This window comes from Vitis riparia, chromosome 5 (assembly GCF_004353265.1).
Source record: "Vitis riparia cultivar Riparia Gloire de Montpellier isolate 1030 chromosome 5, EGFV_Vit.rip_1.0, whole genome shotgun sequence".
Lineage (NCBI taxonomy): Eukaryota > Viridiplantae > Streptophyta > Magnoliopsida > Vitales > Vitaceae > Vitis > Vitis riparia.
The window spans coordinates 19,246,871-19,359,350 of record NC_048435.1 but is presented as its reverse complement, the minus strand read 5'-3'; the positions used below and the strand labels follow the sequence as shown (position 1 = coordinate 19,359,350).

General features: G+C 32.1%; 7 protein-coding genes across 21 annotated transcripts; 3 read left to right on the top strand and 4 right to left on the bottom strand.

Annotated features, from left to right (window-relative positions):
* Positions 1-11,750: 11,750 nt before the first annotated feature.
* Positions 11,751-12,714, bottom strand: LOC117913815 (probable auxin efflux carrier component 1c). The gene is made up of 4 exons (XM_034828866.1): positions 12,467-12,714; positions 12,134-12,362; positions 11,971-12,055; positions 11,751-11,881 (listed from the first exon to the last, which is right to left on the bottom strand). Exons 1-4 carry the CDS (start codon positions 12,684-12,686, stop codon positions 11,849-11,851), a joined length of 567 nt encoding a protein of 188 aa, XP_034684757.1. The 5' UTR covers positions 12,687-12,714; the 3' UTR covers positions 11,751-11,848.
* Positions 12,715-21,189: 8,475 nt separating this feature from the next.
* LOC117913929 (15-cis-zeta-carotene isomerase, chloroplastic-like) lies at positions 21,190-25,682 on the bottom strand. The gene is given in 5 exon segments (XM_034829052.1): positions 21,190-21,706; positions 22,339-22,548; positions 22,708-22,854; positions 25,116-25,219; positions 25,222-25,682. Coding segments are annotated over 5 exon segments (1,098 nt in total). The 5' UTR covers positions 25,523-25,682; the 3' UTR covers positions 21,190-21,370.
* An 8,568-nt stretch (positions 25,683-34,250) lies between these two features.
* On the top strand, positions 34,251-41,143 carry LOC117913854 (leucine-rich repeat receptor protein kinase MSP1-like). 12 transcript variants are annotated; one of them, XM_034828935.1, is made up of 4 exons: positions 34,488-34,664; positions 35,606-35,709; positions 35,976-36,025; positions 36,941-41,143. In XM_034828935.1, exon 4 carries the CDS (start codon positions 37,069-37,071, stop codon positions 40,942-40,944), a length of 3,876 nt encoding a protein of 1,291 aa, XP_034684826.1. In that variant the 5' UTR covers positions 34,488-34,664; positions 35,606-35,709; positions 35,976-36,025; positions 36,941-37,068; the 3' UTR covers positions 40,945-41,143. The 12 variants fall into 12 exon arrangements, with proteins under 12 accessions (XP_034684833.1, XP_034684822.1, XP_034684823.1 ...); XM_034828939.1 differs by lacking the exon at positions 34,488-34,664 and adding an exon at positions 34,906-35,268 and having other exon boundaries at positions 36,978-41,143; XM_034828934.1 differs by lacking the exon at positions 34,488-34,664 and adding an exon at positions 34,906-35,268.
* LOC117913855 (CRIB domain-containing protein RIC4-like) lies at positions 40,900-44,315 on the top strand. Its single transcript, XM_034828944.1, has 4 exons — positions 40,900-40,948; positions 43,416-43,554; positions 43,666-43,782; positions 43,935-44,315. Exons 2-4 carry the CDS (start codon positions 43,425-43,427, stop codon positions 44,168-44,170), a joined length of 483 nt encoding a protein of 160 aa, XP_034684835.1. The 5' UTR covers positions 40,900-40,948; positions 43,416-43,424; the 3' UTR covers positions 44,171-44,315.
* A 5,134-nt stretch (positions 44,316-49,449) lies between these two features.
* LOC117914868 (eukaryotic translation initiation factor 3 subunit H) lies at positions 49,450-60,417 on the top strand. Its single transcript, XM_034830375.1, has 12 exons — positions 49,450-49,528; positions 49,612-49,691; positions 53,615-53,731; positions 53,869-53,972; positions 57,031-57,097; positions 57,416-57,549; positions 57,633-57,681; positions 58,235-58,306; positions 58,396-58,497; positions 58,578-58,645; positions 59,216-59,368; positions 60,012-60,417. The coding sequence occupies exons 1-12, from the start codon at positions 49,519-49,521 to the stop codon at positions 60,067-60,069; spliced, it is 1,014 nt and encodes a 337-aa protein (XP_034686266.1). The 5' UTR covers positions 49,450-49,518; the 3' UTR covers positions 60,070-60,417.
* A 963-nt stretch (positions 60,418-61,380) lies between these two features.
* On the bottom strand, positions 61,381-64,819 carry LOC117914687 (probably inactive leucine-rich repeat receptor-like protein kinase At3g28040). Its single transcript, XM_034830131.1, has 2 exons — positions 63,155-64,819; positions 61,381-63,059 (listed from the first exon to the last, which is right to left on the bottom strand). The coding sequence occupies exons 1-2, from the start codon at positions 64,711-64,713 to the stop codon at positions 61,580-61,582; spliced, it is 3,039 nt and encodes a 1,012-aa protein (XP_034686022.1). The 5' UTR covers positions 64,714-64,819; the 3' UTR covers positions 61,381-61,579.
* A 15,649-nt stretch (positions 64,820-80,468) lies between these two features.
* LOC117914579 (uncharacterized WD repeat-containing protein C2A9.03-like) lies at positions 80,469-93,916 on the bottom strand. Of its 4 annotated transcripts, none has more exons than XM_034829959.1 (10): positions 93,811-93,916; positions 92,822-92,960; positions 92,563-92,730; positions 92,389-92,475; positions 89,139-89,273; positions 88,838-88,948; positions 82,505-82,596; positions 82,330-82,435; positions 81,807-81,893; positions 80,469-81,214 (listed from the first exon to the last, which is right to left on the bottom strand). In XM_034829959.1, exons 2-10 carry the CDS (start codon positions 92,951-92,953, stop codon positions 80,801-80,803), a joined length of 1,332 nt encoding a protein of 443 aa, XP_034685850.1. In that variant the 5' UTR covers positions 92,954-92,960; positions 93,811-93,916; the 3' UTR covers positions 80,469-80,800. The 4 variants fall into 4 exon arrangements, with proteins under 4 accessions (XP_034685850.1, XP_034685849.1, XP_034685851.1 ...); XM_034829958.1 differs by having other exon boundaries at positions 93,790-93,915; XM_034829960.1 differs by lacking the exon at positions 93,811-93,916 and adding an exon at positions 93,692-93,710.
* Positions 93,917-112,480: the final 18,564 nt, after the last annotated feature.

Genomic DNA, 112,480 nt, shown 5'->3' with positions numbered 1-112,480 from the left:
TATCCAGCTGTATAGCCACTTTTGACCACGTGGTTTCCTTGCATTTTTTTTCTTTTCTATTTTAAGAAATAATTTCCACATTCCCATTTCTCAAATAATTTTCCAGATTTTGGCTTGTTTAAAAATAATTTCAAACTCTCCCGTTTTTCATCTTAGCATTTTTTTAGGTTCCTAAAATGCATTTTTGTTAATAAAATATTGATGCCATTCTTATTTTTGGCATGTAATTTTCATAACTCCCATGTTCTTTTAAATATTTTAAAATAAACATGAATTCAATTTCATAATTCCAAGCAATGGAGTTTATGGAATTGATTCCATGCTAAAATAAATGGGCTTTGATGGGGGCCCAACATCAAATAAATTTTCATTAAAATAAAAATAAATTTGAATGAACTGTCATGCGTGCTACCGGTGGTTCTTTACCTTGTTTGTTCATATGAGTGACATATTTTATGGTCATTACTATGCACTAATCCCCTTTTATGATAGCATGTTGCCGTTTGCTGATCAGGTATGCATCTTTTCTCACTCTGACCATCATCCATATATGCTTTGACTTTCAGTATGTGATCATGTCGGTATTCATTGATTTTCTTATTGATTGCCACATCAGCTTCATTTTATTAGTAGAGACCCGTCTTTAGGGACTTAGAGGGGTGCTATAGTCTTTACCATACCTTCCCGATAAGTAATCTGATCCCCAAACCCGATCCAGTTTTTCATAGACCACATTTTCCAAAATAAGAAGTCACACTTAGGGTTTTCTTTCTTATTTTGTTTACCCTTTAAAAATAAAACAAAAATAAGTGGTGACTCCAAGTCATTTTCTAATAAATAAAATCATTTTTCTAATAAAAATCGAACTCGTCATCGAGTGAAAGCGCATGAGCCAAAATGCAGGGTCCACACCTTGTAACTTTTTAAATTAATTCTACTTTTATAAATAACTAAAAAATGTTTTTTATGGAAAAAAAAATGTCAAAAGTGATTTTTAAATGAAGTCTTTGTCAAATGCTACCCTAAATAATCACTTAGTTCCTATTTCAGGTAATTATTTTTAAAATTTCTCTAAAATAAAAAAGAAAGCATGTTCGATGACCCGAAAAGAGAAAGTAATTTTATGTTCTTAAAAAAAAAATGTTTCAAATAACATTTTTATCCATTTTTTAGGATTATTTTTAAAAATAACTATATAAATATGAAGAATGCCTAAAAATAAGATATTATATTTAAAAGTTATTTTTTAAAATATAAAAAAATAAAAACAAAAATATTTTCAATTCTTAAATAGATTTTTGTACTATATAATATCAAAATACGATTTTTCAAAAATACTTTTCAAGCCTCAAATTTTTTAAGCTTTGGAAACTAATTTTTAAAACATTGTCCAATACTTTGTAAGAAAGGTTCTTATAAATATTAAGAATAGATTTTAAATCTTTAAAAAATACACTATGACATGACTGAAATATAGGTGACATGGGAAAAAAAGGGAGAAAAATAATAAAGGAATGTTAAGCTTTCTTGTTTCATTTACAATGAAAAAATAAATAAATAAATAAAATAAAAAATTATTTAAAAATCTATATATTTCAAAAGGGAGTATACATATATATGAAAAATATATAGTAATAATAATAATAAATTAGGGGGAAAAAAAAAGAAGGAAAAACTTCTTTTTAGTAGATTGATCTCATTGAAAACTCTTCTTATGAAAAGTTTTTAAAGTTAAAAATAAATAACTAAATAAAAATCATCTAATGAAAATTTTAATAATATTTTGATAAAACTTTCAAACAAGAATCTTACATTCACAATGGAAAATAAATTATTTTTATCTAAAAAAAACATTTTAAAATTATTTTTATCTTTAATAAAAATATTTTAAAAATACAATTACTAGAAAAAATATATTTTTATCTAATAAATATTTTTAAATTACCTTTATCATTAATAAAAATATTTTTTTAATAGTGCTACCATAAACCCAAAAGTTAAAAGATGATTTCAAAATATATCCCAGTCAAAAAAAACAAGTACTGGGGAAAAGAAGTATGGGAAGGCCAAACATTAAAGAAGTGACAAAAAAGCATCTAATAGGATTGGCAAAACTTAGAGGATGGGTATGATTTGATTGGCCATCGATTGCCTATTAATTAAATTCTACACGACTCTTGACCGACATGTAAGGTGGAATGATAGAATTGGTGAAATTGAAATGAATCTCACCCATGAAAAACCAAGTACGTTTAACAACATGAGTAGAATAATAGTGTCTTATGTTGCCCTATTTATTATACTACCTCTTGCCCCCCAAATTTATTCAATTTTAGTGTTTTTTCTCTCGAGTCATTCACATCCACAAATTTTGTCGATAATTCAATTTTCACTCTTTTAGCTAAAACCCGCACCCCAATTCATTAAAAGAGATTAAATAATCATCATCTATGTTTTTACTTGACGAGTAACTCATTTTTGACATAAATACATTTAACTATATATTTAAAATATCTACATTAGGTTTTAAAAGAAATGATTATTTTTACAAGAAAATAATGAAGATGGTTTCGTCAAAATGTGACAAAAAAAATGGAAGGATTAGATTATCAAAATTGGGTTTTCAATTATCCTTTTAATCAAATAACCCTTGAAATATATCATATAATTAAATAATTTTATTGGATATTTAATTGAGAATATCATGTTGTTATGAGCTAATTGAGTCGTATTGAAAGATAATTAAGTCACATTAAAAGGTAATTTGATTATATTTGAAAGATAGTTTGATCTAAATTGTGATCTCATATCCGATAAAAAATTTTAAAAGAATTCTAATGTTATATAAATATAGATTTTTTTTTAACTTAGATGTATTTTAAAGTTGTAAAAGTCATTTGAGTCCAATAATATTAGAGTCGATTTTTTACCATAGTATAAGGATTTGTTTGATCTCGTATAAATGTTTATCGATAACATTATGTCTGCATGGAAGTCTCTGTAGACAGTATTATAAATATGCTGAGGGAATAACTTGAGGAGTAGGAGGGGCTACTGTCATTGGAGTTTCTCCAGGAGTTGTATCGCCTTGGTCAATTGTGGACTGAACTTTTAGCAGATCTACTCCTCCATCGCTGTTCATTACTACCACACTGCTCGGTATTCTCTTTCCTAAAAATGTACTATACTTCCTTAGACACCTGCCACCAAAAATGTACCCACAAATTCTTTAGAACTATGGTTCAAAACGAATTAAGAAAATATATATATAGCATATATCTGCATGGATTCTTACCGATCTACGACCACCAAGGTGGCATGAAGACTGGTGGTATGCTCAAGAACCACAAGCTTTAGCGGACAGCCCACAGCTACCTTCATGTAAGGGACCACCTACAAAGTATTATTTCCATGTCCTCGTTGGTATTTAGGTCGTATGTGTTAGAATAGTTTTCACCTAAAGCATGAAAAAAGAAAAGGCAGCAAACCTCTTTCTCTTTACATAGCTCGATTATTCCCCGAATCTTCTGATACGTTTGCTCGTTCATCCACTCACGCTTCTCTTTTAGTTGCGACAAATCCCCCGTGTGGTAGGTCCAAAATTCTGACATTGTCTTGCATGAATCTAGAGAGGCAAAAAAATAGAAAAAAAAAAAAAGCTCATGTAACAATTTAATTATGGGGATCTAGAGTTGTCATTTGCATTTTACTGGACTCCATAAGCTTAATATAGCTACTAATTTGCATGCCAAACTATGCATACATATCTTGTATGGTTTATTTCTTTAGATATACATTACAAGTGCCATGCATACTCTTGAATCCACTAAGTAATCATCTTTTAAATGCTCATGTGACGATATCACATATACATATATATTTATCTTCTAAGATGTCCAAGAATCTTCATTGGTTGTTTTATTGACCAATTTATGATAATCATTTTTTTTCACAGTACAAGAGTCTTGATCTGATTTTCAAAAAGGAAACATGAATGATTCAAGAGAGAACTTTGTTCTAGAAAGCAAAAACATGTTCTTTATTATTTTCTCATAGGAAAAGATAACAATCCATAAGGTATTCTTTTCTTTTCTTTTTTTTTTCTCATAGAGAAATAGAGAGATTTAAAAACAAATAATAAAAATAGTGGTAGTTTCTAGGTAGTTTTAAACCTCCAAAAAAATGTTCCCCTTATTTCTCATTTATTAGATCGGGTCGGGTTAGCACACTTAGACACCCAAACTCAACTCCAAAATATATAATATCTATATATATATAATCTCTTTGAAAATGATTATTGGAAGAAGCAGAACATATATTTCATACATTATTTTATGCTAATCATAAAAGACTTTTTGTAGATTTTATATAGTAACATGATTCATGAAATACCAAAATTACTCTTTAAAAATATGATTTTAGCTTCAACTTCAACTTTTAGTTAAAAGTAAAAGCAAAATGTATTATGAACTGAAACCTTAAAATGTGTTGGGAAAAAAAAAAAAACTACTTCAAAAGTCCATTAATAGAGAGAGATAATTAGCAAAAGGAAAAATTTCTCACATGGCATGGGAAGCCAAGGCATGACACCAAGGAGGGTGATGGAACAGCCAGAGCGGATGACATTGTTGAGCGCCCATTGTAAAGGCTCGCGAGAGAAGTCCTTCAAGGCATCCATAACAATGACTACATTCCTCTCACTGTTGAGTAAGCTTGGTGACTCTCTTGGTATCAAAACCTCTTCTAACCGCCCCTTGGTGCTCGAAGAAGTCTGCCCACTTTCGTTATCCTCATCATCTGCCCACATACACTCAATCATTTTTTGAAGTCTAACTATCTTGAAGAGTAGGGAGGAACCAAAGGAAGTTGCTTGATACTGTTGTGGTCTTATATAGCATGTAGACCAAAACAAAGCATGACATTACCAAAGATGAGCATTGGAGTTTCCAATGTCTTAGAGCATAGGATTATACAAATGTCTTAGAGAAATTGTGTGGATTCTTGGAGAAATCGACCTTAGCATTAGGCTTAAAAGACCTGCAAATTGCAGCTTGGAGCTTAGTGTAGCTTCTCATTTTGTTTTGTTTTGGTAGGTGAGAAGTATTTTAGGTGGATAAGCCTTCCAAATTAACTTACCAAAACAATGTTTTTATAAGATTTGTTTTCATTGGTTTTCGGTTCTATCAAACTCTTTTAAATAAGTGTTATTGGAGTAAAAGGGTAAGAAAACCCAATTTTAGAAATCTAACATTTCATTTCTTTTAAAACATACATGTAAATACCTAAAATAGTCAAGAACATTTATGTCAAAAATAGGTTACTCTTTAAATAAAAACATGAAAAAGGTTAATTTCACAAATATGGAGATTATCCTTTTAAGCTGATTAATTCTTCGATTAATTATTTTACCTTTTTTTTTTTCCACTAAGAGTTGGTTTAAATCATAAGAGCCCGTTTGACAGTGATTCTAAGCAGCACTTCTAATATTTCTAATACTTAAAAGATTTTATTATTGAAGTGTTAAAAATGTTAAAAACGTTTTCTAAAATCAATACCAAATGCATTATAAATTTGATAAAATTTAAAAACACTTCTGAAAATTTAAAAAATAATGTATAATATTTCCTAAAAATGGTTGGTAATTGATTCTTCTAAACATATTTTCAAAAAAAATACTTCAAATAAAAACACTCATAAATTTAGGAACGTGAGAATGGAACAAAAGATGGGAAGACTCTATCATCTTCCGAAAAAAAATGCAGCTATGTTAGAAGAGACAATTATCTCACTTGCAAATATATTTGGGTATATATTTGGGTGGGATTTTGAATATTAATTTTTAATTTTTAATTATTAATTAAAAAAAATGGAATTAGAATTACTCTAAGTTATTGAAAAAATATCATATGATTAATTCCCATGGCATATATTATATTAATGGATGAAGAGCTATTCAATAAAATATGAATAATGTAAGTGTAACTAAACTTTTAATACCTTGAATGTAATTATGGATTTTATTAATATGATTAAAAATTCGATTTAATTATTTTGGGTAACTATGGGTAATAATATTCAAATTTGCTATTTTGGGGTTTAGTATAATTGAATTGAGATGGAAGGATATTTTGGTAAATTCATCTTCAAACATTTTAAAGGAAGGGGGTGTAAAGATTCAAAAACATCTGCAACCATATTATAACAATTTTTCGTATAACAACTATACATGTAACAATTAAGGTGGTATATGTAGAGAGAGAGAGGGAGAGAGAGAGAGAGACTCAAAATATTGTATTATAACAGGCATAATATAACAATTATACATATAACAATTAAGGTTAGGGAGAGAGAGAGAGAGAGAGAGAGAGAGAGATTTAAGGTGGTATTCTATGTTTGCCGAATTCAATTTTGAAAGAGCTTTGAATTCTCTACCTGCAAGGAAGAGGTTGCATATATAGAAAAAGCCCTAAAATAATTGGGCCGGCCATGAAGGTCCACAAGTCACCTTCCTTATCTGACTTCACACAACCCATCTTTCTATTATACTTGGTGCCTCTATTACTTATTTTAATTGATTAAATTTACCCATTGGGACTCGTTTTAGAATAATTTCTATAATTAGGCTTTATATTATCATTGGGTTTTTCAATTCCTTCAAAGGAAAAATAATATCTGGTGGTGTTAGAAAAATACAATTGGGGCCAATACAAAGGGTGATCACCATTTCTAGTTTATTATGCTCCAATATTCAAGGCCACGTTGAAGAAAGGATAAGCATTGTTTCTTATTTTATTAAGCTATGTTTGGTTGGTGGAAAAGACTAATGAAGGAAAAAAGATATTAAGAAAAATAATTTTCTCCTTTTTGGTTTTATTATAAAAGGTATAAAAAAAAATTAAATATAATTAAAATTAGTTAAAAATTTATGGATTTTAAAATTATTTAATCTGTGTATAATGGAGGAAAAGAAGAAATATATATATATATATTTCTTTTCTTCTATTTTTTCTTTCTATTTTTTTTTCTCCAACATTTTCCATTAAATTTTATGGAACTATGTTTGTGTTTAAAAAAATTGAAGCAAAATATGAGGAAAATAAAATAAAAAAATAGAAAAAAAAAACAAATGAAAATAAAAAATAAATTTAAATCTAATAAATTATTTTTATATACTACTTCAAACTTTTCACTTATTTAACTTTTTTATATAAATATTAGATAATTTAAAATATATAAATTTCTTAATAATCAAATATAAAAAAATCATTTTTCTTAATATTTTTTTTTTCTAACACTTTTCACAATCAAACATAGGTTAAAAGAAATAATTTAAAGAAAGGGAAAAAGAAAAGTAAGCAAACTTGACATTGAAGTAGCAATAATAATAATAATAATATTACTTTTCATAGAAACTACTACTTTTTTGACGACTTTTAGATATAAAGTTATTGCATTAAACAGTGTCAATCTTTTTCATTTCAAATCAGGATCTTCATCACTTTTCTCTCATCTTCTATAAGGGTCATTAAAAAAAATAAAAAACCCATTGAATTTTGAACTTCCTAAAGACCAATTGATAAATTCACCCTCAATCAACGTACACATAGTTTATAGGGTAGGAACATGAAAAAGAGATCCCTAACAAACCTTTATGGCATTGTGCTCCATTGGAGTACATAGAGAGTGAGCCCAAAAACCAAAATTGTGAAAGGAATATAGACCAAGATAGTAGTTGAGGAAATAATTTAGGATGAACATGGATCACATGCAGGTGTTGAAAGAAAGAAGGGGGGTGATTCCCAAGCCAGGGGCCACAGATGCAGGTGCCTGTGTTGTGCCATCAGTGTGTCTCACATCTTGAGAATCATTTCAGCGACTGTTCATTAACCTACCACACCCATCAAATGAGGGTCCCTACATGTCTTCTTCTACCCCCAACAAGTCAAAACACCCCCCCTTGCCCCACAGCAACCAACAATAAATGATCCCTTTAATGTCTATCCTTCCTTCTGTAATTCTGTACGTGCAGTTTTTGAATTCCATAACCCCAACACAACACAATCAATCACCTGCTTTTCTAAAGTCCGATGATTTTTGTGGGAACTTTATACGCAATATTCTGAATTTAAAAGCATATTTCTATTAGTTTGTTTGGCAGTGATATGGGTTACCTTGTAACTTTTTAAATTAATTCTACTTTTATAAATAAATAAAAAATGTTTTTATGAAAAAAAAAAAAAAAAAGTGTCAAAAGTGATTTTTAAATAAAGTCTCTGTCAACAACAACTACATGTTTCGATGAGAGAAAGTAATTTTATGTTCTTCAAACCAAAAAAATAAGATGATTCAGACAATATTTTTAATTATTTTTATCCATTTTTTTAGAATTATTTAAAAAATAAATATATAAATATGAAGAATGATTAAAAATAAGATACTAAAAGTTATTTTTAAAAACATAAAAAAAATAAAAATAAAAATATTTTCGATTCCAAAATAGATTTTTGTTCTATATAATATCAAAGTATGATTTTCAAAATTGTTTTCAAAAATGCTTTTCAAGCCTTAAATTCTCTAAGTTTTGAAAATTAATTTTTAAAACATTGTCCAATACTTCGTAAGAAAGGTTCTTCTAAATATTAAGAATAGATTTTAAATCTCTGGAATATAGGTGACATGGGAAAAAAAGGGAGAAAATAATAAAGGAATGTTAAGCTTTCTTGTTTCATTTACAATGAATAAATAAATAAATAAATAAAATAAAATATTATTTAAAAATCTATATACTTTCAAAAGGGAGTATACGTATATATGAAAAAAAATATATAGTAATAATAATAATAATATAATAATAATAAATTAGAGGGAAAAAAAGAAAGAAGAAAAAACCTCTTCTTAGATTGATTTCATTGAAAACTTATGAGAAGTTTTTAAAGTTAAAAAAATAAATAAATAGATAAATAAAAATCATCTGTTAAATGAAATTTTTAATAATATTTTGATAAAACTTTCAAACATGAATCTTACATTCACAATGGAAATTAAATTATTTTTATCTAAAAAAACATTTTAAAATTATTTTTATCTTTAATAAAAATACATTTACTAGAAAAAATATATTTTTATCTAATAAATATTTTAAAATTATCTTTATCATTAATAAAAATATTTTTTAAATAGTGCTACCATAAACCCAAAAGTTAAAAGATGATTTCCAAATATATCCCAGTAAAAAAAAAAAAAAACAAGTACTGGGGAAAAGAAGTATGGGAAGGCCAAACATTAAAGAAGTGACAAAAAAGCATCTAATAGGATTGGCCAAACTTAGAGGATGGGTATGATTTGATTGGCCATCAATTGCCTATTAATTAAATTCTACACGACTCTTGACCGACATGTAAGGTGGAATGATAGAATTGGGAAATTGAAATGAATCTCACCCATGAAAAACCAAGTACATTTAACAATATGAGTAGAATAATAGTGTCTTATGTTGCCCTATTTATTATACTACCTCTTGCCCCCCAAATTTATTCAATTTTAGTGTTTTTTCTCTCGAGTCATTCTCATCCACAAATTTTGTCGATAATTCAATTTTCACTCTTTTAGCTAAAACCCGCACCCCACTTCGTTAAAAGAGATGAAATAATTTTTATCTATGTTTTTATTGGACGAGTAAGTCATTTTTTACATAAATACCTTTAACTATTTAAAATATTTACATTAGGTTTTTAAAAAAAATGATTATTTTTACAAGAAAATAATGAGCAGCGTTTCGTCAAAATGTGACCCAAAAAAAAATAGGAGGATTAAATTTTTAAAATTGGGTTTTCAATGATCCTTTTAATCAAATAACTCTTGAAATATATCATATAATTAAATAATTTTATTGGATATTTAATTGAGAATATCATGTTGTTATGAGCTAATTGAGTCATATTGAAAGATAATTAAGTCACATTAAAAGGTAATTTGATTATAGTTGAAAGATAGTTTGATCTAAATTCTGATATCTCATATCAGATAAAAAATTTAAAAAAAAAATTCTAATGTTATATAAATATAGACTTTTTTTAACTTAGATGTATTTTAAAATCGTAAAGGTCATTTGAGTCCAATAATGTTAGAGTCGATTTTTTACCATAGTGTAAGGATTTGTTTGATCTCATATGAATGTTTATCGAGGACATTATATCTATATGGAAGTTTCTGTAAATAATATTATAAATATATAAATGTTTTTTCGCACGATCATTATAAATCAAGTATAACTAAAATATGATCAAAGTATTACGAAATTGTAACTAAAGTTATTATATCTCTAAATGCATGTCATTCATTTGCATAATTTATATATATGAAAAATTCATTATTATTATTTTTTACAAGATGTATGAAATTAAAGTAAATTTGAATGAATGAAATCATGAAATAGGCACACAAAATGAGAAGTCAAGATTCACTTTATGCACACATGAAAATGTGATTGATGGCTATAGTTCCAACATATGAGAGGCAAACCAAATCTGGTAGGGGCAAAAATATTATTGGTGTAGATCTACCACTTTATCAATATACGCAAGAAAAAAAAGGAGTGGCTCATAAATTCCAAAAATTTAACAATGATTCCGATCTAGTTTTGCAATTTCAATTTTGTTGGCTTAAAAAAACAAAAAAGGAATATGGGTAACAAATATTTAACAAAATAAAAACTATATAGTATGATTTATAAGCCAAGATGTCAAAGGAGAAACCGACAACTAGGTGGTGGGTCAGGGTCTTATTTGTAGTATATGTAGTATGTTAAATCATGGTGATATGAATACAATGGTGGAGTGACATGTGGTACGTGCTGCTGACTTGCTTTTTGGGACAAGAGAGTCCACACTTTAATGCTTAGAATCCAATCCCAATATGTGCCAAAATTTGTAACCCTACTTCTGCAAGTTGGATAATTGGAAAAATGATTGAGTCATTAATCAAATCTTTGAATTTATTATATGATGGAAGTGTTGTTACAGCTTATAATATAACTCTAATTTTTTTTCTTTCTTTCCAATTTTCATGGCAACCAAACAATACATGGTCAGAACAATCTGGGTTTTAACTAATTCTATTTCAAATCACAGCAAAAAATAAAATAAAATACATATGCTCCTTTCCCTCTCTCACACGTACTAGAACAATATAATCCCCTTTGAAAATAGGGGGAAAAGGAAAAGTAGTACAAACTAAAAACCAATCTGCTGATCATATTAAGAAGTGGGGTTTCTCTCCTAGCAAGCATTGAATTGAGACCATCAATAATTGTGATGTCTGTGGTGTGCATTACTGGTTAATTAGCTGTCCAAAAGCTGTGATGAACACACTTGACAATGATACATAAGATGCATATTGTGGATTGATCAATCACCAGGATGGCTAAGTTTCCCATGCTTGATCCTTTTCCAGGTTTGGTGCAGGAGTACGTACTCAGTCGTATTACAGTCCCAGGAGAACATAGTACAGAACTGTGATGGGAAGGGCGACAATCATTCCAAAAATTACCCTGAAAGTTTGATAAGAGGAGCATGTGATAATAATTAATAGCCATGGTGGGTATTGTTGTATTCTACTGTATTGGAGTTTGATGCTGTGAGTACTTACGCTGTGCTTAGCATTTCTGGATGCAGGTTGTATTCCCTGGAAAACACAAAGGGAACTATGCCTTGCGGCAGAGCGGCTTGTACAATGGACACCCGCAACACGGTGCCCCTAAGACCTACTGCAACAGAAGCAACTGCCATCACAGCAGGGCCAGCCAAGAACCTGACAAGCATGCCATACGCGGCTAGTCTATTACCACATGCTATGATCCTTGGTTGGAGAGCCATGAACAGACCTGCAAGTCCAGGGATTTGAAGTATGGACATGAAGCACATGAGAAATGAAAGTATTGGTTAATTTGGGACCTTTCTTCTTAGTTCTTACCAAGGCTAACATGGCCATTCCAAGGCCTGCATTTGACAATATTGTGACCGAGTTCTCCAAGATTTGGGGCTTCTTTATGTCCCATCTGCCCCAACAAGGAAAAGAAATTAGAACGGAATGATGAATATAACACAGATGGTAAGCTCCAAATGTGAATAATTACCTGCAGGAAGCCAAAGCCCAGGCTAAACCCAGTACGCTGGCATAAGAGTTGGGGTTCCTCACAAGCTTAAACCACACCCTTTTCATGATTTGCTTCAACATGGCTGAGGATGTGGAGGAATCCATATTCTGGTCTTTAGGGAAATTGGGCTTCTCATCTTCTCCTGTCTTCCCTTGGACTTTGATTTCCTCTTCTCTTCTGCAGACTTGCACTGACTGCCCACAAACACCTATTTCATAAAGCACATATGTTTAATACTGGTACTACTACTATTCAGACAAAAAAGGAATGGAAGGAAGAGGAAGAAGAAGAAGAATACTAATTCAATCTTGCCTTGAGAACTGCAACACCCGCATCGCCAAATGAACAGATGGACCTCTTTACCGTCTTCCTGCGCGGCGCCTCCTGCCGGCGTTGGTTTCAAACATGACCGAGAATCTGGAGCCACCTTGTTTACATTCTGCGTGGTCTGAGGATTGGAAGGCGTTCTAACCACCATATCAACTACTTCATCTTCACCGGCGCCGGCGCCGCCGCAGTTTCTCCCTATCATCTCCTGGATTCCTCCGAAATTCTCCCGCTCCTCTCACTGTTACTCACACTACTGTCCTTGAACTTGTTCAGTATGAAAATCCTTGCTTCTCTATACTCAAACAGAAAGAGTAACAAAGTGTACCAAATTATGCACTGTAGAACCACGGCTTGGATAATGAGGTACTCCTTATCGTCTCCGTACATGGATTTCAGAAGCGGGATCCCCATCACAAGGGTGTTTGGGAGGGTGGAAATGGAGAAAAGCGTGATTGTCCAGTCAAGGCTGCCTCGCTTTGAGAACTTAGCCCAAGAAAACAAGATGATTAGGATTAGAACTTTGGAGACTCCATCAGCAGCAATGAAGAGGAAGTCCATCTTGTAAGGATTTATCCTTGAAATAACCTCAAAGGAGAGAAGTGGGATGGCGAAAATGGCCACGAATCTGTTGATGCCTGCGCATTGATCCGGAGAGAACACGTTCCACCATTTTACAGAAGCATAAGCCAAAAACATAGTCACATAGAGAGGAACCACCGCACTTAGAACACCATACAGATCCTTGATGCTAATCATTGCTCACTTTTTCTTGTTTTTGCCTATCCCTTTTCCTCTCTGCTACCTTGGCTTGCAGTGATTCAAAAGGGAAGTATGACCAGTGGGCTCCAAAGGATGGCAAGAGCCTCAAGAACTTAGACTGCTTACCAGGAGTTCTTATTACTTCTACTATGTTGGTGACATATATATTGTCACCTAGCAGCTTCACTACGGTAAATTGATTGCGATAGACTGTAGAACATACCTTCATTTTTTACTTCAATTTTTTTTTCAAATACCCCTTCAATCTCATTGAATTTATTAAATAAATATTACTCGTAAAAACTGATAGTTTAATATGATATCAAAGAAAGATTCGAAAATGGTAAATTTATCGTGTGCAGCATCACACGTGGGTTGTCATTATGAACCCGTGGAATTGTGGGCACAACCATACCAAAAGGAAGAGATATGGATGGTTGCAATCATTTAATTAAGCCGAGGCCTAAGGTGGCATACCTTAAATAGAAGAAATATTGCTTATCAAATCAACAGTTGATTTTTTAGGAGCATGTACACTAATTTTTTTCTTCTTTTTTTTTTTGTCCTCTTCAAGATTGTGGTTTAGAATGAAACCCATAATTAAACAAGTCTTGTGTATCATTGAACTCCCCACAAAATCCGGCTTCTATGTGAGTTATTATCAACAAAGGTTTCTCAATAGTACTTTTATATGTTAGTATCAATTAGAGTCTGTTTGATAGTGAATTTAGGAAACATTTATAATATTTTTAATAGTTAAAATTTTTTATTATTAAGTGTTAAAAATACTATAAACGCTTTCTAAAATTATAATACATTAATAATATACTAAACGCATTTTTAATCTATTTATATTTACCATCAAAAGAAATAATCATATTTTTATCTTAACATTACCTCATTAGCATCTCACGTCTTTGCTAGGTTGCCCATATATCTAGAACTCTTTCTACTAAGTAGTAACCACCATTTGTACTTTACTAAGGCATTTTTAACAATTCATATTGAATTTGACTAGTTATCTTATAAGCTAAAATAAGAGTATGTTTGGTTATAATTTTAAAGTATTTTTAATCTTTCTAATATTTGAAAGATAAAAAAATTTTAAGTATTATAAATGTTAAAAACGTTTTTTAAAATTATTATCAAACAGACCTTAAAACATATATCTTAATATAGAGGTAAACAATATGTCTTGAAATATATATATATGACACAAATTGTCAATGGATTTGACAATAAATTTAAAACGTGTACATTTTTCACAAACGATATCAATATTTGTTGTGTTTCGTAAGAAAAATCTGAGAAGTTGCTTCCTTCCTTTTCTCACTTTAGATGACAAAGATAGATATTTTCAAGTCTTAGTCATTCAGTAGAAAAAAAAAAAAAAAAAGGAGGGGAATGGATACATTGAACTTATTTACTCCCAGGTTAGATAGGTACTACAAGAAACCACTTTTAAGCAGCGGTCAGTAACCGCAATTAATTTAGAGGTTAGAGGGGAGGCACCATCCATATCATATGGTTGCGTAATCGGGCCAACCTCTACCGAGTGTGACCAAGCTGGCATGGGAACATGCTGTATCTGTAGCAGCCTCTAGTGACCGCAACTACAAAGTCTCCTAAGCTATATCCTAGGAGCAATTGGCTAGTCATCACCTGGATATGAACAAGTTCGTTGGCCATCTCTCTCTCTCTCTCTCTAACTAAAAATACAGTGAAACCTCCGTGAATTAATAACGATTAAGGAAAATCTATTTATGAAGTAAATATTAAATATTTGAATAATTAATAAATTATTAATTTATCAAGATATTTTTTATTTTATAAAATAGTGTGTCCATATGAGTTAAATAATTTATTTTACAAATTAACTATTTTTCATGTAATTTATATGGATTTAGTTGCATATTAGAAAATTATTAATTTAGACAATAAGTGGATTTTATACAAAACTATATATATGTTTTTATAATTTATTAAATTATTGATTTAACATGTCGACCGCAGATCGGACCAGACTGGTTCAACCGCCGACCAGTACCATTTCCGGTCCGGTCCCCTATATTGAACCACCCAATCAAGGGACGAACCGGGCGGTTCTTGATAAACCGAACGATTCAATGACAGGCCTCCTTCCACATTTAATTTTTGCAGAACCCACACCTGCAGCCCGTATTTGTTAAGCCCACCTTACCTTTAGCCACTTAGTGGGCTGTATCCTGAGCCCACAAGGAGGACATGACTTCACCTGGATGAGTGTTGTTTTTAAATAGGCCTCCTTGTTCTTATCAAGCCCACCCAGCAGGACTTGAACCTTGGACCTCAAGTGAAGGAAAAGACGCACCACTCACCTGCACACCATTTTATGCCTAATGTGACAAACAAAGAAAATATATTCTTTCCTTTAAAAAAAAATTATTATATGAAATAAAATAATTGAATTTTCTTTCATTTTGAATATATTCACATCTAAATATTATACATGTATCATTTAATAAAATTTAAAATATTAATTTGATAATATCAAGGTAAAAATAATATTATTGATTTTTAATTTATTTTTACATATATTTAATTTTTTATAATTATTTTAAATTTTAATAATATATAAATTATAAATTTATTACGTCACCAATTTGACCGTGATTAGACCGCGGTTTGACCACTGGTTCGACCATTGAATCGTAAATAAGTAATTTTATTGGTTTAGTGACCGGTCCGATTCTGAAAATATTGATTTAAACATAAAAATTTTAACTAAAGATATTAAATGCTAACCGATTGTGAATAAGCCTTCAATAAGTATTCATAAATTTAAGTTAAAAATAATAGATACATATTGAAAATATTGAAAATCTTCGGTGAGCAACTAAATTTTTATTTCTCCATTTGTTCGATACAAAGTGAGATTTGGAAGTGGCTGAGGACTTTCCTATGGAGGAGTTTTAAGGCCTTTTTATGGTCTTTTGGCCTCACTGGTCTTATGCCTCCTAGCTCCAAATACTTTTCAAAGTTAACTAGCTTTTAGCAATGGCTTTATATAGACATATCTAGCTTTAAGTCAGATTTAGGCCATTTAGTCAAAGGTTAGGTACTTTTTGTCAAGTTGAGTTACTAAGTATGCATATTCCCCCCCAAGGTGGTGACATGGTTTGGTAATTAAAGGATAGTGTCTTGGGTTGGTTAATTTTTTTTACCCTTCAGTGTTAAGAAATGGTGGTTGTCTAAGTGATTGCTTTTTATGTTAATCCTCCCTTTGAAGGAGTAGACTTGAAAGGCTATGTTGTTTGTGTTTAAAGAACTATCTTTGGCCAAGTAGTTTTCTAAAGATATTAAGCTTTAGTCTAAGGAGTCATATTGGAGTGAGAAATTTGTTTGGGCTTGATTGAAAGTTGGCATGGAGACCTTTGCTTGAGTTTGGTTCCAGTAGTCATGTGACGAGTTCTTTTGGATAGTTTTTGGTGGATTTATCTCAAGTTGAGGATGTCGACTTGTGCAAATTTGATCTTGAAGTAGTTTCTTTTCTTATAATTGGCCTTCTTCAGCTTACTAATTTGTACTTGGTTGTTTTCTACTTCACTTAGGTCCTAAGTATTGATTTAATGGAGATGTCAAAGAGTTAAGTTGTGCTATTGTAGTCAAAATTGCTTAGAAATACCCAATATAACTATTAAAGGCCTTAGAGGTAGCTCTTTTTAGACCATTTGCTTGTGAAGGAGTTAAGCCTTTGGTGTGTTAGTAGATCCATTTGGAGATTGACATATACTTTCTCGACAACAAGCATAAACTTAGTCAAATTTTAGGAAACAAGACCAAGAGCAAAGGTTTAGACTTCACACCTTTGGAGGATCATAATGTGTTGTATGAGCCTAAAGTGGTTCCTCTTGAGAGTCTCCTTGTTAGAGAGGAAGAACTTGACCTATCTTCATTTGGTTCTTCCCTTATATCTCTGAAGTACCTTGAATAGTTATTATCTTTGTTGGACTTTTTTTATTATTTATCTTTATAGGGTTTTTATTTGTTTCCTTTACAGGGCTTTTGTTTGTTTCCTTTGTAGGGCTTTTGATGGCATTTTAATGCCTTTTAACTATTGGTTATTTGTTGAGTTTGGGAGTGGGTGGTTGGTGTCTCTCCTTGGCCAGGGAAGGAGGTAAAAATTGTAATTAAGCCCTCACAAGGAGGGTAAATGATAGCATTGCACTATAGGGTCCCTGCATTGCGATTGATTACAATTTCAAGGTTGATAAACCAAGGCCAACCTTTCTCCTTTACAGGAGACTTTAAGACTGCTCCTTTCCCAAGGCTTACTCAATTGAGGTCCCTACATGGACTTGCCTTATTTCTTAAACAAAAGATGGAGGTTTAGTCCTTACACTTATGCAAGTAAGAGTTGTGTTTGAATTGCTTTCTCATTAAGTATAATACCTTTTTAGATGAACCACTATTCCGAGGTTTGAGTACTTTGCTGTTATCAGGCCAAGATTGCCAACATGCCTATTTAGTATTGTTCATAGTTTACTAGTGGTACATAGCATTGTATGTTGATTAAGCAAGGGTAAAGGGTCAAGTAAAGAGCTCATCTTTTTAAGTGTCTCACCTAACCCATGAGCTATCTCTGGAAATTCTTGGCTAAAAATGGTGGAGCACAAAAAGGAAAACCTAAGCAATCTCTTGAAGTAGGTCATAAAGTCTGGGACTTTTGTGAAGTCAAGCTACTTCCCTTACAAGAGGAGAGATAGAGAGATAGAGATGAGGTTTCTGCTAAAGTTTGTAGGAAGTTAATAGTTGGCCTTCAATCTTGGGACAAGCTTGATTAGAATGAGGACTACACCCTAGGTCAAGCAAATATCCATTTGAAGTTAGGGGTGGAGAAATTTGGTCCTCCTAAATTTTGCTTAGGCATCCATTTTGAGGATTTGATTAGTCAATACTTGGTAGATGATCCCGCACTAGAGGATGGTAGTCAAAGACATTAGGTTGATGAAAGAATGCCTCAAGGCTTTCCCCTATCTTATATTGGGGTTGCTAAAAAAACATATCAATATTGTTCATCAAGCGTTAGTAGAGGCCTTATTGTAGTTTGATGTTGATAAGGATTCCTAATTTTGTTTTTTCTTCTTGATTGTCTATTATGATTATCAAGGATACATTGTTTACTCTTTTGCTTAAGTGAGGGGTTTTTCATTAACTACTATTTGCGAGGTTTTTAGAGGTCTTCTTGACAACTTACATCCTTAGTGGTTGTTTATCTAACTCATCAATGCACTATTAAGCCATTAGCTAATCTCCAAGGATTTCTACCACCTATTTCCTAGTTCAAGCTTTTGACCTTCTATAGTAAAAGGAGGTTGCCATGCCTACAGAATATATCAAAGGTTGATTGAGAATGACATTGTAAGGAGAGCAAGACTTTTTCACCAAGAAAGAGGGTTTTAGTTTGGAGTAGTCCAACTTTTACTTCAAGATCAAGTTAGGAAGATTCTCCATGATGACTTTTGTTCATTTGATTATTTAATCATTTTTGCATATTTTACCTTTATGTTGGATGAGCAAAATTGACAAGATTGCCCTTGGTCTTAGGGCTTGGGGTGTCACACAATATCCTCATTTGACAATTTTGTGATAAAATAATGATTATATAAATCATCTAATACTATCAAATGGAGTTTATAAATCACTCAATATCACTTATGTCTTAACTAAATATCCTAATCACCAATATTTAATAATTGCAACATATCTAGAAAATGCCTAAACTTTGGAACTTATGATCTCCACACTAATAATCAATAATACCTGTGAAAAGCAAGTGTGGAAGAAATAAATAAAATATCATCATATGATTATAGTCCATATTGATTGAAAAAAAAATGATATAAATAATCCAATTCATCTAGTAAAACAATCAGATATCATCACAAATATCAATCCTAAATTATCAATAAGATATCTAAACAATCATATGAATTTCTCCCTCTTTATCACAAAAATAAATAAATAAGACTAGAAAAAACGCTACATCCAAAAAAAGGGCAAAAATGTGAATTCATAGTTTAAAAAACAAAAAAGCGAGTGCTTGAAGCAACTTTTAGAACGCTCGAGCTCTCTAGTGTTTGATGGGTACTTGATGCAACACTTGATATAATTTATGGAGCCTTTGATAGGTCCTTTTCTTCTCGAGCTTCAATCTTTCAAGCAACCTTTAACAATCCTGAACATGCTAACCTACTTTGAGCGACCAAATTTGTTTAACATAAAATATTAAAAAAAATAATATGCATACAAGTAATCTTATAAACAAGCAATCTTATAAACATGGAGATAAGGCTAGTTTTGGGTGAGTTGGGGTAGGAATGAAGAAAAAGATTACCATTTTCTTTCTCATATTTAAATTTTATTTGAAAATAAAAATTCTCTTGAGATTTTGATTTGAATCTATTAAGACCATGAAAAATTTGTATACATGTTCAATTTTGAACAATTTAATGAATTTTGATGATTCTTAGGGCTATTTGACCTTGGATTAAGTCACCAAAAGAATCTCCTATTTGCAAAAATTTGAAGGATAGAACTTGATTGGGTTAATTATAAGCATTGTTTATAATGTTTTTACGGTCAATCCTTTTTACCATTTGCATATATGGATTCCATATTTAGTTGTCTTTGGCTATATTTGGTTCCTAAAAAATAGTAAAGAAAAAAAATTATTAAAGAAAATGATTTTATTTTATTTTTATGTTTGGTTTTATTATAAAAATAAATAAAAAATAAAGCCAAATATAATTAGTAAGAAATTTATATAGTTTTAAATTATTTATTGTTTATATAGAAGAGTTAAATAAGTGAGATGAATGTGAAGTAAGATATAAAAATAATTTATTTGATTTTAAATTGTTGCGAAACAGTCAATACCTTAAGATTTGGGTCATCGTAGAGAGTCTTAAAGGCTTGGCTATAAAAGATTCATTGATTATAAAAATTAAAAAAAAAAAACTATTTTTGAACTATTTGACCGCATCAGAAAAAATATTTTTTTTATAACTTATTATTTTAACTTACTTTTAAATTGTTTTTATTATTGTTTACTTCCTTAAAGGTACTTAATACCATAAATTAAATCATAAAATTATATTAAAATTTGTACAACCTATTCTTAGATCCATTTAATAATGTTCATTAAAAAAAAACAAGTGAGGGAAAATAAAAATAGATTTAAAACCAATGTTTCAAACTCATTGTAATTATTTTAATTCTTTTATATAAAGATTAATTAATTCAAATATATAAATTTTCTACCTATTTTAATAGTCTACAATATCATTTTTGCAATCATCTAGCCATTTAAGAATAATTCAAGGTTTTTATTTATTTGAAATCTTATAGTATTTAGCATTTATTAAAATAATATTAGCCAAAGGATGTTTGAGACCATACCTTTTACTCTCTTTTTTGCCCTAACATCTTTTCACTTTTACCGGAATGACCCACTCCCAACCATATAATTATTGTTTACTTTGAGCCCAAAAAGGTCTTTACGACTTTAAAAAGGAATCTATAAGGTTAAGAGAAATCATATTTATATACTATTAAGAACTTTCTCTCATGTCCGATGTAAGATATCACATTTACAAAGTCATTTAATTTTCAAATATACACTTTTCCCTTCTAAATATTGTATTAATAAAAATTTTTTCTTTATTTTATTATAAAGTTTATCTTTAGCTTAATTAATTAATTAGACGATTAAATCCACCTTTTTCTTACACATATCTGCATGCCAAAACATGATTCTTTTGGCATTTTCTATGCACATTGGTCCAGTAGTTTTCACACCTTTGCCTCCTGTCTACTTTAATCCCAAGGCCTACATGTCTCAAAAACGAATCTACATAATTAAGAGGAGCCCACGGTATTCCTAAATTGATACAAGACCAAAGGACTAACCCAGAAAGATCCTTATAATGTATTGTGATGCATGGCATATATTTTTGCCTGAACTGAACTCGTTTTGCTTCTCAAGACTTCCAAAATAGACTTAGTATATGATTTCAATGTATAAAAAGTATATACAATTTCAGATTCCCATGTGTTGGTTTAAAACAGATCAGATGGAGCTGTATTCTACCAATGAAGCCGAAAACTAGCTGCCTGCATAAGGGGGTGAGCTAGATACGCACCTAGTGTCAGCATGGTGATTGATAAATATGGCAACCGCAGGAATTCTTTGTAGTAATCTTTGGGCAACTTTTGTCGTCCATCAAGGATAGCTGCGAAGGGAATAATGCTTGTTCTTCTCTGCACAGTGTCGAAAGCCTCCCCATATCGTGAAGCCAGCCTTCTGTCTCCATTCCAAACCCCAAATAGATGGTGTCCAATTAAGCCAATAGAGGCTGCAACTGCTACAGAGTTCCCTATCCAGACTGTGTGAGCTATGCACCAGATCACTTGTCCGACCATCTGAAAAGGAATACAAAGCCCAGATTGAACACCATGGAAAGGGTGTGTTTGGGATGGATGGGAGTCATATAGGCTTAAACAGGGTACCGTGGTTTGGGTAAATGCAAGAGTACAACCATTTTGAATTTTTGTTCCAAGTAGGAGCTGAAATTACAGTAGTGGTTTTGTAAACATTTGGAATGAGTTAATATGGCTGGCTTCACAGAATTATTTTCCGGCTTTATGGTATTGTATTTGGCAGTAAATTCATTTAAATTAGGAACTTGTATCTTCAACTACTACTGCCAAAACAGAAGGGAACAGTTTCCTCATATTTGTGGCCCAAAAACCGGAATTCCTTTTTTTGAGCACAAACTGGCATAGTCCAGTGGTTTGGAAAAACCAAACAACTCACACTGTTTTTGCACCTCAGAAGACTATGACTAATTGCCCACGTGATATTCCATAGATTGATTGGTAAGGGTTGGTCTCACTTGCAAGATGACTTGGCTTTAAGCCATCAAGATTATCAGAGAAGCAGGCCAGTTTTCATCACAATGTCCATCTAACTGTGTTGTGTTTCTCCCAATAATCAGCATAGGTTTTCCATATGTGCAAATAGGCCATCATAATCAAGATGATGAATTATATACCTGGGGGTGTCTGGTGATTCTCATGATCCCAGTTTCCCAAAGATGCATCTTAGGCTTGTCAACAGCTGCCACCTCTAATAGATTAAAGGTTGAAGGATAGAGGAAAAAGAAGGAAACAAAGGAAGATAACCACACAAGTTGATGTATTCCTGGAACACTCTGGAGTTGCCATAACTGCAGTCCATCATATCTGTGGTTGATGAAGTACACCTGAATCATAATCCCTTGAATAATCAATCACATTAATTTAGATAGATTCCATAATGCTCAGAATGGTCAATAAGTCAAAAATAAGCAGGCAATAAAATACCATGTTGACTGGTAAGAAGCAGCTATTATGAGCTCATAATTGAGGTTGGGGAAGTACACAATTGTACTAACAGCCAATGGAAGAGATGTCCCTGCAAATAGAACACGGAAAGCACGTTCTCCAATGAGTTTCTCACCACTATCTCGAAGACTAGCCAAGCCACTGTGGCCAATGGCAAAAATGAGAGTAAGGATCAACATTACAACCTGCAGAAGAACATTTCATGGCTCAGCTTCACTTAAACAAACCCCACAAAAACTCCATCTTCTAAGGAAAACTCACAAAATACAGTGGATAAACAACCACTGATCTACAATTACAGATAACCATAAAGATGAATATTCTCACAGCCAAACCTTGGTTCCAGGATAATTGACATTTCAGAGTTCCCTTACAGCTGACATTGGTATTTGTGTTTAAAAAAATTGTTGGATATTCCATTATTATCAGGGAGAATAACACCCAAATGGTGTCTACAGTCTATCCCCAACTATACAGTTTTCCATGTGATGGTACAGGATGAGGTGGTACTGATGTTTCAGCCTGGACCCATTTTAGTTACAGCTTTCTGGATGTAAAATACAGTTGGATGCCTTTTTTTTATTGACACTAGGACCTATCTAAACCTTTTCTGTTGTTCAGTGGAAAACCATATACATACCTCATGTATCAGCCAGTCATATCAATAGTGTTAGCAGCAAGGAAATTCTTTTATATAGCTTTTGGGACTCTGCTTCTCATTATCTTATTGCCACACTAAGGCTGTGTTTGTTTGACACAATGGACAGAGGATAGGATACAAAAATCCTATTTCAATGTTTAGTTCACCTTTTTGTGACACTACGGCCAACGTTTGGTTGGCAAGATATGGAGACAGGATTGGTTATGGAAATCCTATTCTAATGTTTTGTTTCACGTTTTTGTCACTCGTTGTCCATGTTTAGTTCTATTACCCCTTTTAACAATACAAAAAACTGATAAAGAAGAAGAATAGGAATGGTAATTTTTCAAGAACTTGTTTGATGTTTTGAAAAAATGGAAGTTCCCATAGACGGTTCACAAGCTTAAGGCAACAATAGATAAACATCCTACCTGTACAAAATAGCATGAGTTAGCAACTAAATCTCAAAATTCTTGTAATGTGTTCTTTTGTCTACACTATATGTTGCAATGTGACCCCTATAAAGGTGATAGACATTATTGGGAAAATAATGGTTTTTTGGTATGAAAATGAAATATTATTCCACAATTCATGAATACTATCTTAAGATGAAACAAATGGCAACAAGAGAATTGTCACCATAACAACTTAAGAAGAACCCGGGTGCTTTTCTTCTGAAGCACATCATAAAAACAAAGACTGGTTTCTTTGCCCAGCTCCAAACTCAGATGAGTCATATTAGGAGGAGAATTGGTAAGAAAAGTATTGGTTGGTTAGTGAAGAAATATCTCCTTTAGAAGCTGAAACCTCCAAATATGGCACCATGCCAATCAAGAGGTTTTTTGTGTCAAAAAACCAAAAAGAAAAAATCAAAACAAAACAAAAAACAAACTACCTTAGCAGCATCAGGTCCTTTATATGCTTTACTTTCAGTCTTTCATTTGCTATCATTTAATTATTATAATTTTTGTGTTGATAGTTGGGTTTTTCTTTCTTTTTGGGTCTTTTTGTTGGGAATTTACAGCTTTAGGCTTTACATGAAACCTTAGTGCCTATTTTCGTGTGATTTCTCTTCTTCTTATTTCTGATTTTCTATTAGTTCTTCTTCCCCATCTTCTTTCCTTTCCCTGAAATTATTACCATTCTGCTACCAGAACCTGATTTGCTATCAAAATCATAATTTACCCACAACCAACTAAAACAAACCCTATGAATGCTAGTTTATTCTCAAAGCATCCCTTAACCAGCTTCTGTACATCCCAACCACTACCATAGAGTCTTTTAAAATTAGAAACAAAATCCTTTATCATCTTGTCTAATACCTTCCTTATTTCTAACCAATCATTGGTCTTTTCATATAGAAGAATGGTAAGAACACAATGGCAAATGCAACCTATTAGCTATTTTTTCAATTTCTCCCCACACCCATTCATCTCAATTGTATACTTCTATCACAACATAAAAGTTAAACTTTGTCTACCCTTAACAGAGTCCTCAGGAAAGGAAGATTGCATCCTGGAGCTATTCACTCATTCTTTTCCAGTATAAAGCCACTAAAGCAATGGGCCCTTCAATCTCACTGAATTTTTTTTCCTCTTTGGATTTATCAGTACAAAAAAGGAATTGGCCATACAATTAACCAACCATTTGAACGAGGATCCTCAGAATTGAATTTCTTTTAAACTTCAAATTCAATTTCTTTTATTTTTCCTACTTTCTCAGCAAGCAAACAGATGCCAACCACAAACATTCAATCCATTAACGTTAACTATTATCATGAATTATCAGCACTATAATATTATTTACCTCATGGCTCTCCGAAACCCCGGCAACGGCAGCAATAAAATCCTTGCCAAACCCAGTGGAGTTATCAATCCAAACCACATCAAGAAGAAACAGGACCACCCCAAAATCCCACCGAAATAAATCCAGGAAGAAATCTTCTGCTGACCCAAATCAAAGGCCGCAGAGTCCTCACCCACAGTGACCGGCTCCACACCCTCTTCCTCTGTCTCCCCTATTGAAGTCCCCGCCATAATTTTGTGACAAAACCTGAATGAACATGAAGGAACATGAGTAGATTTCAGAAATAGCTTTGCAGAAGTTCTTGCATAGGGAAAACATGATGTGGGAACATTGGAGGTGAGTCTTCTGGGTTGGGAAAGGGGAGAGGAGGAAAGGAAGGAGCTGGAGAGGAGGAGAGAAGTCGCCATTGGAGATGGGTGAGATGGGGAATAGGAATTTGAGGAAGGAGGAGGAGAATCTTGGAGGAGGAGATGCTTTTGGGAAATGGGGTGGGGGGTTTTGGAACAAAGTGGGGGAGTGTGGCCAATGGGGAAGAGGGGGTGGTGCGGAGTGTGGAGTGGGAAGGGAAGTTCCAAGTTACAAACACCTGGACTACCTTTTCCATTTTCAAATGGGTAGTCTTCATTCATATCCCATATCTGATACCTTTTGAGTCAGCTTATGGTTGACTTTTTAATTTTTCTACACAATAATTAAATAATTTAAATTACATAAACCCTTAAATAATTTATTATATTTATTTTTAAATTGAATTTTTTTTCACATTTTCTATAATAAAATTAAATATGAAAAATTCATTTTTCTTAAAAAAAAAATTTCTTCTTTTAATACTTTGGAACCAAACATAACTTAAAATTTAAAATAGGAAAATAAAATAAGATTAAATTAATTATATTTTATAAATAATTATAATTGGGTTTTTTTAGACCCTTGGATTGGAAAAGAGAACATCAAGACTGATTTATCTTTTCAATTTTTATGATTTAGTAAGGAAATATGAAAATTGCTAGTGAGCCAAGGCCATGGGTCATGCACAGTTGGGCCCAGCTGGAGTCAGTCCATCAGGGTCCCAACTTGGCCTGCAAATGTTGTAAGCCCAACTCAACCTCTAATGCCAATTTTAATTTACATTGAATGACAACTTGTATTTTATAGGGTTATTTAGACATGTGACACAAAGTGGAGGTAGAATTGGAAAAATAATATCACGTGTTAAAATAATCAAACTTTGTTATTAATTTCTCTTTTAGCACTGAATCTCTCACATTAGTATTGTATCTCTCTCACCACTACCCTAAGTACTCCATGTACACCATTATTACAACCTACCATTAAAGTCTGGTGAGAAAAGTGAAAAAAAAAAATGATAAATGACATGGTCGAGGTAAGTAAACCCATTTAAAAAAAAAAATTACATTAGTTTTGCTATTTTTGGCACTATTTAGTTGTGGCAAAAACACTGAAATTCTATAGTAAACTTGAGTAACTTTTTTTGTTAAAAATATGTGTTAGAAAAATTAGGTTAATCCAACCTATGGTAATCACCCTGGAGAGAGGGGTGAAAAGGGTGTTGGTTTCTTTTTACAAATTTAAACTAAGTGAATGTAAAAGACAAATATATGCAAATATATGATAAAACAATATAATGACAATTTACATATAAAGTAAAAGAATAGGGAATAGAGAATGCAAACACAAGATTTTATAGTGGTTCGACGCAACCCGACTTATATCCACTCTTATCTAACTTCAATCCCAAGCTTGAGGTTCCACAAATTCAAGGTTTCCAAACCAAACCTTTAAGTAATACAATTGGATTATGGTTTCAATCCACCTTTTTGAACTTTTGGCTCCAAGCACCCTTTACAAACTTTAAGAGATATCTCACTCTTGAATAACCCCTCAAGTGATACCCCACATTGAGAATCTTCCTTTCAAATATATACAAATAATTGATCTCACAAAATCCTAATACAAAAACTTTAAGTTCAAGTGATACAAGAAAATTAGGATTGAATGATGCACTCAAAACACTCTTTCAAGACTTAAATATATTCAAGAAATGTTTGGGAAGGTTAAGCCCATGAAACAATGAAGATTAGAGCATTTTTATATAAGAAAAAAGTCAAACTAGCCGTTGGGGGTTCGACCAGTCGAGCTGGGGGTTGACCGATTGACTAGCTATTAGCATTTAATGCTTGACAAGTGACTGTTTGACCTCGATCGAACCTCGACCAGACCTCAACCAGTTGAGGTTCAACCTTGACTGATTGAACAACTATTCTATAAGAAATAGAAAGTTTTTTGCACCCTTGATTGGTTGAGTTGGGGTCGACCGGTTCCTTATCCAATTCAACCGGTTGAGCCGTTTTTGGCTCAACAACCAACTTTTTCAACTTAAAACCTTTTAAACAAGTTTGAAAACATTTGACACAAGGTTTTAGTTGAAAATATGAAATCATCCAATTTTTAAAATATTTAAAACAAAATAACTCTTGAATGATTTTGGTGCATAAGTAAAGAATGTAATGTATGAAAATCCTAGTACACCAACAACCTTACAAAGAGATCTTATAAAGGTTGGGTCTTGAAAAACACTTCTCTTTGAGGTGGTCTTTTTCTTCATGATTTCTCATTGGCTTGATTTGTCTTTGTGATTGCCACTTTGGAAATTGTCTTGCCCAATCACACTTGAAATATAATCATTAGTTCTAAACCTTGTTTTGTTATCATTGAAACCGAGATTAACCAAACCTTGGTTTCACAGTATGTATACAAAGAAAGTGAAGTTCATATTTAATATATTAAAATTGAATGTAACTCAAGTTTCGTTCTTTGTATATGAAACTTAAAGGTAGTTAGGCATAGTTCAATATGTTAACCAACAACTTAATGAAATTGAGTCACCTATCCAAATAACTACTATTTTAATACTGTTTGGTATCGATAATTCAAATTCTTTTTCTGTTATGATAATTGATGATGAAGAAATAAAGGGGATTGGGTGCAAAATTGGAAACATATATCACTTTGAAGAGTGTCAAGGTAAGGGTATTGAGATTAAGAAGACTACAATGTATGAAAAATTATTGAGGATAGTTTGTCACATTTTAAAAATAGATTAAACAGAGCATCATCTTTCGATAAAGTATGTATTCAATGTCAATATACCAATAACCAAAGATGAAAATATCAATTTTTAAGGACATATCGATTTTACAAATATATCAAGAAATATCAATGAAAATTTTAATTAAAAAATATTGATGAGACGAAAATGGATCAAAACTCATGGAATGTCAAGGAAAACTAAAAAAATATATGATAAAAGAAACAATAAATAGGCCAAACAAATATTTATGATAGAAGAAACAACAAATAGGCCAAACGAATATATATATGGTCAAGCCCACAAAGAGGTAAACAATTTTGACATTTAAAAATGGGAAAAGGGTAGCGATATTGACATGGCACTTGAAAAAATGGTGATAATGTCAAAGAATCGGTAAAATATTGGTATTTCACTGCTAAATCAATGATAAATAGGAAAAAAGTTTTGAAATTTCGCATCATCAACAATCCACCCCTACTTATCATGTCAAGGTGCTCTAATAAACAAAATATAAATGATATTTTCATCATTGCTAACAACTCCTATATAACTAAGAGATAATGGATATGAAATCTTTCATTTGTTCAAATTGCATTGCTAGTAATTTACTAGCTTCATTATGTATCATAATAGAGAAGAGAAGTGACAATCATGGGTATGAATCAATCGTCAACACTAATTTTGTCTATTATACATTATTTAAGGTTGAGAAAGAAATCAATGGAGACTAAATATTCATAAATAGTAGTAAGCCTTTTAATCGATCTTAATGAATTGAATATGAGTTATTATCCACTTAATTGTTTTGATTATCATGACTTAAATATGAACAAAGATGATGAAAATGGTGGGATAAATGTCAATCCTACCATTGATAGCTAATTGATGTAAATTGATTTAATAGAAGATGCAATAATAGAATATAAAATTAATGCAGAACAAATTAAGCACAAGGAAAACCATCTATAGTTGGTGCAATTGAAACTTGTAATGACCATATAAAAGGGAACCAAATATATTTTAATAAGAAAGAATTGCAAAAGAAGTTATGTATGATAGCTTTAAAAAGAAGTTTCACTTCAAAACATCAAAATCTTTGACTAAGCTATTGCATGTTGGATGTGCCAATAAAGAATGCAAGCAACTTCACACAATCAAGTTGGGAAATTCCAATATATTTGAAATAAAGAAATATCATTCAAGACACACATGTAGCTTGGACATGATATCTCATGATCATTATCATGCAAGCAGTTGGTTGATTAGCAAAGACATAAGAAAAATATATCAAGGGATTGATCATTAATATTGACCAAAAGACATTATAGTTGATATTTAGAACAAATATGGTGGTGGGATAAGTTATGGTAAGGCATAAAGAGCAAGAGAATTTGTTATAAGTTATATTAGAAGATCATGTTTTTGTTATCTTAGTGTTATGTCCTAGAGCAAAATAAAAAATAAAAATAAAAATTCTAATAACATTGTTGATATAGTTATTGACCATGACAATTAATTTAAGTATTTTTTATCGCTCTTGGTGCATGCTTTTTTAAGTTTCATACACCAATAAGACCTATAATTACAATTGATAAAATATTTCTAAAAGCAAAGTACTTAGGAACTTTGTTTGTTACAGCATATAAGGATAACAATAATCAAATATACCTCTTATGTTTCAAAATTGGTGATTCTGAAAATAACACTTCTTGGGATTGGTTCATCACAAAATTGCATGGAGTGATTAGACATGTTGATTATCTCATGGTAGTTTCAAATCATCATGACAACAACATTGGAAAAGTTATATAAAAAGTGTTTCCTAATGCATGTCATGGTGTGTGCATTTATCACCTAAGGCAAAACCTCAAAACAAAGTTTAAGAATGTTGTAATTCATACGTTGTTTCATGATATTGCTTATACACATCATTTGTTAAAGTTTAATGTTATTTAGACAACTACAAATGATTTCTTGTAAACTAACAACATATGTAATAAATGTGGCTGTTGAATGATAGGCTAATTCACACTTCAATATATATATATAACATCATGATTATAGAGATAGCAAAAAGCCTTGATGTTGTGTTAAAGGATGTTAGAGACCTTGCTATTTTGTAGCTAGTTGAAAAGTTAAAAAATTTACTTCAAAAATGGTTTGTGAATCGTTAACAACAAGCATTGTTAATGACAATTGAGATTTTTTGAAGCCATTATTTTTCATTACATTATATTTAGAGAGCCCTATGGATAGATGCATGCATCCTACAAGATTTAGGGCATGGGAACAGATTAATTCAAGGTTCCCAATAGCAACAACATATGCTACAAATTCTTCGTGATATTTAACTTTACCCTAATAATTTACATCATATTTAAAAGTATCACCTAATTTCAACCTTCAATTCAAAACATTTACACATTCTTATCACATCTTCAAAAATGGGTAGGAGTATGAAGTGCAAAGATAACTATTAAATAAAAATGGAATGAAACCAGTTGATGATAAGAACATGGGAATGTAAATAAAAAGAATAACTATAAAAAATATTAAGATAATATTCACATTTGACTCTAAAAATAAGGATTGAAATTTAATTTATTTGTAATCCCTTTCCAATTTAAAATTATAGGGAAGATTTTGCCAATACGACTTGCATATTTCATTCCAATGAGTAGAACAACTTCATATGATCAAATTTGAAAAGCACATGGAAATCAAACTAATGCATATGCTTCATAGGTTGCATTGCCTTTTTCTTTTTTCTTCTCCACATGATTTGATACTCTTTTGTCCAAAACCTTTTGTAACTCAAAAAAAAAAAAAAAATCTTTTATAGAAAATTCTCTACCATAGGTACTTGTTAAAATCCTCTAAACTATCAACAAGTTGAATTAATAATATATCTATTAAATTCTTCATTCTTTTTATAGTAGAGCATACTCAACAAATTATAACAATATTAACTTTATAATATTTTCATTAAAATTTGATTTCTCACTTAATTTTGTCTTCTTTTTTGTACTCTTTCTTTTCTTTTTCCAAGTTTTTACTCGTTTACTAATAAGAGTATGGAAAAGAATTGTAGTTCAAGATGAGTATAAAGATAGGAATAATATTGACCTCAATTGAAAGTTTGTTATAACTCCTTGAACATCAATCGGTTCATAGAAAATATGGTGGAAGTCTCTTTAAAAAGTGTGAATTTATATTGCCACAAAACAATATTGGTTCATAGGGTTCATGACACCCTAAACTTGGGATAAGTGTGGTATTATAATATTTTGCCATGAATTGGATTCGTTGCTAAAGATGTTATATTGTTATGAAACAATATTCATTCTAAGATAGAAGTATTTTTTTGTTACGAATAGTTTATTTTTCACTACAAATGCTAGTTATTGCTAAAAGTTACTTTTAGTAATGAAAAATTTCATTCAAGGTTAAAATTAATTAGTCATGGACTTGTTGCTACAATCGCACTACAAAATATTTTTCGTGACAAATATGTTTTTGCTACAAAAAAAAAAAAAAACCAACTTTTTACTACATAATAATTATGGAAAAAAGTCATATTTGTTGTAGTATATGCATATATGTATGTATTGTGCTGCTATATATATATATATATATATATATATATATCTGTGTGTGTGTGTGTGTGATACATCATAAAAATCAACCAAGTTGCAATAGAAATATTATTATTAATATTTATAATTTCAAATACATTTAGTTTAAAGAGACCTTGATTACCATATCTTTTCCTAACAAAAATATTATTTTTGGTGCAAACTATCTTGTTTGACTCAAACAAGATCCTACTTTCCCAATTAAAGAAACTAATACCAAATTCCAACAAATGTTTGAAATGTGGAGGACATCATTAAAGACGAGTACTTTACTTGAGGTCAACTTGAGAATGACTTTCTTTTTGCTAATCATAGATGAGGGCCTCTAATCATCCATGAATATATGCTCCTTGACTTCCCTTACCATAGTGTAGGAGGTAAATGTACTTTTATTACCATATTATGTGTCTAGTAGCCCCTAAGGCTCCCACCTTATTTTCACATTAATGACCATGTTTATTTCAAAGGAGACTACAACAATTATCATTGACCTTTGTCTTAGCTAAATTAACCTTAAGGATAGATCTCTCACTTTTTCTTTTGTGGCAACATTGTGTAACATGGTGCCCAAGCTTCCCACAGAAAAAGTAGTTTTTCACTTTCTTTCTTATAAGGTTTTAGACCTTGTTCACTAAGTTAGGCTTAGAGTTTTGTTTTTTTGAACCTATTGTTCTTGTTTGATTTTTCCTTTTCATCTACCAATTTTGCCTTGGAGAGTAGCTCATTGGCTTTCTCGACCTTGGCCCTTATTTTGTCATGTTCATCAATTTGGATATGGATGATGACATCTTCAAGGTACATTTTCTTCCTCTTATGCTTCATATTATTCTCATAATCTTTCCAAGAGTTGAAAGGGTTTCTATAAGGTACCCAACCACAAGCAATTTGAGAAGCTAAATATCTTCATTGGCTAGGTCATTGATTAGCATATGGTAGACATGGATGTTAGATGATACATCTCTATCCTTGATCATTTGGAAATTTCTAAAATTTCCTATGGCATATTGTTTAGTCTCAATATCTTCCAAGATATATTTCTTGTCCATATTATCTCATATTTCTTTAGCATGCTTGATAGGACAACACATACCAATAAAATCGCATGATGAATTTGTTTATTACCACTCTCTCATGCAAGCAAATTTTTAGAATCACCTTTTGGTTTGGATGAGTTAGAATGTGTCAAGGGTTCACAACATCTATGGTGACCTTTTCTTGTCTTCTTTTGAAAAAGGTCTCACTAAAAGGATCAATTTGTTCTGTTCTGAATTTGGTGTGAATGAAGAATGCCTTCATATCCAAACTACTTTACGAATGTTGGAAAGATATATTTAGATATTGGATCTTTAGATAAATATGAATTATACTTTGAAGTTCTAATAAATAAATAAAACATTGGAATCGATGATTATTAGCTTTTTTTGGTTTTTTGTTTGGTAAGAAGTTGAATTTTTAAAATTTAAGTAATCCTATGATTTTTAGTATAATTTAATTTCATTTTTATGTTGATAGATTCATTTTTGAGTGATTCATTCATGAGATAATTTCAAATCTAAATTTTCTTTTTTTTAAAAAAAAAAGAGAGTAAAACATAACGTATTTCAATCATATTCAATTTATTTGTGACAATTTTATTAATTTATAATAAATTTATTTCTCATTCAAATGATATAAAATCAAGGTAGTTTAACTAGTTTTTAGAATGATAGTTCTCTAAAAGTTTTCAAAATTGAATTAGTTTACTTTCATGTGAAAATTTGGATTTGAGTGTTTCTACAAAATTAACATTAGAAAGATAAAAAGGAGAGATTTTGACCTTTTTCATTAAGATAAAATTTAAAAAAAATCTATTAAAATAAAATTATCTTAAATAAATAATAAATTAAAAAAATGAAAAACAAGTTCGATTTATAAATGTGTTTAAGAGATGTATAAATGGATTTGAAGTAATTAAAGTTGGGTTCGGGATAAGTTTGGATATTGTCTTATGCCGTTGTATCGGGTGGACCCCTTACGTTACCTAATATAGGTCCACTCCAATTAAATTTGAAAAAATGTTTTTATTTTTGTCCATTTTCTAATTTACTTCGATTTATAATAAAGGTCAAAAAAGATTAGGTGAGAGTTAGGGGTGAAGCATTGAAATAGAATGAGTACGTAGTGAGAGCGAGTACAGGAGTTGATGGGAGGCGAGAGAGTAAGAAGAAAGTGGGATTTGAGAGGTGTCTGCAAATGTAACCGTCTATAGTTTGGACGCATGTGGACAGACAGTGTCACGCCTTCCTCGCCCTCACATGCAAAACGACGCCGTCTACTCTAGGCCCCCACGCCTCTAGACTCTTGAGACGTTTGACACCCACTCCCACAGAGAGAGAGAGAGGAAGAAGGAAAAAAATATCGCTCAGAGACTCTCAGTTGGTAGCTTTCACCCTTAATATTTGCACTCAAGAGATTCCGCGTAAAAGCCTTTCATTTCATCATTTCATGGCTGAATCGTACGGCATCCTCTGACCACCCTCTGCCGTTTGGGTAAGATGCTCTTCCTCCCTTCCTCCCTCTCTCTCTCTCTCGTCTTCCTTTTTTTTTTTTTTTTTTCTTCTTTCTTCCATGCTTCCACAACCCACCACCTCTTTTTTGTAAAGTTCAGTAAGACTGTTTCGGGTTTTCTTTTCTTGTTTGTTTGCTTGGAAAATCTTCGTATCAGATGCTTTATTTCCTGGTCATTTTTTAGTGTTTTGGTTTCTCGACTCTTCTCGGACATTTTCTCCACTAAGACGTCGTTTGGCTGCCGAGAAAGCACAAGTAATGGCATCACTGTACTGGTCTACACTTTATGAACTATCTATGTTTCTTCCTTTTTTTATTATTATATGCATTGATGGGTTCGTGCGTTTTAGGTTTTAGGTTAGTCCCAGCAACTTTTATCTGAAGCCGTTCTTTTCTCTCTTATTTTATGAATAAAACCAACAAAATGGAGTTCAGTGGAGAGAGGAATGGAGAGATAGGGATGAAGAGATTCTCTCATGCTACTGTGCATAGTGGGCCTTTAATTTTTATTTTTTTTCATTTTTTGTTTATTTAAACTACACATTCTCCCCCTTGTTTGAATCTTTCTCGAGCCCAATGCCTTTGTATAAAGTATCCAGCTTTTCAGGGCTTTTCTCGTTCTCTGCACTCCACCACTCATAACATTTCTGGGTTTTCTCCCTTTTTCTCATAGCATTTCTGGGTTTTCCTCCAATGCAGCTTGTTGTTTGTGCGTCAGGGGCTGTTCAGTTTTTGAGCTTTGTTTTGTTTGTTGTGGGAGTCTTCTTTTTCAGCTATTGAAGATGGGCATGGGTTATTGACTTTGTTAGGGTGTTTTTCTTCTTTATTTTCAGCTTTTATCAAGGGGAACTGGCCCATGGTACAGTTTGTTTAATGTTGCATTAACTGCCATTTGTCATCATCTCCAGTTTGCCTTCCAAAAAATGATAGGGTTTCTCACTTTTATTTATTTTAAATAAAAAAAATTCTATTTTATCCTAGTTTATGAGAAACTGTAAGAAAATTTTAAATTTTGATTTAATATGTTGTCTCTTTTCCTTGTCTTGTTTAGTTTAAAAGTACATATAATGGCAGCAGCTGAAATATTATTTTTAAGGATTTTTTTTCTTAATGTTTGTTAGGTGATTTATTTATGCATTTATTTGTAAAGACAGGGCAAAAGCTTGCTTCTAACTCAAGACATATGATTGAATTAGGTGCACTGGAGGGAAGCTTTTTGTTTTATCTGGGTTTGAATCTAATATTGTCAACAAATTGTAATTCCTATTCCTTTCCTATATTTTCTCATCAATCAAACAGGGTACTTACCTTCTTATTTTGTTTTCTTTCTCACAATTTTGTTTCCAATTTTTCTTGTAAACTTTCTTATTATTGTAGTGGATTCAATAATAAGTCTGTAATATAATTATAATTTGATTATGCCCAAATGCTGAAACCTGTAAGGAACTCAATGTCTGGTATCTATAATTGTACCATTGTTTTTTTCAAGGGTTTCAGAAGTATGGCTGTGTAAACTCTCAATTTTACAGAATTGCTAATGTTCTCTCTTTGTTTGTTTTCATGCAGGAGAATTGTTGCTGTTTGGAGTGAAGCTTTTATTGGGTCTCTAATTTCAGGTAGAATTCATAAACTTCCCTAAATTGTGAAAAGAATTTAGATGCAATTCTGCTTGCTGTGAAAAAAGGAGCTCAGTTGATTTTGAAATTGCTTTTGTAAACCTTGACTGTTGATGTGAAAAGCTTGGCAGCTACTAGTATATATGGGGCCCAAACCTTATTCCTTTTGTGGCATGAATTTTTTTATTCCATAAACTAATGCACTTGGTGATGGGGATAACTTTAACTTTTATAAAGAAATTTAAGTGAAAAGAAGAAAAAAAAGGAAGGCGTTTTAAAGGAAAAGAGACTTGTTGGTTGTGTAAGTTATAACAAGATTATTCCCCTTTTTTTGGTCTTTTCCAAATACTTCATGCAAAACATGGATTTGAGTAGAACTCAGGTTCTCTGTCCAGATTTATATTGTAATTTTGTTATCAGTGGATGGGCAACACCATTGAACCAATCACTGTTGCAGGGGGCATCATCAGGAGCCCTGGTTTTCCAAGACTTGTATCTAGATGCCAATCCTAGGTCTGGTGATCTGCAACCAGGGGTCAGCAATATTTTGCTTATCCTTCTGTTCTTGGCTGATTTAACTGGTAAAAAATTGTGATGTCCATATTCCAGTTCTATTCATTATCAGATGGAGTTGAATTTGCCTGCTATTTGACCCTGATTTGTCCATTTATTTAACATTTTTTGTTTTGTCATCTTCATGAGTTGATGCCTGGCATCTTTTTCTGTTATATTGGTGTTTTAGGATGGTCTTTCATTTTTCATTAGGTTCAGAAAAGGAAGAACATAAATTCTTCAGCCAAATTTACTAGAAAGGAACTGTTAGTCCTCTTTGCATAAATGTTGTCCACTTAATCATATATATTAATAACAATATATTTTATTTAAATTTGAAATTTATTTCCATTACTTTGATAGGAACAACATTGGTTATTTCAACTTTTCACTGCTGCAGAAATTTTCCTGTAGTCCCAGAGGGAAACGTCCCTTGAATTGAAAGTTTCCACTTCTTGAGTTGGGGTCCCATCAGCAGAAAGTGGTGCAGAATGTCGAAGTCAGCTCCAACTCTGAAAGCTTCTTATGCCCTTATCATTTTCATATTATGCTTCTTCCGTCCATCCTTCTCAAGTGCAACCCATTCTGGTGACATCGAGTTATTAATCACTCTCAGAAACTCTCTTGTCCAAAGAAGAAATGTTATTCCAAGTTGGTTTGACCCAGAGATTCCACCATGCAACTGGACTGGTATAAGATGTGAGGGTTCTATGGTCCGTCGAATAGATTTATCCTGTTCTTTGTTGCCTTTGGATCTTCCAATTCCAAATCTTACAGGGGAATTGAGAAATCTAAAGCACCTTAATTTCAGCTGGTGTGCACTCACTGGTGAGATTCCTCCAAATTTTTGGAGTCTAGAAAATTTGGAGACTTTGGACCTGAGTGGCAATAGGTTGTTTGGTGTACTGCCATCAATGGTGTCTAACCTGAAAATGCTCAGAGAATTTGTGCTTGATGACAATAACTTTTCTGGCAGCTTACCCTCCACCATTGGTATGCTCGGAGAACTTACTGAGCTCTCAGTCCATGCAAACTCATTCTCTGGGAATCTTCCATCAGAACTTGGAAATCTTCAGAATTTGCAGTCCCTTGATCTTAGCCTAAATTTCTTCTCTGGAAACCTACCTTCCAGTTTAGGAAATCTTACGAGGCTCTTTTATTTTGATGCCAGTCAGAACAGACTCACTGGTCCCATTTTTTCAGAGATTGGAAATTTACAAAGGCTTCTATCACTTGATCTCTCATGGAACTCACTGACTGGACCTATACCAATGGAAGTGGGCAGATTGATCAGCTTGAATTCAATTAGTGTGGGAAACAACAACTTTAATGGGGAAATACCAGAAACAATTGGCAATCTGAGAGAACTTAAGGTACTTAATGTCCAAAGTTGCAGACTGACTGGGAAAGTTCCAGAAGAAATCTCTAAGCTGACCCACTTGACTTACCTAAATATAGCGCAGAACAGTTTTGAGGGTGAATTGCCCTCAAGCTTTGGCAGGTTGACAAATCTAATTTACCTTCTTGCTGCCAATGCGGGACTTAGTGGAAGGATTCCAGGGGAATTGGGTAACTGCAAAAAGCTCAGGATTCTAAATTTATCCTTCAACTCACTGTCTGGTCCATTACCTGAAGGTCTCAGGGAGCTGGAATCTATTGATTCACTAGTACTTGATTCAAACCGCCTGTCAGGTCCAATTCCCAATTGGATTTCCAACTGGAAGCAAGTTGAGTCCATTATGTTAGCTAAAAACCTGTTTAATGGGTCACTTCCTCCCCTTAATATGCAGACCCTGACCTTGCTTGATGTTAATACCAACATGCTTTCTGGTGAGCTGCCTGCAGAAATATGCAAAGCCAAATCATTGACCATTTTAGTGCTATCAGATAACTATTTCACTGGTACTATTGAGAACACCTTCAGGGGATGTTTGAGTCTCACAGATCTGTTATTGTATGGCAACAATCTCTCTGGGGGATTACCTGGTTATCTGGGAGAGCTTCAGCTGGTTACGTTGGAACTGTCAAAAAACAAGTTCTCCGGAAAAATTCCTGATCAACTGTGGGAGTCTAAAACCCTTATGGAGATATTGCTCAGCAACAATTTGCTTGCAGGTCAGCTTCCAGCTGCTCTTGCTAAAGTTTTGACATTGCAGAGGCTGCAGTTGGATAATAATTTCTTTGAAGGGACCATTCCAAGTAACATCGGAGAACTAAAAAATCTCACTAATTTGTCACTGCATGGAAACCAATTGACTGGAGAGATCCCTTTGGAACTTTTCAATTGTAAGAAGTTAGTATCCCTGGATCTGGGTGCAAACAGGCTTATGGGTTCAATTCCAAAATCTATATCACAGTTGAAACTGCTTGACAATCTGGTACTATCCAATAACCGATTCTCTGGTCCAATTCCTGAAGAGATCTGCTCTGGGTTTCAAAAGGTGCCCTTACCGGACTCTGAGTTCACCCAGCACTATGGCATGCTTGATTTATCTTATAATGAGTTTGTGGGCTCCATACCAGCAACAATTAAGCAGTGCATTGTTGTGACAGAGCTACTGTTGCAGGGAAACAAGCTCAGTGGTGTCATTCCTCATGATATTTCAGGTCTGGCAAACTTAACTTTGCTTGATCTGTCTTTCAATGCTTTGACAGGGCCAGCTGTACCAAAGTTCTTTGCTTTGAGAAACCTTCAGGGGCTTATCCTTTCCCATAACCAGCTAACAGGAGCCATCCCTGTTGATCTGGGCTTGTTGATGCCAAACTTAGCTAAGCTTGATTTGTCAAACAACTGGCTAACTGGCTCACTGCCTTCATCAATATTCAGCATGAAGAGCCTGACCTATCTAGACATTAGCATGAATTCTTTCTTGGGTCCCATTTCTCTTGATTCTAGAACCAGCAGTTCTTTGTTGGTTCTAAATGCCAGCAACAACCATTTGTCTGGTACCCTTTGTGACTCAGTATCAAATCTAACATCCCTTTCTATCCTAGATCTTCACAACAACACACTCACAGGCAGCTTGCCTTCTTCACTGTCAAAACTTGTTGCCTTGACGTACCTTGATTTCTCCAATAACAATTTCCAAGAGTCTATCCCATGCAATATTTGTGACATAGTAGGCCTTGCCTTTGCCAATTTCTCTGGCAACAGATTCACTGGCTATGCACCAGAGATTTGCTTGAAGGACAAACAGTGCTCAGCACTCCTACCTGTTTTCCCTTCTTCTCAGGGCTACCCAGCTGTGAGAGCTCTGACCCAAGCCTCTATCTGGGCTATTGCACTGAGTGCCACTTTCATCTTCCTAGTCCTGCTCATATTTTTTCTCAGATGGAGGATGCTGAGGCAAGATACTGTAGTTCTTGACAAGGGAAAGGACAAGCTAGTGACAGCAGTTGAGCCAGAATCCACTGATGAGCTGCTGGGCAAGAAGCCAAAGGAGACACCTAGCATCAATATTGCAACATTTGAGCACTCTTTGCGGAGGATGAAGCCTTCAGACATCTTATCAGCAACTGAAAACTTCAGCAAGACTTACATTATTGGTGATGGTGGGTTTGGTACAGTTTATAGAGCCTCACTACCAGAGGGCCGAACAATTGCTGTCAAAAGGCTCAATGGAGGACGTTTGCATGGTGACCGGGAATTCCTGGCTGAAATGGAGACAATTGGAAAGGTTAAGCATGAAAACCTGGTCCCACTCCTTGGCTACTGCGTCTTTGACGATGAGAGGTTTTTAATATACGAGTATATGGAGAATGGGAGTCTTGATGTGTGGTTGAGGAACCGGGCAGATGCAGTTGAGGCACTTGACTGGCCAACCCGATTCAAGATCTGTCTGGGCTCAGCCAGAGGGTTGGCCTTTCTGCATCATGGCTTTGTTCCCCACATCATTCACAGAGACATCAAGTCAAGCAATATCTTGTTAGACAGCAAATTCGAGCCACGGGTTTCAGATTTCGGCCTAGCAAGAATCATCAGTGCATGTGAGAGCCATGTTAGTACTGTTCTTGCTGGGACCTTTGGATATATTCCTCCTGAGTACGGGCAGACCATGGTGGCAACAACCAAGGGTGATGTCTACAGTTTTGGGGTAGTGATTCTGGAGCTGGTGACAGGGAGGGCACCAACAGGTCAGGCGGATATGGAGGGTGGGAATCTGGTGGGGTGGGTGAAGTGGATGGTGGCAAATGGGAGGGAAGATGAGGTGCTGGATCCTTACCTTTCAGCTATGACAATCTGGAAGGATGAGATGTTGCATGTGCTTTCAACAGCTCGATGGTGCACTTTGGACGATCCATGGAGGCGGCCTACCATGGTGGAGGTGGTGAAGCTGTTAATGGAGATTAATCCCGCGACTAACTGAAACTGTAAGTGACTATAATTACATATATATGTAGTTGACCTATAATTGAGAATCTACACAAGTATGTAAATAAGTGATTTGGAGTAGAACTGTGCTATGAAATTCAATATAACATCCTCTGAACTCTGCAGACCACCATGGAAATGGGACCGCAGCTTCTCTTCTTATGTCAAGAGGAGGAGGATGCTAAGTTTGAGAATTGGCTGTATGTTTTTAGTCGTGTGTTTATAAACCATAAGCATCCATTGAGACTAGAGACTGGTTCCTAGACAACCAAGGGAGGGAAACCAAGTGCCTGTGTGAGAATGTTTTCAAAAACCATTCTAGAAAATAGATTTTGTGGAATGATCTCAACCTGTTTTTTGTGTTCTCAAACATTTTTCATATTTTTATAATTATTTTCTTAACTAGTCTTAAGAAAAATAATTGAAAATAATTCAAATATATTAGGTAAATATATGACAAGTTCTTTAAAACTATTTTCTATTAAAAAAGCATCAAATGTGTGAGAGAGTCTAAAAAAAGGTTTTTTGAAAACAAAAAATGGTTGCCAAATAGGTCAGAAGATTTATGTTGTGATACTCAAGGCATTTCTTCACTTGCATTTGTTGATGTTTGGAGACTAAAGTGATATTTTTGTTTTTAAACTTAGTATCGAAAACAATTTGTTTTTAAATTTTAGATAATTTATTTTTAAATTTTTTTATTAATTTATTACTTATTTATTAAAATTTTTGATAGAATAAATGGAATGCTAAAATTAATTTAATGATTTTTCTTTATTTCTTTATACTAAATAAAAATAAAGTATAAAAAAGTAAATAATTTAATACTTAATATTATTAAAAATTATTTAGTCTTAAGTTCTTTTAAGAATTAAGTAAAAAACAAAACAAAACAAAACTAACACCATGAGTGAGCTAGTTGTTTAGTGTAGGTTTCCCTTTTCATATTATCGTTAGATTTTTGTTAACAAATCTTGATCAAAATGTTATTTATCGGGATTATTTATTGGTAAATGTTTATTTCAATAGTGTATATCAGTCATGAATGTATCAAGACATATTGGTGAAATTTTACCATAAAATATTAATGACGTAAAAATGGATGAAAACTCATAAAAATAAAAAGCTTAAAAAATGATATAACCTTATCATACCGTGGAGGCTTGGGTATCACTTGGGACCTGGAAAGGTGGGATGCACAAACACGTAATATTAAAAGATTATTTACCACTCTATCTCAAATGGTGGGAGCTTTTGCTTTAACGCCATTTTTCCTTTTTTTATTATTTATTTATTTATCTTAACTTCCCCAGCTAACGAGCTCGCCACCCTTGAAGGTGCAGTACTTGATTGGCAACTGGCCATCAATATATCTAATATTGAAAATAAGATTGATTAATTCCATTAAATTTTATTTTAATATTTTATTTTATATAAATTTAATATGATATAGAATTAGCATTAAAATATTTCCCTTATTTTAGTCTTTTTTTTTGTATTTATTGGAACTTTGGATTCGGGTGTTGAAAATTGTCTTCAACATTAATTTGGATAGATGGATACACCAAATATTGTGAAAATGTTGAAGAGTTAGACCAGGTGGTTGATGTTAAGTAAGAAAAGGACTTTTTTTTTTTTTTTTTTCCTTATCATTTCACATATTTGCTTCTAATGATGAGTTGGATCAATCATTGTGTAGTAGGTCTTTGTATAATGATTTAATCATACAATACATGTTAACAAAATTGCATCAACTGTTATGTGATTTTGAAGTGAGGCATTATCATCCATACACTTAAATTTCCACCTTCAACATCAACTACAAGAGCTTAATCCCATTAAAGGAGCCCACCCATTGACATGAAAGAAATTGAAATGGGCAAATGAGTAATTAATGTGATGATAAATTTAAAATCGAATGAAAAAAGATCGGTTTTAATTACTACTAAATGATCATATAAAATTAAACAATTCCAAAAAAAAAAAATCTCAAAAAAGGGGAAATTCTCACATCTTTCACTTCTTAGAAACCAAGTCAAATCCCTTAAGACTCACTCAAAGATTGATATTATGTATGTTATGGAGGAGTTGAGATTAAGGAAAAACAAATGTGCAAAAATGGTTGGCTTGATCTAGAAGAGAGGCAAAGTGAAATTGTGGAGGAGCCCACATTGTCTAAGGACACAAAAATTGGTTAGTGGGTTAATAATACTAGTAGACATAATTCTAGAGATTAGAAGGAAAAAAAGTAGGTTGAACTGCAGAGTTTTAACTAACTAATTAACAACCCCAACCCACTCCATTCTATGTACAAATATATAGTAATATTGTCACTACCAAACTCTTTGGGTGGATCCTTTTTCCATCATACATTTCCATATGTAAAATCATTATGCCTTGCTAGTAAAGACAACAGTTGTCCAATATAACACACCCTATTTCTTCCTCCTTTTTTCTATGACTTAGGCTAGGGATATGAGGGATCGTATGGAGAGACTAGTGGTTCTTCCTTTCACCATGGGCTGTGTGTCTCAGTCAAGTGTCTCTGTGGGTGGTGCAATCCAGTTGAAGAAACCAAAATCTGAGCCAAACCCACTTGTAACAAGTCTCTATCTGTCTATCTATCCTTCTCTTTCTTGCCATCTCTCTCTCTCTCTCTCTCTTTCTCTTCTTCTTTGTGTATGTGACTGGTTTTTTTCTTTTTTGGTTTTCTAAGGAAGAAAAGAGGGAGAAGAAAGACCATCTGGGTTGAGATTGAAGGCCTCTTTTAGGTTCTCCAGTAGGCTACAGAAATTGATCAGAACTACTCTCAAAAGTTTCTCTCACTTGTTTGGTAAGTCCTTGATGATATTGAGTGAATTTCTATATAATTTCAATATACTCAATGGAATAGTGAGGCTCTTTTGTTTAATTTGTGATTATAGAATTCAATTCTTCCTTTAACTTAACTTTTTTTTTTTTCATTGTCTGATGGAAAAATTGTAGTTTACAAAGAAGTGATGGAGATGGAGATGGAGATAGGGTTTCCAACAGATGTGAAGCATGTGACACACATAGGATGGGATGGGTCTTCTACCAACCCCATTAAAGGGTGGGAAAACCTCAGAACTCCTGAGTTGCTTGCTAATTTTCCTACCATTTCTCTAAGGCAATTTGAGCTTGCCATGGCTGCCCAAGCTGATCATGACCCTCTTCTTGTCACCTCCTCCAAGCTTATTTAATTTAAACAATGGCCACCATGATGATGATGATGATGATGATGGATATTATATATTGAAATGATGGTTTGATAATGAGAGTGATGATCATATGATAATGGGTGTTATTCTTTTATGTGGAAAATGATGATGGTGATGATTATGCGTATTTGAGTTAGCAGTATGTATAGAAGCTAAAAAACTCACATGAGATTGAAATTTTATTTATTTATTTTTTGTAAAATTAATCCCAATTCACATGTAGTGATGTGGTAATGGTAATGATTTTTTTAGGGGAGGGGGTGGCCTTATAAAATGCATTAATATGTGAGTTTATGAAGGTGATTAAACACTTAATTTGGAGGGGTGTATGTTAATTTATGTATGCTTGAAGCAAGTATGGGAACATAATAATTGTTTAAAGGTCCACCCTCATTACTCATGTATGGACCAGCTAAAAAGAAAGAGACCTTTTTTTTTTGTCCCTATGAGATATGGCTATGTGATTTGAGGTCAGGCATTAGCATTTATACACTTCAATTTCCCAACAAGAATATAGAAACATTAACAATCAAAACAATGTTAGCAAGTGTGTGCGTATGCGTGTGTCTACATCTATCCATCTATATATATATATATATATATAAATCTTTTCGATTTAATTATAGTATGAGACTAATGTATTATAGTGATACTCATTTTTACATAAACTATTGGAGTTTTAAATAATGATAGGAAGATATGGACAGTTCGAAGCTACTTGATGAAGAAGAAGCATTAGGATTTTGCTTGAAATAATATTTTTTTAGGTTTAATGAGAGGTTTGTGTTGAAATTGAAACAATAATTTTTAAAAAATATATTAAATAGTATGATTTCAAATATAGATAACATGTCTTTAATTTATTAATTTAGTCCAACAACCGGAATTGAGGTGTAAATGTGTTGATCTAGTTAGCTCAAGCTTTTCATTTGATATGTGACAAACCCTACTATTAGTTGGGTTCGACCCATAATTGAAGCCCTAACTTGAGGAGGGCACAAAAGAATTGCAAAGTATATTTGGGCCCTTGAGCCCGAACATAGTTACCCAACTAGAGTGGCCACTCTCATAGAGCGAAGTAGTAATGTTATGGGAGCAAAAGAGTACTAGTCGGACTCAATGACCAACCAAGATGGTTGTCCTTCTAAAGTCACTCAATCCTGTTAATGCAAAAAAAAAAAAAAAAGTACAACCTAAAAAGTTGGTGATAGTTACAATGAGTAGGAGCCAACTTATCCTACTCATAGGGGGCACACTTGACCATTCTTGATCATTAATAGAGATAACCTTGACATGTTCACATTCCACCTAAAAAACTATAATTGTTTTAATCAATGGTGCCCAAGAGACATTCTTATGCCAACACAATAAGCATTAGCTCAACCAAGGTTACACAAATAGTGTCCAAGTCACCTATAAAAGACATTCAAGTCCTAGAAGAAGAGCAATCTTATTTATTCCCACTTGAAAAGCTACCTTGAGATCACCTACTTCGTTCTTGAGAGAAGAGATTGTGTAACTAGCCTACTACCAATCCTTTTCTAGTAATCTTTTTTTTTTTTTTTTTTTTCAGCATGCTTCTACTAACTTGAATGTTGAAGGGGTGTAGTTGTGCACCACCCTTCTACCCTTTGTGTGCAACCTTAAAGAAGTAGTGTTTTTCACATGGTCATCAACCAATTGGGTAAGTAGTTGTTGGGCTCACTTACCTATCAATCTGATCTAAGAATTCATGTACCAATAATTGACGCCATCTATAGGAATGAATAAAAGGCTATGAAAAAATTGATGGAGACCACTCAAGCCACAAGCACTATGGAGGAGGTATGGATTCCAACCTTAATCGTGGAGGAACACTTGGTCGCTATCTAAGAATTGGAGGCATAATTGGCAGGGCTCGAATGGAGGAGATGTGTAAAACAACCAAGAAACTTAGTTCATGAAAATGAAGCCTTTGCTGATCAAGTTAGCATGACCTCCTAGGCTCATATAGTGGCGTTATAACCCTTGACTAGCCATACAACTATTGGGAACACTACCAAACGACCTAGGCATGTGCCCACATGATGCAATAGTTTAATTTGTCAATCGACTATGTTACATCTTGTGGTGTCACGTTGCACACTAAAAAATCTAAAATAAATAAATAAATAAATAAATAATCCAACTATTGCATCCTTGCTCCAAACTAAGTAGCTTAGAGCCCTCTACTTGCATACATCTACTTAGCCAAATACTCATGGTGTCACTCATCTACAGGCACATAAGAATGGGGCATATGATATTAGGTAGGTATTAGACTCCATAATCGGAGCCCCACCCTCACAAGGGTACAAAAGCTAGACAATCCTCTATGGTTGGGTAGATGACAATGAACTTAGAGCAAAGTAATTCGGGGATATGTTGGCAAATGGAGAACTATAAAGCATATCCAAACCCTCATGCTCAGAAATAATTACTTGACTATAGTGGTCACCTCAAGAAGCAAAGTAGCATTAGGGGAGAAAAAGAGGACCAAAAATAAAAAGAAAAAGAAAAATCTATCAATAGTTACTGAGTACGAGCCAACCTGTTTTGCTCACTAAAGGGTATGATGGTTGTTCCTAATCACTAACCATGATAGCTCTAATCACTCAATGGGGGGTTGAAAAATTGTAGTTGTTTAGCCATTGGCCTCTCCAATGGATGCCCAAATGTTGAGATAGTAACCATCAATCGAACCAAGGCTGAGATCACCTATAAAATGCATTATGGCTCTAAAAGAAGGGCAAACCTATTCATTCCCACTCGAAGAGTTACTCTTGAGAAAAAGAGATTACGTAGCTTGGTATAGTGCCAATCATTTTTCTAGTCATCCTTTTTGTGTTTGTGTGTGTATTAAGCCATTATTGACTTAAATATCGAGTTGTAGATAGGTTTCACCCACCTACCTTTTAAGTGTAGAAGTTTGATAGACAGAAGCAATGTTATTTGCATGATCGTCAACTAAACAAGTGAGCAATTGTTAGGCTTGCCTATCTATTAACCTAATTTCAAAATTTGTGTATTGTCAAAGGGTACGAAAGGTAGTTATTAGTTTATTTTTAGAAATATAATATTTTATACAATATTTTTTATTCGTACTAAAACCACTTGTTAAAAGTTGATTTTAGTATAAATTTATAAATCATGCTCACAAAAAAACGATTTCACTTGAAATAAGAAAATTTAAGGGATGAAAGCCAAAATATCCATTAAACAAATATAATTTTGGTATATAAAATCATTTTTTTAAAAAGATAATTTTGAAATTTCATATTTTTATAAATATTCTATTACACCTTCCTTGAGTAAGATCAAAGTTTGATCCAACTTTTAATAAATAAATTAAACAACAAGTACATTGTGTTGTGTTATCTTACTATCGATTCATTATAACTCATTTCAATTTAAATAAATGGGTAATTCTGTTTACCTCCCTCGAGGTTTTAATTAAATAAAACTAGTACCCATTGTTTTGAAAATTTGTTTAATACCCCCAATTTTCAATTAGAGAGGAGATGAGTAAAAATATCAAATGAGAAGAATACAGGCTAATATAAATCAATTTTATTTTAATAAACAAAAAATAAATTCATATAAAAATTATTTTAAATGATTTTTAGATTTTTAAAAGTGAAAAGCAGAAAAATTGAAGAATTTGCTCAAAGAATGATAATAAATTGCTCTAAAATCTCCGGAAGTTGACTATGATGCAAAACTGTTAGCCAATGGAAACAAAGGTCCAAACAAGAACATCTCCTCTCTTTTCTTTTTCCCCAAACACAACCCAGAAAATGCCCCCCAAAAGTTGCAATTTTCAATTAAACAGGACTCGAAACAAGCTACCGACCACCGAATCTTACATTCGGCGAGGCATTTTTCTCCCGTTTATCTTCCAAACCAAACAGAAGGGCAGCGGGAACAAAACCTTATGTAACCTAAAATGAAATAAAAAATACCAGTAAATTAAGTGGAAAAGAATGCGAGTATAGATCTGTTGTTTTCCAAATCAAATCAAATGTTGATGAATTAGATGGAAAGAGGGTGTAGATGTGAGCATCATAGCGAGCCGAGAGCGCATTGAGAGATGCAATTGGCTTTCTGAGATGCTATTTCAGTATGAGATCCTCAGACACAGACGCCGGAGATCAGTTCCAAGCTGAGACCTCAGCGACTATTTTGCGTATTGAGGACCTAGGGTTTTTCTCCTCATCAAACTCCTATTTATAGGCCATTCCCAACCAGGGTTTGTGTTTGTAGACATTGTACGTGTTTTTTTTTGGACTAGTAAATTTCAAAGGTGAAATTATTTCCAATTTTTTAAATCTAACCATTCCATAATCCAACTTAAAAAATAACCTTTTTTCGATATAAATACTCCAAAATATTTTAATTATTTACATATAAATTTTGAAAGTTTATTTAAAAATTATTTTCGAAAACAGTTTTTTTATAATAAATTTATTTAAAAATTATTTTATAATATTTTAATAAAATAAAATTTTGTTTAAATTTTTAAATATTTTAATATATTTTTTTATTTTTTAAAAATGATTTTTACACAATGTAATCATTCTTTATATTTATATAATTATTTTTAAAATATTTATAAAAAATTTATAAAAAATTATTAAAATATATTTTTTAAAAGTATATAAGATCCGTTTGATAATTGTTTTTTAGATTAATTTTTGTTTTCTAAAATAAAAAATATGAAAAATATGTTTCACAACCAAAAATTATTTTATATTATTTAGAACATAAAATATAATATTTTTAAATAACACCTTTCAATTATTTTTACTTATTTTTTTGAGAATTAATTTAAAAAATAATTATACATAGAAAAAGATTAAATATGAAACACTATGTGTAAAAATTATTTTTAAAATATATTTAAAAATATTAAAAATAAATGCAAAATATCTTTAATTTCCAAACAATTTTTTATGCTGAGAGAACATAAAAAAAAAAAAAAAAATTTAAAAGCTATTTTTTAGAATTATTTTAAAAAATAGTTACCAACTCTCTGAAAAGAGTTGAGGTATAGATATTTTTTAAGTTGACAAAAATATGAGGGATAAATTTGTAAATGGGGTATTATTTCATTTTTTTAATAAAATAATCCTTAATATTTTATAGAATAGACGAATCCGACCCAACCGAAAATACGGGTGGACTGTCGGGTCGGAGTTGGGATTTGGCCCAATAAGAGCTATATTTTCTTTACCTTCTGGGATGAAAGAAGCTAGGGTTTTGTTTTGAAAGCATTATTCTCTTCCTCCCGTCTCTCAAAATCTCTAGAATCCATGGCCAACAGTCAGTGAAAGAACTCTTTCTCTCTTCTTTGTCTTTAATTTTTAATTTTAAATATTTATAATTGGTTTGTTATCTGATTGCAGCAATGGCTCGGTCGTTTCTTCAAGTGGCGGCTACGGAGGAGGTTGCTTCGCCGCTCCGAGTAGTTCAGATCGAGGGACTGGTAGGATTCTTTTGTCTCTTTCACTCTGTTTGGTTGCTGGGAAAATAATGAGGAAAACGGTCCTAATTTGGATCTTTGTGCTCCTGTGTTGCTTGGTTTCCAATAAAAAAAAACTTGTAGTGGGATTCGCTGGGTGGGGGTTTTTATTTTTTTATTATTTATTATTATTTTTAAAAAAATTTATATAACTATATTCGCATATCCAGAAGTTTGATTATTTTTATCAGCTTCAATTCGTTTAGTTTGGAGCTGTTGCTAAATTAGGGTTGGTTTTGGAAGTGTTTTCTCTCAACTTATGCAAATTATTTTTCTGTCTACATGATTTTGATGACTAAATTTCTTTCTTTATTTCTTTTTTTTGTTTGGTGGCTATATTACTTAATTCTGATATTGTTCTGGAAATTCATGGTTATTCTTTTAACAGTTGTTAAAAACATTAAAGCAAAAAGAGAATGAAGCATAGTTTTGAAATTCATGGTTATTTGTTTGGCAGTTGTTGAAAACATTGGAGCAAAGATAAAAAGGAAGCATAGTTTTGAATCATGTCTGTGTGTGTGTGTTTTCTTTTGGTTTGCAGAAAATATGAAAATTTCACCAAAACTAAGATAAAAGAACTGTATTGTACTTCATTTAATTGAAGGTTTCTTTCCTTAGGTTCCATGTAATGGAAAATTCTAAGGTTAAAAAAATTTGTGCAAATGAAATAGTGTTAGATTATCTATAATGAATTCCAATTAGTTCTTCTATCTAATTTGCTGATGTTCAATTGTTAGGATTTCTAAAATTTGCTGCCTCCTTTTTGTTAAGGTGATCTCTGGTGCAATGGTTTTGTAGTGGCCACATTGTTTGATTGTTATGTTATTTTAACTATTCTTGGTCCGTTTCATTAATGTCTTTCCAATTTGTGTTTTTAATAACTTTCTGTAGCACACTACTGTTATGTTCAAGATCAATAAGACCACAGTTGAATAAACTTCTAGGTTTTTAAATTTTCTTTGGCAATTTTTCTCTCTCTCTCCCCCTCACACTCACTTTTTTAAGGGGTAAAAACTCAAATTTTGTTTTAAGGAGAGAAAAAAAGTTGCAAGCAAAATATGGATAAGGAAAGTGGGTAGTCCTAGAGGTCTTGCTAAAGAAAATGTTACCCATCAAAGAAAGGAATAGCAAAACAAAGTAGTCAAAATGAAGAAAGAGAGTTGAAGTAGGTGGAAAAATCCAAAAGGACATATAAACCCACTAAAAGGATGACAACTAAAAATCCATTTGGAAACTTTGAGGTTGGAAACTTCATGCTGGAAATTGCATTTATGTTTTTAATATATTGGATACTTTTAGATTATGTGATAATTTTTGTAATGCTGCATGAAGAATAAATGCTTTTCTATGGGGTTTATGGGATTATGGTTTCTCATGCTCTGATGTTTATTGAGAGGTGTAATATGAAAAAAAAAAACATAAAATTTAATCCTTTGGGTGCTTTGTAAATCCTATTGCAACTAAAATATGAATTAGTACATAATATCTGAAATACCTCATATTAATTAAAGCTTTAATGCTTTGTATAAATTGAAATAGTGCTTGGAAGTATTATTTTGGAAAATAATGTCAACATTGTTCTTACCATGCATGAATATATAACACAATCATGGTGTATCAGTAAGACATAGAAGTCCTGTAAAATGTAAGGGTTGTGCATAAAATGTGAGAGGAGAGGTAAAAGAAAAATAACTCTCTCAGTAGTTACCTTAGGGTTAGCATGTAGATTGTATTTGTAATCATCGAGGGGGGTGGGATGTAATTTCTATAATGGATGTATCTCTATGACTGGAGGGTAGCAAAGGAGGTTCAACAGTTTGAGAACTAAGCTGCAGGGCGTTTGGGAGGAACAATGATTAATTTTTTGGGGTTTTTCATGGTCCCATCACCATGGTGATAGTGCTCATATCTATGATAGGAATCAGTGTGGGTATTGCTACTCTCACATTAATTTGGGAAAAGAATGAGAGGATCTTTTTAGGACAAATGGAGTACTTTGGAGGAAATGTGAGATTTAATCTGTCTTCTATTCTTTCTAAATATTAGCCAGTGCTACATTTGTGGGCACAACTTTGAGCACTATACTGCTAGACTAGGATCTAGCAAGAAGATTTTCTGAGTTGGTGGAGAAGATGCTCCCTACATGGATGCCTCCACTAGGCTGTGTCGAAGTGAATTTTGAAGGATGCTCCTTAAGTATCTCGGGATGGTTGGGAATTAAAGGAATGCTCATGGATCATCATGGAACATTAGCGAGAACATTCTCTTAGAATATTAGAGTGGGCCTTGCCATTGAGGCAGAGATATTAGTCTTGTGAAGGTCTAAAGCTTGCTAAAGTTGAGGGCTTATCCAACCTTCTAGTAGAGAGGGATTTTGCAGCAATCTTATCTTGAGTAAATTAAGGAGAGAAGTTCTTGGAGGTTTGATGAATGACTTCGTCAAATTTTTTATTTCACTCTAGAGTTGGGGTGTTCTTTCTACTAGATTCCTGGGATAGTTAACCATGTGGCGGTATGTTAGCAAAACAAGGAACCAATCAGTTGATCTCTTTTGTGGAGGATTTTCTATCCCTTCAGTTTTGAGTTCGCATTTGTAACTACTTTTAATTATGCATTTTCATCAATATTTAGAGTAGTTAGTTTTTCTCTCTTTTGATTAGAGTTATGTTGTGGTTGTGTTTGGGGGAAGGATTTTTCATCCTTTTTTGTAACTACTTATTTCATTCCTGATAGTAAAATGTTTGTTTTTGATGGAAAAAAAGGAACATAACTCCATATGAGTCCAAAACATGACTTCAACATGGTGTTGGTTATTGATCACCCTTCGAAAAATCACCTATATGATTGTAGTAATGAGCTTGCTACAATTTGAAAATGGGAATACACACATATGATTGTAAGTGCAAAAATAATTCGGAACTTGAGCCTATTGAATCAACTATAGTTGGCATTTTTCTCTTAAAAAGGCTGTGTATCATAGTGTGACTTGGACATTACTTGCTCTTCTAAAACCTCTTTTTTCTAGTGTGTGTGTGTCTGTATATCTTTGGTCTATTGTTATTATTACTAATTTTAACCTTAATCATAAAAGAATCAGTTTAAAAAGCTGTTATAGACTTTCTTATTCTTATTCAGTAGATTATTGTTGTTCTTCTGTGAATAATTTTGGCAAAAATCCCTTAAAAAAAAAAATCTCTAATAGCCTAGAAGGTCGAAGATGATGAGAGCTTTTTTTTCTTTCTGTGCACTGTGGTATATTTTTTCTCAATTCCCACTTTCTCTTGTCTATCCAAAAAGATGGGATGACAGAGAGATTGTGGGGAAAATTACAAAATTGATGTTCTCCAATGTTCTTCCATTTGTAAAACTAATGGACAATTTAAATATCAACTCACATGTTGGTCAAATCATGCATATAAAATTATGAAAATAAATAATAAATTAATATTAGACTGGATGTGATGTTTTGATACTGCATTGGAGATTTAAGCGATGGCATTGTCACAGTGGTGGTTGCTGCAGCAGCACTGAGGTCGAGTTGGCTGAGGCTGTGATGTTGGGTGGCATGTCCACGAAATTCTCACCTGAATTTAGAAATTCCACAATGTACCATGCAATGAACATGGCATTGGAATTCTTATTGATGGTACGTTGTGGAATTTCTAAATTCAGGTGAGAATTTCAACTTGTTTCTTATCAAAATAGAAAATTACTTAACAGAAAATGCTTGTTTGTAATATGATGAGTAAATTGATTTTATAAATAACTGGATTTTTGTCTGTCATATTGGCATTCATATTTTTGTTTTGAACATTATAAATTTAGTAGCATGTAGAACCATGCTTTCATGGCTCTCATATTTCTGTTGTAAAACTTATGCTGGACAGGTTATATTAAAGATAATCAAACACTGCAAGGAGTTTTCACCTGCGTTGGTCACAGGCCAACTCCTTGGGTTAGATGTTGGCAGTGTTCTTGAAGTCACTAATTGTTTCCCATTCCCGGTATGTGAATCATTGTGTTCAAACTTTGTGTCTTGTTAGGAATGACCATAACAACTTTGATTTTGAGAATTATAAAGAGCCGCTTTGTTTTGTTAGTTATACTAATGCCTATGTACATTCACCATATGCAACTTCAGATCCGAGAAGAGGATGAGGAGATTGAAGCAGATGGCGCTAATTATCAGCTTGAAATGATGAGATGCTTGAGAGAGGTTAATGTTGATAATAACACTGTTGGATGGTAAGTCTGGTTTATCAAAATGATGCTTCCATGATAGTGCTTACAGCAAGGTTATGCTTACTCAGTTTATCTCTTGAAGTTTTATTTATCCTCTGATTACCATAATAATTATGATGCTTGGGTTTGTCATAAATTTACTATACCTCTTCCTTTGTGCACCAGAGAATCATATTTCTCTAAAGTAGCACAAAAAAATTTCTGATTTTTGGAGGGGTTCATATCTTGTTCTTTTGGTACTTCTTTGCAAGCTGATATTTATGGTAATTCTATGGCATGGCATAAGTGGATGTTCTGAGATCAATCTCTTTGATTTAAGGAGCTTTGTTTGGTGCATATTTATAGATCATCTACCCTAGTCCATTTCGTTGATCTTATTAAATTAGTTTATGGTATTGCATACATCAAATGCCGAGATCTTATAAAAAATAATGAATATATTGATATCCTAGAGTGAAAATATGCCTATATTTAGAATAAGTTTAATTCATGTGATGATTATTCTTACAACTTTCTGATTTTATAGTAGTTGATGGTAGTTCTATGTGGTAGAGGAGGTTAGCAATTTGGTTGATGAAGAGTCAAGATTTGAGAGGAGTGTGGAGCAGAGCTGCCAGAGAGAAGTGATGGTGAAGAGAGTTGGCAGTGGGGTCCTTGAGGATGGTGGTGTTTTGGTTTGGAACATTGAGGATCTATTTCTAAAATAGGTTTCGGATCTATTTCATAATGTTTTCCAAGAGTTATGCAAGTTCCTGAGTTTTGCTAAGAATAAATAAAAGAATGAAAATTTTCATTCTTGTGCTTTGCATTTGGAGGTTGTCATGTGAAAGTTAGCATGATATTTGATGAATCTAAACAAATTTTGCCTCTCTGATCAATTCACCTGCACTCATGCAAAGGACCAAAAGTCGATGCCCAATTTCATGCACTTCATATGGATCTATCCTCTCATGCCATGTTAGCCATGTTGGCTGCCTGTAACAGGCCTCCATGTGGACAGTGTCAATCCCTTCTGCAGCTTTCTCCTGTCCTTCTGCTCTGCTCCTCTCAAGCTTTTTTGAGCTCAATGTTGCTGGACTAACCTCCTTGCCAGAAAGGAATCTTCATTAGCAATAACTATGCATTTAACATAAGCAATTTCGAAGGAGGTGCAGAATTATTTTAATTTCTTCTGGCTGCTTGTATTAGTTCTATTCATGCATCATGTATTGTCATCTCTAAGTTTGTTACTTCTTTGTTTTAAGAAGATGAAAAAATACGATTATTTTTTGGGCTACTGCATGGCAGTGCCTTAGTCTCTGCTGCTTCTGTTTTTTGATAAAAACCTTAGGCCTTATTTGACAACTGTTTCTGAAAATGGTTTTTTATTCTCCAAAAAAAAAAAAAAAGGAAAGAGAGAATATATCTTTGGTAACCAAAAACAAAAAATAATTTTCTATTCTTAAAAAATAGAAAATAAGGTATTTTGAGAAAACATCTTTTAGTTGTTTTTTTTATGTGGATTGTTTTAAAAAATAATTATAAAAATATGAAGAATAATTAAAAATAAAAAAACTACCAATAAAAAATTATTTTTAAAATCATAAAAAACAAGTTAAAAACATTTTAAGTTATCAAACAGATTTTTATTCTAGAAAACATCAAAAAGCAGTTTTCAAGAAGTATTCTCCAAAACGAGTCTCAAAAACTGTTTTTTAGAATTATTTTCAAAAGTACTTCCCAAATAGGCCTTATATATTGCCCAAAAAAACCTGGTTAAACCACTCTTTTCTTTCTAACTGGATTTTTTTTTTTTAAGGAAAACTTTACATGTTTGTCTTGCATATTTTATTTTGTATACAGGCTGAACTTACAAACAATTCTTATCATTCCCTGTGAAAGAGGCCAATAAGATCTATCAAAATCTTCAAAGGATGAACCCATTAGTTCATCAAGAATATTTCTAAAGAAGTTCAAACAACTTCTAGCAAGGAGAACCATTGTCCCCTTTTCTCTTCACCATTGTAGCTGATGTGCTAATTGGACTTGGTTCCTCTTAGGAGTATTTGTGATACGATGACCATCTCATATAAGGGATTAGAAAGCTCCACTAGAGGCAAGGTTCTTTGGCAAACTGCTTGTCTCACTTTGATTTGGGTTCTTTGGCAAGAAAGAAATGCTAGGATTTTTGAGGATAAGGTGACGACTTTTCAGAGGCTCTTTGGGATATTATTAATTTATTTGCCTCATTTTGGGCTTCTTGCACCACAACATCCAAGGGCATTCCCCTTAATGTGGTCTAGCTTGATTGGTTTTCAGTGTGTGGTTCGAAAGGTGTGGGTTAGCAACGAGAGGTTGCTTGGAAGGAAATTATTCAAATACTAGAGCTCTGAGTTATTTTTTATATATTCCCGTTGGGTATATGGGTTTACTTAGTACTTTGGATGCTTCAACACACTCGCTGATTAGTTTGTTGTATTGATTTATACCTATTTGCCCACATGAAAGGTGTCTAGTACATTCCATAAAAATTTTATTAACATAATAGTCTTCCCCAAAATCCAACTTTAGATGAATTGCTGGATTTATGGATGAATTTGTGAAGCCCAAACTTCTATTCTTTTTCTTTTTTAAATATATATAGCCAAATTTATTGGAATATATTTATTTTCTTGTAAATTATGTGTTATATTTGTAGTTGAACTCTGAGTTCAAGTTAGAATGATGAAAATATTTTTCAGAATATTACTTTCTTAAATCATTGGATTCCACTGGTGGGCCACTATTGTTTGTTTATTTCATTATTTATTCCTGCCTGGAACATGAGGCATGGAAAAACTGTAACAAAGCATTTTGAGATGTTTAATATAGGAACTATGGACAACTTTGAAGCTGCATGGAAATAACTTTTTGTGAAGTGACACACACTGATCTTGTGAAAATTTCATAGGCTTCTATATGGGAAAGTAACTTATCACACTGATGGGAAAATTTTCTATGATGCAATAATTGCTCAGAAAGTTTATGTTGATTCAAGATATGGTTCTTATTCCTTTGCAATATGCTGTAATGAAATTATCAGGTACCAATCAACTTTGTTGGGTTCTTTTCAGACAGTAGAACTGATTGAGACATTTATGAATTACCAGGTAAAGGTTTTTTCAACCACTCTTGTTGCATTTTGTTTTTATGCAACACATGCTTATCATTATAATAGTTTTTTTTTTTTGATAGATAACTTATCATTATAATAGTTCCGGTGTTCTAATAACAATTCAGAACTTAAAAGAACAGTTCACTTCTTTAATGAAGAAAAATACCAAATTTTAGATGCTAATGATATGGTTCAATATTTTGGTTTGACTTGGAATTTGGAATTTCACTCCATTAAAACTGAAAACATTAGAACCCCCAAATTTGTTTGAACTGCCACCTGTTATTCATTTATTTAATATTTGTTGTTGCAGGAGAACATAAGACGATGTGTGTGCATTATTTATGATCCCTCAAGGTCCAATCAAGGTGTCTTAGCTCTCAAGGCCTTGAAGCTTTCTGATTCTTTTATGGAACTTTATCGCAACAACAATTTTACTGGAGAGAAGTATGAGTTTTTTCTTTCTGCAAAGTTGTTATATGAAAATGAAGTATTGAGATCTAATTCTTTAAGGTCTTTTGCTCTGATAGGTTGAGGGAGAAAAATTTGTCATGGGTCGATATCTTTGAGGAAATACCTGTACGCTCCAGATACTTCACTTTTCCTTTGAATATAGTTGTTTGTTGGCATTAGAACTTGGGAAGAGAAATGTTTTCATATATTGGCCTTTACTATGTTGAATTTTATCTCCAGGCATTTTCGGAATTTGTATTTTATATGAAATTTCGGTTGACTGCTGTTGGTCATAAGTCCTGCCAATAAATGAAGGGAAACTTTAAATGATTTTAGAAGAATGATTTTAATGGCTTGGAAAGAGATAAGAAGACATGCAGTTTAATGTCTTTTATGCATTTTTAGTTTTAGTAGGTTACTGAGTTCACAATATAAAAATTTGCATTTAATTTGCCCTGGACAATATATCAATTGGTTGGCAAGGCATATGTGCAGTTCAATGCTGTTGGATATGGAATTTTGTCCTTACTGAATATAACTTTTGCTCATAGTTTTCAATAGCATTACAATAGATGCTTGGAAAATAAATATATAAATGTTTTTCCTTAAGGTTATCATTAGGAAAGCAACATGGTTTTAAGTTTCAGTTAGATGTTTATGCTATTTTCTGTACTACCAGATCAAAGTGTCAAACTCTGCCCTTATCAGCGCCTTTATGACAGAGCTGGAAGCGGATACACCGGTGACCCAGGTAAGCTTTGTTTTGTAACAGTTTTCAGTGACATCATATTTTGTTAAATGAGGTATTAATTTTGGTTCTTCTCTGTTTTTCTGTGGTAGTGTGATTATGATCGGCTACAATTGTCAACCAATCCATATATGGAGAGGAATCTAGAATTTTTGATTGAATGCATGGATGACTTGTCAATGGAACAACAGAAGGTTAGTGTTTCTTTTCTTAGGGTTAAATTACTATTGATTGTTCATATAGACTAAAAGAATTTTTTTCTTTTTGGGGTCAGTTCCAATACTACTATCGCAACCTGTCACGTCAGCAAGGACAGCAGCAGGCATGGCTTCAGAAGAGAAGGTAGTTCATTAGCATAGTTTTTAATACAAAGTTGTTATGCTGCCATGGTATATATTTGATGTATTGTTTGATCTTGAGTTGCCTTGAGCTTCTTTTTGTTATAAATCTAAATGTTTTTCTAACACTAATGTTCACTTAGATACATTATTATTATATTGGCATGATACCCACATAGAAGAATTTATTGCCAAAGTTTTAACTTAGCTTCTGGGAAAGGTTAGGGAAAATTACAATCCTCTAATGAGTCGAGGAGAAGCAACATTGTTCTTTCTTTGTTAAATTGTTTTTGAAGCAAGAAGCTGTTTTTAATAAAAGTTCCTAGAGAAAAGTTCTTACTGGCCTTAACGAAGAGATTTTTGGATTCAGAAAGGCCAATTCAAACCGGGCTGTAGTAGCTTAAAGTGGCAATTTGCAATTCTGGAAAAAAAAAATGAGAGAGGGAGAGACTACAGCCTACATACTGTTACGCCTGGTTCCTATTCTTTTTGGTTTATTGAATCAGGGGTTGGAAACCTTAGTTTTTGTTTGTTGTTTCATTATTTGTCTACTTATTTTGATTTCCTTTTATAGGGCAGAGAACATGGCTCGTAAAACTGCAGGAGAAGACCCCTTGCCTGAGGAGGATCCTACAAACCCCATCTTTAAGCCAATCCCTGAGCCATCACGGTTGGATAGCTTTCTTATAACAAATCAAATTTCCAACTACTGCAACCAGATTAATGGGTATGCTACTGAACTTAGAAGGCACTCAGATATCATGTCCTGTCATTTCCTGTAGCAAGGAATTCTAAATTCTGTTCCATTAAATAAAGGTGGATTTTTTATCAGCATAAATTCTCAAAATCTACAGATTTTAGTGTTGGGGCTCCTTAAACATTTGATGGATAAGCAAATAATCTCTATATTTAAAAAACCTATGCATAAGCATACACATGTATCCAAATCTCTCTTTTGCTCTCTGCATGTGCTAATTGTTTATTCTGTGGATGTGTATAAAAATACATTTTTGTCTTCAAAATCTCAATTTAATTGAAATTCTTGAAGTACTGTTTAGAGTTAGTTACTGTTTGACCCCAAGGCCTAAGCTATTAGTTAATGGGCCGATAGTATATATCAAACCAACTCAAAGGACCAATAATATACTAAAAATTGTTCATATGTATTATCATAAATATAGGTGCAGTTTAAGTATTGTAAGATGAGGCTGGGTTGGTCTTGTCATGTATGTGGTATGACCTTTCCCCGTGACAAATAACAAAAGTATTCATCAAGAAGACAAAACTCTGTATAATACAGATTATACAAGGATTTCAATTTTTTGGTTGCTTCTCTGGTCTGACATGGGTGGATTTTGTTTAATGTTCAGGGTTGCTGGACAGAGCTTCAGCAGATTGTACTTGATGAAGGCATTGCATGAGAATTGATCGGGAAGTTCTGGAAAGATGATTAATTATTCATCGCCACTCATCAGTAGGAATATTTCACTTGAATCTTAAACAGATTATCCTGCATAGACTGGTCCCCCAGATTGAGAGACGAAGATTCAATCCAGAGCTTTGTGATCTTGTTTCATTATTCTCTATATTTCCATTATTTTTGTTCTAGATTTCACACAGCCTGCCTGAGAAGCAATTTTGGATATTAAAGTTAAGAAGCTTTTATATGAAGTAGTGTTTTTCATATGAATGCCAAGTAACTGTGAATTGCACTGGGCCTTGCCCTGTTTGAATTATCTTTTGAAGTTTTAATTTTACTTTTTTGTTTGTTTTTTCCTCTGAAATCTTGCTCGGAAGAATTGTGAATTAAAAATTGGGTTCAGCTCTGTGCATCTACTGAGCTGCAGCCTGCAGGCGAACCCGAGGACAGCTAGTTCAACGTTTATTGGTAAAATTTGATGATATAATAAAAATGAAGCTGCTTTGGAAAATGTACCTATGGTAATGACCCTACCCGTTTGTTGCTATGAAAAGCCCAAGCAAATCTGTCAAGGGTTCATTTATCACTTTGGTGGAAATGACCCAACCAGTTTGTCACATGCTAAAAACGACTTAGGTGCAAGAAAAGGCTACTAAAAATGGGAAGTGGTGCTGCTGACAATCCTAATATGTTGTTGGGACCTGGGAGTTGCTGTCTCATCTCCTTGGCATTCAAGGACACCATTTGGATGCCCAGGAAATGACACGGTATTTTACTTTTGCTTTTGCCCCGAAACCGAGGTCCTGAGTTCAAAGACAGCTTTTAATCTGAAACTGGGAAGATTTATGAATTCAGAGTCTTAACCAGAGTGTTGAGATCCATTGCTCCTTCTACCAGGATTAGAGTCACAACTTTTGTTCCCTTTTTATATATATATATATACACATGGTGGTGGACCGGTGGTTGGTTGGCCAGATGGCCTGATTGCCTTCTGTTCTATTATGTGTAGTTTCTGTGGAGGGTTTTAGGTTCAATTTGAGGTGGAGTTTGTCTTATACTGTGTTGGAACTGCTGCATATGGTTGTTGTTTGAATGAACTTATTCCTTAATACAGATTAATAGGGGAAAAGCAGACATAACCCCCAAAAATATGTCTTTTATACACCTCTCTATGGAACATGCATATAATAGCTTCAAACTTAAAATTATATTCTAGTTTCCTTCATAACCAAATAAGAAAAACTGATACACATGCTATTCCTTTTCTTCTCCAAATGGTCATGTTTCTTTATTAACAACATATGAACAGACCCTTGACCTAGCAATCAAAGAGAAAGAAAAAGAACTATGTGATTGAGTAGAGACCAGGAAATTAACTGCTTACATATAGATATGAAAACAAAGTAGTACACTCATCAGTGAAAAGAAAGGAAGAAAAATGAAATGGTTTCATCAGATGTTGAAATGAATTTTTTGTTGTTCAAGCCAAAAACAAAGTTACAATGCATGGATTTTAATTTAGAAGGCTTCCATCCTTTGTGGAATTGGGGTCTTGATGACCTGAAGTATCTGCACCACTTCCGCCATGGTAGGCCTGCTTGAAGGTATCTGAGAAGTGCATACCAGGGCCAACTTTAGAACTGGCAACACCTCCTCTTCTGGGTACTCGCTCATGCTCGGGTCCACACACTCCAACACGTTCCCTTGCTCAAGCAGTACCCGGACATGATCGTTCAGTATCACCACATTGTCTTCTCCATATTCCACTGGCCTCCTACCAGTAACTATCTCAAGGATCATCACTCCAAAGCCATAGATATCACATTTCTCGTTTACCCTCAAGCTCTGGCATGCTAGTTCTGGTGCCACATACCCTAATGCACTCTGAAACCTGCTGCTTATTACATGCTTGTCCAGCTTTGTCAATAGCCTTGCTAGTCCATAATCCGATATCATCGGATTGCAGTTCTCATCAAGTAAAATGTTGCTTGGTTTCAGATTGTAGTGGATGATGGGTGGCCGGAAAGAATGGTGCAAGTGGGCAAGCCCCTTCGCAGTCCCTAGGATTATTCTGAACCGATTTGGCCAGGAAAGAGGTGGTGTAGTTGGAGGCCTTTCATGGAGTCTCGCCTGTAAGCTCCCATTAGGCGCATAATCTGTAACCAGGAGCTGCAGCTGAGGAGTCCAGTAGTATCCTTTCAGGGATATCAGGTTCTGGTGCCTAGCTTTCCCAAGGATCCGAACTTCCCTGTCGAAGTCTTCTGGATACTGGATTATATTCGAAGTTACAAGCTTTTTTATGGCTACCATTCTCGCCCCCCCTCCTAAAGAAACCTTGTATACAGTTCCAAAAACTCCACCGCCGATCTCAGCGGCTTTGTTGAGAAGGTTTTCAGGATTGGCGATCCAATCCTGGGATGCCCTTGAATCGAAAAGAATGAGCTTCCCTGTCGGAGGACTCCCAGACCGCGATGAGCTTGAGCACATGCTCTCCAACGCAGTATCGATGAAGGCAAGCCTCCTCCGGGCGGATACATTTAGCAGACTGATAACTACCACCCCGATCAGAATAAAGGCAGCAGCAGTGATGGCTATAATTGCTGAAACACTGAGGAACATGTGATGCCTGAATCGCATAGGAGTTGTAGTAGATTCATTTCTTCGGTTCTGACCATTAACGGGCTTGCCAAAGTCGTAAGGGTCAAGGACCAACGGCTTTGATACATTCAGCTTACATGGTCCCTTCAGCAAGGGTGAACAAATTCCCAAATTTCCCTGCAATGCACTTTGATCCAAGCTTTGAAATATGCCCCCAACTGGAAGCCTCCCAATCAGTCTGTTGTAAGAAACATTAACAGCAAGAAGATTCTCCAAACTGCCAAGCTCCCTTGGTATCTCCCCGCTCAGTTCATTGAACTCTAGCCTCAGAATCTCCAGCTTCTTCAACATTGCAAAGGACTTGGGAATGGAACCATTTAATTCATTATAGGACATGCTCCTGGAACAAAGAATCACAAATTCGCAATCAGTATAGATCATCAAAAAATCAGTGGATTAATGTGTAGGGATTACTGTAAAAAACAGTGGACTTACAGCAAGTATAGAGATGAACAGTTTCCAAACTCATCCGGGATGGGTCCAGTCAAGGAATTTCCATCCAGCTGTAGAATGCCCAGACTCCCTGAGTCGCATATGTCACCCGGGATCGACCCGAATAAAAAAGTGTTCCGAAGATCTAGCACAGTCAGGTTCTGAAAGTACCCCAGTTCTGGTGGCATCCTGGAACGGAGACTGTTCCATGATAAATTCAGGTATCTTAAGCTTGAGAGAAGGCCGATTTCTGCAGGGATGCTTCCTGTGAGCTTGTTCCTCGACAGGTCCAAGGAGTGAAGAGATTCGAAGAGCCTGCTTGAACCTGGTGGGATCGGGCCTTCTAGCTCGTTCCCCGACAAGTCTACTTCATCCAGACCTAGATCAAACAGGCCCTCAGGTATGCTTCCACTGAAGCCATTACCTCTCAACCGGATCACTGATAGCTTGGGACAGTAAAACAGTGACCCTGGAATACTTCCAGTTAGTCTGTTATCCGATAAGCTCAGAAACTGCAGTGATTTCAGGTTACCCATTGATGCTGGGAGGCTTCCCGTGAAGCCATTCCCCGAGAAATCAACGTACTCCACACTGCTCATACTACCAATCCACTGAGGGAAGTCCCCAGCTAACAAGTTGTTTGATACACCAAAAAAAACCAGAGAGTTCAGCCTCTGGAGCGAGTCTGGAAGCGATCCCGTGAATAAATTATGGCAGAAATCCAACCTCCTCAGGTGGGGGCACAGTCCAATGTCAACAGGTAGGGGTCCAGAGAAGCGATTTCCCTGTAATTGCAGCTCTTTCAAGTTATGTATCGCCGCAACCCCATCCGACACAGACCCAGAAAATACATTGTGTGAAAGATCCAACGTCCGGAGCCTATTCAATGTCCAAATCCCAGAAGAAAAATCCAAGTTACCCGAAAACTGGTTGCTGGAGAGGTTGAGGTTACTCAAAGTTGTGCACCTAAGCAGTGCACTAGGAATTGGCCCTTCCAGGAAATTCATTGATAGAGAAAGGGATCTTAGCGATGAATAGTTTTCAAACATTTCATCAGGGATAGGTCCTGCAAGTGAATTATGGGAGAGATCGAGAAACCTTATAGAAGTCATGTTTGATAGAGAAGAAGGTATGCGGCCTGAAAGGCTGTTGTGACTAAGATTAAGCCTTTCAAGGCCAGTGATGAGGGCCAACTCTGGACTTATACTACCAGAAAAATTGTTAAACGACAAGGACAGTACCTTCAAGTTCTGCAACTTCTCAAGCCCTCTTCCAATCTTCCCTGACAACCCCAAACCATCAACGGACACCTCTGAGACCCTGCCTGTGCTAGGATTGCACTGTACGAATTCCCAGGAACACGGGGAGTCATCGTCTTCGTTCCATGAGTCCAGGCGTGAAGAGGGGTCATGGAGGCCTGACTTGAAGACGATGAGGCCTAAAACATCGTCGTTGATTTGAATTGGGACGTCCTCGTTGGCCATGCAACCATGAAAAAGAGCTGTGTACATCATCAAGGAAAGAAGCAGCGGAATCAACCCGATCTTCTTCATCTTCCTCATCGTCCTCGTTTTCCCTCTCTCACACTTTCTCGCCGTGTTGTATGCACTCAAACATAGCTCCAGAGAACTGCAAGTCAAGAAATCTTTTGCTGGGGACCTCTAGATAGTAGAGTACTACAAGACAGGAAAAATGAAGTTCGTTACTGTGCTCACGGGAGAGTGTTGATGGATTCTTTACAAAAATAGCCCTATCTTTTACATAAATTTGGTCTGAACCCTTTTCGTCCTTTTTTTTTTTTTTTTCACAAAACCCTAGTTGTATTGTTACTTTTAGATTATTTATGAGCACTTATTATATTAGGGTTCGATTATAGTACCATTCAATACATGTCCATAAACACAATCAATATTGTATCATGTATATATTTATATTATAATCAAATTAATTACTTTTTAGGTACTAAGCATCTAATTTGGAAGTAATTTTAGAAAGTGTTTTTAATATTTTTAACACTTAAATAATAAAAAATTTTAAGTATTAGAGATATTAAAAGCACTTCTTAAAATCACTACTAACAGACTCTCAGATAAAAATAATTATGGTAAAAATAATAGATATGGATCCCCTAATTTAAAAACTTAAGGCAAAGCATAGATGAAGTAGAAATCTATCATCTTTTATATATTTACATGGGCACCTACCTAGGCAAAAGTAGGTTGGTTTTGAGAGGTTGGATGGGATGAGAAATGATGGGGCTGTTTGGAAGAAAGGAAAAATGGAGGAGAATGTGAAGTAATAGTTATTGGGAAGGGTGATGTATGGTGTATGAGACAATCAACAATTGGCAACTGGCATATTCCAGACGCATTTCAATGCGTGCTTTTTCTTGTCTTTGTCTTTGGCTTCTTGGCCTATTCTTCCATTCTTCCTTCACTTTCAGCTTTGGGTCTCTAGTCTTTTGATTTTGAATTTAAAATAATGATTCTTCTTTTGGAATATTTATTCATTTTCACACCTCTTGTTTATGTAATTATATGCCACCTAGGTTTCAAGATTTTAAAAGGTTTTCATTTCATGTTGATTAATTTTGAAAGAAGGGATGCTTAATTAGACTAGAGAATATAATTTCTACATTTGAAGGGTAAAATTTATTTTTTAATAATATTAAATATGATTATATGTATCCACATTTTTCGAGTCTCACTGTTTGAACAGGACACACGTGAAAACTGTGGGTCCAAGTTCATTTTTAGACATGGAAACAAATGGAAAAAAATAATGAAATAGTTTGAATATTATTATGAATAGAATAATGTTAATAAAATGATGAAAGCAAAACGGAGAATAGTACAAAAAGGAAAAAGGGAATATTCAAATATAAAAAAATATAAAGAGTATTTATGTTTAAATAATATTACATTTAAAATGAGAAAGAAAATGATTTTTTCTTAATTTTAAAGAATAAAAACAGTTGATAGAAACAATAATTTCTTCTTAATTTTTTCTTTTTTGAAAAAATAGGGGGAAATTTCAGAAATTATTTATGTAAACATTTACTAAAGGGGTCATTGAAGTTTTTTTTTTTTTTTTGGTTCTATTTTTGAAAAGTAAAAATATTTCTAATTCCATTTGATGTGTTAAGAGTATAATTAGGATTAAAAAATAATAATAATAATAATTTTTTTAATGTTTTTTAAAATTCTCTATTTTAAGAAAATGTTTAATGTCAAATAGGAGAGAGATATTGCTCAATATTTAATTCTCTCTTAATCCGAGTGAATTTTTTTATGGCATTAGAATATTGTCATGTGAAAGCACTTGTCAGTCAAATATACTTAACACTATTAAAAAAACCAAGGTCACGACAAACAAAATTTAAATGAAAACTTTCAAATTTGTACAAAAATAGATTAAGGTATAGAATTCCTAAGAACTTTTGGGGGGTAAGGTGAGGGTGTGAAAGGACCAACTTGTTGAAAATCGAATTCCAAATTCTTATATTTTCTATTTTTAAAAATAATTGATATTTCATATATTTCCTTTTGTATAAAAAGGATTATATCATTTCACATTGAATAGAAGAAGTCTCTACCACTATATAAGACAATATGAGTCATTATAAATTTAGACTAATTTTATGTTTATTTTAAAATATGGAGTAGTAAAAGATTTTGAGTACCTTAATTTTTTAAAATAGTTTTTAGAAATCATTATTTTTTTTAAACCGTGAGTTTGAAAACATTTTTACATTTTATATAAAAATTACAATTTTGTTCTATTTCCAAAAAAAAAGAAAGTGTAACCAAATAAATCAAAATTTATTTATTTTACTATCACCATTATGTAATTTGAGTATTTTTATTAGATTCTTTTGTTTTTCAACAAATATACAATATAAATATTTTAATTTTATCTAAAATATGAATGGCAATAAGTCTATAAATTGAGAAGGAAACATCTTTCTAGAATATGTGGACGGAGGTGAAAGTTAAAAATTGATAATTGATTTTTGAATGATTTCGAGGCCTGATTCAAGTGGTACAGGGAGGGTTTGTGGGAGGTTTCGGTATGAAATTTAGGGACAAAAATTTATCTTTTCCTCTACTTGGACATTTAAATTATTGAGTTAGTTAGCTTATTGTAATTAGTGGAGTTTGATAAAATCAATTAACTATTTCTTAAAAGAGAAAAATATGAATAAACTACTTTAAATTGATTCTCTTAAAAATTCTTTCTAAATTCGATATTAGTATAATTTTTCTATATTAAAAAAGTTTCTAACTTAGAGGACGTTTGTTTTTTTTACCTTTTTACTAATCAAATTTTAGGTTATTTATTTATTTTTTATGACTTATTATAAATTTTTGTCTCAATAAAAAAAATCAAAATATATAGGTGTTTCTAAATAAAAAAAAGTAATATGTTGATTTTTTTTTTTACTTTTTCATATTTAATAAAAATAAAATATTATAAAAAAAAATCTAATACTTTTAATAGTATTAAGTACTATTTAGTTTTTTCAGTTCTATTTAAAATTAAGTGAAAAAATAAATACTATCTTAAATAAAAATCCACGATACAAAATTAATGAAAATGTCACTAAAACTCTATTTAATTTATATTAAAAGTAATGTCACATTTAATAATTTTTTAAAAATATTTATATTACTCTCTCAAGAATTCATTTTCACTTCAATTTTAATTTTCAGCTACAATTAAAAATTAAAAAAGTTTTAAAAAAACAAAAACAAAAAAACAAAACAAAAGAGCCAATAAAATTGAGCCTTATAAACATAGGAGAAAATCTATGTTATATCATATAGATGAATAGGTGATGAAAGAGAGAGAATGAACCCCGTGACAGAAGTGACATAATTAAAATCAACATATTTTTAATTTCAACAATCATTCAATAGAAACCAAACAAAAGTAGCAATAATTACCTAGAAATCAATGTGCATCAACCAACAAAGCACCCAAAATTTGATAATTAGAAAATATGCATCAACTAACTGTAGCTGCAATAATGCATGCCCATGCATATAAAGTTGTCAATGTGTCACTCATGAAAAATGTTTCCTCTTTTTTGTTTTCATCGATGATATGTCTCCAACTATGATGGATCCAAGTGACCCCTTCATGCTAGCCAAACGTACTAGTCCATATATTCATTCTTATCGCTAGTGACAAAGCCAATATTTTCGTTTAGGAGGATGGGATAAACTTTAATAGCAAATAAAACTAACATTCAACAAATAATAAATATAAGAAATTTTATATTGATTCATAATATTTCTATTGAATACATTTTACTTTTAGGAGGATGGTGTAACCGTTAATAGAAAATAAAAATAATATTCAACAAATAATAATATTAAATTTTTTTATATTGATTGATAATATTTCTATCAAATACATTTACAATTCTCCTCAATAAACTTTCATATTTTGAAAGTATTCCATGGTAGTTCTATTATCAATACTCAAATATATCTTTTTCTATAAACAAAAGGAAGTTAGTGTTCATCCATTATTCTCTTATTCATTGGTCAATTCTTCATAATATTCATAGTGGAAAATGGTCTTTCCAAGGTAACAGGCATAACAGATATGATTAAACCAATAACACAAGTAAGCTAATGAATGTATGCACAATGTATTTCTTTATTTCTATCATTTTTTGTGCAAGACCATTTTTGCTAAAGTGCATATCAATAATATAAATTTCAAGTTAATCATTAAGTATATCATGAGCTCTATTGTAAAAAAATCTTGTAGATAAAATTAAACAATCTTACCAAAAGAAATAATTGAAGGATTAAGATTTACACAAGTCACTTCAAGAAGTGACTTAGGCCTTGTTTGGTAACTGCTTTTTAAAACAGTTATGAAAAAATAGTTTTTAAAAACAGTTTTTGAAAATTGTTTTATAATATTTTGTAAAACAAAAGTCTGTTTGGGAATCTAAAATTGTTTTTAACATGTTTTTAATATTTTTAAATATGTTTTAAAATAATTTTTATGTTCATAACTTTATTTTTAATTATTACATATGTTTGTATAATTATTATTTAAAACAGCTCTCAAAAAACAATTGAAAACAACTAAAAGAAGTTTTCTGAAAACATACATTTCTATTTTATGTTTTTTGAGAGAAAACAGAAAACAGTTTCTCATTGTCAAACATATTTTTTAGTTTTTTTAGTCTAAAAAACATAAAACTATTCTTAAAAACAGTTGTCAAACAGAGTCTTAGTATTTATCTTAGTAAAAAATTATTATCAAGCTTTTAAAGTTCTATATTTATAACAACATAGAAAACTCCACTTGATAGTGATGAAAGTTTATGATTTTATAAGCTTTACATCATGGTTTCCTTGAGTGGGAAATTATCATCCGTGAAACATCAATATTATATTCTTCACCAGAAAAAAAAAAAAAAAAAAAAAAAACATTATATTAAGGTTTTTTGTAAAAACAAGAAATATGATCAAATAAAAAATCTCAATCACTCTCTCATCATTTGTAATTGTTGCTTACATACTTTAATTATGGTTATAACATTGACAATATCCTAATTTTTCCTTTATAATACTCGTAAAAATTCATTTATGATTCTCAATATAGCTCTCATCAAATATAAACTGAACTCAAACAAATTAGTTGTTTCATATCTTTATTCAAAATTTGACTCATCTTTCACAATAATCCCAAGTACTTTAATTACAAATGAAAATATGTTAATCAATTTGTGTAAAGTACCATAATCCCTAAAATGTATCAATAGAATGTTTAAGAGTGGTTTTCTTATTTAAACACAGTCCATTAGAAAACTTGTCATAATTAAGTGATTTAATAACTACAACTTGTTTATCATATCATGAAATTTATATGTGGCACCTACAACATTAACCACATTAACAATTACAATGAATAAAAGACAATTTGAACATAGTTCTTTCATCATAACCATAAGAGAAATAAGTTTTACACCTCATCAACATCCACTCATGTCTTGTTCTAATATGGGCATTAGTTGGATCTACTGATTTCGAATTAGGTGAAACAAGATTGAATTAATTTTTATGTCAAATTGTTATTGTTTTCATTTTTAATTTGATAAACTAATCAATATTTGATTTATCCTTTCAATGCAAATTGTTTGGTAGTAGTTATACACAGATGAGACATGATTGTACTTCATGAGTACTCACTATTGGTATAGCTACATGATATACTATATCTCTTCCTTTGTTTGCTTCCAATTAGTGGAGTGACACAAACTACATATCAAGGGTGGTAAAGGATTCCTAAGTCCTATGATATGAAGTCCAACTTGCATTAGTAGGATCTCAAGAAGCAGTAAGAACATGCATAGGGGATAATGAGTAAGTATCCAATGCCTCTATTATAGCAACTTATGTCCCTGTGGTAATATGATGCATTGTCCACTAAAATCATGCCATATGGACTTATGTCACATAGACATATTTAATTAGTTGGATGGTTAAAGATCATAAAATACTCAAACTTAATTAAAAATAAAATTTTCAAACTATAATTTTTGTTATGAAATTAATAAGTTTGTTAAGAAATTTTTTTGAGACATGAGAACTTGTGGATGATTATAAATATCTGATCGTGTAAATAATCAATTCTAGCATTAAAGTAAATCTCCTTCTAACCTTCTATAAAAGAAAGACATATTAATGAAATAAGACTATTATTCTATTAAGCATTCTAGTTTTTCTTCTTTTAACTTTTGTTTTTTAAATTTCTTGATTTTATAACATGTTATTAGTATGAAGCTAAAACAATATTTTGTAATATCAATTGTTTTAGATTTTAACATCAAATTTCATACAAGGCTAAAACAAGAGTTTGAAACATCATTCATTTTTTAAGACTCCTATATCAAATTTCATGATAAGGTACATCATGATATAGCCTTCTTTATTTTCCTAGAGTTATTATAATTGTTTGTTCTTTTATGTTATCATAATATTATTTAATTTTTAATTATTCATAGTTTGAAGTTATGTAAAAAAAAAAAGAAAAAAAAAAAAGAAGAAAAAAGGCTAGTAAATTAATAAACTAATATTAAAAACTTATATAGCGAAAAACGATATGAAAAATATTATGTTATAAATTAAAATTACTCATAGTAAAAATTAATGTAATTATTATTATTAATAATAAGATATGAAAATGTAAATATTATTTATAACCAAAAGGTGTGAATATAATAATATTAATATTTTTGTTACTAGTTAGAGACTATGTCAATTTATTTTTTTTTTTTGTTAAAAATGTTAAATTATTCATATTATATGATGTTTGTGATTTATTTATTTTTATTAAAAAAAAAAAAAAAAAAAAAAAAAAAAAAAAGGCAAAAGCTTTTGTTAGTTTGGTTTGGTAGTATCCATTCATGAAGCTTAAAGGATTGGAGTTCCACAATGCTAAGAAACTTTATTATAGTAGGATCATTAAAGTTTTTGAATTGTATCGTGAAATATCTTTATTTTAAAGAATTTACAATTTATATATTTTTCACTGAAGATTTGCTCAAATTGTGATTCTCTATCTCAGATCTCTATTAACAATGACTAGATTTTAATAGTGTTTTTCTTGGTTATTGACAAAATGTGGGAATAAAAAAGAAATCGACATTTTAAGTGTTGTTGTTTGGTAAGTTGGAACCCTAGAAAACAAGATTGTTTGAGGGAAAAAATTAAAAAGGAAAAAAAAAAGGATACACTATTCTAAAAAAAAATGTTGTTTTATCTTAATTTCATTGAATTGTGGACAAAATATGATATATTATTCTAAAAAAAAAAAAAAAATTGTTTTATCTTAACTATTATGTACCATCCAAGACTGTGTTTTGTAATTTTGCATATTATCTATATTATTTACTATTTAATTTACTTCTTTCCATTTGAAAAAATGGATCTTATATGTAAATAAAACCATGAGAGAATAAATTGTTTTATAAATTAAAGAGAAGAACTTTTATGGGATTTAGATTTAGTTTTTAAACTTCATCATATTTCCATTTTCTAAAAGGATTTTAACTCTAATGAAATTATTATAGTTTGACTTCTTTTGCTTAACCATAAGATATATTATTTCTAGGTATGTTATTTGGAATCATTGAAAGAGAATGAAATATAATAATAATAAAAAAAACATTTAAAAACTTGTTGATTTTTTTATTCTTTCTAAACCAATAAGGGGTGAAGGAGTCTCCTCTAATAATATCAATATTAATATAAATGAGATAATAATATTTTTATTAATTGTGAGTTTGAATAATATTTTGATTCTTCTACATTTTTCTATCATCAACAATGAAAGAATAATAAATAATAGGAAATATTATTTTCTAGTATAATCTTGTCAGAAAAATCAAAGATGATTATATTTTAAGAGTAATATTATTCAAGGAAACTTATCTTGTCAATTCAATTTTTTTTATGTCAAAGAATAATCCTTCACAAGTCCTAGCTATTTCATAACACACAATGATTTTCATTTTACAATGATATATTTATGACAAGAATTATTAAATTGATCTTATAAACTTGATATGATAGCTATCTTAAGCTAATTTAAACTCGTGAAATTTAATGATGTGATATTTTGTTTTGTCATTAAAGTTTTGTTCATATGATATATTTTATTGTTATTCTTGCATGTATTACTTTATTGTTACACATCTCTTAGTTTTTTGTTTAATTTAGATAGAGTTATGTTTCTTCTATTATTCAAGATGACAATTTTTTGGTTCTAACATTCCATTATAATCACTCCAAATAAAACATTTTGCTATAAAAAAATTATTAATAAAATATTTTTATTTGTTATAGAAATTAGCAATCTAAATTATAAGTTTTTTCTTGATAAAGGCATCTCATTAAATTTTAATTATAAGCAAATAAAGCATAAAACTTAAGTAACTAGCTTGGAATGTCCCTCGAGGATTTGTAAGGTTATTGGAAAATGTGAAATATAACAATTTTTAACTCCTCTATATGATTTTTATAAGTCTCATTAATAAAAATATATTTTTTGAAATCATATTTGTATAATTATTATATTTTTTATATTTATGAAATAGTTGCATAATTATCACACATTATTTTAATATCAGTATATTTATTTTAAAATTTTGTTTTTTAGAGAGATATTATATGATATCAAGCATGATAATTTATATATATATATAATTATGATCTTAGGTGATATGTATGAATATTTAGATTATGATAACTTTCAATAAATATTTTGAGTAATTAATTAGATTAAGGAATATTTTGAGATCTTTGATTTTCATTATATTCTAAGTCTCTACATTCTCTCAATTCCTATTTGAGGGGTTACAAGATATTTCACCTCATGGATTTCCACAAATAACTCATAGTAAAGTAAGTTAATGCATTCTTCTTAAACTAAATGGATCTTATTGGTAATGTTGACATATTAATAATGATTAGATCCTAAAATTTGATCAGGGTTTTGTTTGTGGATCAAGTGATTTCCCCACATAGATACTACTCATTACATTAATATGGACCCAAGTCATGATTTCTCCAATTTTTTAACTTGATTCATCAATTGTATTACATGAGTTACAATTAATGTTAATATCATATCAAATAATGAAAACATCGTTAAATCAAAAGAGCCAACATTATGTTAGTAGTGACTTGATTCTATAATACTATGCATTCTCATCGGATCTTAAAGAGTTTGGCATGACCAACTTGGTCCCTTAGAGTAAATAATGATGCATCAATTCATTGCAAAATTATGTAGACATAAATTATAAAACTAAAATATTTTACCTAGTAGTTAGTTTATCTATACCCTGAAAGGCAATATGAAATGGTATGCAAATTTTCATTTTGATGAGACAATTTTTCCATTGTTAGGGGAGAAAATCCAAATCCAAAATAACGGTGTTAAATTTTTTAGATTCTAGAAAAAAAAAAAATCTTGAATATTTTTATTATTTTACAAGTAAATATAAGTTAATATCCTTGAAGAAAAATTAACTAACTCTACAAATAAATCTAATATATACCATAAGTGTGATAAATTAATCTTTCAATAGGACAACATTGTAAATATCTTGACTTAAAAGATATACTTCTTTGTAAAGGAAATGGTACAAATAAATACACACGTACAAAAATATTAACACTCCCGAAAAGGTCATATTCATTCAAAAAATGATAAGAATGACAGTTCAATCTAGAATTGATTAAATAAATAACCTATGAAAAGGCACAAGATGCCCTTGAAAATGTATAAAATGAGCAAATAGCTTTAGAAAAGGAATAACTTCAACAATAACCCTTGAAGTATAAATACCTGAAAATAAAATTATCTCATTGGTTATGTAAATGTTGAGAGGAAAATACTCTCAAATAATGTTGTTATTGACAATATTCCTTCTTTGTAGGTGACCTTAACATCATAAAATGAAGACTCCAAATTATGAATGATATAAGAATGTTAATGTAGAAATAATTGGAAAATTAGAAAATAAACTATTGAGATAGGACTAACTTGTCTATAAAAGTATTAAGACTCGAAGTTTGATGCTTAAAAACATAAGTTTGATTGGATACACATGAAGTTAAATTTTAATATATGAAGATATAAAGTTTAATGAATATAAATAACTTGAAGTTTGCTACTTGATGCAAAAATTGTTGGATACAAGTAGGTCATGGTATGGAATTGTAATTAAAATAAAGCAAAAGTAATAGCCTAAAGTTTCCCTATAGGTATAGGTACCTTATATTAACTCCCATATGACTTAATCATATGATTGATAATTCCTTGAGGAATATATATATTTTTTATGATATAAATATAATATATTTATCCATATATATGCTAAAATTTCTATGAGATTCTAAATGTCTAAAGCAGATAATTCCTTAAAGGATTAATGTATGAAGCAATAATTGAGAATCCTACATCACATTTTAAATCAAGTTAGAATGATAATATGCTTGATTAAAATTATGTCACTATATGAATTAAAGTAGGGGGTTTGTAATTGTTGCAATCGTGTGAACTCTTGAAGAGTTCATAAGAACGATTAATTATCTAAAGAAATAAATTGAAATAAAAGATCTAAGAAAATCAAAATTTTGTTTCAACCTACAAATTAAGTATTTTCCAAGTGAACGTTAGTTCATCAATTTGCATATATAGAAAGTTTTGAAGTGCTTTCATATGAATAAATTATACCCACTTAGTTCCCCATGAATGTTTGTTGACTTGAAGTGAATAAAAATCTATTTCATCCTAAAAAAAATGCATAATTACTTAGTCTGAATTATCATATTTCAATATGATTGATATATTAATGCATCTTGTAAATTATACATAACTAGACATAGCATTTTCTATCAATTTGAAAGCAAGATGCAATTGTGTCCCAACTCGAAGATTTAGAATATGGTCAAACATGTACTATAATATCCTTTTGAAATAGCCAACATGAATTTACTTTATTTGAAATTATGAGAATCTTAGTTGCTTGTATATACACATGCTAGTCATCTTTTAGATCGCCACAAAACTTAATCTCAAATAAGGTTTGTATTTACTTATGATAGTACAATAATATCTTGGAGACCAATTAAGCAAATAATGAGTCATCTCTTGAAATCATTCAAAAGTACTCACAATTCATTAAACAATTAAGTCCTAAATGTATATGGCTAAGGTCGATGATCTAACATATTTAGGAATCATGTAGGTCATCCTCTATCAAAGGTAATCTAACCAAGTTATAAGAACATAATACTGCTCATATTGCATAAATTAAAGGATGATTTTATAAAATGTGATCAAACTAAGCATATCTCTTTCAAAATTTTCTATTCTCGTGAATTCCAAGATAATGGTGAAATTGATGTTCAACAAATTTGATCATATGATAATTTAAAGGATTTATTTATAAAAACATTTTCATCTACTATATTGAGCAAGTGAAGATACAATATTGGGATGTAGAAATTGAGAGATGTACAAGTTGAAACATGAAAGAAAGTATAATCACACGTGAGAGGGAGAATATTCATATGGATATGATTTACTCTTTTTTCTTTTCTTTTTTTCCATTTTCTTTTTCATTTGTCTAAGTTTTGTCCAACTGGAATTACTAGCAAAGATTTTAATAAAAATATCCTAGTAGTTAAATCAGGAATATTATACTATTTTTCTTTCATTGGAGTTGTTTTTATTGGGTGTTTCTAATAAGGTTTTAATGAAATATATTCTAACGATTATCTAAAGGGATTTGCTATGAGAATTGGTTAAAATATGAGAACTTATGGATTATCATAAATGATATTTAGTTTCCAATGTAGATAATTGATTCAAATATTGCATTAAATCTCCTCTTGGCTTCTATAAAAGGAAGGTCTACCATCAAAACTAGAGTACGCTTCTTTATAGGCATTCCATTTCTTCTTCTTTCAACCTTTTCTTTTAATTCCTTTATTTTATAACATTTTTTATTTCTTATTTTAATAATTTTTATTAATTAAGTCTTTAAAAAAATATTTTCCCAATAATTTACATTTTTTTTATATATAAATTTAACTATTAACTATTTGTACTCTTTAAATGACATGTTAATTGTCAAATATTCTTTATTATATATTTTGATAAAATTTCCCATGCATGTTATCTAATATTATTGGAAGGTTGTACCACTGCCACATCAGCATGATGATGTGTCTCAAAGTTACTGGACACCCTCTGTGGATGATAAGATGGCAGCATAATACCAAGCAAAATGAGGGTTCATATAATTGTGAAACCTCAGGAAAATTATTAAATTTTATTTTTAAAAAATAAAATAAAATAATTAAAAATTCCAAAAATAGAAAAATTCTATATAATCTGGGAATTTTCCTTTTCAGAGATAAGTATAAAGTTTGTGTTTTGAAAATAAAATTGTAAAAATCAAAGAGATATCATTTGTATGATAGCTACAAGTTCTTGGATGATGGCCCATCCCAAACACCTTATCTTCCTTGATATGTACACCGATATTTTCAAAGACATGTCAATTTTTTTTATTTTCAATTCTTGATGGCAACTCTTCCCTTTTTCCTACTTCTTTTTCATCCTTTGAGCAATTTATAATAATTTAGGACATGGGTTTGTATTTTAAAAAATATTTATATTTTAAAAATATAGATAAATGCCATTAGAAAATTTGAGTTCACATTTTATCATTCTATTTAAATAATTTTAAAATCTATATCTTATATTTAAAAATAATTTTAAAACTTTTACTAAAATGCAATGTATGAAACAAAATTTTAATTTAATTAAAATTCTTAAAAAATATCAAAATTAACATTATTTTTAGTAAAATTATCTTTTAAATATCTTTCCTAAACATAAATCCTATCCTACAACATCAGTGAGTACTATTTTATTATTTCTACTATTTAATGTAAAAGATTCACTTACAACATTGAACTTTTTTTTGTACATATTAAAAAGACATCATCAATTAAGTGGTATCATTAATATATACTTAGGTTTCATTGTTTGTACCATAATCCTATTGATTTGTGTCATTATATTTTGATTTTATTCATTTGTACTCTTATTAGATGACCTAAATTTTAATGTAATATTCAAACATTCAGATCCTTTGTTTTACTGGTATCATTACGGTACTTTAACATTTTCTTAACGTAAAAGTTAAAAGTTAAAAACTATCGAACAAAATTCACTTAAAAGTTTTTTCAAATTACAATTTCATGTGAAGAATATTGTGAGCAAGAGACAATTTTGATTTTGAAAAAAGTACTTGGGGGGAAAATAACAATGTGCTAGGATGTGCAGTGACATTGGGTCCTACTTAAACCAAAAGTATTACTAGGGAAAATCTTGATTTATCCATCCTTGACAATAAGGAGAAGTCTATAATTTCAAATATATATGACTTTAGTATAAGAAAATAAAAAATTGAACCAAGTCTAAAATATACATAAATGTAGTCATGTTCCACATATGACTCTTCTTTTTATTGACTTTCATTTTTATGTAAGGTATAGAATGGGACCATTTCAAACTTATGCTAGGATGCTCAGAATAAGGCATAGTTGGGGAGACCCCTTAGAGGATATGTGGTGATGGGAATATTTAAAAAATGGGGGTTGCCGAGGGCCAAAGCAACATGGAGATGAAGGCAGAGGTGGTCACAAGTCACTACATCCAAAACCACCCCAGTTCACGGGCATCTTGGCTCCTACTTACCCTGATGGGAAAGGGGCCCCATTCTCCTATCTATTCTTCTTCTTCTTCTCCTTCTATTTTCTGGCCTATCATTGATTTGAAAAATGGGCTGTTTCTGTCCCCTTCACCCCCTCCATATGAATCCCCTCCTCTCTGTCCTTCTGAATTATTCAATCCCCTCATCCACCACCCACATTCCCCCTCTCCTCAATTATTTATATACATATTCTTCTCTTCCCTCTATTCTTATTGTGATGCCTTATTATCTAAATTCCAATCTTAACCAATAAGGTTGGTTATACATGGTTGACACTTGGTGAATCCAAAGGGAAAGACAAGAATTGTGGTGGGTTTGGATTCCTCGATCACCATTTTACCAAATTGGACTAGGAGATGAAGTTTTTGTCAAATTGTTCCCACACCCCCAATGGAATTCTTTCCCTTTTCAAGTAGTAAAAGATCATAAGATATGAACTTTCTTTATATTTTTAAAAACAACTTCTAGAAATTTTAAAATTAAAATTAGTAAAAATTATTTTGATACTTCAATATCTTTTAACTTTTTAAGACAGATCTATGAGAGTTCTTGTTAATAATATTTAAAAAAAAAATTAAAAAAATAAGAAAAAATAGAAAATAACTTTTTATGGAAAATTTTCATATTTATTTTTGTTATAAAAAATAAGAAAAAATTAAATATAATTAAAATTAATTAGAGACTAATATAATTAAATTATTTAATTTTTAGCTAAAATAAATTTAAAATAATATATAAAAATAATTTATTAACATTAAATCTATTTTTAATTTTTTTTCTTTTATATTATTTTTCTTATATTTTCCCCCAAATATTTTATAAGCAAACAGATATCCTATTATTTTTCCATTCCCCTTCCAAAATTGTTGAGGTTGAGTGAATAAATTCAGAGGTGATATCACTATCAATGCACAGCCATGTGCATGGCATGGAGTGGTGGGGCTGATGGATGCTAATCCTCTTTATTTTATTATATTTTATGATTGAGTCATTTCATTCATTCCAGGGCATATCTTCACACGTGAATTGTGAAGATTCTTGAATTATTTTCATTCTTTTTTCTATGTATAATATACTTATTCTTTTTTTAACATTCACTCACTTGATTAGAAAGGAGAATGAGATTTTGGAAGTTTTTATGTCTATGAAATCATAAACAAAACAAGCTCTACAAGTTAAAACATTGCAAAAAGACAAATGTTTTATTTTCATTTTTCTAAAGATGGGAAACATTTTTCCTCAAGAAAATTGCTACCAAACATTAAATATCATAAGAATTTAAGGCCCAAGAAAATATCTCATAATGAACAATTTGATAAATTTATGTTTTTGGAAGGACCGTCGGATAAATGTTTTCGAAAACAGTTTTTCATTCTTTAAAACCAAAAAACAAAAAAACACACTTGGCAATCAAAAATTGTTTTTTATTTATTTCAAAGAACTTTTTTTGAATTATTCATTTGTTTTCTGATAACTATTTTAAAAAATAATTATACAATAAAAATAAAACATAAAAATCATTTTTAAAATATATTTAAAAATATTTAAAATGAGTTAAAAACATTTTAGGTTTCTAAATTGGACTTTTATTCTACAAAAATCAGTTTTCAAAAACTGCTTTTAAAAATTGGTTTTCAGAAACCCGAAATATTTAGTTTTACCAGCTCTGAAGCAGGAGTCAAGGTCAGTACTAGCCTTCTGGCCATGTGGGCTGGACTACTCATCCATATGGGGTCTAAGAGTGAGAAGAGTGAAACATATTTGTTTTTTCAGTTGTTTCAATTGTCAAATTTTTCTGCCTTCCCAAAGCCCCTAACTGTAGAGGAATGAAGAATTAGACTAGAAAGAATTTATTTACTTTGGTATTGCAAGTGGCAGTAACAAGCATGATGCATCAAACAAACTACAATGAAGAAACTAGTAGGCAGTACTAGACTGACCAAGTTTAAGATCTTCCTTGGACTAAACTCAATCCTCTAGATTCTTGCATTTCAAAAATAAGCTCCCAAGATTAATGATTTAAATAACCTACTATAACCCATAATACAATTTTGTATAATTCTATAACATGGGTTTTGGGGAGAGAGAGAGAGAACCAAAACCAAATACAAGACTTTCCCTTTTTCAATTTTAGTAAATATTGAAAAAAATAATGGAAGAAGAAGAAGATAATCCACCAAAACAAGTTTGTTATGAAGTTGGGCTGGGACTGTACATGTGGGAAAATTTTCCACCAAAGCGTAACTTATTCATGTATCAAAGAAACAGACTCCTACGAGAGAGGGAGGATGGCTGGAGATGGGCACTCGTTTGATGAAATATTACAGGTAGCAATCCAGATATCCATATTTATGCCTTTTGTTGTATTGTAGCAAGCTTGCATAGGTCCGATCCCAAATTCCTATATAGAGTGCCTCGTCATCTGGACTGAGGGACACCCCTGATATCTCCCCAAAGAAGTCTATCTCTTGCCGCATCTTGTAGTCCGCTTTTGTGTCATACACATGCACAAAATCTGCAGGTTCTGCCACCACCATGAACTGCCCATCTGATGAGAACCGTATTGATCGAACTGCACCCAAGTTTCCCTTGAGAACTGCAATGGGGGTTCCAACTTTCCTTGCATCCCACACCCGGCATGTTTTGTCCTGGTTCCCTGTCGCAAAGATGTTTCCGTTTGGATGCCAAGCTGAAGCAAAAGAGTAATCTAGATGACCTACCACAGCGCTCACAGTCTGAAACAAAACAAAAAAAACCCACAATAAGAGTATCATATTGTCAGTAGAATCGACCATTTCTTGCCCTCAAGCATCAGCATTTTAGCTCTTATTAGAAGCAAATATTGTCAGTAGAATCAACCATTTCTTGCCCTCAAGCATCAGCATTTTAGCTCTTATTAGAAGCAAGTCTTTCTATGCAAAATCACTTCCTAGCAGGAGAAGATAGCAGGAAATGAGATAAGAGTTTACAAAAAAAGGCAATGGGTGTGCTAAGGTCTGTGCTTCTCCTTATTAGAGGCAATTTCTTCCCAAATTTATGGTAATTGCATAAAAGAAAAATACCAAATATTACATAAAAGAAAAATACCAAGAATTTGATAAATATTAATTTTTTCTCCCTTGGAAATGATTTCCATAGAAACAAAAATAGCCCTGATACTCCATCAGTTAGCTGTGAGATGCATGAAATGCTAAGAAGATTCGGAATCTAACATTTGATTAATTTGTCTTCCCAGCAATAAATGTCTTTCTTTTATACAAAAAATAAAAAATTAAAAAAAAAAAGGAAAAAGGAAAATACACTATCTTTCCAGAAAAACCTTCATACCTTTCCATTATGGGAATCCACCAGCAATCCATCTAGGTGATCTCCAACAACAGTAATAAGCTTGCGGTCTGGGCTTATTGATGTATGCTGCACCAGAAAGAACCAGTTTAGTCATAAGATAAGTCTTGAAGGATCATGGTGGTTGTGAAGCCATGACTGTCTTGACATGCTAAGGGCAATGGTAGACAACTTATTTGAAGTCCGCATTCTGCATATCTTTTTATCAACAATTACGCATACATACACATACCCAAAGATACAGCAGATCAAAACAACCATTTGGCATGGAAAAAAAAAATGAAGAGACTATTTGGATAAACTTGGGCACACAGTTTAGATTTCAATAATGTCAAATTATCAGTGGGATAAAACAATCTTGGCCTCAAAACCTGTAGTCATGTTAACTTTACATTGTAGTTTTCCAAAAACAGGAACACCACAGATGCTTGATGAAATATGAAAGGACAAAATGAAAAGTGATTAAATAAAGCAAATTGATAATTCAAGGATTAAGAAGGCTAACATTCACTGGCCAAGGGAAGCGGAAGTGATTCAAAAGCTGAAAGCTCTCCATGTCATACTCTCTTACACCACAATCGTTGTTAGATGCCATGAAATGGATTCCGCCCCTGCAAAGCAGTTATATTTGAAAATGTGTCCCACAAAAAAAAGGAAATCTAGCTCAAAATTACATTTACCTTGGACTGTCATATATCTCAAGAGCATTTGTAATGGCATTGTCATCATAAGTGGTTCGGGTACAGAAGCTTACTCCCTCTTTATCCAAACGCTGCAGTATCAGATAAACAAGAAAGGATGTCATCAGCAAGACAACAAAGCAAGTCATAGAAAATGGTATATATAAAAGGGCAATAGTAGAATCGCCAGAGATTGGGGTTTCTGAAACAAAAAACACATGAAACTAGAACAGCTTTTTTAAAAAATAGCTGCAATTGACTCAGCATGTAAAATACACCAGAGGAAATTAGCACTTCATGTTGCAAATAGCCAAATTAATTATAAAGCTAGAGGATGTCTGCATAGAGACTCGCCTTCCAGTCTCATCATTGCCTTATTACAGTTTACCATATATGGAACCACAACAGATTTTGCTCAAAAGAGACAATCTAAAGAAAAATATGAGTTGATGATGACCTTAAGGTTATGTTTGGTTCGCAAAAAGTATCAAAGAAAGAAGAGAAAATGCTAAAGAACATGATTTTTTCATGTTTGGTTTTATCATGAAAATTATGAAAGAAAATCAAATGCACTTAAAATTAATTAGAAATTTATGCATTTTTAAATTATTTAATATTTATATAGAAGAGTTAAATAAATAAGTTTGAAATAACATATAAAAATAATTTATTGATTTAAATTTCTTTTTTTCCTTCACTTTTTCTTTGTTTCTGTTTTTTCTCTCTATTTTCTTTCCTTCATATTTTTCCTCAACCAAGCATAGCCTAAGAGTTGAATTTACTTGTAAAGCAAAAATGACAATCATCCAAAATTTTATAAAAAGGGAAAAAAGGAAACACATATGAATGATTAGTGAACCAAACATGATCATACAATCATCCTCATTGCACATTTTGTTGAGCTGCGTCTGGTGAAATCTGAACTTTTGAATTGAAAAAATAACATTTCACATCATTTTCTAACCAACATTTATGGTCACTTCCTTGCTACTGGCACAGCCTAGTTCCTTTTATATGAATCACTCCCTTTCACTGATTTAAAATAATAGTAGTGCTCTCTCATGAGATTAATTCCCTAGAGACAATACACCACTATATCCCTTTGTCTGATGAAGAAATCCCCTCAATCAATATTTTCATCTCCAATTCCTTAGCTGATTTTTTAATAGAGGCTTCAATTATTTAACAACGAACTCACAACAGTAGGTAAGAAAAAGGAAAATCTTACAGAAAGTTAGTCAATGTGATGGTTCACCAAGAACTGACAAGATCAATAATAAATTCTATAATTCTTTGGGAACTACAATGACTAGGTTTCAAGCCATCTAGTTTCTAGATACTTCTAGTGAAAAGGGCAGGCCAAAACAAGCGAAGGGATGATATCTGAGACAAGAAAAATAATGAAACTGATGTTGTAACCACATGAAACAGAGGAAAGAAAAGAAGGAAAAGAAATGGAGAACACAGCAACTGAAACTGATGTTGTAACCACATGAAACAGAGGAAAGGGAAAAACAGCTCAAGCTCACATACAAGATACAGCAGTCATGACTAAATATAAAAGGTCCAAAACTGCATCATAACTCAGTACAGTTCCTAATGGCCAAAGTATAGACATACGATACAATATATAATCTAATTCATAAATCCTGAAAATTTTCTTATGTAAAAAAAAAAAAAAAAAAATTCCAAGCCTCAGCATTTTTAAGCTCTCACAAGCCATTTTCATATCCATCAGTTATCAGCTTCATTCTGTCTCAATCACAGTCAAAACAGCTGCCTCAGCACATTTAAGCTCTCACAAGCCATATTCTTATCTGGAAGTTTTTTTTTTTTCCTGATAGGTAAGAGCAAAAAGTATGTATAAATAAAGGGGAGAGGTCTAAGCAATGCCCCCCCAAGTATATAGGAAGTATACAACAGAAGCCAATAGGCTCACCTAAGAGGGAAAGGGGAAGAAACAAAAAACATCACATGCCTTTACTTACAGTCTAACCAATCAATGAAACTGACAAGAGAAATAGGACACATATCTATGGACACCCTAGACCAAGACCATAAATTACATACAAAAGAATATTTCAACCTTTGGATTGATAACTCCTTTTCAAACACTAACAAGTTCCTTTCCTTCCACACTGACCAAAAAATACATAAGTGGGCCACCTACCAAGTCTTTTTCCGAACTTGTAACACAAAGGACCCATGCCACCCAAGGAGAGTCTCCTTAACCAAGTAGGAAAGAACCCAAGAAACCCCAAAGAGATAAAAAAAACAGATGCCAAAGAACCTGTGACTTTGCACAATAAAGAAGAATATGGTCGACAATTTCTTCTTAGGAGTGGCAAAAAAAAATCTGTTAGCTAAAAAAAAAACCCCTCCTTTAGACCTAATCCAGAGTTAAGACTTTCCCCAAGTCGTCTCCCAACCGAAGAAAGCCACCCTAGGAGGGGCACAAGAACTCCAAATGACGCTATTAGGGAACAAAAAAGGGTCACCGTGCTCCAAAATAGAATAGAGATATTAGACCGAAAAGTTCTCACTCCTCAAGGCTGTCCAAATCACCCTGTCATCCACATCCCGGTGCACTATGGTCGCTTGGAGTCTCAATAAAAAAAGGCTCCACACTTACCAATTCCCAATCATTAAAGGGCCTAGAGAACTAAGGGGTCCAACCACCACTTTCACCTTAAAGGTTCCAAACCTCTGCCACCCAAGCTTCTTTAGACAAGGATAGGCCAAATATGGGAAGGAATTACAAAGAGGCTCATCACCACACCACTTGTCCCTCCAAAATCTCTCTCTAACCATTTCCCTCTTGAAAGGACAATATGCTGCTCAAAACACCCCAAACCTTTCTTATGGTTTTCCATAGGCCAATATCATACCTCTCTCACACCCCATGGGAATGCAAAACCCCCAACATCTTCTCCATACTTTTGATTAATGACTTGCTTCCAAAGAGCCTAACTTTCATAGGCAAAACGCCAATTCCACTTGCACAAGAGGGCTTTGTTCATTGTAGAAAGGCACATCACACCCAAGCCCCCCTTCTTTTTCTTCGTACGGAGTAGAATAATCCCAACACCATTGCCTCTCACCCTCCACCCAAACAAATAGCCGTCTCTCCCCCCTCTTTAAGAGACAACTGAAAACCTCCATGGCAATCACAAACAAATAAGGAGAGAAGGGATCTCCTTGTCTTAATCCCCTTGATCTTTGAAAAAAAACAGTTGGGGATCCATTTACCATAACAGAGAACTTCACTGTTGAGATACACCACTCTACCCATTTAATCCATCTCTCCCCAAAACACATCTTCCTTAGCACCAAAAGCAAGAAATGCTAATTTACATGATCGTCCACCTTCTCAATATCAAGCTTGCAAAGAACACCGCCTTTATTGCTTTTCAACCTTGAGTCTACGACCTCATTAGCGATCAAAACTGCATCTAAAATTTGTCTACCCTCCACAAAAGCGTTTTGGGACCTTGTGATTACTTTACCCATTACCTTCTTAAATCTATTGGCCAACGCTTTAGCCAACAGCTTGTAGAGGCTGCCCGCTAGGCTAGTTGGCCTAAAATCTATCAAGTCTTCAGCCTCACCTTTCTTTGGAACAAGAACCAGAAAAGTAGCATTCAATGACTTCACAAATCTGCCCCCCTCATGGAACTCCATAAAAAAACTCATCACCTCTTCCTTCACAAACTCCCAACTAAAAAGCCAAAATGCCAGTGTACCCATCCGGACCTGGTGCTTTGTCCTTGCCCAAATCAGAGAGAGTAGTGAAAACCTCTTCTTCCGAGAAAGGAACCTCCAGCCTTTCTGCCTCCCAGCTATCTAAACCCTCAAAGGCCAAACCATCTAGACTGGGTCTCCATCCTGCTTCCTCAGATAAGAGATTCTAAAACACCCAAACACACTTGCTTTTATCTCATTCTCCTCAGTAACCAACTGTCATTCACTTTCACTTTGGCTAACTAGTTCCTTATTCTGTGGGTATTTGCTATCCTATGGAAAAAACAAGTGTTGTAGTCACCCTCCTTCAACCACACTTCCCTTGATTTCTGTCTCCAAGAAATTTCCTCCCCGAGCACCCACTTTATCCGAAAGTTATCAGCTTCATTATGTATCACAGTCAAAACACATATTAAATTCCAGTGAAGTCTACTAAGTTCCAATGCCTTTATCAACTAGGCCCCATGAAGGTCTACACAGTTTTGTATAAACTTGGAATCAATAAAGCACCTCAAAGAACATGTGAAAAACAAAAACATCATAAAAAAGGAGATCCTGATCAGCATCAGAGCAGCACAAAACAATCTCTATTCTGTACACCTATAGTAAGGCCAACTACCAAAATAAAAGGGGGAAAAACTAACAAGCAAATAAAAAACAACAAAAACAGAAACTGATATAGACCTCAGACTCCTGCTGTGGAAGAATGAACTGATGACTCTCCTTATGCAAACCTAGGAAATGAAGGCCATCTTAGAAACCCACTTTAATTAAACCCTGAAGAATCTTGCCCTACTCCAATCCTTTCTTGGATAGCAAGTTCAATTTCTAGGGTTTTAAAAAAGATTATATTTCGATAAATAACTAAGAGAAGAATAGGAGAAATGGAGACTAAAGAAAGAGAGCGAGAGAGGTTTCTGTGTCTCCTTTTATTTGTAACAATCACTGGTAATGATTTGATTACAAAATTATGGTCAATATAGACTGCTATCACAAGGATGTTCATTCCAAGATCATATACAGAACTAATCTTACTTCTTGGAACTAATCTTATTGAGGCAACCTCACTAGTATCGTTGTCCTTGGAAGGCCATTGCACTAGTCTTCCAAGAGTTTTCCAAGTTTACTCGGTTTGTGGTAGGTAATGGGGATAGAATTCGGTTCTGGGATGACTTGTGGTGGGAGGAACAACCTTTGGGAGTCCAATATCCAAGATTACTTAGCGTAGTCACGGATAAAAATGCTCCTATTTCATCAATTCTTGGATATACCCGCCCCTTCTCTTGGAATTTCAATTTTCGCCGAAATCTTTCTGATTCTGAGATAGAAAATTTAGAGGGCCTTATGCGGTCTTTTGATCGTCTACACATATCACCTTCGGTTCCAGATAAGAGATCCTGGTCCTTATCTCCTTCAGGTCTTTTCACGATCAAATCTTTCTTTCTGGCCTTATCCCAATATTCTGAGTCGCCTCCAGTTTTCCCTACCAAGTTTGTCTGAATTGCTCAAGTCCCTTTCAAAGTCAAGTCCTTTGTCTGGTTGGTGGCTCACAAGAAGGTTAATACTAATGACTTGCTACAATTGAGAAGACCCTACAAAGCATTTAGTCCTGACATATGTAAATTGTGCATGAAGCATGGAGAAACAGTAGATCGCCTTTTCCTTCATTGCTCTTTGACGATGGGGTTGTGGCACAGATTATTTCAATCAGCAAAGATGGATTGGGTTTCCCCAAGGAGCATCTCTGACATGTTATCTAGTAATTTTAATGGTTTTGGATCTTCTAAGAGAGGGATTGTTTTATGGCAAAACGCGTGCATCGCGTTAATGTGGGTAGTGTGGCGGGAAAGAAATGCAAGGATTTTTGAGGATAAAACAAGGAATTCTGAGTATCTTTGGGATTCTATTTGTTTTCTTGCTTCTTTTTGGGCTTTTTGTTCTAAGGTTTTTAAGGGGATTCCTCTTAACATATTACAACTTGATTGGTTAGCGATGTGTAACTAGAGTGTCTACTTTTCTCTTTTTGTACTTTCTTATATTTGATTACTTGTAGTCTTGTTTTTCTTTGTTGGGAGGATTCCTCATCCTTCTAATTGTACTTTCTTTTTATCAATATATTCCTTTGTCGTTTCCTATCAAAAAAAAAAAAAAAAATTGGGATTTGGCTTCAGTTTCTAGCTAAATCCCAAAACAAAAAGCTATACAAACAGGGCCATAATATCAATCAAACATCTGTATAACTTCTCATTGCATTATTGCAGGTCTTCACATGTCTGGGAAAAAAAATGACACTTTCCCTTCTATAGATTTTACCTTTCAAGTTCATGAATTCTCATAAATTTTATATAGCCAGTAGAGTTCTCTTTTCTTGTCCGTTTTGTTAATTCTCCCCTCACACACAATTTGTAAGTTCATATCTACTATTATAAACAAATTTGCACATCTTTGTATGGACACTATATACAAATTAACAAGACAATCACAAATTGAACATATGTCCGCTTGTTAAAACACATCAAAATGTCATAGCCAATTGCAAAAGCAATAAATCTCATGTTAGCTACCCATGTGAAGGCTACCAAAATAACTCACCTTACAAGTAAGTTCTCCTTGGAAGCCACCAGCAACTAGAAAATTATCCTTGACAGCCAATGTACTTATCTGAGTTTGCATGAAACCTTCTAATATGCTCCCGGGATGTTTCTGCACAATCAAATAAAATGAAATGAGCAATAAAGACAGCAAAGTTGGACCTTCTTATTCAATACAAGAAGAAAAAAAATGGAAAATAAAGGCGGAGAGGGGGGGACGGGGCTAAGAAATCAATCTTTAAAAGAAAAATTCTGGGATAAAAGTTCAATATGTAAATCTGGGATAAAACTAACTTTAATACCTCAGAAGGAGCCACATGTCCAGAAAAATTCAGGAGCTCTGACAAATTTGAAGATATTGATGACCAATGCATAACAGAATAGTTAGACATGAGATAGACATCATGTTTTGAAGTAGCCCAAACCAAGTTCCTGAGCTGCAGACAATTGCACAAGGGGTATTCAGAAGGAAATTAAATCCTAAATGCAATCAAGTATACAAATCCAAATTTCTGAAAGAAATAAAATGGTAAATTAAAATAACAAATGCAAGCATCCAAAACAACGTTTTAAATAATATCAGTGCAGGCTAATAAAACTGAATCAAAATCAAACAGTCCCATTACAAATCCAACAAACACTAGGCCAAGAACAACAAGTGCACCCCCTGCACCGCCCCTCCCCCCAAATCTCTTCTTTGAACCAACACAGACAGGCATTAAGGAGTAGAATAATCTCCTCTCTTCTTTTTTTTCCCTTCAATTTTCTTGTACTGTGGTATGCAAAAGTCAAAGGAATGGCATTAATATCCAATGGAAGAGTTCCTCCGTGATTTTAAAGTTTGGAAAACTTTTATAACTTAAATTAATTTCCCCTGTAACCAAAGGTTGACGCAAAGCTCACACTCTGCAAATCAAGATACATTGATCTTAAAATTCAATCAGATTTCCAGTCAGTTCCACTTCAACAAGTTGAAACTTTAAAACTTGGTTACTTCAAGCACGTTAACCTCAGAATTATGTTGAGATTATATATACAGACATACAAGTGCAAATACAACAGGAGGAAGAGACTACAGTCTAATGGCCAAGTAATTAAGAGATCGAACTTTATAATGCAGCAGCAATTATTTTGAAGGATTACTGTGGCAGTTAGGTAGCACCACAGTTAAGTACTGCTGCAGTCATATTTAAGAGTCATATTACATAGCCATAACTACTTAATATATTTAAGTATCTTTGTTCGTGCTGTTAATGAGATGACAACATAGAAAATAAAATGTGAAGCAAAGGCAACCATCAAAGGTTAGTAAAGTTTCATGGGTTCTACCATCCAAGTAATCTACAACATGATTGATTTGGACAAGACAGTTATGTAAACTGGGATGGTCTTGAACGTGAGCATTTCAGAAGAATTATTTTCCAAATGGGATTCTCCACAACATATCAAAAAATAAATTTTTGGGCATGGATGTGCAGGCCACTGTGTGGGTGAGAGAGAGAGAAAGAGAGATCAACCATATCTTGGCAAGGATTTGTGACATCTGGACTTTTTAATATCACCAAAACAACCTGTTTCAACACAACTATGGGTATGAAATCCTCATTTGGCATGTCTCTTTGCTTCAAAAATGATCTTATCTCTGATTAATTTCTTTTTGCCATCACAACTGCTAAAGGAAAGAAGTTTTCTGGAAAGTGCGTTTTATGAGGACATTAAAAATAAGAGAGACAGTATGCTTGGATGTTAGATAAGGAAAAGCAGCATGGGAAACAAAAATTGGATTTGCATAGAGTGGAGATGATATTGGCATTTTCCATTTGAAATTAGGGTATGGACTTCCTAATAGCTATATTATTTAATTAATTTTTATTAAAAAGGAAATGTTAATCAAGTTACCAAACCTGATCTAGAATCCATGTCAACCAGCAATACTTGTTGATGAATTTTATGCACAGTAATATGGCCTAATTAAAATTCCTAAAATAAAAACACAATAAGAATATAACCGAACTTTTATTTGGACGTGCCCAAGTATACTAACACATGCACTAATAAAGAGTTGATATTATAAATGCAATAAAGAATAAAGTAGATATACCTCTAATTCTAAATAAGCTACCATGCCCTAATTTTACAAATATTTAATTTTGGTTTAATATATATCTATAACCTTTTGAGCCGGGCTCTAGTGCCCATACCTTCTATTGAGATCCTCTTCAATCCAATTGTCTTATCTAAAATTTGGAAATTTGAGACATCCGACATCTAGAAACATATTTGCACTCAACAGCCACACCATACCCCATGTAACATAAGCTAGGCTTAATTACACTGATGTTTCTTTGCCTTGGAATCATTTAGTGCTCTATTCCTTCCAATTATATGTCCAAAAACATTTTTCTTGCGAAATCAATTAAAGTATGACAGATTGATCATGATGGAATTAAGAGTAAAAGAGAAGTGCATTGATTCAAAGGAAAAAAGGATCTAAAAGGTGGTTTTGGCTTCTCAAGTATCATAGTCCTTAACTCAAGGAATAGTTTCCTTCAAACCAAAGAGTCTGATGCAGGTGTGATTTGTTCAATGTAGAGCTAAGTTAGAATTGATGCACTGCAAAACTTACCATCCTAAGTTACTTCAGCAATATCGTTCACACTATTGTAGTACTGTCATAGATTTATCATGAGTGAATTGAAGACAGACTATCATAAGTGAAAAGGGCTAGAATATAGCATGTTGATTTTATAAAAGAAATGGAAAAGTGTGTTTTAGTGAACTCAACTCATTCAAAGGTATTACCTATATCATTAAAAGATAGTACCGGGGAACTACCTATGACCTAAAAGTGCATAAACCAACAAATATTTTGGGATTACATGATATAGGTGGGTTCCTATTTTGCAAATATTTTCAATTGAGAATATGAAAACAAACTTTCCCCTAAAAGAAAACCATATTTGAGCATCAAAGGGACAACAAAAATATAAGATCTAAACTCATGAACAAGTTTATTTTCACCCTCTGAAGGTCTAATCCAAGAGCACTAGCTGTATCGCAAGGGTAAGTTGAAAATAAGATACAATGATACTTACTGTTCACAGTACAATTCGCACCAATTGTCTACTTCTCATGGGTATTCTAGCCTTTTTGCTTCTTTCTATTTATGTTATGAATGCATAGGACTATAATCTAAGGTCAAGCTAAAATCAAAAGTAAGAAAGGTTTGAGAGCTCTACCTTCTGATAAGGGGACACTATAAGAGCACTATAATAAATAAGAGATTATATGTAAAATTTGATTCAGCTTTCAAGAGACCAAGGTTTTCTTGGATTAGCATCCTACAAGAGGTTCTCCTTCATTACCTTCTAAAAAACTTAGACCTCAATGAAATTAGATTATGCTTGTGTTATCTCATGCTCCTTACTGTGTCATTATGGTATGGAATGGAATGACAGACCTTTTAACACTTAAATAAGCAACATTATGTCAACACAATCAATTTTAAATCTATCACCGGAAAACTACACAACACTTGCAAAATCCACAAACCTGAAAGTGAAGGATTGTAGGCTTAACCAATCTTGTATTATGGAAGAATTCAAAGTAGTTCCCACCTTTCTCCATTTGTTTGCATTCCTAAATAGACCAATACAATCAACTTAACAAGTGCCACCACACAGCTAATTTGCAGGCTAAAGACCAATTTGTAGGAATATAACTGACCTTATCCACAGCATCTCCAGATGACGGAACATTTTCATAATTCTTGTACTGTTCAAGTCTAGTCACTCTATAGTTTTCCCTTGTTATATTCAGTCTGTTCCAAGGAATGCCCTGAATATCTTTTCCACTCCTTGCTTGAGCAGAGGATGTGTCTGTCACCTTAGTGAGCTGCTCAAACAACCCATATCATAGTGATATCACATTCTAATGCAAACAAATAACAATAACAAAAGAAATAGCATCAAAAACAGACACAAACCATATTATACTCATCATCCCCCATTTCTGCACCACCTCTTTCATTGTTATCCTCATTCATGTCATCCACAAAATCAGCCATATCCTCATCTTCAGCCATGTAATCATATTCATCCGCCGGCTCCAAAGACATGCTATTTCTGTATAATATGCAGGTTTTTATTAGTAATATATCTCTATCCTTTCTAGGCATAACCATATAAATGAATAACCAAACAAATGAATAACCAAACAAATGAATAACCAAACAAATGAATAACCATATGAAGAGATGAAAACAATCCTTGAGAACTCATAAAGAAATCCCAATCTCTGGAAATCTTAAATATTACATGGAAAAATATTACAGTTTGAAAGAAAAGCACAATCATACAGAGAATATCCTTCAACTGCCCCCAAAACCCAATTATCCTGAAAACCCAACAAAATATATAAATAAATCAAAACAGTAGCAAACACTATCATTTGCATGGACAAAACCATATGATATTTAACCCAAAAAAAAAAAAATATTAAGGAAACAACCACTCTCACAGGGAGTAGCGTCCTCCAAATATCTAGATACCCTAAAAAAATCAAAGCGGAAACTAGCGGCTAGAGCATAGGTAGAAACTCAAAACAAAAAAGGAAAACTAAAATAAAACACAATTAGATGCAACATGAGGCAGGAGTTGGGAAGACCAGCGCAAACATGGTGTTTTCACAGCCATTCCCAACGGCAAAACAAAACCCTTACTTTTTTCTTACAAACCCAGAACAACACAATCTTCTGCCAACAAAAAACATTAAAAAAGACACAACATAAACCCAAATCAATCCAGGAAAAACAATTCTTTTCACCATGGTTTCCAACAGAAAAATAAAATCTTGCTTTTTTCTCTCAGAAACCCTAGAACCACAACACAAAAGGGATTGAAATACAGAATATAAACTAAATCAATTGAAGAAAAGGGATCGAAATACACATACTACAGCACACACACACACAACCTTCTGGTTGTGGGGTTGAGGTCAAGCTTGAAACTATGTGGGGAAAAGGAAACGGGGTGTTTCTGGAACCCCTTGTTGGTTTTCTTTCTTTTTCTATTATTATTTTCTCTCTCCCTTCTTTCTCTCTCTAATCAACTCATGGTTTTGCCTTGTCGGCAAAAAAAAACCGTCCTCATTAGTATAGGGAATGCACGCAACTGCACCAGCGCGTGACTTGTCAGTTGTTTGAGCTTGTTTCCATATGCGCGTGGGAATGAGGCCCAATGGGGTTCGCCTGCCCCAAGCAGTTGAAATCATTTAATATTTCTTAAAACCCATTTTGTATTATCTTATTAAATAAAAAATATTATATTATTATTTTTTATAATTTTTTTTATTGTTGGAGTTTTTAACGTAGATGACCCAATTTTTCGAGCTCATAAACATTTTTCTGACTTGGTAAATAACATAATTAAAAATGATAATAAGATAAGTTTTTGGTAGTTATCCGTTCTATTCTATCTCTACTACGATGAATTTAAAATCAAGATAAATGAATTTAGAAAATTTGTTCCATTACATTCCATCTTTAAGAGGATAAATTTGGAATAAAGATAAATGTATTTTAACAAATTTAGAAAAAATATTCTTAAATTTAAGTATGTCAAAATATAACTTTATCTTATATCATTCATTATTATATATAATATTTAAATAGTATGATGAGAGGCTCTTCCTCGTTATACAAAAGGATAAGAACCTTTCACATCATATCCTGGATTTACGGATTGTACTATTTTATTTAAATTAAACTTTTATTTTTTTATCATTTATATATATATTATAAAATAAAAATTATTGTTTATAAAAATTATAATGCATATTTATAAATTATATTTATTTTTAATATAATTTAAATTTTTCAAATTTAAAAATAGAAAGTATTCTCCACTCCACACTCTAAGGAATAAAAATAAATACAAACAAACCAAACATATCTCACATAAACTTGAAAATGACTCCACCACCAACGAGGATAAATTGAGCACAACATTAAATTTGATTACAATTATTTCTAAACGTCTATACTCTACTCCAAGACATATAAAATATTTCTTTTTCAAGTAGGAATGGATACAAGCCACTCACAAGTGGAAGTTTGGTTCAATTATTACAAATGTTTAATCTAAAATATGAAGTCTATGTGTAGACCCTCATCTATCTAAGTGTAACTCTCCTTGATGGCTAAATTCCTATTTATTTGAAAAATATCTTTTAATTTTAATTTTGTTCTAATTTTGAGATCAATCGGGTAAACTAAAATAAGAAAATTAAGACTCTAAATGACTTTCAGAAATATAATAAGACAATGATTTGTAGAACCTAGATCTAATTCGAGAGTCAAGTGATTCATAGATAAATTTGATTTTTGTTAGATGTTTTATTTTCTATTAAAAAATTAAAAATAATTTTATTTTTTTCACGGGTAAATTTTTATTGATGCCTCAATCCTCAATATTGGCACACGTGATAGCCGTTATGACTAAGGTGATATTCAAATTTGACATAGATGAAAGCAATCGTGATATTTGTGGCCCCTAACCTTGACATAGGGTAGAACATATACCAACATTGACAATTCTTATATATCAAACCTTGATGGATATTAGAGAAAATCCAGGCACATGTGGTGCAACATTGAAAATAATAAGTACTCAAACATATTTACCTTGACATATGATGGGTGGTGAAATACATCTTTTGCTCTAACCATGACATATGGAAGGTTTTTTATTCTTATACACATGGTTTTACTTTTTAAAATACAAAAATAATGGACTAGTTTTTTTCAATTGTGAAAGCCACAAAAATAAAGACTTATTTATAGTATTTACATTTGTTCTAAATCTTCACCACATGCTTTCTAAAAGGTTAATTAAATATAACTTTATCTCACATGATTATATATATATATATGATTTTTTATTTTTCATCCTTTTTAAATATATATATATATATATAATAAAATTTTTACTTTTATAAAAATAAATTACAAAAATTATAATATATTTATAAAATATATTTATTTTTAATATAATTTAATTTTTTTTAAAATTAAAAATAAATATATTCTCCTATTTACACTCTATTATTGGTTTTCGTATGTTGCAATAGGTAAGTATTAAGTCAAAAAAATTATTAAGAAGATTGATTTTCTCAAGTTTGATTTTACAAAATACAAAAGAAAATAAAATATAATTAAAATTTATCAAAAATGTTTATAAATTTAAATTATTTAATTTTTATATTATAGAAGGAAATAAGTTTGAAAAAGCATATAAAAATAATTTATTAAATTTAAAATTTTTTTTTATTGTTTTTTACTTTTTATTTCCTTTTATTGTTCATCTTTATTTTATTTAACTCGTATTTTCCTTCAAATTCTCGGTGAATCAAACATAATCCATAGGTCCAAGATTAATTTTCTTTTGATTTGAAAATAGAAAATCAGGGCTACACATCTCTTTCGTAAGTTGGCATGGTCTTATCATGCCAATATTTTCTTCACTTCTACTGTTCCTATCACTTTTCCATCATTCCTATCACGCCAATATGGTTCTATCATATCAACATTTTCTACTATTCCTATTACTTTTTATTTATGTCTATTGTGTCTCTCTATTTTATTTTAATCACATTTTCCCTCAAATTTTCTGAGTAACAAACATTACCTATAGGTCTAAGAATTATTTTCTCTTGATTTGACAATAGAAAATTACACCCACACGTGTCCTTCGTCTATTGGCATGGTCCTATCATTGCAACATTAGAAATATATTCATTTATATACAATTAAAAACTAATAATGTCACACTAGAAATATATTCATTTATATACAATTAAAAACTAATAATGTCACACGTCTTTCCTACTTGACATTTTAATTTTATTCCCCCCCATATTAAGAGTATTTATATATATTGCAAATTCTAAATTTTGGATTATCATACAAACCTTTTTTGTCAATTGTCCAATTTGCACAACCAAAGTTATTGGAAATATGACAAATTTATCTTAAAGAAATTGTAATTTTTGATAAACCCTTTCATAATTCTTTCTATATTTATGTGCATATCTTACTTTACAAAATTATTTGTTTCAACAAATATAACCTTAAAAATAGTTGAGGAAAGTTAGAAAGAAATGCATTAAAAACAATAATTTTCTTCACCTAAAATTTATCATGATTAATCAAAAAAGAGAATTTTTTTTCTTTTTACTTTTTTTTTCCAATTGCTTTTCTTCTCCTTTTTTTATTATTAAAAACTATCTTAATTATATAATTAATATTTTAAGTCATAAGTGTAAAAGTTAATAGATATTATAGATATAATAAATAGGTATGTGAAAAAGAGTGAAAAATACATTATGGGACGAGAATTCATGGTATAAATATAAGGAATGGAAAAATATGAGATTTTTTAAATCCTAATAATCGTCTCTAGTTTTAGTCATTTATAATATTTTTTTATAGTGTAGCAAAATAATTCTCTATTATCCGTAAGCATGCATATGTCATTGTAATATGTTAAAATATCTTATATTTTTATGTCTAAATTTTATTATTTTTATAATCTTTTTGTTTAATTTATTTTATCTTTATAATCTTACACTAATATTTTAAGAGCCCAAATAAAAATATATACTGTATTATAAAGAGTTATGATCATTGGAAAGTCTTAAATTTTAACTTGTATATATTCCTTTTGATAAAATGATATTATATAAAATATATTTTTATGTTGATATGTCATTATAATATTAGATTTTTTTTTATATAAAATAAAGTTATTAAAAAATATATAGAAAGAAAAAAAAATATAAGAAAAAATTATAAATAAATTTTATAAAAAAATAAAAATTGAAGATGTATTTCCTTAACCTTCGAAAATATTTTAACATTTTTTCGCTATTTCCTGTAACATCTTGTTCCTTGTTTTTTTTTTTTTTCCCTTAATAATTGAAAAAATGAGAAAAGTATTTTCTATAATATCTATTTTACTTTCTTTAATTTTTTCAAAAATCAAACATAATCTAGGGAAAAAAAAAAAGGAATAAACATTTTTCCCATGTGTACTTTAATTTTCTTTGCTTACATTTATCCAGACAAATCATTTTCTTTAAAATTGCAATTTTTCACAATTTCCTACTCTAAGGAAGTTAGTTTGAATGATCATGCTTGAGTTAATATTAAAAAGGAAAAAAAAAAATTGTGGAAGATGTTGGGACGTCATTTGTATTTTTTGGCCCTGGTGCCTAGGCTAGAGCCTGCGCGGCACCCAGAGTAGCCTCCCTCGGATTCGAACCTGTGACCTTAGGGTCCATGCGGTTGCCATCCTGGTACCATCTTGGCTCTATCTATAAGTATAGAAAGGATTTGTATGATATCTGATCTAGGGAAATATATATATTATACTGTGTCATCCAGAAAATCGAGTGATTCCTTCTTTCTTCTAACTTTGAAAGGATCGATAGATACTATCGAAGAGCAGATGTTCTGAATCAATCAATCAAGTTCGTTTTTCAAAAACATCATCAGAAAAAAAATGAAATGGAGTTTTTTTAAACATCGTAAAAGGAGATCCGTTTTGGCCAAGATGGTACCAGGATGACAACTGCATGGACCCTAAGGTCACAGGTTCGAATCCTGGGGAGGCTACTCTGGGCGCCGCGCAGGCTCTAGCCTAGGCACCAGGGCCAAAAAATACAAATGACGTCCCAATAGAAGAGGCACTCTTATTGACTTATTATTATAAAACTTTTACAATATTGATTATGAAATTATCTAGTGGGAACAATAAAAGTGTGTGTGAAAATAAAAGCGTGTGTGAAAAGCTTACAAAATGCTACATTGAATTTTTTTTTTTTTTTTTTATAAACTCTTAAAGATTTATATTAAGAAACTAATATTTTTTTAAAATATTTTTTTTTTAAAAAAATTGAGATATAAAAAAAATTATTACTTCAAATATAAAATTTTTTAAAGTGATTTAAAAATATATAGAGTAAATTTATATTTTTTTTATATATAAAAGTTTTTTATATATGTAAAATTTATTCCGACCTTTTATTTTTAAAAAAAAAATTAAAAAGCAATTCCAATTGGACACATAATTAATCAAAGGTAGGAATAAAAGAATGAGTACTCTCCATAAAAGGGAGATATACTAATGGAATGAGTACATTAATGTTAGAATTCCAATTTCTTTCTCTCCTAGTTTCTTCTTCTTCCTTTATTTTCTAAAACTTTTATGTCAATTTTTTTTAATGTTATCACTATTTCTTTTTTTCTTTTTTTACTCATGGCACGGAGTTATGTGAAAAAAAAATTAATAAATTTTAATTTAGCACTGATGGAGCCAGCACATGCCTAGAGAGGACCCCCGAAAAACTAAATTCTTACTAAGTTAAATGGGAAAAAAAAAAGGACTTATAGTAAGAAACTATAATATATGTTTTTTCTAACTAGAATTCTTACATGATTATTATTAGATTTAATTTGTTTAATTGTATGTGAGTTTCATAATAATAAAGTTTAAAATATTTAGATCAAAACTACTATGCATGAGAGTCTATCACTTTATAGGTTGTTGGAATCCGTGCAACGATTTATGGTGAAAAATAGGAAAAATGAGAAAGAAAGAACACGCCACGGGAACAAGAAAAGAAGACTTTCACTATGTATAAAATTAGGGTTATATAAAAAGGTATTTATACTAACCTTTTTGAATGAAATTCCAAAAATACTCCTAAATCGTACCGCGGGAGGCATTGCCCCCCGCACCCCCCAATCTATCATTCACTCACAACAATAGAAATACAAGTGTGAATGGCAAAGGTTGTCGCTCTGTCATTTACCCTTTTTTCTCCATGTCTTTCGCTCAAATATGAGTCACATACTACAACAGAGATCTTTATCCCATAATAGTGAAGTTTAAAATCTTTAAATCAAAATTAAAATGCATGGAATCTATCAATTTAGTGGTAAAAATAAAAATAAAAACTTGGCTGACCTAGTTCTTGTTACCAAATGGGCAAGTTCACCTCTTATCAAAACTAAAAATTCTAATAAATTTTTTTAATTACTTTATGAAATAGAACAATTTATATTTATATATATGAAATATAAAATCTCTTTCCTTTACTATAAATTTCATAGAAGTTATGTATAAAAATAAAAATAAAAATAAAACTGTAGCCAAAAGTTATACAAAATTCTCAAACTACAAGTTAGATAAAATCCTTATAACCTAAAATTATGTTATGATTTTTTTCATAATTAAAAGTTATAAAAACGTAGTCAGATGTTATACATAATTTATATAATAAGAAATTATGTAAATATTTATACTTTCTTATAGTCCGAAGTTATAAACAATATATTATTTCATATTTTGTCTTAGTCAAAAGTTATACAAAACCTACTAGCATTAGTAATTATTTTTATTATTAGCTTATAAGAGTGTACCTTAAAGGTATATCATGAATCTCACACATTATTATAGTTTTTTTCATTGCATTTATCACACTCATAAAATAAAGTTATAGACGAAAAATATTTTCAAAGGCCAAAGTTCTGTGAAAACTATGTAAATGTCATAACATATAATGATGTATAAAAACAATTTTATGTATTCTCATAACAAGAAGTTATGTAGAAAATTGATTTATAATTCTTATGTGAAAATCATTATTATACAACCAAAAACCATGTAATATCGAAAAAATGCAATTATTTCATATTGACAAAGTAGTTCTAAAAAGGTATTTTATATCTTTTGTAGTTGGAAGTTATACAGAAAAAAATTATTCTATATATGGACTTTCAGAGCTAGAAATAATGCACAAAATAATTTTATATATTCTCATAGTATGTTGATATACAAAAGTAATTATATTTACTCATATAGCTTGAAGTTATATACAAATTATGTTATAACCAAATGCTTATAAGTAGAATCATGATTGTAACGTTAGTGTCTTTTGTGTCATCTTGGATTTCATTCTAAGTGAATCCTCTTCCTTCCTCTTAGGAGGTCATTTCAATAATGTTGTGTTGAGTGATAGCATCATTATAGCTTGGCTCATAGTGTCTCTCATTGTCATTCTCTTTCTCTTTAGCAAATGCAATGCTTACTTGATTTTTACTTATTTTTCATATTCAATCATATTTAATTTTAGGGGCTATAAATGCCTCCTTATTGATCTCCACTCTGTCATTCCATTTCTTCAGTTTATCCTTAACCCAATCTAAATAAGAGCATATTTCTTTTATGAGATCTTTAACATCATTACATTATGTACACAATGTTTGGATTCTAGATTTATCAATTGAAGATAAACACCCATGAGAGGGGAGTAAGCAAGTGTTACATTGTTAAATTAGGTGTTGGTCTCTTTTTATAAATTTAAACAATTTAACTAGATGAATGAAAGACAAATAAGCAACAATCATATAACAATAAATGAAATAATTGCATAAAGCAAATAGATGAGGGATAAAGAGAATGCAAACTTAAAATTTGTATATTTGTTTAGAGAAACCTAACTTATATCTACTCTCCTTAAGCTTCTAACTGAGTGAAAGTTCCACTAACAAGGCTTTTAAACCAAGCTGTTAAGTTTTATACTTGGATTAATTGGCTTCAATGGACACTTATAATTTTCCTCAAGAGATGCCTCACTCTTGAATTCCTTAAGTAATACAATGCACTTGGCAATCTATAAGTGATACATCACAATTAGATTTTCCCTTCTAGCAATACCTTGCACTTAAGCACACCTCATAAGGGATACAAGAAAAGATTTGAAAAAGAATAAAAATCCTAGTTTACATTTGGCACAATTGAATATAGGGAAACTAGGGTTCAATTTTGCACTTAGATGAAATGCAAATTTGAAAACAAGTGCATTATAAAAACACTCTTAAAGCTCAAATAATATTGAAAAATGATTTATAACTTTTCTTTTGTCAATATAAGAAGTTTGGAACCTTTAAAGAGGAGTTGAAAGCCCAAACTAGTTGTTAGGTACAGTATAGGTTTGATTGTTTGATCAATTGATCGATCGACTACTAGTCGTTGAGGTTATCATTACCCAACTGATCCTCAATTGGTTGAGGTTTAGTCTCAATCGATTGTAACAAGATTCTATTGGTTTTGAGCATTTTTACTTCCCTTGACCAATTAAGCCTAATTGTCTCAACTAGTTCTCTATACCTCATCTAGTTCCATGTACCTCAACGATTGCACTAAAAACACATTTTTATAATTTTATACATAACATCAATATTGATAGAATTGTCGAAAACAACATTTACAAGTTAGCGACCTACTATTACTTCTCTTGCTCTTTACCATCAATAAAAAGCTTTAATGAAACATAGTGAAAGAATCATGATATCAACCAAAAATGATTTAATAAATATACACATTAAGCATATTATCATTTTTCATGGAAATAAGCAAGGTAAAATCATTTTACTATTTCTCTCCCTTTCATTTGACAAAAAATTTCCAAACAAAAGTTAATTCAAACTTAGAGCATTTTCCAATTTAAAGCATGATTTGGAAAAATAATGTAAGAGAATGGAAGAACATATGCATTTTAGAAAAATATAACATATAACATATTTAAGATAATATCATAAAAAGACCTATATATAGCATGCAAAATACAAATGATATTCAATTTTACCTAAGGTTTTTCAAATCATAGGTTGGCAATTATCGAATTTTATAAAAAGATTTAACATTTTTCTATGCGCGATCATAGTTTAAAACATGCTAATTTTTCCATATGAAATTTTTTAATTTAATAAGATTATATGACAAAATCAATTAGAAGTATTCTAAACTAATAGTGAAAATTTTTACTTTTCTTATACAATTTTGATCCTTAGATGATGAGTGGCGTTACATTTGTTCTTTGAAGATTCTTTGTTCATTTGATCTCTTTGTTGTGGAGTTTTTTTTTCATTTCTTTTTAACTTTGCATTATCCACTTTTCCTTGTTAGCAAGTCAAGCTTCAACATTGTTCTTCCTTTAATTTCTAGCTTATCATCATATTTGACATATTCTCTGAGAAAATTTTATAAAGGTTGTAAGACTTTTTTTATATTATTTTTTTGTGGTAGAATACATTATGTATACAAGAAATCTCCTAATTACATATGGTAATTATACAAAAAAAATAAATAAATTTATAGAGTTTTAGCAGATTTGGTGTTGATTATTCCTTTATTATTTGCATGTGGTGTTGAATTTTAAGTATTCTATGTTGGAATTTTTATGTATTGAGTTATATAATCAATGTGATAATGCCATAAATCAATGTTATTTTAATTTTTGCATTGTGGTCTATAATGGGGTTGAACACATTATTGCTTGACTTTTTATGGGCTCACCCTAATTCACTTGACTAACTCATTAAGTCAAGTGATCCAAATTGTGTGTGTAATATGTGGTATATATGAATTATTAATTTATATATATATATACACATAAGGGAAAAAGACAGGGCTTCTGTTATGTTATATTCTGTTCTGTTTTCTCTTGAGGCTGAAAAGAGCACGTACTGCACGAACTCTTCAGAGCACACACAAGGACTGAATTTGGGTGCAAAAAATGGAAGAGCTCATTGAACCCAGATTTTTCACTCCATCACGAACTGAACGTATCCTTGAACACTAGTGAAGCACAAGAATGGCTTTCCATGGGATCAATCAAGGTAACCATTTTGTAATTCCCAATTTTTTTTACTACATGCTTTAATGTCTACATGAGATCCTATGTGGTTTAAAATTTTTCATCAATTGGTATCAGAGCCACCATGGATGGCATTTAAGCTCCAATTTTTGGGTTATTTAGGGTTTCCGTTTTTTGATTTGGAAGCCATTTTTTTGAGGGCTTTTTTCGTTTGGTGTTAATTCTCCGTTTTGAAGCCCGATTGATGTTGGAGATTTGTAGAAAACACTGTTTGGAGCAAAAACTGTCATTTTTTTTTTTTTTTTTTTTTTTTTTTTTTTTGTTTTTGGAGCTCATTTGATGGGATTTCGAAAATTAGGGTTTGTTATGGTTCTTCATTTTATGCGTTTTTTGTGTTTTTTATTTTTTTTTTTTAATTTTTGGGCTTAGATTGAAGGATTAATGTTTGAGGATGGAAACCTGATTGTTTTCGTCGGAAATGCACAATTTTTTTGGCCGAATTTTTTTTTCCTTTTCTAAAAGAACCAGGTCTGTTCAGCCTGTGGAGAAGACGATGACGTCATTAAATTTTTTTGTTTTGGTTGTCTTGGTATTCTTGGAATGATTATGCATATGTTGGAATTATTATGCATTTGTTAAGTTTGCCTTTTTTTTGGGACAATTATTATTATTATTATTATTATTATTCTTTTGGGTATAATATTGTTTTTTTATCTTATACCAATAATGTTGTCCTAGGCTATTTTGTTAAATATTTCAATTTATTGTGACATTAAAGAACACTTAAGTGATTGCCTATCGCAATTCCAAGTGTGTCAAATTGTGCAAATTAAGATATTTTGAATTTATCATGACAATAGTGAGCATTTATGTGGTTGCCTATCAAGATCATATATGTGTCCAATTGTCTTTGTTGAGATATTTTATCTCCCACTTTTGGTTGTTTTATTATTGTGATTACTAAGGTCCATACGGGTATTGTAATTTTCCTATCGATGATTATAATATTTGGTAGGATACTTAAATTGGTGAAGGAAATTAATTATATATTATGAACTGTACTAATTTTCTTTGCCCTTTCGGTAATAAAATTAGTGCATCTTGGTTGTGATATTTAATTAGTTGTCCTTACCGCCATGGAATTTCAAAATTTCAAGCTATTAGTAAATTGAAAAATTCTGGAAACTAGCAATTAGCATGATTTTGTAGTAACATGCATATTATTTAATTTTGCTATTTTCCAACTACTAGCAATCCTGGAATTACTCTACAATTGTCTGTCATCAAGCCTCTTACTGGAACTAATTTTGAGGAATGGTATGAGTCTTTCAATGTGCATATGACTCTGCACAATTTGAACTTGGCTTCGAGAGTTGATGAGCCAAGTAAGCCCACTAATGTGAGTTCTATAGATGAAAGATCCTTTTATGAGAAATGGGAGCACTCCAATAGGAGTTGTTTGATGGTGATGAAATACACTATAGATAAATCTATCAAAGAATGTGTGCCAAAGACGGAAAGTGCCAAAGATTTTTTGGAATATGTGAAGGCTAATTATACCAAGATTGATAAGGCAGAAATGACAACTTATTTGAAGATTCTCACAACCACTATGTATGATGGAGTAGGTGGGGTTAGAGATCACATCATCAAGCTAAAGCACTACTTCAACAAATGAGATGAAAATGGAGTTGAGTGAGAAATTCTTGAAATGGTTGATACTTAAGTCTCTTCCTACTTCCTTTGATGCGGTGAAGTTGACTTATAATGCCTTGAAGGAAGAATGGACTTTGGAGGAGTTGATATCCATTGTGGTGCAACAAGAAATCTCACTAAAGAAAAATGAGACTCACTTCATTGCTCTTATTACTGACCAAGTGAGCAATATGAAGAAAAAAACCTCCATACAAGAATTCTGGAGGCTCTAAGCAATTCAAGAGGAAAATGAATTCGAGTCAAGGAGCCTCTAATGCATCTGCTTCTTCTAATGCTAGAAAGAAAGAGAAATTCAAGGGGAAATGCAACTTTTGCCATAAGATTTGGCACAAGCAGGTTGATTGCTTCAAGTTTAAAAATTGGCTAGAGAAAAAGAAGAAAGGTAAAATTGTGGTTGTGGTTAATATGAATGCAAACATGATTGAGACTAATATTGAAGCAGGTAGATTGCTTCAAGTTTAAAAATTGGCTAGAGAATAAAAAGAAAGGTAAAATTATGGTTGTGGTTAATATGAATGCAAACATGATTGAGACTAATATTGTTGATGTTCATGCCAATTCTTGTTGGTTAGATACTGGTGCCACTATTCATGTTACTAATTCTTTGCAGGAGATGACAAACTAAAGAAGGTCGTCAAAGCATGAAGAACTTTAGACTTGATCCACACAGATATATGTGGTCCTTTGACACTAATTACTTTAGGGGGATATAAATATTTCATCACTTTTATTGATGATTTCTCTAGATATGGTTATATTGAACTAATCCATGAGAAATCTGACTCCCTAAATGTGTTTAAGGCCTTTAAGGCTAAGGTGGAGTTGCAGTTGGGAAAACCCATTAAAGTTGTGAAGTCTGATAAAGGTGGTGAGTATTATGGGAGATATGATGAGACTGGATGAAATCCTGGACCATTCGCTAAGTTTATGTTGGAATGCAACATTGATGCTAGATATACAATGTCAGACACTCCTCAACAGAATGGGGTTGCAGAAATGAGGAATCGCACATTGTTGGACATGGTAAGGTGCATGTTGTTTAATTCCTCCTTACCAGAATTTATGTGGAGTGAAGCCTTAAGGATTGCGGCATATATTTTGAATCAAGTGTCCAATAAGTCTGTGCCTAAGACACCTTATAAGCTATGGTCAGGGAAGAAACCGAGCCTTCACTATTTTCAAGTTTGGGGATGTAAGGCTGAGGTTAGGCCATATAACCCACAGTCAAAGAAACTTGATCCTAAAACCATTAGTGGTTTCTTCGTTGGTTATTACATTGGATTAAGGGATTCCAGATTTTATTGTCCATCTCATACCACCAAGATCATTGAGTCAGACAAGGTTGTATACTTTGAAGATGAAGTTAATGTTGATCCCAATTTTGTGCCTCGTGAGATACCTTTTGGAGAAGAACATGTTATAATTCCTTTTCCCACATCTCATGTTCCAAATGTGGATGTTCCTATTGTCCAACAACCAACCACTAATCAAGGAGAGCATGGTGATCAAGTGGAACCTAGCATTCCTATTGATGATACTGTTGTTGATGGGATTACTTTGAGAAGATCACAGAGGGTTTGTAGGCTGGCTATTTCAGATTACTACATGATTTATTTGCAGGAGCATGAGTATGATGGTTATGATGCTTCTGATCCAGTCACTTATCAAGAAGCAATTCATTGTCCTCAATTCACTTCTTGGAAAAAAGCCATGAATGATAAAATGAACTCTATGTATATGAATGGTGTTTGGGATTTGGTCGAATTGCTACAAGGTTGTAAACCAGTTGGGTGCAAGTGGGTCTTTAAGACCAAACGTGATTCTAGCGGACGAATAGAAAGATATAAAGCTAGACTTGTGGTTAAAGGTTATAGTCAAAGAGAATGAATTGATTTTAAAAAAACCTTGTCACCTGTGTCGACCAATGACTCTTTTAGAGTGATTATAGCCATAGTAGCTCATTTTGATTTGGAGCTACATCAGATGGATATCAAGATAGCTTTCTTGAATGGTGATCTGGATGAGGATGTGTATATGGAGTAGCCTACTGGTTTTGCAGAAGTTGAAAACGAATATTTAATTTGCAAGCTCAATAAGTCAATTTATGGTCTTAAACAAGCTTTGAGGCAGTGGTATTTGAAGTTTGATAGGATTATCACCCAAAATGGTTTTAAAGATAATACAATTGACAGATGCATATATTTGAGGGTCAATGGGAGTAGTTACATATTTCTTGTTTTATATGTTAATGATATACTACTCGCATTAAATGATTTTGACTTGTTGATTGAGACAAAGCACATGTTGTCAACCCATTTTGACATGAAGGATTTTAGTGATGCTTCTTATGTTTTGGGCATAAAGATTCTTCGTGATAGAGCTAATGGGTTGCTTAAATTGTCTCAAAGAACCTATATTAAGAAGATATTGAAGAGGTTCAATATGCATAACTGTAGTTCTATTAGAGCACCAATTGTGAAGGGTGATAATTTTTCAAAGGCTCAGTGTCCTCAAAATGATGATGAAAGAGAGGAAATGAGAACCATTCCTTATTCATCTTTGGTTGGCAACCTTATGTATGCTCAAGTATGTACACGCCTTGATATTGTTTTTGTTGTGGGCATATTGGGAAGGTACTTGAGCAATCCTGGGAGTCAACATTGGAAAGATGCTAAGAAGGTCCTTAACTATTTCAATAGAACTAAGGACTTAATGTTGACATATTGGTACACCAATATACTTGATGTAGTTGGGTTTTGTGATGCTGATTTTGCTGGCTACATAGATGATAAGAAATCCACTACGGACTATATTTTTGTGATGACAGGAGGAGCTATATCTTGGAAAAGTGTCAAGTAGACGCTTACAGCATCCTCAACTATGGAGGCAAAGTATGTGGCATGTTATGAGGCTTGTTGTCATGCTATATGGATACGGAATTTTATTGCAGCTTTGGGAGTTGTTGACTCCATTTCTAGACCGTTGAAATTATTTTGTGATAATTCTATAGTTGTTGCTTTCTCTAAGAACACTAAGAGTATTTCTCGCTTTAAACATATTGATGTAAAGTTCTATTTTGTTAAGGAGAAAGTGGCAGAGTCTCTTATTGATATTGAGCACATGTCCACAAAAGGTATGTTGGCGGATCCACTAACAAAAGGTTTTCCCATAGTTGTGTTTCAGGAACATGTATCTCAAATAGGGTTGTTGGAAGCCTAGGTTGCATTAAGTTAGTGGGAGCCATTTTTAGTATTGTAATATTATGCTATTGTTGGAAGGATTGCTATTATTGTATATTTCCCTGTGAATCAAGCAATGAAGCATGTATGATTGTTTTTTATTATTTGTTTTAATGAGATTGTATGGGACATTGATTTATGATTATGTATATGTTGTAAGGTTTGATTATGTAGCTCAAGTGGGAGAATTGTTGCAATTTTTATGTGTGGACTTACATAATCAATGTGATAATGTCATAAATCAATGTTATTTTAATTTTTGCATTGTGGTCCATAATGGTGTTGTACACATTATTGCTTGATTTTTTATGGGCTCACCCTAATTCACTTGACTAACCAATTAAGTTAAGTGGTCCAAATTGTGTGTGTAATATGTGGTATATATGAATTATTAATTTATATATATATACACATAAGGGAAAAAGGCAGGGCTTTTGTTCTGTTCTGTTTTCTCTTGAGGGTTGAAAAGAGCACGTATTGCACGAACTCTTCAGAGCACACATAGGGACTAAATTTGGGTGTAGAAAAGGAAAGAGCTCATTGAACTCAAATTTTTCACTCCATCACGAACTGAGCGTATCCTTGAACACCAGTTGAGCACATGAATGACTGTCCATGGGATCAATCAAGGTAACCATTTCGTAATTCCTAATTTTTTTACTGCATGCTTTAATGTCTACATGAGATCCTATGTGGTTTAAAAATTTTCATCGTTCTAAATATTTACATTGGTTTTAATAATCATGATCACATATTTGAGTTCCATTTGGCAATTGCATTTCATTCATTTTAGTTGTTGCATCTTTGAGTTCCATCATATCATTCAGGTTCCATTGATTTCAATCATCATAAGTACATCTATGAGTTCTATTTTATTAATTAGATTTCATTGATTTTGATCATCTACTGCATCTTCGAGTTCTATGCTAATGGGAACTTTAGATTACTCCATTCCCAAGCCTTGACTCATGTAAGGTGTGTATCATATATTCCTAAGGCTCTTTAGATCTATCGTAGAGAAAACATGACATTCAAAACTATTAAAAATACTAGATCAAAATGAATAATACCTACGATCTAGATGTTCTCAAATCAAATCCAATTTGAAGAAAATATCAAATCCACGGTAGTCATCATAGATCTCGTCTACCAAACGATCTTTCACTAGATTTCACCCATCACGAATCTTAACATAATAGACAGGTGGACTTCTTTCTCTCTCTTGAGGGTGGCTAAGGTTTACTCTCATTATTTAGAAAACAAAATAGAAAAATTCTAAAGCCTAAACCTCTAAGGGGATATTTATAAGTTTTCCTATGGGTTTAAGTAACTTAAGCCTAAAAGGGGTTTAAGTAACTTAAGCCTAAAAGGGGCTTAAGTCACCTAATCTAGCCCTCTTGAGTCTTAATTAATTAATTAGCCAAATCCAGAAAGCTCATTCACAAGATCTAGTGAAACCTTGCATTTTTACCAAAATGCCTTTATGCACACTTATGAACTACAAACCTAAAATTTCTCAAACAAACGTGCTATCGTGAGATAAGAGTTTGAGCGAGGACCATTGGAATCCATAGAAAAATACTAGCTCCCCCATAATCCAATTTTGAAGTTGACTCAACACTCCACTAAAGAAAGACAACTTCACTATAGTATTATATGAAATAACAAGACAAAGCTTAGGTATATAACCTACTATCCATTACATACAGACTCCCTATAAACTAATGTTCGTGATTTAAGGAGATAAATGTTATAATTCTCTCAAAATCACCTCTAATATTTGAGTGACAAATCTTCATATTATCTTATCAACTGACATACTCTATCTCATAAAGGGCATATGTCAAATTCCATTTAAATAATTACTACAACCATAAATTTCATGACCACATGTCCTTAGAATCATCCAAATGGATAAATTATCTCAATATTATGAAATATCATGATGTCTCTATTGAGAATATATATTGCTATTAGCCCCCATCAACAGTGACCAAATCCATAGGAAATAAATATATGATCATTTTAAAGTTTTACCCATAGGTCAAAATCTACTTTTGATTTTAGCACAAACTTAATATCCTCTCAAAGTTGAGAATCCATACAATATAGTAGCTTGGTAAATCATGATAATCCAATAACTCAAGTCGCAATTCACTATATGACTTGTCCAATATGTAACCATACATACTAGTGCACTTATAATGGAAAACCATCTTGATGACCAAGACCAATCATCCCTCCAACTAGGTGGTAGTGCACTATAACCTTAAATGGATTGTCTAAGTACATGAATTGGTTGTAAACAACTCATTATTCTTCCAAGTAACCCATGACTTGAATCTTTTGTGCAACTCCTGATACACCATGTACAATGCAAGTATGTAAGCTTGAATATTCAAATTAATATCAATGCAAATGGATAGAAAAGTGGAAACTCAAATCTAATTTTGTTATATTATGTCTTACTTTTAATGGTTTTATCGTAACATCCTATTAATCAAGTTCCATTGATTTTGATCATTACAACTACATCTCTAAGTTTAAATTTATCAGTCAAGTTTTATTGATTTTGGTCATTATGATTGTGTATTTGAGTTCTATTTTATCAATTAGGTTCCATTGATTTCAATCATTAGAATGACATCTTTAAGTTCTATTTATCTTTCCATCTTATTAGTGTGGTTCCATTGATTTTGGTCATTGTGTCTGCATCGTTGATTTCTATCTTATTAGTTAACTTCCATTGATTTCAATCATCATGACCATGTCTTTGAGCTTTATATTGCAAGTTAGATTCCATGGATTTTGATTATTGTGACCTCATCCTTAAGTTCATTTTTATCTTTCTAGTTTCATTTATTTCGATCAATGCAATCACATCCTTAAATTTCATTTTTCTTTCTAGTTCCATCAACTTTGGTCATTTCAACTATGTCCTTAGATTCCCTTTTCTTTATTTTTGTCAATTTCCTTGACTTTGGTCATCATGACCATGTATTGAAGATTTATTATCAATTGTTCTTTTTTCCTTTCGTCTACCATGTCCTTATTATGTATTCTTGTTACCCAAATCACGTTTCATATATTTCCGACTCTTTCTATGACCATGCTAAAGAGTGGGAGCATAATGTACTAGGAATGAAGGACCTTTTTTGTGCTTTGGTGTTACCTCACTACATTTTACTCACACATGCACATGTTCACTTATGATCTTCCTTGAAAAGGTGTACATTTCTAAATCCCTAGTTTTGTCATTAGTAGCACAATACTTATATAGTCATTTACACCTCATATATTAGATCTTGTGAGAAGTATCATACTATTGTTTCTTTACATTCACATGCAATCCTTAATCTTCCCATCATTGGAGCTTTAGCCTAGCATATGTCCCTTCTTTCCATTGCTAAGGGACTATATTTGGAAGTGGGGTTTATTTGAAAGTTGTTAACGATAAAAATCAGGAAATATATTGGAAAGTAATATGAGAATACATAAATTTATAAATATTTCCAAATTTATAAAAAATAAATTTAATTTTAAATGAGTGGGGTTTGCATTTTTTTTTTTTTTTAAATTACGGTATCAAACACAATTTTCCTTGCTTCAATCTCTCAAAAGGTAAATGTCATCCTTTAGGTATAACCAATTATCTACCAAGTCAAACAAAGCAACCAAGGATTTAAAAGTGACAGGGAATGCCTAATATCTTATATTGTAATATAATATTTGACAGATACAGTGTGGGACGAGTGAACAACCAACCCCGGACTTTTGGTGGTGGTGGTGGTGGTGGTGATGAGCTCCATCTCTTCAATTCATTCATTTTGTGTGTGTATGTGTTTGAATAATGAGATGCCATTATTATAGATGGTTGTGTAGGCCCAAACAAAGGGGTCATTCTTTTATGTGAAATCAAAGTTGTGGGGGAGCATGCCTTGTTGATAGCTTTCAAGACTTCCAAGTTC

Bases quoted from the DNA above. Each gene is read 5' to 3' on its own strand.
- LOC117914868 (XM_034830375.1), top strand. The intron at 57,098-57,415 runs GTAAAGGTTTTT...TTGTTGTTGCAG, and splicing joins AGACATTTATGAATTACCAG to GAGAACATAAGACGATGTGT. The intron at 58,646-59,215 runs GTAGTTCATTAG...TTCCTTTTATAG, and splicing joins GCATGGCTTCAGAAGAGAAG to GGCAGAGAACATGGCTCGTA.
- LOC117913815 (XM_034828866.1), bottom strand. From the start codon at position 12,686: ATGATAGGGAGAAACTGCGGCGGCGCCGGCGCCGGTGAAGATGAAGTA. The intron at 12,363-12,466 runs GCAAGATTGAAT...TTTATGAAATAG, and splicing joins CGGGTGTTGCAGTTCTCAAG to GTGTTTGTGGGCAGTCAGTG. The intron at 12,056-12,133 runs GTAATTATTCAC...TTGTTGGGGCAG, and splicing joins TGGGCTTTGGCTTCCTGCAG to ATGGGACATAAAGAAGCCCC.
- LOC117913855 (XM_034828944.1), top strand. From the start codon at position 43,425: ATGAGGGATCGTATGGAGAGACTAGTGGTTCTTCCTTTCACCATGGGC. The intron at 43,555-43,665 runs GTCTCTATCTGT...TGGTTTTCTAAG, and splicing joins GCCAAACCCACTTGTAACAA to GAAGAAAAGAGGGAGAAGAA. The intron at 43,783-43,934 runs GTAAGTCCTTGA...GAAAAATTGTAG, and splicing joins AAGTTTCTCTCACTTGTTTG to TTTACAAAGAAGTGATGGAG.
- LOC117914579 (XM_034829957.1), bottom strand. From the start codon at position 93,303: ATGGTTTTGTCCATGCAAATGATAGTGTTTGCTACTGTTTTGATTTAT. The intron at 88,949-89,138 runs GTATTAAAGTTA...TTGATTGTGCAG, and splicing joins GACATGTGGCTCCTTCTGAG to AAACATCCCGGGAGCATATT. The intron at 82,436-82,504 runs GTAAATGTAATT...ACTGCTTTGCAG, and splicing joins GAGATATATGACAGTCCAAG to GGGCGGAATCCATTTCATGG.
- LOC117914687 (XM_034830131.1), bottom strand. From the start codon at position 64,713: ATGAGGAAGATGAAGAAGATCGGGTTGATTCCGCTGCTTCTTTCCTTG. The intron at 63,060-63,154 runs GTAAGTCCACTG...TCTTTGTTCCAG, and splicing joins TGTTCATCTCTATACTTGCT to GAGCATGTCCTATAATGAAT.
- LOC117913854 (XM_034828942.1), top strand. From the start codon at position 37,069: ATGTCGAAGTCAGCTCCAACTCTGAAAGCTTCTTATGCCCTTATCATT.